Consider the following 144,179-nt stretch of genomic DNA (forward strand, 5'->3'; position numbering starts at 1 on the left):
GGATTACAGCAGTGCCAACGAAGATAAATGGCAATGAGACGAAAAAAAAATAACTATTGAAGATGATCTTTTAGTAGAAACGTCTTACTAGATATTGTTGTTAGGAATTAGATGCCCTAATTCCAAACTAACGAGTGCAATAATAATAATCACGGAAGAAAAAAAACTAAGCACGAAAAAACACAACAAGATTTATACGAGTTCACCTCAAGGTGAAACAACGTCCTATCTTTTGCGACTACAGTAATCCACTATAAGGATAAAATAGTTTACCAGAGAAATTTCACACACTTACAAGTATTTTCTCTAACCTCTCTCGGGTTGCAACTCCAACTCCTTCTCGGTGATGATAAAACCATAATAGTGCCTCCCCTTAATTATAAAGAGAAAATTAGGGCATCCGCGATGCAAGAGTAAAATTTCTAAACTGCCCTTAATGAAATAGCAGTTAAAATATCATGGACCGGGCGGGGACTCTGCCCCCACACCCATGGGAGGGAGGCAAATGGCGACCTTACTGCAATGGTCGATCCATGTATGAACTCAGCATAGGGTATTGATTAGGCTCCACAGCTTAACAATCTCCCACTTGGAGACTAACCCATCATCAATATCTCCTCTGTAGTGGCAAAAACTTCTCAATCCTCAAAGAGAAGTCTAACTGAAGTTACACACAACTTCAATTTCTCAATCGAAACAATCTTAGTCAACATATCAGCCGAATTCTGCTTCTTGAAACATCTCAAGTGTTAAGGCTTCATCCTCCAGAGCTGATCAAATGAAGTGATAACGCACCTGTATGTGCTTTGTTCTGGCAAGATAAACAAGATTCTTTGCTAAATGAATAGCACTCTAACTGTGCAATAAAACACATTGTTCCCATGCTTGAGACCCAATTCTGCCCAGAAAGACTATTGTCATACCATCTCTTTGCTGGTTGCAGTCACGGTGAAATATTCGACCGCAGTAGTGGACAGAGAATCTATCTTCTGTAACTTAGAGACTCAACTAACTATTGTACCACCCAATGCGTATACATATCCAGTGCTACTCTTCCTACCATTAATGTCTCCAGCCATGTCAGCATCTATATAAACCTATAATCCCAAGTCTGACTTTCTTAAACATAAGTTTGAGTCTGTAGTGCCTCTCAAATACCTGAGAATCCTCTTCATTGATTCTCAATGTTGTTTACCCGAATTACTCATATATATCTACTCATAACTCCCACTGCATGAACTATGTCTGGTCTAGTGCACACCATGGCATACATGAGACTACCAATAGCAGAAGCATTAGTCATGTTGGCCATGTAGGCTCGCTTCTGCTCTATAGAAAGTGACTGCTTCTTAGATAGCCTAAAGTGACTAGCCAAAGAAGTACTCACTGGTTTTGAGTCATTCATGTTGAATCCGCTCAGCACCTTCACATATTCTTCTTGTGATAGTTTCAAGACATCAATATCCCTAGTAATCCTCATCCCAAGGATTTGTTTTGCAACACCCATGTCCTTCATTGCAAACTTCTTGGACAACTCTCTATTCAACTTATCTATTTTCTGTTTGCAAGCACTTGCTATCAATATGTCATCAACATATAATTGTAGAATGATGTAGGAGTCATCAAGCTTCTTCACATAACAACAATAATCTGCCTGGCACCCCAATACTACTCATGAAGATGTCAAACCTCTTATACCACTGTCTTGGAGCTTGTTTAAGACTATAAAAGTTCTTTTGAAGTTTGCACACCATTTTCTCCTTTCCATGTGCTTTGAAACCTTGTGGCTACATCATATAAATTTCTTCCTCCAAATCACCATGAATAAAGGTTGTCTTTACATCTAAATAGTGTAACTGCAAGTCTTCACTTGCCACTAGTCCAAGCACTATTCTAATAGTAGTCAGTTTCACTACTGGAGAAAAATTTTTAGTCTAGTCAATGCCTTCTTTTTGTTGAAAGCCCTTTACCACTAGTCATGCCTTGTACCGCTTGTTGCCATCATGTTCATCTTTTATTTTTTACACCCATTTGTTCTGCAAGTCCTTCTTCTCTTTTGATAACTCGGTCAACTACCATGTCTTATTGGATAACAGTAAATCTATCTCATCCTGCATGGCCAACTCCCACTTGGTTGATTCATCAAATTGCACGGCTTCCTAATAACTCCCTGGTTCACCTTTATCAGCCAACAAAATATAATTTAGTGTAGAGGAGTACCTCTGTGGTGGTCTGCTAGTTATGGTAGATCTCCTGAGTTCATTCACTGGAATGTTCTGATTTACTTCTGGGGGTATGTTCTCCTGGTCTTTCTGAGCAATATTCTCCATCTCAATAGATGGAAGATCTCTCAATTGAATCACTTCAGACTTCTTGGCTTTATCACTTGTGCTCTTAGACTCTGTTATCAACCTGTCTCTATATAAGGCACCTTCATTGAAGATCACGTCCTTGCTCCTGATAACCTTACGACTTTGGTCATCTTGGAAGCAATAACCAAACTCAGTACCAAAATAGTCAATAAAAAATAATTTAGATTTGGCATCAAGTTTACTTCGTGTAGAAAAAACAATGTGAATATAAGAAACACAACCAAACACTTTCAAGAAAGAAAGGTTTACCTCTATGCTGCTCTAGACCTCTTCTGGTATTTTGTCATTCAATGGTGTTAAGGGACCTCTGTCGGTCAAATATGCAGCGATGCTAATAGCCTTAAACAAAAACATCTTTGGCATTCCCGCATGCAATCTCATGCTCCTAGTATGATCGTTCAAATTTTTGTTCATCCTCTCAGCCACACCATTCTATTGAGGTTTTCCAGGAATGGTCTTCTTCATCTTGATTCCGTTATCAATATAGTACCACATGAAATCATCATCTATGTATTCTCCCCCATTATCTGTGGCAAACACTTCACCTTCAAATCTATCTCATTCTCAACCATTGTTCTCCATCTCTTGAAGGTATCAAAGATATCAGATTTTTTTTTCAGGAAATAAACCCATACCTTTCTACTTACATCATCAATAAATGCCACATAGTATTTAGAACCATCAAGGGAAGTAACACTTAAAGGTCCCCACACATCAGTGTGAACCAACTCCAATTTTACTATCTTTTGGTACTTTCCAGCCTTAGAAAATTTAACCCTTTTTTGCATACCCAAAGTATAGCCTTCACACAAACTGTTGTTTACGGATTTCAAATCAGGCAGCTTCCCTTTGGACTAAAGCACTATCATTCCCTTCTCACTCATGTGACTGAGCCTATAATGCCACAAGTCAGAATCAGTAACAGCATTAGCAACTGCAACCGTGTCTCTGCAACAAGAAGTGATGTAAAGAGTTCCAGTTTTAATTCATTGTGCAACAACCATGGCTACCTTAGTGACTTTCCAAGCAACACCATTAAAAGTCACATTATGACTTCATCATCAAGTTATCCTACTAAAATCAGATTACACATCAGTTTTGGTACATGCCTCTCCTTGTGAATTTTTCACACTGACCCGTTTGACATTCTCAAACTGACATTACCAATACCGATAATATCCAAAGGTTCTCCATTAGCAAGATACACCTGCCCATGATCTCCAACAACATAATTCTCCATGATCTCACGATAACCGGTGGTGTGAAAAGAAGCTCTTGAATCTAATACCCAAGAGTCAATAGGGTTGTCAACCAACAAGAGTAAAGCATCTTGTACTTCTTCAATCACCACATTTGCAGTATTGTTTTTCTTTTCATCCTTCTTTGATTCTCTGTAGTTCTTCTTTATGTGACCAGACTTACCACAATTCTAACATTCTACATTCCTTCCGAATTTGGATTTACTTCTTCCATTCCTTGACTTCCCTCTACCGTTGCCCTTGTTCGATTTCCTCTCGAAGTTCTTGCCTCTAGTATCGACACTTAAGGAAGAATTAGATGTCGACGATTCTCTGGAGTCCTTTCTATGAACTTCCTCCACAAGAATGGTATTCTGAATATCATTAAAAATTAACTTCTCGTTGCCTACAAAGTTGCTGACCGCAGCCCTCATAAGCTCCCAAAAATTTGGTAGAGATGCTAAAAGAATTAAAGCACTAACCTCATCATCAAATTAATTTTGAACGAAGGTCAATTAATTTACAATCTTGCTAAACTCATTCAAATGTGATGCCACTGATGTATTTTCTATCATCTTTAAATTAAAGAGTTTTTTAGTGAGATGTACCTAATTATTTGCAGAAGGTTTGTCATACATGTCGGAAAGAATCTTCATCATCCCCACTGTGGTTTTCTCTGATGCCACGTTGTGAGCAACATTCTTCGACATTGTTAATTGGACTACTCCCACCACTTGACTATCGAGGATATTCCACTCATCATCTTTCATATCTTTTGATTTCATATCCAGAAGTGATGCATGCAATTTTTTACTGTACAAATAGTCTTCAATATGCATCCTCCAGAACACAAAATCCATACCCTCAAACTTGTTGATCCCTAGTGTCGATCCTTCTCTACCAACCATCGTTGTCAATCATGAACCAAAGCTCTGATACCACTTGTTAGGAGTTAGACGCCCTAATTCTAAACTAACAGGAGCAATAATAATAATTGCAGAAGAAAGAAAAAGTAAACATAGAAAAACACAACAAGATATATACAGGTTCACCTCAAGGTGAAACTAAGTCCTGTCTTCCGCCACTGCAGTAAACCATCATAAAGATGAAATAATTTACAAGAGAAATCGCACACACATACATGTGTTTTCTCTAACCTCTCTCGGGCTAGCTCCTTCTCATTGTTGATAAAACCCTAATAGTGGTGCCCCTCAATTATAAAGAGAAAATTAGGAGAACCGTGATACAAGAGTAAAATTCCCAAATTGCCCTTAATAAAACAGCAGTTAATATATCGTGAACCGAGTGGGGGCCATCATGTCCCCCTTCCAACCCCCACGGTGACCTTACCGCAAAGGTCGATCCGCATACCAACGTAGCGTAGGGCGTTGATTAGGCTCCACACAACCTAACAATTGTAATCTAGCCACGGAAGATAGAGGCCACACAAGAGTTTAACGAAACCTTTGGCTTTAATCAGTTCGTGATCGACGGCCAAGGTGAGAGCATTGGCAAGCTAGCAATTGTTGGAGTATAGTAGCTTTCCAAGAATAATCTGGTTGGATCAAACCAGCCACACTTTGCCAGCCAAGATTCAACCGATTAGACATTCTCTCCCTCTCTCTCTCTCTCTCTCTCATCTCTTCTTTGCTCTGCTCTGGAATTCGTTTGCAAGGAGAGAGCTGGGGACTCGTACATAGAACTCTGTCTCCTACTATGGATAGATCTCTCGCCTTTCTCAAGAATTCTCTAGCGGGAGAGAAGGTCTGAGCTGCTCAAGTATGCGTTGTTCATTGAAAGCAGACCACGAAGTTAAGAGAACAGGTCGCTAAGCAACAATAGATTGTTTTCAAACAATTTGGAGGATAAGGCTGTTTTCAGCGGTGACAAGGCTCCCAAATGGAGGTTGCATGGAAGAGCTCCTATCAGAACGGTTCAAATGGAGGATATCCTATGAGCTCCCTCTATCTCTTACTTTGGAAAGAAGTATGGCATCCATGGTTCTACTTTTGGAGGCTCTATCAATAGTCTGCCCAACCATCATCGTTGGGTGAAAATAGACACCAAGCCTGGTGACTTCTATGGAACATCACTACACAGTCGCCATTGAGAATCCAATATCAAAATATTGGTAATTGGAAGAAGGAATAAGTAAAAAAAAAATATCTGTAGGCCAACTCTGAATGATCAGCCAAGACAACAAGATAAAAATTCTAAAAAACCATACTACGAGTTCTAAAAATCAATGCTCTGATACCATGTTGATTTTTAGGACTCTATGGATTTAGCTCATGGAAAAATAAGAAAAGAAACTCATTGGGATAAAATAGGACGAAGAAAGAGGTTATGGACTTGTGTCCTAACCCTTCCACTAAAGCTCAATTTATAGATTAATAATCCTACAATATTATAATTACGCCCCTATGACTTAAATTAATTACATCAGTGCCATCTTTATGATATGGCTCTTTATTTACCATCAGTGTCGTCTTTATGATATAGATCTTTATTTACCATCATATCATCACTTATGGGCATGTGGGCCTTCTCATTTTTCTGTGGGCCTTGAGATCATCTTCCACATTTCTTGGATGTGTGGGCCTTCCTTGGTCTAATGGGCTTGAGCCCATCTTCTAACACACTTGGATGTGTGGGCCTCCCTTGGTCGTGTGGGCTTGGGCCCATCTTCCAACAGTTAATTGGCTAACAAATAACAAATTTAATGGAAATTGAGGGATAAATAGGACATCAGTAAGTGGAAGAGATAGGGTAACAAAGGAGGATCCCTTCCCAAGAATGTTGGTTTGAGATCCGTTGGATATGGTAATAAACTTTTTTGGTATAAATGGAGATAGGGAATATAATAGACTCTTATTACCTGTAAGATGCTCAGAGGCCTCTGAGTCAATGATTGAGGATGAAGAGGAGGAAGTGGCAGAAATCATACCTGAAGCAATGGGTGTAGCAGCAATAGTTGAAGATGTTGGAGAAAATGGAGGGATACCATCAAAATTTTCATCCTCTGTAAGAGTTCATAATCATCATCAGTGATGGTATTATTTCCTCTTTGTGACTCAGATCGGTCTATATTCTTCTCATTTTGAACCAAGGCTTGGTTGATAGTGACCCAGTCCGATTTGCCATGAAGCTTCGAACAGGTATCCACCAAATGGTTCAATCCACAACAATGAGTGCAGATCCAGTTGTCTAACCTTGGAAAACCAGAACCACTTCTAACACCTCTTGCTTGGCCTCTTCTATAATTTCTATCGCGTCCTCGGGTGGTAGAAAATGTACCCCTATTTCCTACATACATAACAGATGATACTTTAGTATGAGAGGTGGAGGAAGGATCTGGTATCCGAAGTAATGTTGCATATGTCATCGAATGATGGAAGTGTGAAGGAGCTAAGAAGTTGGGTTTTGGCCACTTCAAGATATGGCTTGATATTTGACAAGCAAATAGCAGCAGCTAAGGCCTCCCATTGCTTTTCTTGAGCTGATATATCGGTGGAATAGGGCTAATCAATTTTCCACTCCTGAATCAACCCTCTAAACCTAGCCAAATATTCATGCAAGCTCTCTCCTTGTTTTGTATTGAACATGTTCTGAAACACATCATATAATTTATGTAAATTCTCGTTGCTAGTGTACAATTTGGAACAAGTGTCCCATATCTACTTTGCAGTCTCAAGGTTTATAATATTATTTTCCACATGTTCCTCCATGATGTTAATTAGCCAACTAATGACAAGTGAGCCATTCTTGAGCCATGTCCTAAAAGATCTCTAGTGATAAGAAATATCTTAACCGATTGAGCCCAACTTTAAGTAATTTGATAACACTCTCAAGGTAACTTTTACCACTGATATTCATATATTCTTCACCCATCACTAATGAATATTCAATACACTATATCAACTAACCAATAATAGAAGAGAGGAAACCGAGTCAATCAACAATTCACACTAACCCAAACAAAACCAAGGTCTTAATCATGCACATAATCAAGGAGATTTTGACTCCACGTGCTAATCCAAATCATATAATATTGAATCTCAATATTTCTCGGTTAATAAAAAATTATAAGGGCAAGTGAAATCTCAAGGGATCTTGGACAACTTAGAGGATCTTCTCAAAGAAGGAAATTTTCCTTCTATGTCACTTGCGCAAACTATCAATACAAGATCACAATCATTGACTTCTTTCTTTCCTTAAAATATTCAGGAAAAAAATTCTAGAGAAAAATCTAGTATAGGAAGCCTTTAAATAAATAAATCACAACACATTTTTTTCTCCAACTTTCCATTTGGCATGATGTTCTAGAAGAAGGAAAGTTTCTTTCTATACAAAGTGTTCCAACTTTGTGATTAAATCACAGCTTCATCTTACTTTTTCTCCTTATTTTTTTAAGTTAGATAATCCAAAGTATAACACAACCAATGGAATGTCATAAACCATGCAAAATACCAGAACCTTTTAAAACAACAATCCTCCTCTTGGTGATAAAAAAAATAGCCTTCATCAAGCTCTTTTTAGAAAGTAAACATACAAACATCAACATAAACCAATCTTGATGAATTTAATCATGATTTGATAATGATAATTCACATATACAACAAGAGCATAAGAAATTTTTCATCGAACATATGTTTTTTCTAGGAGAGGAAATTGAACTTCTATGCTTAAACTGAGCATTTAACATTCCCTTGCATGATTCAAAGTAAACCGAGCATTAGATATCTTGCATGAGATAGAACACTTATCTTTTATCCATAGAAGAATCAACCATAAAATATCTTGTCGAGATCAAAATATTATGAAATCATCTCATGAATAGAAAAAAAAACTTATCTTTGCTTGTTGAGCCTTTGCTTCACCAACAAATCCACTTGAAAGTTGATAAAACTCACTTAATCACCACCTTAATGTTGGGATCCTAAACCCATTGCTCTGATACCATGTTAGATTTAGGATCATATGATAAGGTCCTCGACCAAGAGGGTGAGAGAAGATAGAAAAAAGAAGTGGAGAAGAAAAGGAGAGGAAGAAGGAAGAGAGAAGAAAGGAGACTTAATGATCTACCCCATACTTTGAATCTCTATTTATAGTTGAGGAAGGAAGTTTACAATGACTACAATGCCCTTAAGGCTACAAGTTCTCAAAAGGAAAAAACATTAGTAGACATACATCATCTTCTTTAATTACACCCTTATGTCATCTTAATGAGAAGACCATTAAATTACATCTTTTGCCACCTCTTTGACGTGGGGAAGGTATGCCACTTTGAGATATCTTACAACAATCACTACCTTCCACATAATGAGTAGCAACTTGAAGACTATCTCTCACCTCCTACCGACGACTCACCTATGCAATCTCTTATTGCTCTTGAGGTAAGTTATCCTCAATCATCTCCAGTAGTGTTTGGTCCACCATATGAAACCCGACCTATCGTGCTTCGAAGAGAACCACAAACCACTACTCATACAACATCCACTTCACGTCCCATCTCAAATTATGTATCCACCCATTGATTGTCCTCTGGTTGCGTTTCATTTTATCCATTGTATCATCTTCCCATGTTCCTAGCAGTTATGAAGAGGCCCCAAAAGTTCCAAGATGGAAAGCTGCCATGTATAAGAATTCAACTTGGGATTTGACCTCACTCCCAGCCACCGATAAACCAATTAGGTAAAAGTGGGTATTTACATTGAAGTATAATCCAAATGAGACTGTGTTTGGGTATAAACCACGGTTCATATAACCAAGTTGGGTAAAAGTGGGTATTTACATTGAAGTATAATCGAGATGAGACTATGTTCAGGTAGAAAGCACGGTTAGTTTCTAAGGGCTATACAGAATCATATGGAATTGATTATGATGAGACCTTCTCTCCAATAGCCAAGATGAATTCAATTCAGGTTTTTATTTCCCTTGTAGCTAATTTTAGGTGGGCCTTATATCAGTTGGATGTCAAAATGCTTTTTAAAATGGTGATCTAGCAGAGGAAATTTATATGAGTTAACAACCAAGTTAAGTGGTTGAGGGGGAGAAGGTATGTTGATTAAAAAAGGCAATCTACAGGCTTAAAAAATCTCTGCATGTTTGCTTTATATGTTCACTAAAGTTGTTATTCAACTTGGATTCTAGAGGTGTAAAAGTGATCATTTTTAAAACACTACTTGAGGGAAGATTCTCATGGTTGTGTATGTTGATGACATTTTTATTACCAGTAGTGATTCCAATGGTATTCAGAAAATCAAAGACGACTTAAAAAGGGTGTTTCAAGCAAAAGACTTAGGGTTTCTCAAATACTTTTTGGTCATAGAAGTCCACCAATCTAGTCATGGCATGTTTTGTCGCAACAGAAGTATACTCTGAATCTATTACTAGAAATAGATATGCTCGGGTGTAAGCCACCTGACATACCTACGAAGCCAAATGTTAAACTCTATATAGAAAGTGGTAGTGATGTTGAAGTTGGCGATTTCAGGGGTTAGCTGGTAAAATAATCTATCTCACAGCTACTAGACTGGATATATCTTACCCAACAAGTGTTATTAGTCGATTTATGCATCAACCTCAGCCACCTCATTAGAAAGCATTAGAGAGGATTATCCAGTAGTTAAAGAAGAATCCAAGACAAGTGTTGAATTTATGGAAAAGAAAAATACTTTAGTGACTTATTGTAATCAGTGTATATGAATCACTATTTATAATAGAGGAAGGTAGTAGAGTCCAATTACAATAAAACTACCTTTGTCCTAATTACACCCAAACTCTAACACTTAAAGATAAGTCCTAGCATAATTAAATGACTCAATATAGTTAAAAGACAAACATAAATCAAACTAGAACTCTTCTAGGTCGTGACCATAAGATAAAGATGCCTTTATGAGTCCTTCTTGATCTTCCAACTGATGTGATATGGATGTCAGCTCATGGTAATCATTGTAGGTCCTACTTCTTACGTGTTTGGGCCCATCTTGTGGGTCTTCCTTGGCTGTGTAGCCCATCTTATAATACTCTTAGATATGTGGGCCTTCCTTGGTCGTGTGGGCTTGGGCATATCTTCCAACACTCCCCCTCCATCTGGGGGTGAGAGAACAACATGAACTCCCGGCTTGCTGCAAATGATATATAGAATCTTTTTTTGCATAATGTGGCAAATCTTCCAATACTCCCCCTCACACTGGTGCTCTCGTTCATGAGGCCCAACTGGCATAACAAAAGTGAGAGTAAAATCACTTCAAGTCGTATGACATTGCTCTTTAATCCAGTCAATTAACTCCTATCTTCTATAGGTTGTGCCACTCATATCTTCTATAGGTAGTGGGTCTATATGTTGGATGTCCGACACACTCCTATCTTCTATAAGTAGTAGGTCTATATGTTGTTTGGAAGTGTAATAATAAAAAAACTCCTCCATCACCGTGTCCCTCCACATGTCAACGACTCTCAAGCGGTAGGAGTAATAAATATACATTCATGGGGGTAGAACATAGAGTTAGTAATAAAATTTTCCATCACGGTGAAATAACATAGATGTCCTTACGGGTAGTGGATGTAGTAATAAGCTCCTCTGTCACGGTGATGTAACATATATTGAGGTCACCTCTTCTTCAATTATAATGTCTCATCCAAAGAGACATAATAGTAGCAGTGGTATATAACACAACCATCTTCCAACTCATATAACACGAACCAAAATAATAAACCTTGTAGAAGGACCCATGAAATAATCATAATCCGATATAAATATTTTTACTTAGATGCAGAAGCTTCATCTTTTGTGCTCCCCTTTTCTTGAATATTTTGGTCACATAAACTCATTCACAACATATGGAATAAAATACCTCTCTCTTGTACTTCTTCTACTCAAAGTGGGAGGTAATGGCAATGATCCCAGCTTGAACCAAATATCATAGATGTAGCAACAAACCCAAATAACAGAGATGTATAAATAATCCCTCAAACCAGGGAGAAGTGAGATGTTTTCCTAATATATCAACTCAAAAAGTGACGCAAAACAATGGGCATAAATTCGGATTTTTCAATACAATAGAATACTAACATGGCCTTTAATTCTTCCAATGCTAATATTTCTTTAAATATTGACATGAAATTTTCTCCTCATGAAAATAAACTTAAATACCTTTCATCCAAGTATAACTTTACTTCATAAAATAAAATTATCAGAAAATAAATAATCTGATATATTTCGGTCTCTGTCATCTAGCCGAACTAAGTATTGTTTCTCCTTTTTTTACAGACTGACCATTTACTCTTCCAAGATCAATATCTCTTTATAAAAAAATCATACAAAGAATTGGTTAAATAGGTAAGAAATTATACTTACGTATCTTTCTTTTGATATATAATTCTCCATATATAGTCTAGTTCTTGATAGCGAAAAATACATCAAAATCTGATGATTGCTGCTGTTGCTCGAACCTTTTTGCAATCTGACCTTTGCTCATTCAAATATCGATATCTCTCTAAAGATAACTTCGATTACAACAAATCATTTTTCTTTGGATATTAGACTCAAATATATTTCCGTCAAGATACAATTTGCAATATGAAATACTCCGTATAGAGGTAAAAGATGCAAAGAAATATACAGGTGTAGGGAAAGAAAAAAAACTACGAGCCTAGACTTAGAGTTTAGGGTTTAGAGAAAAAGATCTCATTATCTTTGTAGGTTGACCAAGTCAACTCACAGAACCTGCTCTGATACCATGTTGAATTTATGGAAAATAAAAATACTTCATTGACTTATTGTAATCTGTGTACATGAATCTCTATTTATAATAGAGGAAGGTAGTAGAGTCCAATTACAATAAACCTATCATTGTCCCAATTACACCCAAACTATAACACTTAAAGATAAGTCCTAGCATAATTAAATGACTCAATATAGATAAAGGACAAACATAAATCAAACTAGAACTCTTCTAGGTCATAAAATAAAGTTGTATTTATGAGTCTTTCTTGATCTTCCAACTGATGTGATAAGGATGCCAAATCATGGTAATCATTGTGGATCCTACTTCTTATGTGTTTGGGCCCATCTTGTGGGCCTTACTTGGTTGTGTAGGCCATTTTATAATACTCTTAGATATGTGGACCTTCCTTGGTTGTGTGGGCTTGAGCATATCTTCCAACAACAAGGGTTGTAAATTAAATGCCATGGACATACCAAAGTTGAAGATTTTGCATATGTAGACTGGCCAAGCTCTCCGGATGATAAAAAATCCACCTTCGGCTACTATACAATTGTTAGAGGAAATTTAGTCATTTGGAAAAGTAGGAAACAAAATGAGATGGCAAGGTCAAGTGCAGATGCTGAGAATAGGTCCATGGCACATGTAGTAAGTGAACTATTGTGGTTCAAATCCTATATGATTGAGCTAAGATTTTTCATATCTAAACCCATGCAACTTTATTGTGATAATCAAGTCGCTATTCACATTGCTACTAACTCAGTGTTTCATGAAAAAAATGAAACATATCAAGACAGATTGTCATTTTGTTCGAGAAAAGTTGTAAGTCGGTGTGATATCTATGTAGTACATCCGATCCAAGAATCAGCTAGAAGATATCTTTACAAAGGCCATTGCTGCAAAACCTATGTCAGAGACATGTTCAAAGCTGGGAATTTTTTATGTTTCCTCACCAACTTGAGGGGAGTGTTAATTGAGATAGTGACAGTATGTGTAATTGAGTGAGTGAGTGGCTTGGGATGTAATTATGTAATAACTTAAGCTCCTCTTTAAACCATGTATTAGGGTTTTAACCCTCACAAGCTATAAATAAGAAGCAAGGGGGAGGGCACTAGACATGCTCTAAGTTTTATCTTCTCCCAGGCACTCTCTCTAGTCTCACGTGCTCTCTCTCTCTTCTCATCTTCTCTCTTCTCTTCTTTTTCTTCTACTTTCTTCTCTTCAACCCTAGACCTTCTAAGCATACAACCCAAGAATCTAACATAGAGAAGCAACTGAAAAATTCAATAGAATACCTTGAGATTGAACCAAGAGTCAATCACATTAAAACATTATGGAGAAGAAAAAAAAATTAAGACCTAGAGTTTAACAAAATAAAAAATACTCATGAAAAGAGCTTAGCCATCCAATTTCAAACTTAAGCATGAAATTGCTTTTGGAGCTTAAGACTTGAAAATTATTTGCAAAATCATGTTTTCCAAGTTTATACAAATATTTTTTCAATTTTCATTCGATTAGTCTTAGACTTAATCATGCAAAGAATTTAATCTATACAAGGCTCTCACAGCAGCCTACAAAAAACACGCTTGATCGATTAACCCTTGTGCATGATCAATCAACCAAATTGTAGACAAACCAAGTTATAAAGCCTGATCAATCAATCCTTCTGAGCATGATCCATCAACTAGAGAGCTACTAGCTAAGCCTATAAAGCATGATCAATCAACCCATTATGCTTTATCAATCATAACGCTAAAAATTTAGTGTTTGAAGGTCGATTGATCAATCAACCACCTATGTAGCTTTATGGTAACAGTCCAAAATGCCTATTTTTTGTCAAGAAACGTACGAATAGGGACCTCAAATCATCATCCCTTAGCAGTTAAATGCGCATTTATCGATAAACCTACTCACTCAAAGATCATTTTTCAAGTGCATTCTCCCAATCTTATTGATTTGTAAGAGAAATTTCAATCTTCACTAAAACTTCTTCAAACCTCTTGCATTCACTTGGCATTCTTAGATATTTCAACTCCAAAACCATTTTATCTTTGTGCCTAAAGTGTTGGAAGCTTGGACACACTCTAGGATGGCTATCTCTCTATTACAGGTATAAATTTTCTATTTCTCTATTTCTCTTTTGCATTTTCACTTTCAACAAAGGGGCTTTTCTAGAGCCAAGTCTAGAAGGGAAATTGCCCGCTAGAGGTAGAGTATAGTTGTATCCAATCTCTTGGGGAGAGATTTTGATTGTGTAATAAGGCACTACACTTGGCTTAAAGAGAGTCAAAATCTCTTTACTTGTAATTTCAGCTAATAGAGCTCATTAGTGAAAATTTTCCCAGCAAGAGTTCTTGAACGATGAATACCACTTCTCGAACATTGGAAAAAAAAAATTGGCCTCATTTGTGGTGTATACATTTTTTATTAAGTTCTTTAATTTGTCTCGCATATTTATCACTCAAATTTTTTATTTTTTATTCTCAATTCACCCCCTCTTCAAAAACCACCTGGACCTCACATTTATCACTAAAATTTATAGACCCCCCCCCCCCCCCCCCCCCCCCCTTGAATCAGGTACTTGAATTTATATTTTAATTATATAACACAACATAGTTATTTATATTTTAAGAATACAAAATTTTAAAAAATCTATAACATAATTGACTATAATAGATAGAAATTTTTTAAAAAAAAATTAATGTAATATCATATATAGAAAAAAATTAAAAATTATTTATATCATAAAACAAGAGTACTAATTATATGATATATAATCTAATTAGAATATTTAAAATTACATAAAAAATAACATAAAATAAAGTTTATATACAATATAGGAATTTTTTTAATTTATAATTTTCAATTAACTATCATCCACATAAGTGGCACAGAGGTTGTTTACTCCCTTATTGCTTTTGATGATAACAAAACTTAGTAGAGTTAATTAATTTGTCAACTAAATATTTCAGATATTTTAATTTTAAGAAACATGCATTCTGTTGAATTTATGGAAAAGAGCAATACTTCATTGACTTCATAAACTTATTATAATCAGAGTATATGAACCTCTATTTATAATAGAGGAAGGTAGTAGAGTCCAATTACAATAAAACTACCTTTGTCCCAATTACACCCAAACTCTAACACTTAAAAATAAGTCCTAGCATAATTAAATAACTCAATATAGATAAAAGACAAACATAACTAAAACGAGAACTCCTCTAGGATGTGACCATAAGATAAAGATGGCTTTGTGAGTCCTTCTTGATCTTCCAACTTATGTAATAAGGATGTCAGCTCGTGGTAATCACGGTGGGTCCTACGTCTTATGGGCTTGGGCCCATCTTGTGAGCTTCCTTGGTCGTGTAGCCTATCTTATAATACTCTTAGATATGTGGGTCTTCCTTGGTCATGTGGGCTTGGGTCCTATCTTCCAACACTCCCCCTCAAGTTGGGGGTGAGAGAACATCAAGAACTCCTAGTTTGCTGCAAATGATGTATATAATTTTTTTGTATAAAATGGCAATCCTCTAATCTTCCAACACTCCCTCTCACGCTGGTGCTCTCTTCCATGAGGCCAAGCTGGCCAATTCATGGGGGTATAACATAAATGTAATAATAAGTTCCTCCATCGTGGTGTCCCAACCATTTGACATTTGATATTTTTGACGGGGTATTAAGTTCCTCCATCATGGAATCTCAATGGTTGACATTTTTAATATTTTTGACGGGGTATTAAGTTCCTCCATCATGGAATCCCAACCGTTGACATTTGATATTTTTTACAAGGTATTAAGTTCTTCTGTCATGGAATCCCAACCATTGACATTTTTTATATTTTTAACGGATTATAAAGTTCCTCCGTCATGGAATCCCAACCATTGACATTTTTTATATTTTTTATGGGGATAGATAAATAATGGTATGAAGCCACCATCTTCAATAATAATGTCCCCAAAGAGAGATAATAGCTGCAACTAAATATAATACTACCATCTTCCAACACATATAACAGTAACCAAAATAATAAACCTTGTAGAAGGACCCATGAAATAATCATAATCCGATATAAATATTTTTTCTTAGATGCAGAAGCTTCATCTTTTGTGCTCCGTTTTTCTTGAATATTTTGGTCACATAAACTTATCCACAACATATGGAATAAAATACCTATTTTTTGTGCTTCTTCTACTTCTCCCCCTCAAGCTAAGAGGTAATGGCAGTGATCTCAGCTTAAACCAAATATCATAGATGTAGCAATAAGCCTAAATAAAAGACACGTATAAATAAGCCCTTAAACCAGGGTGAAGTGAGATATTTTCCTGATATATCAACACAAACAATGACGTAAAACAAAGGGCATAAATTCAAATTTTTAAATACAACAGAATACCAGCATGACCTTTAATTCTTCTAATGCGGATGTATCTTTAAATATAGATCAGATCGACATGAAAAAAAATTCTTATGAAACTAGACTTAAATACATTTCATCCAACTATAACTTCACTTCATAAAATATAATTATCAGAAGATAAATAATCTGATAGATTCCAGTCTCTATCAGTTGGCCGAACTAAGCATTGTTTCTCCTTTTTTTACAACATGACCATTGACTCTTCAAAGATCAATATATCATTATAAAAAAACTCATATAGAGAATTATTTGAATAGGTAAGAAAATAGACTTACATATATTTCTTTTGATATATAATTCTCTATATAAAGTCTCGTTCTTGATAGTATAAAATACCTCGGAATTTGAAGCTTTCTGCTGTTGCTCGAACCTTTTTTTCAATCTGACCTTCGCTGCTTCAAATATCGATTTCACTTTGTAGATCAATTTGATTGAAAATTGGTTGAATATTTAGGAGAATAGACTTACAAATATTTCTTTTGATATATATTTATCCATATAAATTCTAGTTCTTGATAGCAATAAATACCTCAAAATCTGAAGCTTTCTGTTGCTACTCGAACCTCTTTTGCAATCTGACCTTCGCTAATTTAAGAATCGAGATCCCTTTGTAGATAACTCCGATTGGAAAAATTAATTTTTCCTTGGAAAGTAGACTCAAATATATTTCCTTAAATACATAATTTTAAATATTAAAAATCAGTATATAGGTGAAAAATTCAAAACAATCTATGGGTATAGGGACTGAAAAAAAACTACGAACCTAGACTTAGGGTTTAGGGTTTTGAGAAAAGGATCTCATTATCCCTATGGGTTGACCAAGTCAACTCACAGAACCTGCTCTGATACCATGTTCAATTTATGAAAAAGTGAAATACTTCATTGACTTCATAAACTTATTATAATCAAAGTACATGAACCTCTATTTATAATAGAGGAAGGTAGTAGAGTACAATTACAATAAAACTATCTTTGTCCCAATTACGCCCAAACTCTAACACTTAAAAATAAGTCCTAGCATAATTAAATAACTCAATATAGATAAAATACAAACATAACTCAAACTAGAACTCCTCTAGGATGTGACCATCAGATAAAGATGATTTTGTGAGTCCTTCTTGATCTTCCAACTCGTGGTAATCATGGTGGGTCCTACTTCTTATGGGCTTCCTTGGTCGTGTGACCCATCTTATAATACTTTTAGATATGTGGGTCTTCCTTGGTCGTGTGGGCTTGGGCCCTATCTTCCAACATGCATTCCAAGGTCTTCAGCTTCAAAACAATCAAGCCTATACAAGACTTCAAACATCATTAAAAGACAACTCTTAAAGAAGCACCCTTGAAGAAGAAGGCAATGTGAATATTGGAGTTTAGGATTCATTGATGTATATCAAACTCAACCACCATATAAAAGAGTCTTCCAAACTCCTCTCTTAAGGTACAATGCTAAACATGGAGTTTTAGGGCATACATTGCATTTACTCATGTTTTAAAATATCATACACATCTTTTCAAACATGTTAGAGCACTTGGATTCAATCATTCTCATGCTTTAAAAGTTAACTTAGTTGAATTGGCACTGGAATGATCGATCAACACATGCCAATGATTGATCATCCAAAAGTGCATAGGCCAGACTTATAAATCATGACCAATAAACCATAGTCGATTGATCGATCATCCAAAACCTACCCATTTCATGCTATAAAGCATGATCGATAAATATTATCTAGGCAAGCAAAAATCACATGCAATGATCGATCATCCCATAAGATTGATCAATCAAATAGAATTTTGTCAGTCATGGACATAAAGTATGATCGACCATAAGAAGTGTTAGGAATTAGACACCCTAATTCAAAACTAACAAGAGCAATAATAATCATAGAAGAAGAAGAAACAAGCACGAAAAATATAAGATTTATACAAGTTCGCCTCAAGGTGAGACTACGTCATGTCTTCTGTCGCTGCAGTAATTTCACTATGAAGAGAAAATTGTTTACAAGAGAAATTGCACACACTCAAGTGTTTTTCTCTAACCTCTCTCGGCCGCAACTAATGATCCTTCTCGATGAGAACCCTAACAACGATGCCCCAAAATATAAAGAGAAAACTAGGGCAACCGTAATACAAGTGTGAAATCCCCAAACTACCGACTCTGTATAAGGGGTTAATTAGGCTCCACAATGTTATGGTCCCGGATCTGACACAGGGATTCCTAGGGAGGAGGAAGAGGAAGACGAAGATCGAGCCAAAGAGAAGCTTGAAAACCCTAGAACTCGTCAAGGAGAGCTCCAAACCTGTTTAACCTAAAATTAACCTAAAATCAACGCTTGTCTTTTTCATTACCCTTACCTCTTAAATAGGGTTCACCCTTACAAGGTTTAATATAAAATATTAAACAAATACCCCTATAAATAAAATATTACAAAAATGCCCCTATGGCCTATTAATTCTTTAACTGAATAAAATAAATTAAATTAAATTAAATTAATTAAATAATAATAATATTGCATGCATAACATTACACCCCCTGGGAGAAAGAGCGTGTCATCAAGCTCGAAGGTAGGGTCTTCCTGCCCTCTGGACGACAAAACTGAAACATTCCACCTTAGTAGCCATTTTTTTTTTACCTCATGGTCGAATGTAGGGATGTGGGTCGAACGTCGCCACATCTCCCCAAGTAGTATCTCTACCCTCCATTAGTCTTGGACTGGTGTGAAACTACCCCTCATGGCGGCCCCCTATTGGCAAGAGTGCACTGCCCACACTTCTCCAACATGGCAACAACAATATCATGACCAACCCCCTAGGATGGAAAAGACTCAGCAGCACTAACCCCCTCCATTTGCTACACCTTAAAACACTCCTGAAACCATCACGAAAAACAGGATTTGCATGGTGACGATGTATGGTTGGTTGAGCCCTTTCATAGGGAAGTGCCAAGAGCAAGATCTCTTCCCCCGTAGCACTAGCCATGTCACATGTTTCCTATAATTCAGACAAGCAGTTAGGTAACTGAACAGCACTAGGAAGCCCACTACATGCTTTTTCCACATCACCATCTTCAGTAGAAAACCCAGCTTTGCATGAAACCAACCAGTTGTTCCTTCACAAAAATCTAAACATCACAAGTTATTGCTCACTGTCCTGGAGTACAGCAAACACCTCACCATACGTACATGCCATGTTCTTTGAGATCTCTACCGCTGCTGGTTGAATCCATTGTGGATGAACTTGGTCATTAAATTCCAAATTCATAGGGAAGTGATTAAAGGAGACCACCATGATGACTGCAACAACAACAACAATAATTTTAATTTACATCATCATCTCAGGCTCAAGATGTCCAAGAGTGGCATAAATGTAGCTTTCCAGGTTAATCTTGAGTTCTGCAGTCCTCCTTTGATTTGCATCTTTCTTATTTAGGGCAACCAATCTACTTATAGCCTCATAAATGGACTCCTTTGATAGAGAAATTTCGAGACCCAAAGTTTTGTCTTCTATCTTTAGTAGGACCCTGAAGGTTCGCTTCTTCAACTTTGTCTCCATGATGACACCATTGCCACTTGGCTCTTCGATAGGATTAGATGAACTATCTACAACAGATTTTGTGCTCAGGTTTTCATTGCCAATAGTTGTACTATTCTCAGGGCTTATGGCAAGTGATATGTCTAGTGTAGTACTGGTTAAATTGTCTAGAGTAACATTTTTAATTGGAAAATCAACCCACTCTAATATCTCGATAACAGCCTCTGAACGATCAAAAGAGACAACTCCACTTTTGCTCTGAGAAAAGTGCAGATTTTGAACATCTCCTGGCTGCATTGCACAATACACCAACTCTACAACACACTCACTAGCATTCATAGGACGCCTTGGCTCCTTTCCAAAAAACTCGGTTATTATCCTAATAATCGTTGGAATACGAGATCTTAATCCTACGACTTCAACATAATTAATGTTTCCAGTAGTAAGTTCAGCTTCCAACAAGGCCTTTTCAAACGTGCCCTTAACCCTCTCCAAAATAGGAACACTAATTTGCTCAAATTCATCCCTTTCGTTGAATCCCTTTACATCCTTCTCATCCATCAAACATTCAATATGAAGAGGTGCCTTTGGGTTTGCACTCAAAACCTTCTTCAGCATCTCTCATGCAGCACGAAGTCTAGTGCAAGCCCGAGCATTCTGATAAACATCAATCTTATACTCCTTAAATTTTGCAGAAAAGTGTAGGAACAGAACTTCATCAAAGTCCCATCCTCCAAGAGAACGATAAAAGGCATGTGCTAAGATCTTGAGCTGACCTTTCATGAATCCCACAATGCATACTTGCATGCCGGTATGACCAACATCCACAAAAGCAACATTTAACTGATCATTTTCAGGTAGGCCCATCTTATAGATTCCATACACCAAAGTTGTGGCAGTGGTTTCATGCATTAACCTCAAAGGATGAAGGCCAATAATAGAAGCTGCATCCAAAACAGATCTCCTTTGAGGGTCAGTGAAATAGACTGGAATTCCAAAACAAAAATCCACAACTGCAGCATTCAGATTATTCTCTGCTATACTTTTAAGATTTGAAAGAACCATTCCTAAAATTTGTGTTGGGGTAAAAGTCCTCATTTCACCAAGATATCTAGCAAGAATAAGAGGAAACTCATCGGGTCCTTCGTTATTGAGAAAGGCAATGAATGAAGATCAGACTGGAGCTCAGGATCAAAGAACTTTCTGCCAATAAGGCATTTAATTCGAGAAATAGAATTCTTTTGATTCATGATAGAAAAAACAGCTCCAGTCGTGCTCACAAAACGTTGTTTCTCTCCAAAACAAACCACAGTAGGGGTTTCACACTTAGATTCATCATTGAGAACCACATCTATACCCCGTTGTCTCGCAACAGCTACAATGCAACTTTCATTACCAAAGTCTTAACCAACCACGCTCCTCTTCTTCGCTAAAATAAAACTGAAGAGATGCAAGTGTTGATGTCCCCATAAAAAAAATTATATGAATCCCGGCTTCCCCAGAAAAATTCCCTCTTAGAATTCATAAACACAAGCCCAAATTTCATAAATTGGGTACTGTTGCTCTGCTTCACGGAACAGAGAACCTCCGTCTCCAATTTTTTAGGAGCGTTGTTGCTGCTCAGCCCCTTGGAGCCCCTTCACCCCCATGGAAAAATCGTTTATACATATCAATTGAGGCCATGTCAGAAGCTTACCCCAAAAGACATTGTTGTTGGTTCCTAGCTGGGCTGCTGAGGGCGAGGTTGAGCTGCAATTTGTCCTACAAAGCCGACAGAGTCTCCTCCTTCTCCGGTGGCGAACAGCAGCCCTTGGAGGCTTGGCCACTTGGAAATTTTCTGAGATATAGGGCTCTCAAAAATATTTCTTGGTCGGAACAGTGGCCGAAAAATTTTCCTTCTCATGTTTGGAACTGAGTGTTGCTTGTCGTGAGCCTCGATGGTGTGATTTCGCAATTTCTGGGTCCCCTTGCCCTGTTCAGGATTTTTGGGCATGACGTCCCTGCTCGGAGATTTTCATCGTCCCCAATTTTGGATTTGAGGTCGCACCAGAATCGTCTAGCACCGACGATTTTGGAATTTCTCCTATTCAGATTTTTATTACATCCCGTGAGAAAGGTTTTTTTGAAGTTGAACGCAAAGCAGGATTTTCCTACAAAGGTTGTGTTGAATACCCTTCCAATTTTTGAATTTCTGAGTCCCCGGAGTCAGAATTCCATGCTGAGGATGACTTTGAAAATTTTTGTCTCCTGTTTGGGAAGACGTATGGCATCCAGTGGAAAAGGGTTTGATGCCAAACCCCATTCCGAATTTTTCGACGAAGGAATTTCTAAGTCCTCAATTTCAGATGTCATCGCCGCTGGAGAGACCGAGGGCTCTCTGATTTCTGGTGTCCCCTGCCCATCCGAGCCAGAGTCTCGAGCGACTGCGGCAATGAGTTTCTTCCTATCATAACGTTCAATGGAAGCTGCACACCATTCACGTATTCTTTCCAATTCGTTGTGGTGCTCGGAGATTTGAGGTCGTATGACCTTTTCTGTGCCAACGAGTTGCTTCCTTGCATAAAAATTTCTAATGGAAACTACACACTATTCATGTATTTCTTCCAATTCGTTGCGCCATTCACATATCTCTTCCGCTTCTATTTTTTCCAATTCATCGTGTTGTTCACGTATCTCTTCCGCTTCTTTGTGCAGGGCCATCCATTTTTTGTGGGATATAGAATAGTTCATTGTGTTCCTGCTCTGATACCAAATGTTGAGCACTTAGCCAATACTACCCAAAAGACCAGCCTGTTAGGAGTGGAAGACATAGGTACCTAACCCAGGACCACAACAATACACCCACCGTCACGAGCCGACGACCAGGAAGGATTTTACCCACATAGCGACGAGGGAATATCTGATGCATTATCACAGCATGGCCTGCGTCCGGGTAACATGATTACTCGTGACGTAGCGCCTCCTCTTATACCAATTGTTATGGTCTCGAATCTGACACAAGGATTCGTAGGGAGGAGGAAGAGGAAGAGGAAGATAAAGATCAAGCCAAAGTGAAGCTTGAAAACCCTAGAACTCGTCAAGAAGAGCTCCAAGCCTGTTTAACCTAAAATTAACCTAAAATCAATGTTTGTCTTTATCATTACTCTTACCTCTTAAATAGGGCTTACCCTTACAAGATTTAATAGAAAATATTACAAAAATACCCCTATAAATAAAATATTCCAAAACATGCCCATGTGGCCTATTAATTCTTTAACGGAATAAAATAAAGTAAATTAAATAAAAATAATTAAAATAATAATGTTATTGCATGCATAACACACAACTTAACAAGAAGTTTATTGATCGATCGTACATGTATAGCACTACCAAAGGGAATTCTAATTGATCAATCATCCTCTGGTAATGATCTATCAACTTAACATGCTACGCTCAATGGAAACATTTTGATCGATCAATCCATCTTTCATTAATTCACATCTTGACAGAAAAAGAATTATTATACATGATTAATCAGTCAATCACTTTATAGTGATTGATCAATCAATGTACTGATTTTTACAAGTGAACAAAAAATGCTAGTTCGGCTTGGGAAAGTTATAAATACCCCACCAAACCACACAGAGAATTTAATGAGCATTTATTGCCAAATCCATAAGCCTTTACTCTCAAAGTCTTGAAAATTATTGAAGACATGTATGAAAAAGTCTTACATGACTCTAACAACAAAAAGTCTCACTGAGCTAGAATTATTATGATGGAATCTTACAAGAGTCTCACTGGAAGTCTCATGGAAGAATCTCAGTTAAAAGTGTTTTAGATATATTAGTTTTCTATTTATGTTCAGTTATTCAATTGTTCTAGGACTTTATCTTTTAGCTGGGTTTAACTGGGAAAATGGTAGTGTAATTGTAATTGGATTCTACTTGTTTCCTCTTATAAATAGAGGCTTATGTAATCAAATTACATCAAGTCAGTAAAGTTTTTCTCTTTTCCAAAAATTCTACATGGTATCAAAGTGGGTTTTATGATTTGTCTAGATCAAACCATAGAGACAATGTGATCCTTTTCTGATTTATCATCTCTAGTAGTTTAAGTTTGTATTATATCTTTTTTCTTTCTTTTCTATCCTAGTACGCATTTTTTTCTTGGCATTTCCACCTCCATGATGAATTTTTTATAATGAAAAATATATATTGATGAAAATATCTTCACGTCTACTTTCCAACTCAAAATTAATTTTGGCAATCGGAGTTTTCTCCAAAGAGAAATTGATATTTGAAGCAGCAAAAATCAGTCTACAATAGAGGTCAGAGTGGGAGCAAAAAGCTTAAACTCTCTAGGTATTTTATAACATCAAGAACAAGAATTTATATAGAGAATTATAAATCCAAATAAATGTCTATTAGTCTATTTTTACCTTTCCAACCACTTCTCAATCTGAGTTTTCTAGAGGGAGAAATCGATATCGAAAGAATCAATGGTCATGCTAGCCTAAGAAGAAAGAGTATTCGATTTTGTCAGATTAAAGAACCGAAAATCTATCAGATTATTTCACTAAAAATAAGTATATTTTTTTAATAAAATTTATAATTGGATGAAATTTATTGAATTCTAGTTTTAGAAGGAGAAAATTTTATATCAATCTGATTTATATTTAAGGAGATATTCACATTGGAGTCTATAAGGGTCAAGCTACATAATGAAGCAAATCAAGAGGTCATAAAAGATTCAAGAATAAATTTTTTTATGTCAAATTAGGTATCAATTTAAATATCTTTGAGTCTAGTTTCTAAGCAACAAACAGTTTGTGATTTTGAGCTATATTTTTTGAGATATCGATATCAGAAGTACCATAAATTAGTTCTACCAAAAATCTCTCTTTTTTTTTTTTGCAATTTTCTTTCCTATTATCTCTCCATGCGTTAAAGTGAATTGAGTTTCCTTTTCTCCTAAAATTTGAGTTTTTTAGGCACAATTCTCTTATAATTAGAGAGTTTTGGTCAGACTTAATCACTCCATGATGATTTGAACCACGTCAACACGTGACGAAACCCGATACCAAATCAGGAAATCAACCCCAAGACCTTTCAAGTTTGATGGAAACCGTAACTAAGCAAAGCAAGAACCTTGGTATTATGAAGACGCCACAAACGGGTGTGAAAAATCCGTTTGATAAGTCATTTTGAACGCCACAAGGAAACCTTGATAAGTTCAAAAAGTTTCTTCAAGAACTCAAGAAGAATAACTCACAATATGAATAAATATCAAAAACCTTCTAATCTGTGTACGAGGTCCTCTATTTATAGTAGAGGCATGGTAGAGTCCATGTATAATTAACTTCCTTCTCCTAATTACATTCAATCTCTATTTCTTAAAGATAAACCTATCATGATAAGATAACTCACGTAAACTAGAAGTCTAATATAATTCAAATTCTAACTCCTTATGATGACATGACCTCTAGGATAAGATGTCAGCTCGTGGTTCTCTTTAGGATAATATGCCAACTCGTGGATATCCTTGTGGGTCCCATGAGATTTTCTAACCACATGCACGTTTGCCATGCAATTGTTCAATGCATGTGTATAGCTATTGGGCTATCTTCTGGATCAACTTTGATGAGTAAAATCAGCCTTTGTTCACCCTCCGTAGCGACCACACTCTTTTCTTGTTGTAGAACTCTCCAGACTAAGTTATTCAGCATTTCTTTGAATCTTTTAGCTTGCGCCCTTGTCACTGGACCAACTGGAACTTGAATTGGTCCATAAGTATTTCGTGCAGCTCGATGTTCTCATCACATGATGTGCTCAGTCAAGGTACAATACCTTGCTTTGATGTTGTTTCCAAGTTTTTTTAAAAAAAATACTTGTATGTCTATTATTCGCATAGTTAACTCTAAGAACTTGTGGTCAAATTTATTAAGTTCTACCATAATAGTCTCCCATAGTTTTTAGAAAAAAAGGACACTTTGGAAGTGTGAGGGTTTATTACTTCAAAGCAATGTTGGGCTTTCTTCTGCCTTTAAAATTGAGTGTGCCAAACATCCAACTTGAATTAAGTCTTTTATTATTCACCCAAGAGGTGATTTATGTTTTAATTACCCTTAAAAAGTAAGTAGTCTCATTGTTAGCCCAAAAGTTAGGTTTTTTTCTGCCTTTAAAATTGAGCAAAGTGTGTTTCAGGCTATAACCATTTTTTTAATGTTGTATGGAGCTTTGTCGTACAACTAAGAGTGATTTTCTGCTCCTATATTGTGTTTTATCCAAGTTGGGCCTCCCTGACCTTTTTATCCCTAACTTGAGGGGGAGAAGTAGAAGAAGTACAAGAAAGAGGTATTTTATTCCACATGTTGTGGCAATTTTTGTGTGACCAAAATATGAAGAATTTTATATCTATGAAAAATTTTTTTAGCAAAAGAATATTGAAGAGCAAAAATTTTTTCCCTTGCTAGCTAAAGTTATAAACTGCAGCTCGAGGGGGAGTGTTGAAGAGCAGTATGAAAAAGTCTTATATAACTCTCACAGCAAGAAGTCTCATAGAACCAAAATTATTATAGTGGAGTCTTACAAGAGTCTCACAAAAGGAGGTATCATGGCAGGGTCTATGTTAAATGTGTTTTAGTTATGTTAATCTTCTATTTATATTCTATCGTTTAATCGTTGTAGAATTTATTTTTTAGTATTTAACTTTGAGTGTAACTAAAATAATGGTAGTTTAATTGTAATTAGATTCTACTTGTTCCCTCTATTATAAATAGCAGCTTATGTATGCAACTTACATCAATTTAGTAAAGTTTTTTTTTTCCAAAAATTTAACACAAATCATCTTTAAAATGCTTTTGAGTGAAAGAAAGCATCAACCTTGCATAATCACTACTCATCCTTGCATTTCATATAGGCAAGCTCCTACATACTCTCATTGTACTGAAAAGAAATGGATTTTTGGATTTCTCAAGGAGAAGGTGAATTCCAAGTAAACGGGTGTAAGTGATTTTTCCTTTCTTTTGATTTTATTTTGAGAAAGGTTCATCTAGAACCTATTTAATTTAGATAGAAAAGGGCTTATTAGAGCTAGAATCTAGTCAATCTCTTTGAGAGATTGTATTTGTGAAAAGCGTGTATTGAGCTATTCGTGGCTTAAAGAGAGCCGAAATTTCTTTGTGTAAATTTCAGCTATTTGAGCTTTGGTTAGTGGAATTTTTCAAGGGTTCTTGAGTAGTGAGTGCCAATAAGGGAAAAATCAATAACAAAATTTTTTTTGTCTCCTATGGTGTGTGATTTATTTACATTATATTCGATATGTTGCATATTTTTATTACACTTCGTAACTAAAGTTTTTAACTTAAAATTTTCAATTTATCCCCCCCTTGAGAAGCCACCTGGGCCAATAGAAGTTTCCTTACCATTGCAATATTGTGCAACTATTGCAATTTTTTGTCTACTAGTCACCAATGGAAAAAGGACGAAGGGGTTTTAGTGCCCTTCTGCCATGAGTTTTTGCTCTTGTCAGGAGGGAGAAATCATCAACAGAGAACCTTTTTGTGATTGTGTGTTGCCTACCTCACTAGTAGGTTGAAGATGGGGGTTGGGAAGAAAGGAAGAGGAGACGAAGAGAATTAGGTAGTAAGAAGAGAAGGGAAAAAGGGAGTGGGGGAATGAACGCCCTCTCCCAATGATTTTCCAGGGGATGAATTTTCCATGGAAAATTAGGTGACTTTTTAAATAAAAATTTCCATAAAGATATGTCTTTCCAGGGAATGAAAGGGCACTAAGTTTACTCCTAAGCCTTGCATTACATTATAGCCGATTTTTTATAATGTAAACACGTTTTCGTGTAAAAACCCTAAAAAGCGATCGTCCCAACCCTGTTCGTTTGCAGTCGAATGACTAATTGATTAAAAAAAATCAGAAACAGAGTAACAAAGAGTAAAAAAACGAATGATTTTGGGGCAGGTGCTCAAAATTGACGAACCCGCGCCCCTGCTTTACCCATCACAACGAAAGGTAAAAAGGCGAGCTAATATATGTCATCTTCAACTGTCTACTCTCAGAGCAACCAGGAATTTTTCATCTGCAAATCAGAGGAGTCCCCGAAGCATTTAGCTCTGACCAAGCAGAAGTAGGTGCAGAATCCCGATGTGGATTGGATTCTGTTGGTCTTCAAGATATAACATGCCCCACAATGGAGCCCTCTTCCTTGAACAAGCAAGAACCAGCAGGCGGAGCCGTCGTCTTCGCTATCCTTGAGCCGTTCCGCTAGAATAACCCCTTGAGGCCTCCGGCTCCCTTCCCTCCATCTCCTCTGAAGAAGAGACCAGCACTCTGCCACCGCTTTTTCTTTCTCCAGCCTCATCTTCGATCCCGGCTTGGGCATGGAGTAGAGCAGCAACAGGAACGGAGCATCGCCAACATTCCTCACAATCTGCTTCACGAATTGTAGGTTTAGAATTAATGGACAGCAAAAATAACAAAAACTAGTGGCAAACATTATTTTTTTTTCTGATCTATGTCAAAACAAAAAGGTGGAGAAATCGACCGACCTCTGTAACAGACTCACTGATCCACTCATCCAACATTTCAGGAACGACGGGTTCCTCATCCATGACGCTGTTACCCCTTCCACACCAATCTTCCTCCTTGAAAGAAAACGAAATCGGATAGAATTCCTCCTCCCGCCGATCAGCGACCAGGCACGTCCCCCCATTTTGCCTGGAATTGCTCAACCCTAAGCTGCAAGACGCCATCCGCTGCAACCGATTCCTCTTCTGCGTATTAAAAAAAGCCCTTCTCGGCTGAAGCCTGACCGAAGATGATGCCGCCGCCGCCACCGCCATAAGCAAACCACCAGCTCAATCGTCAAAATCTTCGTAAGTGGATAAAGGGAAATACCGCGGAAGAGAAATCGAGAAAGCTGCAGACCGGACGAGAGTCACGAAGCCTCTGAAATTCCAGAGAAAGGAAGAGAGCGGGATGAAAGGAAACCCGATGCGTGGGCAATCTTAACGGCGGACCGAGCGGCGTGTTTTATTGGTGAATCCGACGTGGCAGGTCATGCATTCCACGCGCGCTGACTCGTGTCTGCACGCGCTTTCCTCGCACGTTGTTCATGTTTTAGGTGGAGGACCCTAACTGGTGGCCACGTCAGCATGAAGTACGGAACACCGACACTTGGTTGTGTGCCTTCGTCATTTTCTCGGTTGTCTGGGGAGCTGATAGAAAAACACGCTCAGGCGAACAATAAAAGAAAACAGATGCTGACAGGGTATAGATCTCATACTGCCTCCAAAGGTAAAATGAACTCTGATTATGGTTCATGTTCTTTATGGAATTTAGACAAGCTTAAAATTGATCGAGAGATAAACTTAAACTATCATTCCAAGAAAAAAGAAAAAAGAAAAAAGAAAACCATGAACCACAATGCTTTTACGTGAAATAGTTCAAGTTACCCATCTGAGATTCACAAGGACTTGGGATCTACATTTTTAAGTCGTTTGCAGATTCACCACAAAGTAACCAGGGGGACTGACTTTGTTCTGCGCAAGGGTGCTCTTAAGACTGTTCAGATTATGACTGAACGGAGACAAGGTAACAAGAAGGTAACAAGAGTCTCTGGGTTGGAATCATTCTTGCTGGATGTGGAGACATTGGCACCTGAGTTGCATGCAGTACTTCAGTGGCTGAGCTTCCAGGTATGCATACTTTTTATATGTATTCAAAATTCAAGTAAAAAATAATGTTGGATTATGTCAATGATACTCAACTTCTAAACCTTTGTCGCATTGGTTTGTTGATGAAAATATGCATAGTAAATGAACATGATATGCCAACAATAGTAACTGCGGGATAGAAGATATCAACAATTGATTCACGTGTGTTGAAGTCAGTATTAACCGGATAAGATAAACTTTGGGTTTCTAAAGGTAAATGTCACTTCTCTCTCTATTTTATTTTAATTTATTATTATTATTACTAGCTTATAATAGATATATATTCTATTATAGGCAAATATTATTTGGTAGATGCTGGATATATAAATCTTCCAGAGTTTTTGGCTTCATATCAATGGACTTGTTATCATTTGCAAAAAAATGGAAATAACACTCCTACAAATGAAAGAGAATTATTTAACCGAAAATACTCATCTTTATGGAATATTATCGAGTGTACATTTTGGGCTTTAAAAACTCGTTTCAAGATATTAAAAGATACTCCTCTTGATTTTGATGTCTAGGTAAAGATTGTGATTGCTTACTATATATTGCATAATTATATATACATGGAGGATTACATGGATTTATTTGAAGATGAAGATAGTGATTGTGGTGATGATTTTGAGGATGATATGGACACACAAAGAAGTACTCAGAGGGAGTTTGCAGTACAATATGCAAGAGCATCATATTTTCGAGATATATTAGCAATTCAGATGTGGCAAAAATTATTGACTATAATATTTTAATGAAAATAAATATTTTTGGTTGTATTTTGTCTGTACAATTGTAGGTTTTTTATATTAAATATTAGATTAAGTTATATTTGTGTTATTTTTATTTTTATTATTACGTTGTTTACGTAGTACATTGCATAATGAATAGTTTAACAGTGAGAATTTAAACATTTTTTTAAAATAATAATTTCATTAACTATTTTGATATTATAAAATTAAGTATTTATGTAATTATTTTACTTTTTATATATTTATTTAATAAAATAATGTTATTTTGATATTATTAATAAACTAAATTTATGTAATAAAATATTCATTTTATATAACTATTTCATATTTAGACAGTACAAAATTACAATTTGATTACAATTTTAATATTATAAAAGTAAGCATTTGTTTAATTATTATATTTAATATATTTAATTCATTAACTAATATTAATTTAATTTTCTAAAAATCAGATCTATCAAAATATTTAATTAATAAATAATCTCTCTGCACATTACACAACAGTTTTCCATTGTGCACACTAGCACAAAAAAGTACTTTACACTGCACTTTACATAGTGTACACTAACACAAACAAGTACTTTACACTGCTTTTCATTGCGCACACTAACACAAACAAGTGATTTACTTTCACTTTCACTTTCCACAGCACTTACAATGTGCACTAACCCTCCCAAGTGAAAGTGAATTCGATTTCAGTAGGGAAAGTGGTTCCAAAAGTGTTAGTGCATTGTGTAAGTGAATAGCGAAAATGAATTACACATGTAATTCACTTTTACTCGTTGTTTCACTCGACGCTCAACATTGAGCCTAAACTCATATTAATTTAATAATAACATATCCTATTTATTTATTAATTCATAATTTTTAATATTATATTATATTACTAATTTAAGAGTAATAATTAAGATATCTTAAAAGTAAGAATTCGATCAAGTATCTAGAGTAAATATTTTTTTTAAATTATTATTTTTTTATAATTAATTAAATTAATATTTTTATTTTTATTTGTAATTATTGTATTAATTTAGTCTAAAAAAACATCTATCTTATTTTATTAATAAAATACCTTATTTATTTATTTGTTATTTTCATGACTTTTAATAATATATTAAATTATTAATTTAAGAGTGATAATTTAGATATTGTAAAAGTAAGAATTTGAATCTATACAATAAAATTAACCATGCTTGTTTAGGTATATTATTTTTATATTTAATTAATTTATTATTTTTATTTAAATATTTTAAATTATTTATCTTATTTTAAATTTAAAAGTTAAATAAAACTATCTAATAAAGTTAAATCTATCAGTATTTTATTAATAAATTTATTCTCCACTTTCCACTAAAATTTTCATTGTGCATACTAACACAAGAAACTACTTTACACTGTACTTTCTATTAAACACACTAATACAAAAAAATAATTTACTTTCACTTTGCACTGAACTTTCAAAGTACAATAACTATTGCCCATACAAGAACTTAAGTCGTTCAATTGATTACAACAACTCATTTAAGCTTACGATCACATAGATTTAGTACCAAACTAAACATATAGATCTACAAAGGATACTTTAGCAGCGAACTACGCTTCACAAGTTTAGATTTATACAAAGATTTGCAGTAGCTATTGGCATATTGGGTTTAAATCCACTCAAGGACTTTGAACATCATCTACCTACACAAGAGCATATGGCTCACAAAAATGAAATAGTAGGCTGACCAGCTTTATCTCCACAACCACATACAACTTCTCTCAATCAAACTGAGGTGAGGATAGTCTTGCCCAGCCAAAGATGTGATCTAGTTTGAAAGAGTTACTTAAAATTTCAGCTGAACACAAATGTCACTCACTGCTAAAAAAATTCACAAAATAAGCACAAAAATATAGGTACATCAATCCCAATTACTTACTCTACATCACGGGAAACTTAACAAGTCCTAATGTGACTAGATTTCAAAATCTAAACTCAAAGCAATTCAGATTGGTTTTGAAATCACATGGGAGGAGAGGGCAACACTTAAACTGATCGATTTAAAACTGATTTCAAAGTATAGGAACTTAAGTTCAAATATGCTTAACCAACACAAATCAAGATATTTCAAGGTATAAAGTTAAATATGCGTGTTTATTTTTTTTTTTGTAAAACATCCCCATATAATGAATATTCAAAGCCCCTTTCAATTGCCTAGATAATTCCTAATCAAGGCAAATGCTATATTAGATTTGCTTGTTGGAACAACCAATATGATTTCAAAGTAATTGTGCATGAAATCTAGCAAGGATCACTGTAAGTGAATAAAATACCCAAGTAAAAAGTACTTATCTCTTTAATGTTAGCCTAGGAGGCTTCTCAAGAGGGTGGTGAATTGAGAATCATGCAATTAAAACTTTTAATAAACTTTTAATGTTTGAATTAAAAATCGAATGCAAGTAAAATCAAATACACACTATAAAGGAGACAAGAAAATTTTGTTATCGATGTTCTCCTAGTGATAGTCACCGCCCAAGAATCCCTTGCTTGGAAAATTCTACTATATGGCTCTATTAACAGAAAATTACACAAAAGAGACGTTGACTCTCTTTTAAGCCACGTGTATGCTCAAATACATGAATAAAAATCTCTCCTACATATTAAATGGCTAAATTCTAGCTCTAGAAAGCCCTCCTATCTAGATTAATTGGCTCTAGATCAACCTTACAAGAAAATAATGAAAATCCAAAACAAAGAAAAATTTACACCCTTTGAGATATGGAGAGATAACTTTCTCCTTGAGATTTTCAAGTCTCCAACCTTACATGCACAAGAGGAATGCTTTTTAGAGATTGAAGGACAATGATGTACAAAGATTTTGAGAGAGATAGGTAATTTTGCAAGTCTCTAGCTCTTTTTCTCTCAAAAATAGGTTTGTGAAGAAATTCAGGTAAAAACAGTGATTAAGTGATCTTAAATGCCACTAAATGCTCTCTACTACACGTTTGGAGGGGTATTTATAAGTTTCTCCTTCAAACTAGTTTTTTTTTCCTATTACAAAAGGTTACAAAAATTGTTAATCAATCACTAGAAAGGTATAATTGATCAACCATGTATAACATCTATTTTTTTTAGTTCCCCATGCTTGTTGATCGATCAGTAGAATTCTCAACTTTTCAGAAATGGTTGGTTGATCGCTCACTCCTTTTAAGTTGATCGATTATGCTTAGTAAATCTAGCTATGCATCACTCTTTGTGATCGATCATAGTTTCAATATGATTGATCACGTTTTATAGCTTCATTAGGCAACTTTCTTTATGATCGATCAATCCCCATAGGATGACCGATCGTGCTTTATAATCTTCTACTAGTCCCCATTTTGTATGATTGAGTAAGCTTAGTAGGTTGATTTGCTAAGAGGAGAGGGGGGGGGGGGGGGGGTGTGGAGGAGATGATTGCTCTTTTGGTTCAAGTTTAAGTTCAAATTCAAGTGAACAAACTAATTCAAGTTCTAGTAAAAGTTGGTGTTAGTGTGGATGAGTTCAAGTGCACTGGAAAACAGTTTCCAATGTTAGTGCCCAAAATAAAAAAATATGATGTAAAGAAGAGAATGAGTAACTTTTTATAATATACGTAAATAGAATATATACCTAAATAGATAATTAACCAAAACAAACGTGGTTACTACACTAATAAGTAATTTAATGTAGAATTAAAATATATTAATATACTAATTTATTAAATAAGATATTACATTAATAAATGATTGTAGTTTATTATAAATTAATACAATAATTACGTGTGACAATTAAATTTGCACTAATTAATTATAAAAAAAGATAAATAAAAAGTTAAAAAATAACATAAATGAATATAATAAATAAATATATTATTTTATTAATAACATAAGATATATTTTAACATACTAATAAAAAAATCTCATTTTCAATGTCTCTCACCCATTGACATACTCGATTGCAAATTTTTATCGCCAAAGCCTACAGATCCAACAAAGTCCATGGTCAAGTATAGGGTTAGATACATTGTATACATGTTCATTGAGAGGACAATTGTTTCAGAAAGTATCAAGAGGCAAACCTTGTCAGCCAGTGGATCAAAAGTTGCATAAAGTTCAAAGTCCTTAGTGATCCAGCACAATAAAACTATAACACAAGAAAACTGGAGTAAGGATCCTAAAGTGGAGCGCCACTAGGAAGCCAAACAATAACATAGAGAGAGGCTGAGAGAAGAGAACTCAATTGTCACAAAATCTGAAAATTGAATAAATGCATACACATTCATATAGATATGCATACAACAATCATACAATTAAGAATTTCAAATGTAGTACCATAGTTTTCATCTCGTATGAACTGTGTTTTATGAGGGCATGATTGTCTACTGTGCATGGAAGCAGATAGCTTTTTGATAAGTTTTTGATAACTCACTCTCAGAATTCAAGCTCAAAATAAGTCTCTCACCAATGTTCATTAAAGAATAATATGGATAACTTGATTCAAGAATCTTAAATTGAAAAACCTTTAGAAGTACAAATTAGCAGTATAACTGTCAAAAAATTCTTAAGGTTCTTCCCAACAGACACAGTATGGAATCATCCAAAGACAAGTAAACTTCAAGAGTGAATGTCCCAAATTGAAGACAAATGCTACTAGATTGATTTTCCCAAGCCAAAGCGTCTTCCTATCTCAGTCTTCGACTTTGTAAATGCCTCTATTCTAATTATCTAAATAGTACAACTGGTTTTAGGGAAAGCGTGATGAGATTTAACATTGAGGCTGGTCTAAACAAAGAACTTTGAATCATTGGAGCACTGTATGTGTACGATTACAACAACACATGACTCGGTGGTGTCGTCGCTTGAATCACCATCGACACCCATATTCTCCGTGGGTGAGGTCGATTTGAGGGGGAGAGGCAACACTACTACAGGTCAAGAGCTAGAGAGAGATGACATAGGAAAAAGTGAGAGATGAGAGCGAGAGTAGAGAATCAAAGAGATAGAGCAGAGAGCGAGAGAGAGAAGAGAAAAAATTTCGGGCCTGACGAGTTCAAGTGGATGAACCAGGATTTTGGTGAGAATCCTAATTCACTCATTTTACTTTGGGGCTCATTCAAGTGAATGAATTGGTTCATTTACTTGAACTCGACTCTGGGTGCAAAACTAACAAGTTCAAGTGAATGAACCATGTAATCACATGAACTTGAACTTGAACCCACCAAAGAGGTTTTGCAAGTTTACAACTATATAATGCATTAGTTAAAAATGACTGTAAGATAAATATGCCCTAAAGCTCCAAGATCTTTTGTGTACCTCAAAATTAGAGTTTTGATGTTGTCCTCTTACATGACTAGAGTTCTTGAGAGTTTTCTATATAGCTTAGACTCTAATATTTAAGTTTTTTATTTCTTTTCTTGCAAGTGCTTCTTCAAGATGACTAGACCTTGTCATTGTGTCTCTTGAAGGAGTTGCATCTAAAATACTAGTACAAGCACGGTTAAGTTTTACTATTATCAAAATATAGATAGAAGTCAACCTAGGTCAACATTTATTGGGTGACTTTTCAAATACTAGAATCCAATGTCGAAATTCAATTTCAAAGTAAAGAGTGCGTTTGGAGTGGTCATTTTGTACTTTTTTAGGAGTCAAGAGAGGCAAAATCTTAGGGTGTAATCGACTTCAAATTTCTCAACATTCAAAAAATTGAACCATTGAGCTCATAAAGAGACATTTTTTTCTTTTCAAATCTTGATTAAAATTCACAAGAAAATGTGTAAGATTTTAGTGAAGAGTTGTGAATTACTTAAATAGGTCACTCATAGATATTGAAGACTTATCTTGGCTAAATCAAAACTTTCAATCTTATTCCAGAACTTCTCTAAAACAAGATTTTTAGATTGTTGTGGACTGGTTGGGTGGACTTCATTGGATGTCTCTTGTTTCTTTTTTGGGCATTCAAATTCTTTGAACTAGTCATTTGGATGCATCTCCAAATGGATGCTTCTGGTTCCTTTCTCTTTCTTCATTAATCGTACAATCTCTACCAATCAATTGTTCTTTCTACATTGCTCTCTTCTTTTTTCTTTAGCTCGATCGTTCAACTTGGCAAATGGGTACTTATAGATCCATTTTTCTCTCCTGTTGAGTTGGATGAGGGTACTATGGTCTAATGACCTACTTCACATGGCCTTGTTTTCTTCTTTCTTCTTCTTGCCTTCATTCAGCTAGCCACTCTATCGTGAACTTTAACTAAGCCTTATCTTCCTTCTCTTCAGCCATATGGAGTGTGCTTTTTCAGAAAAGTAGTTTGCCCCTCTTTATATGGGCTGTCCGAATGATCTTTTCCCATTCAAATGGATATGTTGTTAAGTTGTGGAGCCTAATTAACACCTTATGCTGAGTTGGTATGCGGGTCAACCTTCACGGGAAGGTCGCCGTGGGAGCGGAGCCCCGGCCAAATCCACGATATATTATCTATTGTTTCATTAAGAGTAGTTTAGGGATTTCACACTTGTAATCCAATCGCCCTAATTTTCTCTTTATATTTGGGGGGTGCCATTGTTAGGGTTTTATCACCTAGAGTATTATCATCTGAGCAACATCATCTGTTGTGGCCGAAGAGGTTAGAGAAGCAATTTCTCTTATAAACTATTTCATCTTTATAGTGGATTACAGAAGCGGCAGAAGATAAAACGTAATCTCACCTTGAGGTGAACCTCTATAAACCTTGTTTTGCTCTCGTGCTTATTTTTTTTCCTTCTTTTGTGATTATTATTATTGCTCTCATTAGTTTGGAAATAAGGCGTCTAATTCCTAATAAGTGGTATCAAACCTTTGGTTTGTGATTGAGAACAATGGCTAGTGGAGAAGGATTGACACTTGGAATTAAAAAGTTCGATGGTATGGATTTTGGTTATGGAGGATGCAGATCGAAGACTATCTGTATAGTAAAAAGTTGCACTCACCACTTTTGGATATGAAACCAGAAGGTATGAAAGATGATGAGTGGAATCTCCTTGATAGATATGTGTTGGGATTAGTCCGGTTAGCACTGTTGAAGAGCGTTGCCCTCAACGTGGATTAAGAGAAAACTACAGCGGGGATGATGAAGATTTTGTCTGACATGTATGAGGAGCCTTCCACAAATAATAAGATATATCTCATGATTTTTTTTTCAATTTAAAGATGACAAAAAAATACATCAGTGACATCACATTTGAATGAGTTTAGCACGATTGTCAATCAATTGACCTCCGTTCAAATTAAATTTGATGATGAGGTTCATGCTTTAATTCTTTTGGTGTTTCTGTCAAATTGTTGGGAGCCTATGAGGGATGTCGTCAGCAACTCTGTAGGCAATGGGAAGTTGATCTTTAATGATGTTTGGGATACCATTCTCATTAAGGAAGTTCGTAGAAAGGATACGGAGAATAGTTGACATCTAATTCTACCCTAAATGTCGATACTAGGGGCAGAAACTTCAAGAGTAATTCCAACAAGGGTAATGGTAGATGGAAGTCAAGGAATGGTAGAAGTAAGTCCATATTCAGAAAGAATGTGGAGTGTTGGAATTACAAAGCACTGAAGAAGGATGAAAAGAAAAGTGATGTTGCAAATGCGGTGACTGAACATGTACAAGATGTTTTACTCTTGTCAGTTGATAGCCCTATTGACTCTTGGATGTTAGATTTAGGAGCATCTTTTCACATCACTACGCACCGTGAGATCATGGAGAATTATGTTACTGGAGTTCACGAGAAGGTGTATCTTACTGATGGAGAACCTTTGGATATTGTCGGTATTGGTAATGTTAGTTTGATGATGTCAAATGGGTCAGTGTAGAAAATTCACAAGGTGAGACATGTACCAAAACTTATGCGTAATCTGATCTCAGTAGGGCAGACTTTTAATGGTGCTACCTGGAAAGTCACTAACTGAGACATGGTTGTTGCACGAAGAGTTAAAACTGGAACCCTTTACATCACCTCTAGTTGCAGAGACAGGGTTGCAGTTGCTGATGCTGTTACTGATTCTGATTTGTGGCATTATAGGCTTGGTCACATGAGTGAGAAGTGAATGAAAGTGCTTCAGTCCAAACGAAAACTACCAGGGTTGAAAACTATAAACAACGGTTTGTGTTAAGGCTGTATTTTCAGCAAGCAAAAAAGGGTTACTTTTCTAAGGCTGGAAAGGAGCAAAAGACAACAAAATTGAAGTTGGTTCACACTGATATGTGAGGGCCTTCAACTATTACCTCTCTTGGTGGTTCTAACTACTATGGGTTTTTTTTCCTGAAAAAGAAATCTGATGTTTTTTATACCTTCAAGAGATGGAGAGCAATGGTTTAGAATGAGACATATTTGAAGGTGAAGTGTCTGCAGTCAGATAATGGGGGATAATACATAGATGATGATTTCAAGCGGTATTGTACTGATAATAGAATCAGGATGAAGAAGACTATTCCTGGAAAACCTTAACAAAATGGTGTGGTAGAGAGGATGAATAGGACTTTGAACACGTGTGCTAGGAGCATGAGATAGCATGTGAGATTGCTAAAGATGTTCTGGTCTGAGGCTATTAGCACCACTACATATTTGATCAACAAAGGTCCATCAACACCATTGGATTGCAAAATACCAAAAGAGCTTTGGAGTGGCAAAGGGGTAAATCTTTCTTTCTTGAAAGTGTTTCGTTGTGTTTCTTATATTCACATTGATTTTAGTGTTAGAAGTAAACTTGATGCTAAATCTACAATATATTTATTTATTGGCTATGGTGGTACTGAGTTTGGTTATCGCTTCTAGGATGACCAAAGTCATAAGGTAAACCGGAGCAAGGATGTGATATTCAATGAAGGTGTCTTGTATAAAGACATGTTGATAGTAGAGTTTGAGAGCACAATTGATGAAATCAAGAAGTTTGAAGTGATTCAATTGAGAGATCTTTCAGTTATTAAGATGGAGAATATTTCTCAGGAGGACCAGGATGTTTGGAATTAGATGCCTTAATTCCAAACTAATGAGAGCAATAATAATCGCCGTGGAAGAAGGGAAACAAGCACGAGAACAAACAATATTTATACAGGTTCACCTCAAGGTAAGACTACGTTTTGTATTTCGTTGTTGCAGTAATCCATTATGAATATGAAATACTTTACAAGAGAGATCGCACACAACTTACATGTCATTTTTCTCTAACCTCTCTCAGCCGTAACTGATGATGCTCCTCGGATGATCAAACCCTAATAGCGGCGCCCCAAATATAAAGAGGAAACTAGGGCAACCACGAAAAAAGAGTAAAATTTCCAAATTGCCCTTAATGAAAGAACAATTAATATATCATGGACCTGAAGGGGGCTCTGCCCCCAAACCCCTAGGAGGGGTCCAACCCCCACGAAGACCTTACCACGAAGGTCAATCCGCGTACCGACTCAGCATAGGGCATTGATTAGGCTCCATAACTTAACACAGGGAAACATACCCCCAAAAGTAAATCTTAACATTCTTGTTGAACTCAAGAGATCTACCAGAACTAGTAGACCACCACAGAGGTACTCTCCTGAGTTGAATTATATTCTCTTAACAAACAAAGGTGAACTAGAGAGCTATGAGGAATTCGTGCAAGCTGACGAATCAACCAAGTGGGAGTTGGCCATGCAGGATGAGATGGATTCACTGTTATCTAATCAGACGTGGTAGTTGATCAAGTTACCAAAAGTGAAGAAGGTCTTGCAGATTAAATGGGTGTACCGAATAAAAGACGAACATGATGGCAGCAAGTGGTACAAGGCAAGACTGGTGGTAAAGGGCTTTCAACAAAAAGAAGGCAATTGAAGACTTACACTTAGAGCAGTTGGATGTAAAGATAGCCTTTCTTCATGGTGATTTGGAGGAAGAAATTTACATGATGCAACCACAAGGTTTCAAAGCATAAGGAAAGGAGAAAATAGTGTACAAACTTCAAAAGATCTTGTATAGTCTTAAACAAGCTCCAGCTGTATAAGAAGTTTGACATCTTCATGAGTAGTATTGGTTTTTTGAGGTGCCAGGTAGATCATTGTTGTTATGTGAAGAAACTTGACTACTCCTACATCATTCTACTACTATAAGTTGATAACATGTTGATAGCAGATGCTCGCAAACAGGAAATAGATAAGTTGAAAATAGAGTTGTCCAATAAGTTTGCAATGAAGTATTTGGGTGTTACAAAACAAATCCTTCGGATGAGGATTACTCGGGATATTGATGTCTTGAAACTGTAACAAGAAGAATATTTGAAGAAGTTGCTGAGCAAATTCAACATGAATGATGCAAAACCAGTGAGTACTCCTTTGGCTAGTCACTTTAGGCTATCTAAGGAGCAGTCACTTTCTCCGGAGTAGAAACCAGCTTACATGGCCAATGTGCCTTGTTGAATTTATGGAAAAGAGAAATACTTCATTGACTTATTATAATCAGAGTACATGAATCTCTATTTATAATAGAGGAAGGTAGTAGAGTCCAATTAGAATAAAACTACTTTTGTCCCAATTACACCAAAACTCTAACTCTTAAAGATAAGTCCTAGCATAATTAAATAACTCAATATAGGTAAAAGACAAACATTACTCAAACTAGAACTCTTCTAGGACGTGACCATAAGATAAAGATGTATTTGTAAGTCCTTCTTGATCTTCCAACTTATGTGATAAGGATGCCAGCTCATGGTAATCATTGTGGGTCCTTCTTATGTGTTTGGGCCCATCTTGTGGACCTTCCTTGGTTATGTGGTCCATCTTATAATACTCTTAGATATGTGGGTCTTCCTTGGTCGTGTGGGCTTGGGTCTATCTTCTAACACTCCTCCTCAAGCTGGGGGGTGAGAGAACAACATGAACTCTTAGCTAGCTAAAAATGATGTATAAATTTTTTTTTGTATAAAATGGCACATCTTCCAATATGCCTTCATCTTCCAACACTCCCCCTCACGCTATTGCGCCCTTCCATGAGGCCCTGTTTGCATAATATAAGTGAGAGTAAAAATCACTCCTAGCCGGTAAGACATTGCTCCATACTCCACTCCTAATGCTGGATGTAGGGCACACTCTGTCTTCTGTAGGTAGTGTGTCTATTGGCATTGCTATGAAGTGTCCACCACCGTGTCCCTCCACAGGACAACGACTCTCAAGTGGTAGGGGTAATAAGGGGTTGATGGTTTATTTATAATGGTGTCCCAATTCGGACACCGACTCTCATGGTATCCCAACCGTGATATTTTTTAGAGTTAAATTTATCATGGTATCCGAATCCGGGCACCGACTCTCATGGTGTCCCAACCATGATATTTTTGAGAGTTAAATAAATTATGGTATGAGAAAAGGTACTGAGGCCACCTCTTTTTCAATAATAATGTCTCACCCAAAGAGACATAATAATAGGAGCTATAGTGTAACACGACCATCTTCTAACACATATAACACGAACCAAAATAATAAACCTTGTAGAAGGACCCATGAAATAATCATAATCCGATATAAATATTTTTTCTTAGATGCATAAGCTTCATCTTTTGTGCTCCCCTTTTAGTGAATATTTTGGTCACATAAACTCATCCACAACATATGGAATACAATACCTCTTTCTTGTACTTCTTCTATTTGTCCCCCTCAAGCTGGGAGGTAATGGCAATGATCCCAGCTTGAACCAAATATCATAGATGTAGAAATAAGCCCAAATAACAGAAATGTATAAATAAGCCATCAAACCAGGGAGAAGTGAGATATTTTCCTAATATATCAACTCAAAAAGTGACGCAAAACAATGGGCATAAATTCGGATTTTTCAATAAAACAGAATACCAACATGACCTTTAATTCTTCCAATGCAAATATTTCTTTAAATATAAATTAGATTGACATGAAATTTTCTCCTTATGAAACTTGAATTAAATACCTTTTATTCAAGTATAACTTCACTTCATAAAATATAATAATCACAAGATAAATAATCTGATATATTTCTGTCTCTGTCATCTGGCCGAACTAAGTACTATTTCTCCTTGTTTTCCACCATGACCATGGACTCTTCCAAGATCAATATCTCCTTATAAAAAAATTATACCGAGAATTGGTTGAATATTTAAGAAAATAGACTTACATATATTTCTTTTGATATATAATTATCCATATAATGTCTCTTTCTTGATAACATAAAATACCTCAAAAATTGAAGCTTTTTGCTGCTGCTCGAACCTCTTTTGCAATCTGACCTTTGCAGCTTCGAATATCGATATCTCTTTATGTGCCTTATGCTTCTACTATTGGTAGTCTCATGTATGCTATGGTGTGCACTAGACTAGACATATCTCATGCAGTGGGAGTTATAAGCAGATATATAAGTAGTTAGGGTAAACAACATTGAGAAGCAGTGAAGTGGATTCTCAAGTATTTGAGAGGAACTGCAAAGTCAACTTTATGTTTCAGAAAGTCAAACTTGGGATTACAAGGTTATGTAGATGCTGATATGGTTGGAGACATTGATGGCACGAAGAGTACCACTGGATATGTACACACATTGGCTGGTACAATAATTAGTTGGGTCTCTAAGTTGTAGAATATAGTTGCTCTTTCTACTACTGAGGTAGAATATGTCACTATGATCGAGGCCAGCAAAGAGATGGTATGGTTGTAGTCTTTTATGAAAGAGTTAGGTCTCCAATATGGGAAGAATGTGTTGTATTGTGATAGTTAAAGCGCTATTCATTTAGCAAAGAACTATATTTATCATACCAGAACAAAGCATATATAGGTGCGTTATCACTTCATTATATCGACTCTTGAAGATGGAGTATTATCACTTGAGAAGATTCAAGGGAGTCAGAATCCGGTTGATATGTTGACAAAAATAATTACAATTGAGAAACAGAAGTTGTGTGCAACTTCAGTTAGATTTCTCTCTAAGGATTGAGAAGTTGTTGCCGTTGTAGAGGAGATATTAATGATGGATTAGTCTCCAAGTCTGAGATTGTTAAGTTGTGAAGCCTAATTAACAACTTACATTGAGTTGGTACGTAGATTGACCTTCGCAGTAAGGTTGTCGTGGCGGTTGGAAGGGGGGCGGGGAGCTCCCCTCTCCGGGGTGTGGGGGCAGAGCCCCCACCAGATCCATGATATATTGACTACTGTTTCATTAAGGGTAGTTTGGAGATTTCACACTTGTAATCCGGTTGCCCTAATTTTCTCTTTATATTTGGGGACATCGTTGTTAAGGTTTTATCACTCGGAGTATTATCATTGGAGCAACATCATCTGTTGCAACTGAAGAGGTTAGAGAAGCGATTTCTCTTGTAAACTATTTCATCTTTATAGTGGATTACTGGAACGGTGAAAGATAAGACATAGTCTCACTTTGAAGCGAACTTGTATAAATCTTATTTTGTTCTCGTGCTTGCTTTTTTTTTCTTCTTTCGCGATTACCATTATTTCTCTCGTTAGTTTGGAATTAGGGCATTTAATTCCTAACATATGTTACCAAAAGTTTTTTTAGGGATTTTTCAGCTTAAGACATACTTAACATACATTATTACTAATTTTAAATATTTGTTATCATTAAAATTGTCTCAATAGGGATCTTAAGACTAATATTTTCTCTTTTTATATGATGATAAACATTTATGAACAAATAAAAATATATGCACAAATAAGGGCATAATCATGAATAAATATTGAGAAATTCCTTTGAGTTTTTATCTAACTTTTTTATCTTGATCCCTGAGTTCAATGCAATATTTTTTTTTGCCCTTTTAGTTGTTTTGTCGTAGAATTTCACTCAGATTTTTCTCCATCTTTTAAAAACTTATCATGCACCCAATAATATTTTTATATGCCTTAATTTCCCCCCATTTTTACCTCATCAAAATTTTTAATTGGGACTATATGTATAGTATCCCTATAGATATGCTTCTTGTGTCATCGTGTAATATGCTCTCTCTCTTTGGCTATTGCATTTTACTACCATTCTCTTAGGTATGTACATTTTTTTTTAAACATCTGCTCCCCCCTTGTTTTTTTTTCGACTATCTCATATTTTCATGTATGCAAGCATTCACAAGCCCAAGTCAAATACACTATCAAATAACCATCATAAGAGACTGACACTGTGTCTTGGCTCAGGCTCAGAGAAATTTGAGGCATCTCTTTGCTAAGAAGATTGCCTCTACCTCTCCTTTTCGCAAAGACTCCATCTTTGTACTTCCCTCTTTACACTTTTGCATTTTGGATACTTTTGGTCTTGTCCTCAACTCTTAACTTCAGAGCCTATTCTTCCTCACTTATCTATTCTCCTTTGTAAACCACTAAAAATTGTGGTATTCTTGTGTTTGGCACTTCATTTTTTAAATCATTTTGTAAAAGTTCTATTTGAAGAGTTTAAAATTGATATTAAAATATATAAACCTATTCATCCCCTCTAGGACTTTGCTTTAATGTCCTTTTCACTTGATGACAGGACATTCAAGATGATATTTTTAGCAAATGTGTATGAATATCTCCTACTTAAAAAGATATTTTAGATATTTTAATCTGAAAAATAGCACTTTATTTTATTATGCTGAATTTATAAAGGTGGTTGCCGGAAGACTCACTTGAGCAGAGTTTCGAATTAGCTTGACTCGGACGAGTTACATCGATCCAAATCCGATTTTTTGTGGAAGGATCTGATGCTCTCCTAGTCTTCAACCTCAGTTACTCTTCCGCAGGCGTGTCGATATCTGCTTCGAACTTTCGCAAACGTCATATCATGTGACGTTTTTTCGGTGTGAATCTGATCGAGAAAGTGACAGAGTGCTACCGAGTAGTTTCCATAGTTGGAAGGGCCAGTGTGAATTCGTCATTTAGTTCGAAATCGTTCGTGTGGTGATTGAGTGACAGAGATGGCGCGAGTTCTAAACGTTGCCAAAGACGGGAGCGGCGAGTTCGCGACGGTGCAAGAAGCGATAGATATTGTTCCTCTATGCAACACCCGTAGAACAATCATTCGTATCAGCCCCGGCATATACAGGCAGCCCCTGTACGTGCCCAAGACCAAAAACCTTATTACCCTTGCCGCCCTGCGACCTGAGGATACAATCCTCACCTGGAACAACACGGCTGCCCGTATCGATCACCATCAGGTCGGTATTCAATGAAAATTCCTTTACTATCACCTCTTGCTTCTTGTGTTTCTATTGTTGTTCGAATATCTAGCCGTACATTTTCTCTTGTTACAGGGCTCTCGATTAATCGGTACTGGGACATTTGGCTGCGGCAGTACCATTGTTGAAGGCGAGGATTTTATCGCGGAGAATATAACATTTGAAAACTCCGCTCCTGAGGCACGACTTCCTGCAACTTAACTGTCTATTGTTACTCTTAGAGTAAACATATCTTTATGCTCTATTCAAATTGTCGAGTAGACGCCTCTACCTAAGACGCGGTTTTCTACTACGATTAATGCCATTTGTCTGTTTTTTTATTCATTGGAGTAGTATGTTTGCTGGGCACAACCAATTTATTCTGCAGTAGTTTATTCTGCCATATGTGTACTGCTGTATCAAATAACTCGAGTCTGTTTTTTGAAAGGATTCTTCATCTGAAAGTATTAGCTGTGAACAATTTGTGGCTGGCATTTTGCGTGATCGACTTACCAAACCTTAGGTACTGACAGTTTACTGTTTTTTTTTTTTTTATATGAAGAGTGTGAATTTATCGAAGATTAGAAAAGAAAAGAGTACAAACTAGGGGGGGCTTCCCATCACAACTTGAAGGGATGTGCCCTGTTTGGCCTGACTATTGGCAAAGTGATTTGCTGAGCAGGCCACATGGGCCCAGGTACAATCAAGGGTGGATGTAATGTTACAGATATTGAGGTAAGTGTACCAATGTCGCCAAGGGGGGGGCACTTGACTTGGCACACCCGTCAGTGACAACCTCGGAGTTGCCCTCCACAATAAGGGGACCCGAGAATCAATCTTGGAAAATGATGAGGCTGTTGAGGAGGCTTGCAAGCTCAAGCTGAGTTGGAGTCGGAGACACCAAGGGGCCAGCAAAGGCAACCAAAAGGGTGCTATCGGCAGAATGAGTACCGCCACCGAATCCAGCAGGTCCTGGGCAGTCCAGAGCACTGCCATCAAAGCTTAACTTGAGATAGCCAGCTGGAGGGGGTTGCCAAGTTTCCAGAGCGCTAGCCATCATTGCCGTGAGCTTTAGTTTCCCTGGAGGTGGGTGCCCTACAGGTGGAGGAATTCCTTTCTTAATAGGAGCCAGGGAAGCAAAAATTCCCCTGGAGGTACTGACAGTTTACTGAAAACAGATTAGAAAGAAAAAGTAAGTAAAGAGAGAATAAGAACCATGAATCGGCATTGGAAACTAAGAGAGAGGGAAGAGGAAAAAGGCAGAAAGAGAGACAGGAAAGTAATGAGAAAGAGGAAGAAAAGAGGGCAGAAAGCTATCAACTAATTCTTTTTAACTCATGTTAATTTTATTAGAACAGCTTAACTGTTTTCACATAAAGTTACAAACATGCACATAGGCCAATAATTTTTTTTTCATAATAATTGAGACAAAACTACATTCTGTCATTTAATGCCTTCAAGTATCACCAGGGCATACAGTTCAACATTAAAAAAAGAAGAAGAATTAATATGTAGTTCTCACACTTCTAGGCGTGTAATTCAATGAAACAGAAATGGCACTACACGTGTCATCTATATTATGGTAATATTGAAGGAGCTGTGGAGAGGGAGCCAATTTCCAGGTCATCCATTTCATTATAATGGCTGAATCACAATTTTTGGGTCATCCATTTGATCATAGTGGCTGAATCAGCCTTTACAAGTGCTAGAAAGGGAGGCACTATGCTAGCCAAAATTGAGCTTAAGCCTTTAGAGATTGAGCCCAATGAACCCACTATGCTCAATTTTAGCCTTTAGAAGGAGAGTTCATTGGTCCATGGTCTCCAGCCTGTTATCGAAGGAACCAGTATCCTCCAACTGTCTATAATTACGGAGGAGTACACAAAATGTTGAAAGCCACAGAACTTACTGGCTTTGAATAATATGTGGTGATACATTAACTCTATATGTCCACCTACAGATTAAGCTTCACCTTCAAAATTCTTGTGTTCAGCTCCTTTAATAGTATTATTACAGCAGAGGTTAGATTCTTAAAATTTTTTCTTGATATAGACAAGGAAGAACTATTTGAGTCAAGAGGGTGATGACTGAGCGAGAGGAGCACAATGAACAAGAGACGTAAGATGAGAGAAATTCAAACCTGAACTCTAGGGAACCAGGTAAGGATCATCAGGGCAGCATGAAGATTCGTCTAAACTCACAAACCATTGGGAAGAATTCTGAAATAGCCAGTCTGCCTTTGTTGACTTGCCTGCTAGATTTTTTATAGACATCATCATATTTGATCATGGTAAGGCCATTAACATTTCCCTCAAGTCCTCGGAGTGATGCTCTTTCATACAGATATCAGTCACCTTGTTGTGTAGCTTTAATGATACACCCAATTGCGTAATCTCAGAATGGAAGAAAGCTTTCTGGATAAAAAGCCAGAGATACTGTTTTAGTATTGAAGAAGATGGAAGGATGGGTATCCTGTCGTATCTCAGAGATGAGAAAGGAGCAATAGTATTATCACATCGAAGGTTAGATTCTTAAAGAACTTTCTTGATATTGACAAGGAAGAACTATTTGAGTTGAGGAAAAAAAGAGGGTGACGACAGATCAAGGGAAGCGCGATGAACAAGAGGCGTGAGATAAGAAAAAATCAAACCTGAGCTCTAGGGAACCTGGTAAGGATCATTCAGGACAGCATGAAGATTCATATAAACTCACAAACCATCAGGCAGAATTCAGAAATAGCCAGTCTGCCTTTCTTGATTTGCCTGTTAGATTTTTCATGGACGTCATCATATTTGATAATGGTAAGGCCATTAACATTTCCATGAGGTCTTTGGAGTGATGCTCTTTCATACAGATATCAGTCACCTAGTTGTGTAGCTTTAATGATACACCCAATAGCATAATCTCAGAATAGAGGAAAGCTCTCCGGATAAAAAACCAGATATACTGTTCTAGTATTGAAGAAGATGAAGGATGGTTGTACTGTTGTATCTCAGAGATGAGAAAGGAACAATAGTATTCACAGCAAAGGTTAGATTCTTAAAGAATTTTCTCGATATTGACAAGGATGATCTATTTGAGTCGAGAGGAAAAGGAGGGTGATGATAGTGCGAGAGGAGCACGATGAACAGGATACGTTTAGATCAGAGAAATTCAAATCTGAACTGTGGGGAACTAGGTAAGGATCATTTAGGACAGCATGAAGATCTGTCTGAACTCAAAAACTGTCAAAAAGAATTCAGAAATAGCCAGTCTGGTGGGCATTGCTGATTCAAATGCTGTTGAAGTGAGTGCTCTTCCATTCGGCCTCCGAATCTTCAAGGAACGTCTCTATGGCAAGCTGATTATTGAAGGAGACTCAAAGACTGTCATCAGTTAGTGTTTAAATGATAGCTTCCTCCCTTGGCGCCACTGGCCCATCATTGATTGTATTGCTGACATTGTGTCATCTATTCATTGTAATTGGAATCTCATTCCTAGATTAGCCAACTCTTTGGCTGAGAAATTGGCAAAATTCAGAATCTCCCAGCAATCTCTCATTGTTTGGGAAGACTTCCTCCCTTTGTAATCTGCTCGTTTGAGTTTTTGTCTTAATAAAATTCAGCACTATTTAAAAAAAAAAAAAAACCTGCCTGTTATATTTTTCATAGACATCATCATATTTGATAATGGTGAGGCCATTAACATTTCCATGAAGTCCTCGGAGTGATGCTCTTTTCATACATATATCAGTCACCTAGTTGTGTAGCATAATTTCAGAATGAAAGAAGGCTCTCTGGATAAAAAAACTAGAGATACTGTTTTAGTATTGAAGAAGATTGTTAAATTGGGTCCAAGGCCCTATCCCAAAATGACTAGCTAACTTAGGAAACCTCTTTACCAACTAATAAACTCAAGATCTTTGTACTCACTAATCTATGTGGGACTATTCCTTAACACTCCCCTTCACGTGTAGATCCTCTTTTGTGGCTCTGCAAGTGGATAATTTAGGAGTAGGCATTTTAGGTGTAGGCCCTCTTTTGTGGCTCTACAAGTGGATAGTTTTAGGTGTAGGCCCTTTATTGTGGCTCTACAAGTAGATAGTTTAGGTGTAGGCCCACATATGAGTATCTGCTCTGATACCATGTTAAGTTGGGTCCAAGGCCCTATCCTAAAATGACTAGTCAACTTAGGAAACCTCTTTACCAACTAATAAATCTATGTGAGACTATTCCTTAACAAAGATGAAGGACAGGTATACTGTCATATCTTAGTGATGAGATGTTACATGTTTAAGAGACTTAAATAATAGTGTGTGTTGATTTGTGTGTAGGGAATAGGAAGAGAAAGAAAAACATACTCTTTGAGCAATTTGGATAGAAAAGGGGAGTAGTAATTAAAAAAATTAGAAAGGGATCAACTAGGAAAATTTGAAGCTTTAGGGACGCTTTGTAGAATATGAGAGAGAAGGGGGGGGGGGGGGGGGTGGTTTGATTGTTCGGAGAAGATAAAAGAGGGAAAATTGAGGGGGAAAGAAGAGAGAAATCAGAAACTTCTTTGGTTTCTAGAGAAAGGGGAAATGAAAGAGAGAGAGAGAGAGAGAGAGAGAGAGAGAGAGAGAGAGAGAGAGAGAAGGGTTACAAAGTGATGAATTTATGGAAAAGAGAAACTTCATTGACTTGTTGTAATCTAAGTACATGAACCCCTATTTATAATAGAGGAAAGTAGTAGAGTCCAATTACAATTAAACTACCTTTGTCCCAATTCCACCTAGCATAATTAAATAACTCAACATAAATAGAAGACTAACATAACTAAAACACCTTTAAACTGATACTCTTCTGTGCGACCTCCTTCTGTGAGACTCCTGTAAAACTCCACCATATTAATTTTGGATTTGTGAGACTTCTTACTGTGAGAGTCCTATAAGAGACTTCCATATTTTCTCTTCAACACTCCCCCTCAAACTGGGAGGTAATGGCAGTGATCCCAACTTGAACCAAATAACATAGATCCATCACGACATCCCAACACGGGGCTCCAACTCTCAAAGGTAGAAATGGGTGATAAAACATAAGTTGAAACTAAACTCAAAGGATTTCGAACAAATACAGTGGTAATAATCACTAAAGTGGGAAGATCCTTCAACTCCGACCTTGTAGTCTGGTGGAAAGATCTGGCGCATCACCCTAATCCTGGCTGGGCGCTTTCGCTCAAAATAAAAGCTCTTAAGGCAAGGATTCGCGTTTGGTCCATTAATCATCGTGTTGCTGGTGTTTCTCAGAAAGATTCGGTTCGTCACCGCATTACTGAGCTCGATCTACTCGAAGAGCAAAGGTCTATTTCTCCTCCTGATTTGCTTCTCAGAAATAAATTAAATTTTGAATATTCAAATTTACTTTGGTGTGAATCTGTACAATGGAAACAACGTGCAAGATTTCGCTGGTTGGCCGAGGGGGATGGAAACACTAAGTTCTTCCATGCCATCGCCTCGGCTAGGAAGAGGGCTAATCGTATCACTTCTTTCTGTCATAGAGACCAAGTGATCACGGATAGTCCCTCTATTTCTAATATTCTTGTCAAGTTCTTCTCAGAACTATACACCGAGGAGCATTACAATCGGCTGAAGTTGTTCCAGCTCAACTACTTGAGCATTTCTTCTTCTGATGCGTCCGATTTGGAGAGGCCTTTCAGCACGGAGGAAATTGATTTTGCTTCCCTTGGGCTTCCAAAAGACAAAGCTCCTGGACTAGATGGTTTCAACGGTAACTTTTACCACAAATTCTGTGATACAATCAAATTTGACCTGTATGCTTTTGTCCAAAATTTCCACCAAGTCGGTATCACTCACAAGGCCGTGGATGCATCTTTTATTGCTTTAATCCCAAAGAAATCCAACTCTACCCTCCCCCAATATTTTAGACCAATAAGCCTCACAACTAATTACTATAAAATCATTGGTTGTCTTCTTGCTAACTGCCTTAAAGCTCATCTACCAAAAATCATAAATCCTTGTCAAAGTGCTTTCATTCATGGTAGGAATATCCTGGACTCTTCCATGGCCGCTCATGAACTCCTAGATTCCTTCAAAAAATCCAATTTGCCCAAATTCGTCCTAAAATTAGATTTTGAAAAAGCTTTTGACTGTGTAACTGGAAGCTCATTGATTACCTCTTTGACTGAATGGGTTTTGGGACTCGGTGAAAATTTTGGATGAGAAGTTGCATTTCTACTGCATTATATTATGTCCCTATTAATGGAAAGCTGTGCGGTTTTTTCAATGCAACAAGAGGTATCAGACAAGGGGACCCTTTGTCTCCCTTTCTATTTACTCTCATTGGTGAGCACCTTGCATCGATGATCCGGTTCGCTAAATGCTCGGGTTGGCTCAACCCTATCTCTCATGACCCGGATCAAGATATTGTGCTCCTGCAGTATGCAGATGATACCGTACTATTTGGAGAAGGTACAATGAATAAGATCTTGCTCATAAAAGCCTTGCTAAACCTTTTTGAACTCTCTTCTGGACAAAAGGTTAGTTGGTCTAATCCATATTCGGGTTCAATATTGAGCCCTTGGTTTCAAATTCTATGGCAAGTTATTTGGGTTGTAAAATTGCTTCCCCCCCTTGTACTTATTTGGGACTTCCACTATCACCTGTTTTGCCCTCTAAAAGTGCATGACACCCTATCATTGAGCTTCTTGATGGCCGATTGGCTTCCTGGAGATGGAGATTTCTTTCCCAAGCAGGTAAACTTGTCCTTATCAAATCTTGTCTCCATGGTATTCCATCTTATTTTTTATCCCTGTACCGATGTCCTACTTCTATTCGAAATAGAATTGAATTCCTTAAGGGAATTTTTGTGGGGTGGGGTAAATGGGAAAAGAAAATACAGACTCGTAAAATGGGCTGATGTATGTAAACTGATTGTATTGGGTGGGGGGCCTTGGGATACAAGATACTGCTACAACTAATTCTGCTCTATTACTGAAATGGATTTGGAAATTTAATATGCAACCGGTTCTGATATGGCGGGCCATAGTTGCGGCTAAAGCAGACAAGAATTCTGGCTGGTGGACAGAGGGTGGAAGATACAATAAGTTATCTCCCGTGTGGAAAAAAGTTGCCCAAATGCTGCCTGCATTTAAAAGAGCTGTCAAATGTTATTTGGGTTCGGGATGCCAAACAAAATTCTGGACTGATTGGTGGGTGGGCCCAAGCAGCTTCAACATTAGCCATGATCAAATCTTTTCGTTGGCAAGAAACAAAGATGTCACCATTTCTGGCCAAAGGACACATTCAGGCGAGTGGACTTAAATCTTAGAAGAGCTTTGTCAGATGTAGAAGCTCTAGAAGTTTTCGACCTTGTCACTAGTCTTTCTCCGATACGATTCAGAAATGCACCCGACTCTCTCATTTGGATTCCATGCCGGCAAGGTACGTTTTCTTTAAACTTAATGTACAATTTCTTACTCTCTTCCCTCCCCACTCAATCCAAAGAGTTGGCTGATCTTGGAATGAGATTTCAATTACAATGAATAGATGACATAATGTCAGCAATACAATCAGTGATAGGCCAGTGGCACCAAGGGGGAGACCTATCTTTTGAACACCAACTGATGACAGTCTTTGAGTCTCCTTCAATAATTAGCTTGCCATGGAGACGTTCCTTGAAAATTCGGAGGTCGAATAGAAGAGCACTTACTTCAACAGTATTTGAATCAACAATGCCCACTAGCCCAGCTTAAGAAAGAACAGGGTCTCCATTGTTACCTTTGAAAACACCACCTGCTCCAGCCGGCTCAGGATAGCTAATAGTACTGCCATCAAAATTGAGTTTGATGTAGTTGCAAGCGGGAGGATCCCAGATGGCCATAACCGGAGTCCTGCAAGGGCATGTCATATGAGCGATCAAACTCCAGTTTTCCCTAAGGGAAACACCCAATAGAGCGGCAAACTCCTTCTTGGTATGTAACCAGCTCGAGATGAGATAAGGCCCACAACATGTGAAGCCATATTGTCCGGGGTGCTAGATTTGGAGTTGAATCTCTGATTATTTTGCTTGAGCCATATGCACCATGGGACATGCACAAGACATGCCAAAAGAATTAACTTGCCCAACTGAGGAAGGCGGATCCCTCTAACCATCTCATAAGTGCCGAAGAGGTCCAGATGTAGCCCCATTTGGAGCCCAATCTTCTGAAAATCTTCATCCAGACTTAACAAGAAAATCCACAATGTAAGAGAACATACTGGACTGTCTTGTCGCACACATCACAAAACGGACAAGAATGATCAAGGGCGGTAAAGCCTCTTATATGAAGGTTGTAATGTGAAGATCTGTTCTCTGATGGCTGACCACACGAAAAATTTGATTTTACTTGGCACTGAGAGCTTCCAAGCCAGATTTGCCTTGTCCTCATGCATACTGTAGTCTTGCTTCCTGATATGAGAGCAGCTTTCCCTTTTGTGTTGACTTAGTTTGGTGTCAGCGTGAACAATTTTTTATAGTTAGTTTTATCTACAGTGATGGCAGTTGTAAGCTCTTCTATATATATATATATATATTATTTTGAGCATGAACAAAAATAAAAGATTTCTGTATGGGAAGGGATGAACTTTTTGATGGTTAGCTTTATGAATAGTTTGACAGTTGTAGCCTCTTCTTAACAAATTCTTTGGTTTTGTGTTATTTTGAGCATGAATATAAAAGGGATTTCTATATGGAAAGTGCAATTATTACCGAATACTGTTTAGGAAAAAGTTATTGGCTATAGAATGATGGGGACACCAGTATGCCACCGATCACCTGAGTGTATACTCGGAGGCATAGGGCCCCACTAGGATCCACCACTTTGTGGTTGGGGGATTATCGACTTTTATGAACTTTATTTTATTTTTCTTTTCCCCTGATTTTACGAGATAGAATTTATCACTTTGTTTGAATTTGAATGTATAGTTTTGTTGTTAATAAGTGTAATCGGTATAAGAGAGACAGTTTTAATGATGAATAAAATTACTTTGCTTCCTTCTCGTTCTTCTTCTTCTTAGCTTTTTTGTTATTGTTCTTCTTCAAAATTCCTCCCTTATCTTCCAGATTCCAGCAACAAATTCCATTTTCTTCCTATCAGGTACGTTTAATTAAAATTAATTACCCATCCCTCATCACAGAATCATTATTTTGTGCATAACAGGTAACTTATGTTACTGGTATTGTCTCTGATTTTTATTGGGAGGATGATAGGTATCATTATATTGGTATCCCAAATGAATTTAGAGGTAGCATGGGGCAGAAGATCACACCTCCTTTCAGAGCTTGTGATTTGGATATCAGTTTTGTTGGTTAGGTGGATATAAGTTGAGTATTGCTGTAACAGTCACTTCGATCTGGTGGTGTTAGGAGGACTTCTTGCATCAAGTTATCATGGAGAACCATTAAGTTATCATAGAGAACTAAACTGTGATATTCAGCTGCTGAATTTCATGTTGGTTTGTTTGAATGTAGTGGCTAATTCTGGTTTATATTAATAAGTAACACAAGTATAAGAAGCACTGTTGCCATAGAGTGTGTGCATTGGTGATATTTAGTTTAAAAAAAATAAAATTATAGCTGCATGCTAGACCTTACTGGTGAAATCATTTGATTTGCTGGTCATAGTATCCCCTAGGTGATAAGATATTTAGGCAAAAGGCTTGATATTTCCAAATTCGCTGCTGCTGGCTGAGGTATTCTGGTAATGCGGGTATGAGAGTTGTTAGAAAAACAGTCGAAGGGTAGTTTTGTCTTTTTACATTACTTGTAATCTCTAGAGTAGATATTATATTGTTCTACATGTTTATATCTGTAGTTCAAGTTTGATGTAATTTTAGTATGTACATTAGGAGATAAAAGGGGTTAATTAAGTTTCAAGGGCATGAGGGCATAATTATAATTATCCCCAAACTTAAGTTATTAAAGAAGATGAGGTTCGAGCATGATCCCCAACGAGAGTTTTTTCCGGATTCTCTTCTCTCATCTCTCTGCCCCCTCTTCTTTCTCTTACTTTTTCTCTCTATACTCTTCAATCTTACACTTTCAGGGTATCAAAGCAGTAGATCTTGGTTGCAAGCTTCTATTCTTCATTTGTTCTCTCCATTGAAGCCTGCAAATTCTTAGAAAGGGGATCCCTCGAGGTTTAGGCTTTAGTGGTTGACAAAAACAAGTTTTTTCTCATTCTTTCTCTGCCATAACTCTAGGGTTGTTGGCTTCTACTGCATTTGGTGCAATCTAATACTGAGATAGAGTCCTAAAAGGATTCTTTGATTTGGGAAATACCCATCCTCTTGATGTGCAGCCTAATACTAGGCTTTTCTGCATGCGTCACCCACTGGTAAGGTGATATCAGCCCTATTTTTGGTGATTTGCAATATTTTTCTAGTAAAATCACACATAACTAGGTCTAATTTGGTTTTAACGCAAGTGTGCATAACAACCCTTGTTGAATTTCTGAAAAAGAGAAAAACTTCATTGACCTATTGTAATCTGAGTACGTGAGCCCCTATTTTTTTTTCATTTAAAAAAGAAAAGAAAAGTAGTAGAGTCCAACTACAATTATACTACCCTTGTCCCAATTACACCCAAAGTCTAACACTTATAAGTCCTAGCATAATTAAACAATTGAACATAAATAGAAGACTAACATAACTAAAACACCTTTAAACTGAGACTCTTCTGTGAGACCTCCTTCTGTGAGACTCCTCTAAGACTCCACCATATTAATTCTGGCTCTATGAGACTTCTTACTATGAGAGGCATGTAAGAACCTTCTATATCTTCTCTTCCATACTCTCCCTCAAGCTGGAGTTGATAATTTCAACTTGCAATGAAAAGGATTCTTGGTCTTCAATTTTCTTTCCTGCAAAAAATTCTTCATAGATGCAAAAACTTCATCTTTTGTGCTTCCCCTTCCTTGAATATTTTGGTCACATAAAAAATACAATAACATGTGGAATAAAATACTTCTTTCTTGTACTTCTTCTTCTACTTCTCCCCCTCAAGCTTGGGATAAAAAGGACATAAAGACCCAGCTTGGACAAAACACAATATGGGAGAAGAAAATCACTCACAATTGTACGACAAAGCTTTATACACCAGTTAAAACGGTCATAGTCTGAAACACACTCTGCTCAATTTTAAAGCAGAAAACAAGCCCAACTTTTGGGCTTAAAAAAGTGACCACTCACTTTTTTTTTTTTTTTGAAATGATGCTGATTTTTATTAAGACTAAAGCTCAAAAGAGCAAATTACAAAGGAAGGAATCCTTCCCATACAATGAAAGATTGCTGGGAAGTTCCGAAATTAGCCAATTTATCAACCAAAGAGTTGGCTGATCTAGGAATGAGATTCCAATTACAATGCAAAGAAGGTACAATGTCAGCAATACTATCAGTGATGGGCCAGTGGCGCCAAGGGGGGTGGGGGGCTGTCTTTGGAACACCAACTAATAACCGTCTTCGAGTTGCCTTCAATGATTAACTTGCCATGGAGACGATCTCTGAAGATTTGGAGGCTGAATAGTAGAGCACTAACTTCAGCAGTATTAGAATCGACAATGCCCACCGGACCAACATAAGAAAGAATGGGGTCTCCATTGTGACCTCTGAATATACCACTTGCTCCTGCTGGACCAGGACATCCAATAGCACTACCATCAAAATTCAACTTTATGCAGTCACAAGGGGGAGGATCCCAGATAGCCATTCTAGGAGCTCTGCTAGACCACTCACTTTTAAGGGTAACTCAAACACAAATCACCTATTGGGTGACTCAAGTTGGATGTTGGGCACATTTTTATACTTTTTAGGTAATGGGTCTAGGCATTGCTTTGAAGTGATAAAAACACAAGAAGATAAACTGAAGAAATATTTGAGAAAAACAACTTTAACTAGAAGGATGCGACTATACAACACTCATACTTCTAAAGTGACCTTTTTTTTTGGAAAACTAGGGGAAACTATAATGGTAGAACTTAATAAACTTGACAAAGTATAACCTTTTTTGGGGTGATCACAATTTTTGGGAGTTAACTATGCAGAAGATATAGACCAAGTAACAAAAACTAAAAACTTGAAAACAACATTGATGCAAGATGTTGCATATCTTGAATGAGCACATCATGGAGTGATTAAGTTGGACCAAAATTCTCAAATGAGAACATAAATTTGGCTAAAAAACTTGGATTTTAGGAGAAAAGGAAACTCAAATCACGTCAATGCCTGGAGAGATACTAGGAGAGAAAATAGGGAAAAAGAAGAGATTTTCAACAGAACTAACCTTTGATACTTCTGATATCAATATCTCCAAAACTATAGCTCAAAATCACAAACGGTTTATTGGTGAAGAAACTAAACTCAAATAACATTAATTTGATATCTAATTTGACATAAAAATATTCGTTCTTGAATTTTTTATGACTTCTTGATTCTCGTTATTTAGTACCTTGACCCTTGCCTACTCCAATGCTAATATTATAGATCAAATTGACATAAAATTTTCTCCTTCTGAAACTAGACTTCAATACCTTTCATAAAAGTATAACTTTTCTTCATAAAATATACTTCTTTTGAGATTAAGAATCTGATAGATTTCGGAATCTGTAATCTGGCAGAACTGAGTACTCTTCTTCTTTGGCCAACATGGCCATCGACTCTTCCAAGATCGATATCTCCCTCTAGAAAACTCAGATTGAGAATTGGTTGAATATGTAAGAAAATAGACTTATGAATATTTCTTTGGATATATAATTTTCCCTATAAAGCCTCGTTCTTTATGGCATAAGATGGCTCAAAATTTGAAACTTTCTGCTATTGCTCAAACCTTTTTTGTAGTCTGATCTTTGCTGCTTCAAGTATCAATTTCTCTTTGTAGAAAACTCCGATTGAAAAAAATTGTTTTGTGTTGGAAAGTAGGCTCGAAGATCTTTCCGTCAATATATAATTTTCAATATGAAAAACTCAGTATGGAGGTACGAACGCCATGAAAATAAAGGATATTGGGACTGAAAAAGAGAAAAAAGATAGAATACATACATAAAATACTAGAGATGATAGAGCAGAAATGGATCACCTTATCTTTGTGGTTTGACCAAGTCAACTCACAGAAGCTGCTTTGATACCATGTTGAATTTCTAGAAAAAAGAAAAATTTTACGAACTTGATGTAATCTGAGTACATGAGCCCCTATTTACAATAGAGAAAGTAGTAGAGTGTAATTACAATTAAACCACCCTTGTCCCAATTACACCCAAAGTCTAACATTTATAGATAAGTCTTAATATAATTAAGCAACCGAGCATAAATAGAAGACTAACATAACTAAAACACCTTTACACTAAGGCTCTTCTATGAGACCTCCTTCAGTGAGACTTTTGTAAGACTCCACCATATTAATTCTGGCTCTGTGAGACTTCTTACTGTGAGTGTCATGTAAGAGCCTTCTATATGAGAAGTGGGGCCCACCTACCTTGCACTCGTATTTTGTTGATTGAAGCTATAATTACTTAATGGTGATTGTTTTGTGATACTTATGGCTGATATTGGTAAAGTAATTACCCCTTCAAGGGAATCTAACATTCTTGAGGGAAAAGATGTGTTTTGATTACGTTTGAGAGTCTACATGGTCAAAACTATCTCAGTTGGTTGAAATTAATTCGAAAATACCTGAAAGCGAAAAGGAAGTCCGAGTTCATTAGGGAAGATCCTCTCGCTCCCTTGAATGATGGTTGGGAAGTAGAAGGTAGTCAAGTTATGACTTGGCTAATCAACAATATTGATTCCAAGCTTAGGAATCAAGTTATGAATTGTGAAACTGCTAAGGAAATATGGGTATCCTTAGAATCTATCTATGCTCAGGACACCAATTTGTCACTCTTGAATTGTATGTTAGACTATTCAGTCTCAAGAGACGTCAAAGATTTGTTACAGAGTACTATTGATGAGAGGGAAATCTAGAAAACAACATGGACAAGTACATATAGCAAAATTTCTGGATGCTTTGGGGATAAAGTTCGATGCTGTTTGGGCACAACTATTAGCCTTAAATGATATTTAATAACTATCCACGACCTTTAGCAAAGTCTTGCATGCAGAGTCTGTTGTTATATCCCAGGGAAGTAAAATGTTACGAGTGTTAATGTATTTGCACTCCATACTTTGGGTAACTCAGAACTAGTTAAAGGTCGAGGTGGAAGAACTAGAGGCAGAGGAAGAGATAGCCAAGGTAGTAGCAGAGGCAGGGGTGATAGTAGACCTGATAGAAACTATATTCATTGTAGTCGATCCAATCATTTTTCTAACAAGTGTTGGGCCAAGTTTGGTAAACCTATGTGGGCAAACTCTTTTGTTCATGAGAGCACAAAAACATCTATTGGGCCCATAGTGAATATTGTACCAGGGTATCTGATGAAATGCGACTAGTTCAATAGGCATAGCTAATTGCTACTTCGGCCTCAGCATCTATGGTTCAGTCTTTTGTTCCTATAACCACTTTGGATAGTTCAGGTACATCTACTCTTCATGTGCATCCTTCATCCACCTGGGTTCTTGACTCAGGAGCTACTACCCTCTGTTCTTTGATTTAAAAGAGTCCATTGCTATTAAACATGTCACCTTAACTGATTGATCCATTTCATTAGTTCAAGGAATGGGTATATTAATTCCATCTTCATTCATGTAACCTCAGTCTATATAGTTTGTGCCTAAGTTTTCTCTTAATCTGTTATGAGTTAGTCAACCCTCTGTCTATGAATCGTTTCGTAACTTTTTATCCTTTTCATTGTGTTTTTCAAGATCTCATAACTAGGAGGATGATTGGTTCCCGCATGTGAGAGAGGTATATTATATTGTCTGGAGAGCCACTCATAGGATTCTTTACAGGCTTTGCATTCTGCAATCTCACCTGGTGATTATTATCAAAAGCGGGCTCACTCACTCTTCTCAACTCATGCATTACTGGATTTCCAAATTACTTCCTCTCATTTCAAAAAAATAAAATTACTTCCTCTCTTTCATGCTTTGTTCGGCTTCCATATGCCACTGTATTGAGATTATCAAAAGACGTTTCTTATGGGGAGGAGACATCAAAGAATTCAAATATCATCTTGTGGGAGGAAAAGATGTTTGCACTCCCAAATGTCTTGGAGGGCTCAGAATCTGTCATACGAAAGACATGGGTCAGGCTCTTCTTCTAAAATGGTTAAGTAAACTCAAATTCACTCTAGTTGCTGTTTGGAAGCCATGGTCCTTGCTAAACTTTGGAGCATCGGATCTAGATGGATTTTGGATGGTGGACGATGCCATTTATCTCCAATTTGGCGATCCATCTTCCACCTTCTCCCGACTTTCTGTTTGGCTATCCGATTCTAGGTTAAAGTGGCTCTAGCTTGAATTTTTGGTTTCATTGGTGGAGCGGAAGTGGCCCCTTTATTGATTCCTTCTCTTCCCTTGTGCAGCTTACGATTTTGTGTTACCTGACTGTGGCTGAGGCTTCTGGTAGCGGATCTTGGAATCTTCACCTTCAAAGGGGTCTTAGTGACGAAGAGGCATTGGATGCCTATAACCTTGTCGAGGGCAACAACTCTGTTATTGTCCGGACTCACTTGCAAGCAGGAAGATTTGGCTCCAAGAGGACAATGATTACTTTTTTGTATCTTCGGCTTACCGACATATTATGGGTTGGACGGGCCCCCAGAGTGACCATGAGGCTGTTAAGTTGTGGAGCCTAATCAATGCTCTATGCTGAGTCGGTACGCGGATCAACCTATTAGGGTTTCATCATCACCGAGAAAGAGTTGGAGTTGTAGCCCGAGAGAGGTTAGAGAAAACACCTGTAAGTGTATGCGATTTCTCTTGTACACAGTTTCATCTTTATAGTGGATACTGCAGCGGTGGAAGACAGGATGTAGTCTCACCTTGAGGCGAACTTGTATAAAAATTGTTGTTTTTCGTGCTTGCTTTTCCTTTCTTTTGCAATAATTATTATTGCTCTCGTTAGTTTGGAATTATGGCGTCTAATTCCTAACAATTGTTGTCAGAGCTTTGGTTCGTGATTGAGAGTAATGGCTGGCGGAGAAGGATCGACACTTGGAATCAACAAGTTCGATGGTATGGATTTTGCGTTTTGGAGGATGTAGATCGAAGATTATCTTTATAGCAAAAAGCTGTACGCACCACTTTTGGACATGAAACACGAAGGTATGAAATATGATGAGTGGAATCTCATCGATAGACAAGTGTAGGGAGTAGTCCGGTTAACACTGTCGAAGAACGTTGCTCACAACGTGGCGTCGGAGAAAACCACAACAGGGATAATGAAGATTTTGTCCGACATGTATGAGAAACCTTCCGCAAATAATAAGGTACATCTCATGAAAAAACTCTTCAATTTAAAGATGACAAAAAATATATCAGTGACATCGCATTTAAATGAGTTTAGTACGATTGTCAATCAATTGGCCTCGATTCAAATTAAATTTGATGATGAGGTTCGTGCTCTAATTTTTTTGGCGTCTTTGCCAAATTGGTGGGAGCATATGAGGGCTGCAGTCGGCAACTCTGTAGGCAATGAGAAGTTGATATTTAATGATGTTCGGGATACTATTCTTGCAGAGGAAGTTCATAGAAAGGACTCCAGAGAATCGTCGACATGTAATTCTGCCCTAAGTGTTGATATTAGGGGCAGGAACTTCGAGAGGAATTCTAATAAGGGCAACGGTAGAGGGAAGTCTAGGAATGGAAGAAGCAAGTCCAAATTCGGAAAGAATGTGGAATGCTGGAATTGTCGCAAGTCTGGTCACAGAAAGAAGAACTACAAAACACCAAAGAAGGATGAAAAGAAAAACGATGCTGCATATGTGGTGACTGAAGAAGTACAAGATGCTTTACTCTTGTTGGTTGATAGCCCTATTGACTCTTGGGTGTTAGATTCAGGAGCTTCTTTTCACACCACTTCACATCGTGAGATCTTGGAGAATTATGTTGCTGGAGATCACGAGAATGTGTATCTTGCTGATGGAGAACCTTTGGATATTGTCGGTATTAGTAATGTCAGTTTGAGGAAATCAAATGGGTCAGTGTGAAAAATTCAGAAAGTGGGACATGTACCAAAATTGATACGTAATCTGATTTCAGTAGGGTAGCTTAAAGATGAAGGTCATAATGTAATTTTTAATAGTGTTGCCTGGAAAGTCACTAAGGGAGCCATGGTTGTTGCATGAGGACTTAAAACTGGAACTCTTTACATCACTTCCAGTTGTAGGACACGGTTGCTGTTGCTGATGTTGTTACTGATTCTGACTTGTGCCATTAGAGGCTCGGTCACATGAGTGAGAAGAGAATGAAAGTGCTCCAATCCAAAGGGAAGCTACCAGGGTTGAAAACTGTAAACAACAGTTTGTGTGACAGCTGTATTTTCGATAAGTAGAAAAGGGTTAGCTCTTCTAAGGTTGGAAAGGAGTAACAGACAACAAAATTGGAGTTTGTTCACACAAATGTGTGGGGGCCTTCAACTATTACTTCCCTTGGTTGTTTTAACTACTATGTGACGTTTATTGATGATGCAAGCAGAAAGGTATGAGTTTATTTCCAAAAAAAAAAATCTAATGTCTTTGATACTTTCTAGACATGGAGAACAATGGTTGAGAATGAGGCAAATTTGAAGATGAAGTGTCTGCAATAAGATAATGAGGGAGAATACTTAGATGATGATTGCACGCGGTACTGTGCTGAAAATGGAATCAAGATGAAGAAGACCATTCTAGGAAAACCTCAAGAGAATGGTGTTGTTGAGAGGATGAACAAAACTTTGAACGAGCGTTCTAGGAGCATGAGATTACATGTGGGATTGCCAAAGAGGCTCTGAGCTAAGGTTATTAGCACCACTGCCTATTTGATCAACAGAGGTCCCTCAACACCATTGGATTACAAATACCAAAAGAGGTCTAGAGTGGCTAAGAGGTAAACCTTTCTTTCTTGAAAGTTTTTGGTTGTGTTTCTTATATTCATATTGATTCTGCTATTAGAAATAAACTTGATGCTAAATCTAAGATATGTTTCTTTATTGGCTATGGTGGTACCGAGTTTGGTTATGCCTCTAGGATGACCAAAGTTGTAATGTTATCAGGAGCAAACATATGATCTTCAATGAAGGTGCCATGTATAAAGACAGGTTGAGAACAAAGTCTGAGAACACAAGTGATGAAGCCAAGACATCTGAAGTGATTCAGTTGAGAGAACTTCCAATTATTGAGAAGGAGAATATCGCTCAGGAAAACCAGGAAAACATACCCCCAAAAGTAAATAAGGACATTCCTGTGACTGAACTCAAGAGATCTGCTAGAACTAGCAAAACACGACAGAGGTAATCCCCTGCACTTAATTATATTTTATTGACTGATAAAGGTGAACCAGAGAATTATGAGGAAGTTGTGCAAGTTGATGAATCAACCAAGTGGGAGTTGGCCATGAAGGACAAGATAAATTCACTGTTATCCAATCAGATATGGCAGCTAACCGAGTTACCAAAAGGGAAGAAGGCCTTGTAGAATAAATGGGTGTACCAAATAAAAGATGAACATGATGGCAACAAGCGGTACAAGGCAAGACTGGTGGTAAAAGACTTTCAACAAAAAAGAAGGCATTGACTACGTTGAGATTCTCTCCAGTAGTGAAATTGACTACTATTAGAAAAGTGCTTGGACTAGTGTTAAATGAAGACTTGCACTTAGAGTAGTTGGATGTAAAAACAATCTTTCTTCATGGTGATTTGGAAGAAGAAATTTACATGATGCAACCATAGGGTTTCAAAGCACAAGGAAAGGAGGAAATGGTGTACAAACTTCAAAAGAGCTTGTATGGTTTTAAACAAGGTCTAAGGCAGTGGTATAATAAGTTTGACACCTTTATTAGTAGTAATGGTTTCTTGAGGTACCAAGCAGATCATTGTTGTTATGTGAAGAAGCTTGATGACTCCTATATCATTCTACTACTATATGTTGATGACATGTTGATAGCAGGTGCTTGCAAACGGAAATTGAAAAGTTGAAAAGGGAGTTGTCCAAGAAGTTTGCAATGAAGGATTTGGGTGTTTCAAAAAAATCCTTGGGATAAGGATTATTAGGGACATTGATGTCTTGAAACTGTCAAAAGAAGAATATGTGAAGAAAGTGCTGAGCAGATTTAATATGAATGATGCAAAACCAGTAAGTACTCCTTGGCTAGTCACTTTAGGCTATCTAAGGAGCAGTCACCTTCTACAGAGCTAGAGTGAGCCAACATGGCCAATGTTCTTTATGCTTCTGCTATTGGCAGTCTCATGTATGCCATGGTGTGCACTAGATCAGACATAGCTCATGCAGTGGGAGTTGTGAGTAGATATATGAGTAATCCAGGTAAGCAATATTGGGAAGCAGTGAAGTGGATTCCCAGTATTTGAGAAGCATTGCATACCCAGCCTTATGTTTTAGAAAGTCAGACTTGGGATTATAGGGTTATGTAGATGCTGACATTGCTGAAAACATTGATGGCAGGAAGAGAACCACTGGATATGTATACACATTGGGTGGTACAGCAGTTAGTTGAGTCTCTAAGTTGCAGAAGATAGTTTCTCTTTCCACTACTGATGCAGAATATGTTGTTGTGATCGAAGCCAACAAAGAGATGGTATGGTTGCAGTCTTTCTGGGAAAAATTAGGTCTCAAGCATGGGAAGAATGTGTTCTATTGTGATAGTCAGAGTGCTATTCATTTAGCAAAGAATCCCGTTTATCATGCCAGAACAAAGCATATACAGGTGCGTTATCACTTCATCAGATTGGCTTTGGAGGATGGAGTCTTAGCACTTGAGAAGATTCAAGAAAGTTAGAATCCGGCTGATATGTTGACAAAAACTGTTATGATTGAGAAATTGAAGTTGTGTGTAACTTCAGTTGGACTTCTCTCTGAGGATTGAGAAGTTGTTGCCGATGCAGAGGATATATTGATGATGGCTTAGTCTCCAAGTGGGAAATTGTTAAGTTGTGGAGCCTAATCAACGTCCTACGCTTAGTCAATATATGGATAGACCTATTAGGGTTTCATCATCACCAAGGAGTTGGAGTTGTAGCCCGAGAGAGGTTAGAGAAAACACCTGTAAGTGTGTGCGATTTCTTTTGTAAACTATTTCATCTTTATAGTGGATAACTGTAACGGCGGAAGACAAGACGTTGTCTCACCTTGAGGCGAACCAGTATTAATCTTGTTGTTTTTCGTGCTTGTTTTTCTTTTCTTTCGCGATTATTATGATTGCTCTCGTTAGTTTGGAATTAGGGCATCTAATTCCTAATAGAGGCTGCTATTGCTTGGCGCCTAATGGCCTCCTACGAGATTAAGTTCTTTCTCTGGAGTGCTTGTCTCAACAGGATTCTTACTGCTGACAATCTTCGACGGTGTGGAAACACTATCCCTTGCTCTTTGTGCCCTTTTTGCAGTCTTGTGGAAGAAACTGTCAACCACCTCCTGTTGCATTACCCCTTTGCCTGACATGTTTGGACATCTCTCCTTGGAAGGATGGGTATTCAGTTGTGCGTCCCGCATGACTTGCCAAGAGTTTGTCTCTTGTTCCTTGGGTGTCGGCTACCCAAGGTTGGCAAACTCCTTTCTACTTGCACAACTCATATCCCTTGGTGCCTCTGGAAGGAACAAAACAACCTATGATTTAATTGCAAGTTCAGGACCGCCGAAGAAGTTGTTTGCCTTCTCATTGGCCTCATTTCTGCATAGTTCCACACTAGAAAGGAATTTGGCAACCTCTTGAATGTCTCCCTTCGAACCAATTGGTGCGCGATTGCGCAGACGTCTGCCTCCCTAGAACTCCCGTGACAGTTAGTTTGCATCTTCCTCCCTACAAGACTCTCAAACTCAATTTTGATAGTAGTGCCCTTGGATGACCCAATTTGGCGGGATACAGTGGTGTGATTTGTGATGCCAGTGGTAATCGTTAAGGAATAGTCCCACATGGATTAGTGAGTAAAAAAGATCTTGAGTTTGTTAGTTGGAAAAGAGGCTAATCATTTGGGGACGGGCCTTGGACCCAACTTAACATGGTATCAGAGCAGGTACTCATATGTGGGCCTACACCTAAACTATCCACTTGTAGAGCCATAAAGAGGGCCTACACCTAAACTATCCACTTGTGGAGCCACAAAAGAGGGCTTACACCTAAAATTATCTATTTGTAGAGCCACAAAAAGATGGCCTACACCCAAATTATCCACTTGTAGAGCCACAAAAGAAGGCCTACACGTGAGGGGGAATGTTAATGAATAGTCCCACATGGATTAGTGAGTACAAAGATCTTGGGTTCATTAGCTGGGAAAGAGGTTTCCTAAGTTGGCTAGTCATTTTGGGATGGGCCTTAGATCCAACTTCGCAGTAGAGTCACAAAGAGGGCCTACACGTGAGGGGGAGTGTTAAGGAATAGTCCCACATGAATTAGTGAGTACAAATATCTTGAGTTTATTAGTTGGGAAAGAGGTTTCTTAAGTTGGCTAGTCATTTTGGGATGAGCCTTGGACCCAACTTAACATGGTATCAGAGTAGGTATTTATATGTGGGCCTACACCTAAACTATCCACTTGTAGAGCCACAAAAGAGGGCCTACACCTAAAAATATCTACTTGTAGAGCTACAAAAGAGGGCCTACACCTAAATTATCTACTTGTAGAGCTACAAAAGAGGGCCTACACCTAAATTATCTACTTGTAGAGCCACAAAAGAGGGCCTACACGTGAGGGGGGAGTGTTAAGGAATAGTCCCACATGGATTAGTGAGTACAAAGATCTTGAATTTATTAGTTGGGAAAGAGGTTTCCTAAGTTGGCTATTCATTTTGGGATGGGCCTTGGACCCAACTTAACATGGTATCAGAGTAGGTACTCACATGTGGGCTTACATTTAAACTATCCACTTGTAGAGCCATAAAAGATGGCCTACAACACCCTAACTATCCACTTGTAGAGCCATAAAAGATGGCCTACAACACCTTAACTATCCACTTGTAGAGCCACAAAAGAGGGCCTACACCTAAAATTATCTATTTTTAGAGCCACAAAAGAGGGTCTACACCTACATTATCCACTTGTAGAGCCACAAAAGAGGGCCTACATGTGAGGGGCAGTGTTAAGGAATAGTCCCACATGGATTTCTGAGTACAATGATCTTGAGTTTATTAGTTGGAAAAGAGGTTAGTCATTTTGGGATGGGCCTTGGATCCAACTTCACAGTAATACTTTTATTTCCTACTCCGGCCCCCTCGGTGTGGCTGATTCTACTACCGCTAAGCTCTCTGCACTTCTACATGGCCTCATTATCTTTCAAGATCATTTCAGCAGATCTCTCTTCTCGAAGGCGATTCCAATGTTGTCATTGGGTGGTGCTCCTCCTCCTCGGACCCTCATGGAGGAATTGCGAAGTTTTCTTGGAAATTTCGGATATTGCGTCTCCATTTCTTGTATTTGGTCTCATGTTCCTAGGTCAGCCAACTTGACTGCTGACGCTTGTGCTAAATTAGGGGCTTCCCTGCAATCTCTTATTATAAGGGGAGTACTACCTTAGTTTTTCTTGCTCTCTTTGCTTGAATAAAATCATCACTTTTTAATGAAAAAAATGAAGTCTCAAAGTTAAGTAACACTGGGACCATTTCCTGGCAGTATGCTCCTCGTCATGCAAACAGCATCTCTGATGAACCTGCAAGGCGGGTGTATCTCGTCCCTCTCGTGTTTGGGGGATCTCTTGCCCTTGATGTTGTGCTTTGAGCCTAGCTCTTCTCTGTATTATTATCATTACTTTTTATTGAAAATTCCTAAAGTAAAATTGACTTTTTTGTTACTTTAGGAATTTTCTTTTTTTTGCTATTTAAAATAAAAATAAAAATTCCTAAATTAAAAAAAAAGTCAATTTACTTCATGAGTCCTTTATAGAGTACTCCTTTTTGTACTCAAATCTTTACCAATGGGGACATAATGTATGGCATGTAAAGATCAATTTGACATTTCCTTTTTTCTTTCTTTCTCTCACATTTTCTTATTGGTTTTATTGAACTTTATTTCTAAATAGAAGAATTCTTTTTATTGCTTAACATAATTAATCAAAGTTAGGCTATTTTTCTTATGTTTGAGTATGCAGGGCTCAGGGCAGGCTGTAGCACTTAGAGTGACAGCTGATCGTTGTGCTTTCTACAATTGCAGGTTCCTTGGATGGCAGGTATGCTACCCTACAGTGCATTTATTCTAGTTTTTATTCTAATTTGTAGATGTTGAAACATGAATAATTCCAGAATATCAGCAGCAAAATTCACGTTCTGATGTTCATGGTCACAAAGGGATAAGGAACTTGGTGTAGGAAATTCTAATAAAAGAAATACATTTATGCAAAAAGAGTCTCAGGATAGTTTAGTAACACTAAAAAAGTTTGGAGTGTTATTTTAGACTATTCAAAAGCAAACTGCCTGCATCATGGTATAATCGAAAATGTAGAAGTTCAAATTTAGAGTTTTATATATATATTTTTATTTTTTATGAGAGTCGTTTCCTAGGGTTTGAAAAATGCGTAGACATAGATATAATTTTTAATATTTTTAAATTACAATTAGGGGAGAGCCAGAGTGGGCTCTCTAAAACTTAATCTCTCCACCCCTTTTTTTCCTCCAAAATTTAACATGGCATCACAACTGATTCGTCTAGGGTCTGTAAGTTGATCTTTGCAACTCATAAAGACAATGTTTATTCTCCTTTCTTCGATGTCTGTCTTTCTGTTTACTTATCATGTTTGTTCTTCATTTTAAATCATTTTTCCTGTTAGTGTAATAATCTTTATTTTTTTTTTTCCAAAAAAATTCTGACTTCTGCAATACCGTTGGAAACTTCAGCCCATTGTAGACTTTCAAAAAATTCCAGAGAAAAAGGCGATCTCAACCGGACTTTTTTTTTTTTTTTTTTTTGAAGAAGGATGTAAAAACTATTATAAAAGAGGGCGAGAGTATACAAACCTAACTAAGCGGATCTTCCTCCACAACAAGGTGTTGGAGTGATCTCAACCTCTCTTTGCTGGTTGTTTTTTGTGTGCGTTGGCTTCCTCTCGATTGAAAGGCCTCTATCTACTGGCAAAGTATCTCAGAGTGTCTTTGCCTTTTGGATCTGCATTCGATATAAAAAATCATTCTTTTGACTTTCAATACAACCACATAGTAGGAGTTTTCTTTTTGGCAGTCAAGACATGCGTTACTCAGCAAGTTCGGGGTTTGGCACTTTGTTGTCTCCAAAAGCTGGGTAGAGCAGGAAGACTTGAGGTTGTGACGGGAAGCGGCTTCAGAACTAAATTTTGCCTCCCCCTGCATCGATTAGCTGAACCAGAGCTACTGGTTCCAGAACTGGTTAATCAGATTGTGTATGAATTGCTGATTAAGCTCTTTCTGGGCTGTATTTATTGCTGCTTGGGAGTAGGTTATATTCATCATAGAATTGGTTGTCCATGATGACAGCAACATATCCTTTTTGCTGCTTGTCACAACTTATCTCAGTGAAAGTCTCTCTATTTGAAACAGAAGATGTTCAAGATGAAGAAGCCAGTGAGGACCCAACTTTTGAGGTGACAATTTCAAGGTCTTTATAGCCACCATGGAGGATGTCACTTATGAATTGCTGGTCTTAGCAATTACTATTCTCTGTACACAGCATCTGTACCCCAAGCAGACATTTAGAGAGAAGCCACGAATTTCTGAAGCATGTGCTTCTGATTCATTTTGCAGTCTGTGGAGAAGAAGATGACTCTAAAGCTTCATTTTCTTCCAGTGGTTCTTCTCATCTATCTGGCTGATATTAGTCCAGTATTTTAGTAATTGAATTTCTAGTCAGATTTGATTTATTTTCTAGTCAATTTTATGTTCAATCTTCCCTTTATCATAATGTCTTATGAGATTTTAGTAAACTTTTGGTCAATTTTGTGGTTAGTTTTGTTGGTCAATGTAAAGAGAACAACAATCAAAGGAGCATTCCCATTACAACAAGTAAATAGCGGGAAACTCCTTGTTTTGCCAGAGAGTCAACAAGAGAATTGATTGATATTGGAACATGAATCCAAAAATAAGAAAAAAAGGAGGAAATGTCCCTTTTATTGTGAAAGGTTGCTCAATGCCGCCATGGTGGCTCAGAGTAGGAGGAAGGGCACCAACTGACCACCACTTTGGAGTCACCTTCAATAATAAGGGGGCCAGCCAAGTAGTCTCGGAAAGTAATAAGGCCATGGAGGAGGGTCACAAGCTCAGTAGAGGTAGAGTCCGAAATCCTCATCGATCCAGAGTAAGAAATGAGCGTGGAGCCATCAAAGTGTCAGATGGTCCCGCCAAAACCAGCTAGTCTAGGATTGCCAAGGGCATTGCCGTTAAAATTGAACTTGAGGATGCCAAGGGCGAGGTTTCCAGTCTTGCATGGCAGGTCCGTGGGAGGGGACAAACATTTGAGTACTGGCCCTCCAGTTGCTGCACAGAGGGACCTCACCTAGGCGTGAAATTTCTTTCTTGAGCGGATCCAAGTGGAGATTTGATCAATAATGCTATTGGATACATCGTCAGCTTTTGTATATTTACAATTGAAATTACGGTTGTTCCTTTTCTCCATATGCCATAAGGAATGTGCTCAAGGAGGCTGAGAGGAGGAGTTTACCAAATGATGGAGGGGGGTCTTGAGCAATAGCTAGCAAGTGGCGGAGAGGTCATTTGGGAGGCAAACATGAAGGCTGATCGGATTGATCAATTGTGTCCACATCCTCCAGGAAAAAAAGGCAGCAGAGAAGAACATGAGAGACACATTCTTTGTCAACATTGCAAAGGGGACATTGGATACATGGACCTAAGTTACCTCTTCTCTGGAGGTTATGAACGGTCAGAACTTTGTTATGAAGAGAACTCAAGAATTTTTTTATCTCTGCTATTGATGTCTCATGTTACCATGCACTTCAAATTAGTCAATATTGATCCTCTTTGTAAGCTTTTCTGTATTGTTTGAATTTTCACTTCTACCCGTTTCCCATATCGTCTGAAAATTTTAACATGGATTCACTCTTATTTGATAAGATCAATTCATTATGTTATGTTTTGGAGTTTTTGATTATGTTGAGACTTTTAATTTTGTGGTTCAAACTTTGTCATGGAAATGTTTTTCCAGTGTTTTGAGAATTGAGTGTGTCAAACCTTTTTTTGTTTTGAATTTCTTGGGTTGGTCTTTTTATTTTTTTCTTTGGTGACTTATTATTGCCCTTAATGGTTTTTCTACTACCATCCTTGAAATACTAGTTTTTCTACTTAGTGATTTTTATCCTTTTTTTTTGTAAATCATTTGATCTTAAGTCTTTTTATTGTTTGTATTACACTAATTCTTTCTACCCATTTCATAGGTTGTGCTCTCTAGTTGGGGGGTTGTGAGACTCCTTGTCTTTTCTAGTATTTGTTCTGGATGTTTTGTCCAATTGGTCATTTCAAGGTGGTTTGTTAGTCAAGGGGGCTTAGTGTACTTGGAAAGTAGATCACTCAGGGAAAGAGAACGTGAATGTAAATTCTAGGGTAATTTACTTTCCTTAGAGAATGCAGTTTTTTGTGTTACTGTGTCCTATAGAAAGTGTAATGAAATGTATTTTTTAATTTTAGTGTAACCTCATGGAAAGTGTTATAGAGTTCATTAATAAAATGGATTTAGGATGAGATAATTAGAAGAAAGACTAGGTAAGAGTGGGGGGGGGGGGGGGGGGGGGGGGGGGGGGGGGGGTGGAAGAAGGAAGAACAGCAGTTGCAGAGAAGATGAGGAAGGAGGAAGAATGAAGGGGGAGATGGAACCATTCAATGGAAAGTGGATTCCACTTGTGAGAGGTGGAATATCAAATTTCATCATTTAAAGAAGAAATGAGGTGATTGATTTTCTCTTGGTGAAATGAATTCTACCCCAACATTCCATGTTCACTAATGCAATTTTGTCACTTAAGTGAGTGGAAAGTGAATTCCACTCTTTAAGTTTTCAAGTGCATATGTAGTGTTGCTATTATCTTCAGGACTGGGGATCATTGGCATGTATTCGCTGGCTTGAGGGGGGAGAAAGAGTATAAGTGTGTGAATGCCAACAAAGTTAAGCCTAAGAACTATCCTACGTGTGAATGCTAACGAAGTTAAGCCTAAGAACTATCCTACGTGTGAAAACTCAAAAGCCGAAAACTACATACAAGCCATGAGGCAATGACAGTTGCAAATTGTTTGAAGAGACATTTTGTGTTGAAGACCAATTTTGTATTTTCTTTTTTCTTATGCTTCAAATGGGGATTGTGACGGAGAGTGTTAGAAGTTCTAATTTAGAGATTATTTAGTTCTGTTTTTTTTCTAGAAAAATTATTTCCTGTAAAAAGTTGTTTCCTAGGGTTTAAGGGAAAGTGTGGACATGGATTTACTTTTGAATATTGTTTAAATTATAGATAGGGGAAAGCAGTTTCTAAACCCTTATCTCTCTCACCATTTTTCTCTTTTGTAAAATCAATAGAAAACCACAAGTGGGGTTGGAATAGCAAATTTTGAAAACTTTCAGCACCTGAGGAATCACTTTCAGTTTACCCTTTAATGAGTAAACAACCTTAAGGTCTACATCAGTTATATCCACCCTTTCCATCTGACCACATGTTACCTTACATCTAGCATTGTCTTGGGACCTGCCTTGGAAATTGAGCTTTAAATGGAGGCACCTAGGGAGATGCCTGAGACTTTGGTTTTTGATGAGATGATAGCTTACCATCTCTATGAACCAAGGAAACATAAAAAACAGGCTCCATTTTTTATTGTCTGACCATGGCCTTAATGGCATTTATGCATATAGAGAGGGACCTTACTGTCCTAAAGATTTTCTGCGACCATGTAAAAGGCCAGTAGATGCATTGACTGAGGAAATTTCGTAATTTGATGTACACCTTGCCACAAAGAGTGTTCCATACTGCAACATGAGCAGGCAATGAATAAAAATTATGGTCTACTTATCAATAACAATATAAAAGTTTATAAGGAGACTCAGAGGGGCTGCTCCTGCTTTATGGTTGTAAAGGTACGGTGAGAGTCTTCCATATTTATTCTCTGGTTTGTTAATTTTTATCTTATTGGAGAGCTTATCAAATCAAGGTATTGTAATGAACTTTCATACTATTCTTCTGCTGAGATTTAGGTTTTTGGTTGAGATGGTCATCTTTGTATCTCTCCTGCAGGACACTTTATACTTGCATTATGGAAAACAGTATCTTAGAGATTGCTATATTGAAGGCAGTGTAGACTTCATTTTTGGAAATAGTACTGCTCTTCTGGAGCATTGTCATATTCATTGCAAATCCCCTGGATTTATAACTGCTCAAAGCAGGAAATCTTCTCAGGAGATAACAGGTTATGTGTTCTTGAGGTATGAAGTCTGGCCTATCTTATGGTTTTAAATTTGACAAAAGTTGAACTCCAATATCTTTTCAGAGCTATTTGCACACTGTTGATTTTGTGAATTCAGCACATACAGCATTGTCCTTTGGTGCTCCCTAGTAAATTGTTAAAGAAGAAGTTAGAATGTTAGTTTTTAATTGATAGGAGCTATCAGTTTTTAAGTTAGTTCTATTTTTAAGAAACAAAAATTTATTAGGTTTAAGGTCTATGCTTATGAATGCTTTAGCAGTCTTTTTGGAACGCGACTTGTGTAACCTAACTGATAACTGGAGGTCTACTGCCCTTGTCAAGAAATAAAACTTGATAAAGAGAGGGAAAGTAAGAGAACTGAATACCATAGCTGCCTGACTGATCTTTGGATGACAGGCTGATTTCCTTTAATGGATCCTTAATTAGTAGAAGTTTGAATACAATAAGGAATTGTGGAGTGGACTATAATTCTAGGACATTACAATTAGAGTAGTCTACGTGGAAGAGGAATCCTAGCTTACGAGGAACCTAACCTATTTTATGTATTTTCTAGTTGTAGTTAAACACATTTTTCTTTCCTACTGACTGTTTCATGCATCTCTTGAACTGTATAAATATGAGGCCTGTGGAAATCAATACCTTCATATGATTTTGCTGTGAGTCTGAGTTTACTTGACAAGTTATTTCTTCTTCAACTTCTTGTCCTCTCTCAGATTTCTCATTTTTTACTCTGATTTTGCATCATAACATAAAATCAAAGCCAGATCCTGATTTCAAAGCTCTGGTCTGGTTGATTTCTTTCTGAAAAGTCTTGCGTTAGCCATGATGATGGAAAATTGGCTTCTTTTTATTTACAATCAGTATTTTTGGAAGAAAGGTAATATCTATGATTAGTATGATTGACCTTCTTTTCAAATCGATTTCTTGGTTACTGTTGACATCAATTAATTCTCTGTTATTTGAGCAAAGGTTGAAGAAGGGAATCTGTTTCCCTCGCTACCCTTTCTAGTCTGTAAGCTTTCGATTTTTCCAGTAACCCAGGCTGTTGTTTTGAATAACCCAATTTTTTTTCCCTAAACAGTTTTCTCATAAATATCTTCTTGAAATATGTTTTCCTGGGAAATATATTCCTGTAAATTCTTGTTCATGAAATTGTTCTCCCTGTTATTTCCAGGAATCTTGTTTCTCATTCCCAAAAATAATTTTCCTGTAAAAATCATTGTCAATTTCTGGAATTTGGTTTTCTTGTATTATTTTGATGTAGCATGGATGCATTTTCTAGTGTTGAAAAATACTGTAGAAGGGTAATTTGGTAAATTTTCATTGCCTGCACTTCCTGGAAATAGGCTTATCTTATTCAGTATGTAATGGTTTATGTACTTAGCATCATTTAAAAAAAAATAGTTTATATAGTTAGGAGGTGTAATGAAGGAGATGTAAGGGTATAATTAAGTCAAGTGAGTAGGGGCGTTATTGTCCTTACACTCTCTTTTAGGCTTTATAAGGTGATTAGGGGTCGAACAGAACCCTAATTTACAAGAGAGACCTCTCTCTTTGCTGCCACATTCTCTCCTTCTCTCTTCTCCTCTTCTCCTCTTCTTCCTCTCTCAATCCCTCTTATTCCATACTTTCACATGGTATATGAGCAGTAAGACCTGGTTACAAGCAAGTGAAGGCTTCCTCTTCCTTCTATGAAGTCCATGACTTCTTGAAAGGGGGAATTTTCGAAATCTGTTGTGACTAGTTGGTAAAAATATGAACTTTGGTGTTTTTCCTCTGCCATAACCCTAGGGTTGATGACCACTACTACTGCTTCAGCAGTTCTGAGAATATCTACTATTCCATGAGGGTTTATTGAGTGAAAAATCACTCTTTTCTGCATTATGTGCAATCCACCCTGGGTTTCCTGCCTGCATCACCTTCGCTTTGTTGACGTCAGCCCTGATTTCTTGGATATTTTTTTTTTTTTTGAAATGATGCTGAATTTTATTATAAGAGCTCAAATGAGCAGATTACACGAGGGGAAGCCTTCCCAAACAATGAGAGATTGCTGGGAGGTTCCGAATTTTGCCAATTTATTAGCCAAAGAATTGGCTGATCTAGGAATGAGGTTCCAATTACAATGAATGGATGACACAATGTCAGCAATACAATCAGTGATTGGCCAGTGGCGCCAAGGAGGGGAGCTTTCTTTTTAACACCAGTTGATGACAATCTTTGAGTCGCCTTCTATACTCAGCTTGCCATGGGGCCGCTCTTTAAAGATTTGGAGGCCGAATAGAGGAGCACTCACTTCAGCAGTATTTGAATCAGCAATACCCACCGGCCCTGCATAGGATAGAATAGGGTCTCCACTGCTATCTTTGAAAACACCACCAGCTCTAGTCGGCCCAGGATAGCCTAAAGTACTGCCATCAAAATTGAGTTTGATGCAGTCGTAAGGGGGAGGATCCTAGGTGGCCATAACCGGATTCCTACAGGGGCCCGCCATGTGTGTGATCAAGCCCCAATTTTCTCGAAGGGAGACGTCCGATAGAGAAGCAAACTCCTTCCTAGAATGTAGCCAGCTCGAGATAAGGCCCACTGCCTGAGAGGCTATATTATCCGGGTTGCTAGCCTTGGAGTTGAATCTCCAGTTGTTTCGCTCTAGCCATATACACCATGGGACATGCGCAAGGCATGCCAAGAGAATTATCTTGCCCAACTTAGGAAGGCGTATCCCCATAACCATCTCAAAGGTGCCGAAAAGGTCCTGATGTAGCCCCATTTGGAGACCAATCTTTTGAAATATCTTCATCCAGACTTGCCATGAAAAGTCGCAATGTAAGAGAACCTGTTGGACTGTCTCGTCGCACACACCACAAAGGGGACAAGTGCGATCAGGGGCGGTGTAACCTCTTTTATGGAGGTTGTCAGAGGTGAGGATCAGTTCCTTGATGGCCATCCACACGAAGAATTTGATTTTATTAGGCGCTGAGAGCTTCCATGCCAGGTTTGCCTTGTGCTCATGCATGCTTTAATCTTGTTTTCTAATGTGAGAGTAGGCGGATGCAACTGTGAATCGGCCATTAATGCTGGGCTTCCATGTTAGTTTATCACCTGCATGCTTACGAATAGTAGTACTGTTGAGTCTGGAGAGGAGAGCAAAAAACCATAGTTTCCTCATCATTTAATCCCCGGCGAAATGTAAGACTTATGAGCGATCTCTCCAAGAATCAGCCACTGAGCAAGAGAGGTCCCTCGCCACCCTAGAGAGCCTTGGGTAATCCTCGGAGAGGGTGCGGGGGCCACACCATTCATCCAACCAAAAAGGAGGGTCCTTCCATTGCTTGTGTGAAAGGAAGTTGCATCTCTGAATATTAGGAGGAGCTTTTGAATTGATTTCCATATCGGGGATAGGAGCCGAGTAGCACCATCCTCCCTCCACCAGTCACCCAAAGTTTGAAGATAGAACCTGACCATATCACCCCATAGGCTGTTATGCCTGATGTTGAAGTTCCAGATCCATTTGAGCAAATGGGCATTGTTCATCTCCTTCGTAGGCCGAATTCCTAAACCACCCCGATTTCGTGGCATGCAAATATCCTTCCAACTCACCAAATGATACCTGAAGGTGTCCTTTGATCCTCTCCAAAGAAAACATCGATGGATGGCGTCAATCCTGCTGCAAACAGAGGCCGGATAGTGCATGAATGATAATAAATAGTTTGGCAGTCTTGCCAAACAAGACTTGAGGAGAGTGAGCCGCCCAGCAGTAGATAAAAGCTTGCCCTTCCAAGTAGCTAGTCTCTTCTCAAATTTCTCAATAAGGGGGGACAAAAGCATCGCCGAAGGCCGAGAATCAAAGAGTGATAGTCCAAGATATGTAGCTGGCAAGTTTCCCACTGAGCACCCCAATTAGTCAACCATACCCTGAAGCACAGGTGAGTCAATATGATAGCCTAGGGTGGTTTTCTTCCAGTTAATATTCTGACCAAAAGCCAGTTCAAATTGTTCCAATACAACACGTAGTTTTCGGATCTGATCCATAGTACCAACCCCAAAGCAAATTGTATCGTCTACAAACTGAAGAACCGACACATCAAAGGTTGCACAGTCCGTTGTGGGGAGGAGCCAACCCAGATTTTTGGCTGAATAGATCAAAGATGATAGATATTCCGCTATCACATTGAAGAGCAAAGGGGAAAGGGGGTCTTCCTGCCTGATTCCCCTGGATCCCTTAAAATAACCGCAAGCTGTTCCGTTGAGAAGAACGGAGTAGCTTGCAGAGGAGATGCAACTTTGAATCCAGAAACGCCATTTTCCCCCGAATCCCATCTTCCCCAGGAGAGTGTCCAAAAACTTCCAATTAACTCTGTCAAAGGTTTTCTCAAAATCAAGCTTTTGGATGAATCTGGGAAGCTTTAAAGCTTGTGGATGAGCTTGTGACATGCCATGGCCGAGTCTAATATATTTCTTCCTTTGATAAAGCACTCTGGACATGATGGATGACAATAGGGAGAACCACCTTGAGGCGCGCAAGCACTGGTGGTGAGGCTAATCGGCCGAAAATCAGAAGGAATTTCTGCCTCTTCTTTTTTAGGGTTGAGGGCAATAAACAAAGCTCTGGTGCTCCTATATCTGATGCCATGCTGATAGAATGAGTGTACCATGCAGGCAATATCGTCTCTGATGAAGGGCCAACATCGGCGATAAAATTCCCTATTGAAACCATCCGTGCCCGGAGCACGATCCAAAGGAAGACCTAATGTTGCTTTTTCAATTTCCTTACTAGAGAAAGGGAGCTCGATGAGACTAGCTGCGGCCGAAGGAATAGCCTGAAGATGAACCCTTTCGAAGAAAGGGCGAACTAGCTGGCCATCAGAGTATAATTCTGCAAAAAGGTTCACCCGTGAGTCTGAAATAAGGGATCGATCCGAGGTACTCTCACCATTGACGCTGAGCGCGGTGATGCAGTTGGCTCTTCTCTGAGCAGAGGCGACTGCATGGAAGAATTTAGTATTGGCATCCCCCTCAATGAGCCATTTAAATCTTGCACACTGCTTCCAGTGCACGAGCTCACTTTGAGCGAAGGATTGCATTTGCCCTTGAAGGGTATATCTCGGGGTTAATTTTGAGGAAGAGAGGCTTCTAGATTCCTCTTCAGAGTCCAGAGTGGAAATCTGAGAAAGGACGGCAGCTCTCTCGGCTAAGGAAGAGGCCTTCTCGTAGAGGCCCATGATCGCAACAACGACTTTAGCATCTTGAGTTTGGCTAGGAAATTCCACTCGGCCAGGCCCGTCACGACCATCCTCTCTCAGAAGGACTGGATAGAGGAGTCAAAAGAGGGGTCCGCCATCCAAGCATTGTTGAACTTGAAAAGAGGGGGGGGGGGGGGGGGGGGGGGGGGAACTGCCGAAGTGGGTATCTACCATAATCGGCCAATGGTCAGAAACAACCCTATTAAGGACTTTGCTTGTGGCATTGCTGTATAATTGAAGCCATTCGTTGCTGGCTAAGAAGCGGTCAAGCTTGAAGAGGACGAGGGGTTGTTTGCCATTTGACCAAGTGAAGTCTTCCTAGATAGGGTAACCTCATCAAGATCCCAGCTGCCAATAAAGTCTCCAAATAGCCTCATCGAGGTAGTGATTCTCTGGGAGGGCGGGGATTTCTCGTGGCAGAAGCGGGTAACATTGAAATCTCCCGCAAGCATCAAAGGAATGGGCCACCTCTGACAAGTCCTCACAAGGTCATCTCAAAAGAGATGTCTCTCATGGTGTCTAGTAGGACCATACATACCCACAAGGCACCAAATGTTCCCCGATCCTTTATCTCTCAATTTGATTCCGAGGGAGTAAGTGCCACAACTGTGATCGATCACCTCAATGGTATTAGTGTCCCACACAATCAGAATGGCGCCAACCGATCTAATCGTATCCACAGAAACCCATCCAGGCTCCTTGTGAGGCCACAACTCACGGGTATATCCAAGGGGCAGAGAAGCTGCCTTGATTTCTTGAAAAATAGCAACATTTGCCTTGGTAGAGGCAAAGAGGTCCCGAATTGCGGCACAGCAACGCACGGATCCAATTCCTTGAACATTCCAAGAGATAATGATCATTGATCACTAGTCTTCTTGGATTTCTCAGACAGGTGGTTATCTCCCTTGAGAGGCTCCGTGTAGACAGTGCCCATCACCTTGGCAAGCTCCACTATCTATGCCCAGGTTTCTGGGTCGAATTTTTGTTGTTCTATCTGAAGAGCAGGCACATACTTTTGAGCTATTTCATCCGTCTCTGGAAGGATGAAGTCCCCTATCTCTGAATTGCAGGGGTATCTAGAAATAGCACTGGGACCATCTTGGGGAAGCTATCTCAGATGACCTCTATTCTGGCGCTGGTAGGTGGCAAGGGGAGGAGGAGGAATTTTGGGGTGGGAATATCTCGGAGGTGGTGGAGGGGGAGAGTTCATTATTTGAGTGGTGGTTTGAGGGGTGTGAGGACTGTGGGATGGACTTATAGGAATGCCTGCGGGGCTTTTAATTGGGGGGGGGGGGAGGAGGGGGGTTGGTTATTTCGGGGGGTAAAGTGGGAAGGTGAATGACAGCTGTAGGTATCTGGGGGGTGGAATAGATTCTATCAGGGATAATATCTGTGGTGGGTTGAGATGGACTGGTGGGTGGGTGGTATGGCAGGCTGGAGGGAGGGACAACCAAGGAGGCAGCTGGAATAGAGTCATCGCCAACTGTAAGACTGGCTGGTTTAGGACGCATCTTCTGGGGAGAAGAAGCCAGGGTTGCTGCTCTCAATGTGTGGACAGGTTGCGGAGAGTCTCTGAATTTAGTTGTAGGACTCGAGGTCACATTTCTGAAATCTTGCATATCTGCCAACTCTATACGAATCCAGAATCGGGCATTATCCACCATAATGCATCGGAAGTAGCGTCCTTCACAAGGATGAATAGGATTGATGAGGATCCGGGCCTCATCATAACGATGCCAGTGCTCAGTAAGGGGGTCCAGAGTGATTATGTCACCAAACTACGAGATGATGCTCGTGAAGACCTCATTGTGCCATAGTTCCACGGGGACACCGGTGACTGTAGCCCATTGCCCAAATTGACTAGAAGGAGTCGAAGGGAGCCATTCTGATATCGAAATGATGCCCACAGGTGTGAGAGCAAGGGCCACGGAAGACTCTTGCTGGGTTTCAAAGTGAACAAGCTAGGAATGGGGGTTGAGGTAGGAAATTCTGGGTGTGTAGGGGAGGTGAAGCTCATTGGTCAGCCATTGAAGTATGCTGGATTTGACGACACTGGAGGGGGTGTGGACTAGGATAGAGCGGGTCAGAAATTGTTGCCCTTTATGGAGCAAGTTGGGAGAGATTTGGATGGTTTTGGATTTTTCTGAAGGAAAAAGGTGTGTAGGAATATGGTTTTCTGAAAAGAGGTTTTGAAGGGCTGAGTTAGGGGGGTTAGGTAATTTCGAAGGAAGGGGAGGGCTGGTTGGGGGGAGAAATGGACTCAGAGGAGTGTTTTGCCGCTGATGAGGCTTGGATATAAGGGGGGGGGGGGGGGGGGGGGGGGGGGGGGGGGTGGGGAAGAAGGCTCGGGTGGTATCGCTGGATCTGGGGACTCCCTCTGTCGGAGTCTGCGCCGGAGAGAGGCTCTGGATGGCTTCTTCGAACTCCTTCCAGCCAAATCCTGATTTGGTGGCCTCGGGAATATAGATCTTGGCGTGCACTGTTGAGCCATGCTGATGGACGACACGACACTCTCTTTGTCCCCGAATGGAGCTCGCCGACAGGAAGAAAATCGAATCCCATGTCCAAAGTTCACGGGTTCGGTTAGCTTCGTTCGTGGCTCGTTGGAACTGAAGGATGAAGCTTGAAGCGGCTTCCATCGGAACACAGATGAAAGACATCTTCGATACGACGATAGAGGAGATGCGAATCACCTGTCCAGAGCTCCAGGCGACTTTCTCTAATGTAACTCGATTTTTTCTGTAGCTGAAATGGAAAGGGGGGTTCCTTTTCTTTCGCCGGGAGATCGTCTTCCAGCTGGCTTCGAAATCTTCTGTAGGAGATTCCGTTGGCTTGTCGGAGGGAAGATTCAAGGTTTCCGAGCGTCTGGCTTGAAGTTTTTTTGGTTCGGAATTTTTGTGTCTTCTTGGAAAGTCAACCTCTTTCCGTCGATCGGTGTCGGAGAAGTAGTCGGCATCCTTGTCGGAAGTCTGCCGTTTGAGGGTTCCGGTCACCGGCCGAAGGGACTGTGATCGGAGAAAGATCTCGGCTCATTTTCAAAAATCGGCACACGTTACGTGTTTCACCGGCGCACTTATGCGTAACGTTAAATTTCTCTCCGAAGTCGCCCAAATCGCCTCTCTCGCGCCTCTCTCCAAGGACTAAATTGTAATTCAGTGTTGGAGTCGGCAAAAATATCCAGTGTTGGAGTCGGCAAAGCCTACCGGCCCCACATAAGAGAGAATAATTTCCCCACAACTGTCTCTGAAGATACCTCCTGCACCGGAGGCGAGAAGGAGACCTCAATTTGAGTCTTATCGGGGTTTGAACTCGACCCCTCTTCTATTTATTAAGTGGGATTTAGGAAAGTAAAAAAAAAATCCTTACAGAAATCACTTACCCTTATATCTCTCATTTTACATAATTAAATTACATGAAATTCAAACTAGACACATAATCAAGCATGTAGAATAAGATAATGTAGATATCCAAAATACCCGTCAGTAGCTTCAAGTTGAAGCATATATATCCATAAGGCCCAACTTGTTGTAGAATGCCACAAACTCATATTTTTCCAAAGCCTTAGTGAACATATCTCCAAGCTGATCTTTAGACCGAACATAGGGAGTGACTACTTCCTTTCTCATTATAGTATCTCAAATAAAATGACAATCCACTTCAATGTGTTTAGTCCTTTCATGAAATATTAAATTTTCGGCAATATCCTTGCTCGATTATCATAATATAGGTTCATCCTAATGAAAACCCAACTCTTGGTATCTCGAATAAAATGACAATCCACTTTAATGTGTTTAGTCCTCTCATGAAACACTAGATTTTTGGCAATAAATATCGTTGCTTGATTATAACAATACATAGTCATAGGCTCATCCTGATGAAAACCCAACTTTTGTGTCACAAACCTTACCCATATTAAGAAAGAGTCGTTGAAACTATCTCAGGAAATATTGCTACATGGCTCTAATCACGAAAAGCCTTCTCCCCCTTCTCGGGATCTTCCATCAGAGATAACTGGAGCTGTCTTGCCCAACTTCACACATCTTTGAAGTTCCAAGTTATTTCTAAGTAGATCCCGCGGCCTGCCAGTGTCCTTAAATTAAACTTTGACGGATCCTCTTTCGGCAACCCTGGCTTAGCTGGTTTTGGCAGAGTGGTTCGTGACTCTCTTGGGAACCAGATCGTCTCCTTTACTGGCCCTCTTGGTATTGTGGATTCCACAACGACTGAGCTCCACGATCTGCTTAATGGGCTCCGCTTTTTCCGGGATCACTGCACCGGACCCATTCTCATCGAAGGAGATTCTAAGGTGGTGATCGGCTGGTGTGAGCATTCCTCAACGCTTCCGTGGCGTCATTGGGATACTATTTTTGAAATTATGGAAATTGTCAGCTTGTTTGAATGTTTTTGGTCTCGAATCCTGAGATCAGCAAATTATATGGTTGATGTTTTAGCCAAGCAAGAAACTTCCTTGCAATCTCTTGTTGTTAGGGGATAGCTCCTCCTTTTTTTGGTTCTCTTAATAAAATCACCTTTCATAAAAAACACCTTACCCAGCTTAATTCACTGGCAGTATGAGCAATTGCTCGATACTCTGCTTTAGCACAGGATAGGGTACTATAACATTTTGTTTATTACTTTTCCAGCTTATCAAATTTCCTCCTAGAAACACACAATACTCAGTGGTACACTTCCTACCTGTTTGGAACTAGCATAGTAGGTATAAAAAAAAAACTTCTTAGGTGATCATAAGGCTTGAAGAAAAGACCCTTTCAAATACCTCAAGATCCTTTGTGTAGCATCCAGATGGATTTTTTGTGGGCATTTCATGACCTAGATAACTACACTGATATCAAAAGAAATATTTGGGTGAATAACAATAGCATATATGAGTTTGCCAACTAACCTTCGATATGTCTTATCATTGAGTTCAACACTCTGATCATCATGAAGATCATGTCCAACTTCCATTGGATTTTCAACCAATTTGGCACCCAAACGCATACTCTTGTAACATATATATAACATACTTTTTGTTAGGAATTAGACACAGAGCAATAATAATAATCTCAGAAGAAAGAAAAAACAAGCACGAGAACAAACACAACAAGATTTATACAAGTTTGCCTCAAGGTGAGACTACGTCCTATCTTCCGCCGCTGCAGTAATCCACTATGAAGATGAAATAGTTTACAAGAGAGATCGTACACACTTACAAGTGTTGTTTTTCTCTAATCTCTCTCGATCACAACTGATGCTCCTCAGATGAATAATGATTGTCAAGGTGATAAAACCCTAACAGCGGCGCCCCCATATATAAAGAGAAAATTAGGGCAACCGGATTACAAGTGTGAAACCCCCAAACTACCCTTAATGACACAACAGTCAATATATCGTGGACCCACCCGGGGGCTCTGCCCCTGAACCCCCTAGGAGGGTAAGGTGTTAATTAGGCTCCACAACTGAACAATTTCCCATTTGCAGACTAATCCATTATCAATATCTCCTCTGCAGCGACAACAACTTCTCAATCCTCAGAGAGAAGTTCAACTGAAGTTGCACACAATTTCAGTTTCTCAATCGTAACAGTCTTGACCCCACATCACGACCTCCCGTCCCATCATATTTAAACCGCCCCCCCTCTGCCACCCTACCCAAAATCTTTCGCTTCCCGAAGGCCTCGATCTTTGTCTACCCCTCACCTGCCATACGCCACCTCTTCACCTTCCCGAGGTTTATCCACCTCGACTAACCCCCATCTCTCCACTCTATCACCCACAACCTTGGCTCCTTCCCCAAGCATTCCCACATCGACCCCCTCCCTCAACCTTCCCACATCAAATCATCCAATTTCCCGCTCCTCTCACTGTCCCATCGGACCCTCCCCCTCTGACACAAATTTCCCCATATGCTGATCCACCTCGAGCCCCGTCAAGCCCTCCTTATTCATTCCTCCTTTGTTCAAATCCCAATTCCACCTGGGATTTCGACCCCCCATATTCCTCCCCACCCACTCTATATATCCACTCCCCTACTATTCTCTGCCCCACTCCCCTTCGAATTATCCACCCACACACGGACACTATGGAGGCTTCAACCCCCAAAACAACCACCCCTTCCCTGCAGACCAATGCCGAAAAACAATATGTCACAACCCCTTACCTATACACCTACTCTAGGAAAAAAAAAGGAAAAGATAAAGCCAAAGATACCACCCCCCCACCTTCCCCACTCCAAACTCCCCCCCTGTCCTTCCCATGGAGATTCCTCCTGATTGGTTCGATCTTCCCCCTGTCTTCTCCTCTGAAATCCCCCCCAACTTGGTCCGACCTCCCCCCAACTATAATCCCAAACCCTACCCCATCCATGGCCTTAACTCCCACTCTGCGGGATAATCTTCTCCTGTTTCTACTGGAGCAAGAACGAGACGTCCCACGGGAGGAATTTTCAAAAATGTCGGAGCTTGCAAACATCTTCTGTTCGGGCTACCTCGAAGCTGGCTTGACGGCATTGAATATCAATACCTCCCGATCTACATGATTGTTGTATCTTGGAATGTCAGAGGACTCGACTCTCTATCTAAGCGAGCCCTCATCAGAGCAACGCTTTTTGATGTTAAACCTAAAATTGCTATTCTTCTTGAAAATAAGCTGTAGTTTTTTTATTATTCAATTGTATGTGATTTATGGTATGACACCAATCCTGCGTGGGCCAATGTGGATGCAATTGGACGGTCAGGAGGCATAATTGTCATCTGGGATCCAAATGCTTTTGATGCTGTATCCATAGTACCAGGACAATACTCAATCGGTCTCCAACTTCTCGATCACAACCTTGGAACATCTTGGGCGCTAGCTGGCATCTATGGACCTACTCGTTACCGTTATCGGGCGGCTTTCTGGGACGAAATCTTCCAACTTGTCGAGTTATGGGACCTCCCTTGGCTTCTTGGAGGAGATTTCAATGCGACACTCCTTTGCTCAGACAAAAGCCTTCCTGCCTCCCGAACCTCTTCAACCTTGAGAGCTTTTTTTGATTTTATTAACAGTCTTGCTCTCTCAAAAAGTCCCTCTCTCGGGAAAAAAATTCACCTGGACAAATTGCCAGAACCCCCCTATTTTGTCTAAACTGGACCAATTCTTTGTCAACAATGAATGGAACCTCCTCTTCCCCAACGTTTCTGGCCAAGTCCTGAATAAAATCGGATCTGACCATTGGCCTATCCAACTCAATACTCGTTCGGTTATGTGGGAAAGATCTCCTTTTCGGTTTGAGAACGCCTGGTTGTTAACCGAGGCCTTCATTCCTTCCTTCAAAATGTGGTGGCTCGAGCAGGAAAATCTTCCGAACCTGGGCTGGGCCCTCCCTCTGAAACTCAAAGCCCTCAAGACAAAGATCAAACTGTGGGAAAAAAATCACCGAATTTTTGCTGCTTCCCAGAAAGAATCGATTCACCGCCGCATCTCTGAGTGGGATCTACTGGAGGAACAAAGATTAATCTCTCCTTCTGATTTATTGGTTAGAAATAATTTAAATTTTGAATATCTGAAGTTTCTTCGTTCTGAGTCTGTTCGTTGGAAACAACGTTCAAGATTTCGATGGATGACCGAGGGAGATGGAAATACAAAGTTTTTTCATTCCATCGCCTCAGCCAGGAGGACTAACCGTATCACTGCTCTCTGTAATGGAGAACAAGTGGTTACAGATAGTGCCTCCATTTCTAACCTTTTGGTGAATTACTTCATAGAACTATACTCAGAAGTCTGTTTCGGAAGACCGAAACTCCATCAACTCGATTTCTATTGTATCTCATCTGAAGATGTTGCAGATCTTGAAAAACCATTCTCATCAGAAGAAATTGAATGGACTGTCCTCGGTCTACCTAAAGATAAAGCCCCCGGACCAGATGGTTTTAATGGTGAGTTTTACCACTGTTTTTTGGACTTGTTAAAAAACAATGTATGTGCCTTCATTCACAATTTTCACCAAGTGGGAATAACCCATTCTGGGATTGGCGCATCTTTTATTGCTCTTATTCCCAAAAAAACAAATTCGGAGTTACCCAAAGATTTTTCGTCCCATAAGCCTCACTTCCAGTTCATATAAAATCATTGGGTGTCTCTTGGCTAATCGGTTGAAAGCAGTCCTTTCCAAGGTAATTAATCCTTGTCAAAGTGCTTTTCTCTGAGACAAAAACATCCTGGACTCTTCTCTTACTATTCATGAACTCCTTGATTCTTTAAAAAAATCATCCCTTCCAAGGTTTGTTCTGAAAATTGATTTTGAGAAAGCTTTTGACTGGGCTGTCTGGAAACTTGTTGACTATCTTTTTGATCGTATGGGTTTTGGCACAAGATGGAAATTTTGGATGAGTTGTATTTCCTCTCCTTCTTATTCTGTCTTGGTAAATAGTAAACCTCGAGGTTATTTCAAAGCTTCTAGGGGGATAAGACAAGGAGACCCTCTATCTCCATTCATTTTTACTCTCGTAGGAGAATACCTTACCTCCATGATCCGCTGTGGAAAACGCTCGGGATGGCTAAATCCTGTTTCTGTAGACCCGAACCAAGACATTCCCATTTTACAATATGCTGATGATACTATCCTGTTTGGAGAAGGGTCCATGAGACAAGTCACACACATGAAAGCAGTATTGAACATCTTTGAATTGACCACTGGTCAAAAGATTAGTGGGGAGAAAACTTCAATTTTTGGATTTAATATTGAATCCTCTATTCTCAATTCGATGGCAACTTATCTGGGGTGTAAGGTTGCGTCTTTTCCAAGCACATATCTGGGTCTGCCTATGACTCCGCTATTGCCTTCAAAGAACTCCTGGTCCCCGGTTGTTGAGCGTCTCGAGAAGCGTCTCGCCTCATGGAAAGGGAAATTTTTATCCAAAGCTGGTAAGTTGGTTCTTATCAAATCCTGCCTACATGGTATTCCATCCTATTTTTTATCTCTTTATCATTGTCCTGCGTCTATTCGGGATCGGATAGAGCTTTTAAAAAGAAGATTCTTATGGGACGGGCTAAATGGGGAAAGAAAGTTTAATCTTGTAAAATGGGGAGATATTTGTTAACCAATTATAATGGGGGGCCTCGGGATTCGGGACATTGCTACGACAAACAAGGCCTTGCTCTTGAAGTGGATTTGGAAATTCAACATGCAACCCACTCTGTTGTGGCACCAAATAGTGAAAATAAAATCCGGAACAGTCAATGGTTGGTGGATGGATGGGGGAAGACCTTATAAGTTATCTCCTGTTTGGAAGAAAATCGCCGAGTTCTTACCTACCTTCAAGTCTGCCGTCAAATGCTACGTCGGGTGCGGAAACGAAACTCTATTCTAGACGGACTGGTGGATTGGCTCAAGCTGTTTAAAGGATAGTCATCAACGGCTATATCAACTATCAAGATCTCGAAACATGATGGTTTCTGATCATTGGCAGTCTGCGGGTGACTAGAATCTACATCTCAGGAGAGCGTTGAATGATTCTGAAGCTCTGGATGCCACTAACCTGGTCAAACTGCTATCTGATGTGACACTAAAAAGCTCTCCTGATTCACTCATCTGGACACCGAACAAACAAGGTATGTTCTCTACAGCTTCTGCGTACCACCATATGATCTCGTACCCGACTCCCCATACTGCACACCCTGCTGCCTTTGCATGGTTGTTGCCTATCCCTCGTCGAATAAAGTTCTTTATTTGGACGATATGCCGCAAGAAAATCTTAACCGCTGACGCGTTACAAAGATGTGGCACTAATGTTCCTAATCCAGAATGCCCGTTTTGCAATACGTCTCCTGAAACAGCAGACCGTACCCTTCTGCATTGTGAATATGCTCGTAAGACCTGGACCGAACTGATGGATAAAATTGGAATCTTATATTGCCCATCACAAGATTTACATAACACAATCCTCACTTTGGTCAGCGCTCATCTACCCAAATTGGGAAAAATTTTAATCTCTTGTTGTGTTGGGCACATTGTGTGGAATTTATGTAATGAAAGGAATAATCGAAAAATCAATCAGAAAGCTCTCCCTTGAAAAATTCTTTGTGATCAAATTATCGGTCAAGTAACCTCTTGGGTTCTCCTTTGAAAAGAATTCTGCAATTTAAAGGGGACAAACATACGAGGAAACTGGCGAAATATTACAGATATGTCTTATCCGGCAAAAGCCCCTGAAATGGTTGAATGGTCTAAACCCCCTCAAGGGCATTTTAAGTTAAATTTTGATGGAAGTACTCTTGGATGTCCGGGTCTTGGTGGATATGGCGGTGTAATTCACGATGAAAGCTCTAATCTTCTCTTCACATATGCGGGCCCAATTGGTATTTTTGACTCTACTTGTGCGGAGTTATATGGGCTGTACACGGTCTGAAACTTTTCAAGGAAAAAAAGGAAGGTGTTCTCTTAGTTGAAGGAGATTCTCAAGTCATTATCAACTGGTGCACAAAGCCATCCAAACCACTTGGCGTCATTGGGAGTTATTTGATGAAATCTGTAAGTTAATTTCAGCTTTACAATGTACGTGGAAACATGTTCCAAGATCGGCTAATCATTTAGCCGATGCTCAAGCGAAAAAGGGTGTTTCCCTCCAACATCTTGTTGTGGAGGAAATGTCTTTATAGCTTCGAGGTTTGTAATCTTTCTTGAGTAATACATTCACACTTTCTTCTAAAAAAAAGTCTCCATCCTCCAAAGTCGATCTGATGAAGTGATAACTCACTTGTATGTGCTTTGTTCTGGCATGATAAACAAGATTCTTTGCTAAATAAATAGCACTCTGACTGTCACAATACAACACATTCTTCCCATGCTTGAGACCTAATTCTTCCCAGAAGGACTGAAGCCATACCATCTCTTTGCTGGCTTCGGTCACGGCGACATATTCTGCCTCAATAGTGGAAAGAGCAACTATTTTATGCAACTTAGAGACCCAACTAACTGTTGTACCATCCAATGTGTATACATATCCAGTGGTACTCTTCCTGCCATCAATGTCTCTAGCCATGTCAGCATCTACATAACCCTGTAATCCCAAATCTGACTTTCTTAAACCTAAGGTTGAGTCTGTAGTGCCTCTCAAATATCTGAGGATCCAATTCACTGCTTCCCAATGTTGTTTACCTGAATTACTCATATATCTGCTCACAACTCTCATTGCATGAGCTATGTTTTGTCTATTGCACACCATGACATACATGAGACTACCAATAGTAGAAACATAAGGCACATTGGGCATGTTGGCTTGCTCCTGCTATGTAAAGGTGATTGCTCCTTAGATAGCCTAAAGTGATTAGCCAAAAGGTGTACTCACTGGTTTTGCATTATTCATGTTGAATCTACTCACCTTCTTCACATATTCTTCTTGTGACAGTTTCAAGACATTAATGTCCCTAGTAAAGGATTTGTTTTGCAGCATCTAAATCCTTCATTGCAAACTTCTTGGACAATCCTATTTGCAAGCACTTGCTATCAACATGTCATCAACATATAGCAGTAGGATGATGTAGGTGTCATCAAGCTTCTTCACATAACAACAATGATCCGCCTGGCACCTCAAGAAACCATTACTACTCATAATGGTGTCAAACTTCTTATACCATTGTCTTGGAGATTGTTTAAGACCATACAAGCTCTTTTGAAGTTTGCACATCATTTTCTCCTTTCCTTGTGCTTTGAAACCTTGTGGCTTCATGTAAATTTCAACCTCCAAATCAGCATGAAGAAAGGTTGTCTTTACATCCAACTGCTCTAAGTGCAACTCTTCATTTGTCACTAGTCCAAGCACTGTTCTAATAGTAGTCAATTTCACTACTGGAGAGAAAATCTCAGTGTAGTCAATGCCTTCTTTTTGTTGAAAGCCCTTTACCACCAGTCTTACCTTGTACCGCTTGCTACCATTATGTTCATCTTTTATTCGGTACACTCATTTATTCTGCAAGGCCTTCTTTGCTTTTGGTAGCTTGGTCAACTGCCATGTATGATTGGATAACAGTGAATCCATCTCATCCCACATGGCCAACTCCCACTTGGTTGATTCATCAGCTTGCATGACTTCCTCATAGCTCTTTGGTTTATCTTTATCTGTCAAGAGAAAATAATTCAACCCAGGGGAGTACTTGTGTTGTGGTCTGCTAGTTCTGGCAAATCTCTTGAGTTCTATAATAGGAATGTTCTGATTTACTTCTGGGGATCTGTTTTCCTGGTTTTCCTGGTTTTCCTGAGCAATATTCTTCATCTCAATAACTGGAAGATCTTTCAATTGAAGCACTTCAGACTTCTTGGCTTCATCACTTGTGCTCTCAGACTCTATTATCAACCTGTCTTTATACAGGCATCTTCATTGAAGATGATATCTTTGCTCCTGATAACCTTACGACTTTGGTCATCCCAGAAGCGATAACCAAACTTAGTACCACCATAGCCAATAAAGAAACATATCTTAAATTTAGCATCAAGTTTATTTCTAATAGCAAAATCAATATGAATATAATAAACACAACCAAAAACTTTCAAGAAAAAAAAGTTTACCTCTTTGCTGCTCCAGACCTCTTCTGGTATTTTGCAATCCAATGGTGTTGAGGGAGCTCTGTTGATCAAGTAAGCAGCGGTGCTAATTGCCTCAGACTAGAATATCTTTGGCAATCCCGCATGCAATCTCATGCTCCTAGCACGCTCGTTCAAAGTCCTATTCATCATCTTAGCCACACCAATCTGTTGAGGTTTTCCAGGAATGGTCTACTTCATCTTGATTCCATTATCGACACAGTACCGCTTGAAATTATCATCTATGTATTCTCCTCCATTATCTGACTGCAAACACTTCACCTTCAAATATGTGTTATTCTCAACCATTGCTCTCCATCTCTTGAAGGTTTCATAAACATCAGATTTCTTTTTCAAGAAATAAACCCATACCTTTCTGCTTGCATCATCAATAAATATCACATAGTAGTTAGAACCACCAAGGGAAGTAACAGTTGAAGACCTCCACACATTTGTGTGAACCAACTCCAATTTTGCTGTCTTTTGCTCTTTTCCAGCCTTTGAAAAGCTAACCCCTTTTTGCTTGCTGAAAATACAGTTTTCACACAAACTGTTATTTACAGTTTTCAACACTGGTAGCTTCCCTTTGGACTAAAACACTTTCATTCCTTTCTCACTCATATGACCGAGCCTCTAACGCCACAAATCAGAATCAGTAACAACATCAGCAACTGCAACCGTGTCTCTGCAACTCGTAGTGATGTAAAGAGTTCCAGTTTTAACTTATCGTGCAACAACCATGATTCCCTTAGTGACTTTCTGCGCAGCACCATTAAAAGTCTCATTATGACCTTCATCATCAAGCTGCCCTACTAAGATCAGATTACGCATCAGTTTTGGTACATGTCTCACCTTGTGAAATTTCTGCATTGTCCTGTTTGACATCCTCAAACTAACATTACCAATACTGACAATATCCAAAGGTTCTCCATCAACAAGATACACCTTCCCATCATCTCCAACAACATAATTCTCCGTGATCTAACGATGTGCGGTGGTGTGAAAGGATGCTCCTAAATCTAACACCCAAGAATCAATAAGATTATCAACCGACAAGAGTAAAACATCTTGTATTTCTTCAGTCACTACATTTGCAACATCATTTTTCTTTTCATCTTTCTTCGGTGCTCTGCAGTTCTTCTTTATGTGACCAGAGTTGCCACAATTCCAGCACTCCACATTCCTTCCAAATTTGGACTTGCTTCTACCAATCCTTGACTTCCCTCTACCATTGCCTTTGTTGGAATTCCTCTCGAAGTTCCTGCCCGTAGTTTTGACACTTAGGGCAGAATTAGATATCGATGATTCTCCAGAGTCATTTCTACGAACTTCCACCACAAGAATGGTATCCCGAACACCATTAAAGATCAACTTCCCATTGCCTACAGAGTTGCTGACCGCAACCCTCATAGGCTCCTAACAATTTAGCAGAGACGCCAAAAGAATTAAAGCACAAACCTCATCATCAAATTTAATTTGAATGGAGGTCAATTGATTGACAATTGTGCTAAACTCATTCAAATGCGATGTCACTGATGTATTTTCTGTCATCTTTAAATTGAAGAGTTTTATCATGAGATGTACTTTATTATTTGCGGAAGGATTGTCATATATATCGGACAAAATCTTCATCATCCCCGCTGTGGTTTTCTCTGACGCCACGTTGTGAGCAACATTGTTCGACAATGTTAATCGGACTACTCCCAACACCTGTCTATCAAGGAGATTCCACTCATCATCTTTTATACCTTCTGGTTTTATATTCAGAGGTGGTCCGTGCAGTTTTTTACTGTAAAGATTATCTTTGATCTGCATCCTCCAGAACGCAAAATCCATACCATCGAAGTTGTTGATTCCAAGTGCCGATCCTTCTCCGCCAGCCATTGCTGTCAATCATGAATTGAAGCTCTAATACCACTTATTATGAATTAGACACCCTAATTCCAAACTAACGAGAGCAATAATAATAATCGCAGAAGAAAGGAAAAGCAAGCACGAGAACAAACACAACAAAATTTATACAGGTTCGCCTCAAGGTGAGACTACGTCCTGTCTTCCGTGACTACAGTAATCAACTATGAAGATGAAATAGTTTACAAGAGAGATCGCACACGCGTACAGCTGTTGTTTTTCTCTAATCTCTCTCGGCCGCAACTGAGGCTCCTCAGATGAATAATAATCGTCAAGGTGATAAAACCATAATAGCGGTCCCCACTTCAATTCCCAATATTTTTTAGTAAATTGAAGTCCTTCATTTGAAAATGTTTTGTTAGATGTGTTTTTACTTCCTCAATACTAGTCACATCACTGCCAGACAATGTGATATCATCCCCCCCCCCCCCCCCCCCCCCCCCCCCCCCCCCCCTCCTTCAGATTCAACAATACTTGGATGGCGGACCCCTCTATCCAGTCCTTTTGGGAGAGCATGGTCGTGGCTGGTTCGAGTGGGTGGACTTTCCTACCCAAGCTCAAGATGCCGAAGTTGTTGCTGCGATCCTGGGCCTCTGCGAGAAAGGCCTTTTCCTCAGCCAAGAGAGCCTCCATCCTTTCTCAGATTGCCACTCTTGACTTTGAGGAGAATCTAGAAGCCTCTCTTCCTCAGAAGTAACCCATAGATTTGCCCTCCAATGGCAAATGCAGTCTTTCGCTTATAGTGAGCTCGTGCACTGGAAGCAGCGCGCAAGATTTAAGTGGCTCACTGATGGGGATGCCAATACTAAATTCTTCCATGCAGTTACCTCTGCATGGAGAAGAGCCAACCGCATCACCATGCTCAGCGTCAATGGTGAGATTACCTCGGATCGATCCCTTATTTCATACTCACTGGTGAACTTTTTTGCAGATTTATATTCTGATTGCCAGCCAGTCTGCCCTTTCTTTGAAACAGTTCATTTCCAAGCTATTCCTTCGGCTACAGCTAGTGTCATCGAGCTTCCTTTCTCCAGTAAGGAAATTGAAAAAGCAGCACTGGGTCTTCCTTTGGATCGCGCTTCGGACCCGGATGGTTTCAATGGGGAATTCTATCGTCAATGTTGGCCCTTCATCAGAGACGACATTGCCTGCATGGTCCACTCGTTCTATTAGCATGACATCAAATTTAGGAGCATCAGAGCTTTGTTTATTGCCCTCATCCCTAAAAAACTTTCATCTACCGATCAGTCTCACCACCAGTGCCTACAAGGTGCTTGTGCGCCTCCTTGCCTGTCGCCTCATGGCAGTTCTCTCTATTGCCATTCATCATGGCCAAAGTGCTTTTATCAAGGGAAGAAATATATTAGATTCGGCCATGGCATGGCTCATCCTCTATTTTAAGGCTTTAAAGCTCCCCAAATTCATCCTAAAGCTTGATTTCGAGAAAGTCTTCGACAGAGTTAATTAGAAGCTTCTGGACACTCTCTTAGAGAAGATGGGATTCGGGGAAAATAGCACTTCTGGATTCAAAGTTGCATCTCCTCTGCAAGCTACTTCGTTCTTCTCAACGGAACAACCTGTTGGTATTTTAAGGGATCCAAGGGAATTAGGCAGGGAGACCCCCTTTCCCTTTTGCTCTTCAATGTGGTAGCGGAATATCTATCCTCATTGATCTATTCGGCCAAGAACTTGGGATGGCTCCTCCCCACGACGGACTGTGCAGCCTTTGATGTGCCGATCCTTCAGTTTGCTGACGATACCATTTGTTTTGGGGTTGGTACTATGGATCAGATTCGAAAACTACATGCTGTAGTGGGACTATTTGAATTGGCTTTTGGTCAGAACATTAACTGGAAGAAAACCACCCTCCTAGGCTATCATATCGACTCATCTGTGCTTCAGGGTACGGCTGACTATTTGGGGTGTTCAGTGGAAAATTTGCCAGTTACATATCTTGGACTCCCACTCTTTGACTCACGGCCTTCGGTGACGCTTTTGTCCCCCCTTATTGAGAAATTTGAAAAGAGATTAGCTACTTGGAGAGGCAATCTTTTATCTACTGCAGGGCAACTCACTTTCCTTAAGTCTTGTTTGGCAGGACTGCCAAACTATTTATTATCCTTCATGCACTGTCCGGCCTTCGTTTGCTACACGATTGATGCCATCCGCCGGTGTTTTCTTTGGAGAGGATTAGAGGTCACCTTCATATATCATTTGGTGAGTTGGAAGAATATTTGCATGCCCCGCAATCGGAATGGTTTAGGCATCCGACCTACAAAGGAGATGAACAATGCCCTTATACTCAAATGGATCTGGAACTTCAACATCAAGCATAACAGCCTATGGGGAGATATGGTCAGGTTTTATCTTCAACCTTCAGGTACCTGGTGGAGGGAGGACGGCGCTACTCGCCTCCTATCCCCGATATGGAAATCAATTCAAAAGCTCCTCCCAATATTTAGAGATGCAACTTCCTTTCACACAGGCAATAGAAGGACCCTCCTCTTTTGGTCGGATGATTGGTGAGGCCCCCTCTCCGAAGATTTCCTGAGGCTCTCTAGGGTGGCAAGAGACCTCTCTTGCTCAGTGGCCGATTCTTGGAGAGATCGCTCATGGAGTCTCACGTTTCGCCAGGGATTAAATGATGAGGAAACTTTGCCTTTTTGCTCTCTCCTCTCCAGACTCACTAGCATTACTATTCGTGAGCATATAGTTGATAAACTGGCATGGAAGCCCAATATTAATGGCCGATTCACAGTTGCATCCGCCTATTCTCATATTAGAAAGCAAGATATCAGCATGCATGAGCACAATGCAAACCTGGCATGGAAGCTATCAGCGCCTAGTAAAATCAAATTTTTCATGTGGACGGCCATCAGGGAACATAACCTCACCTCTGACAACCTCCATAACAGAGGCTACAAGTCCCCGATCGTACTTGTCCCCTTTGTGGTGTGTGCGACGAGACAATCCAGCATGTTCTATTACATTGTGATTTTTCTTGGCAATTATGGATGAAAGCCTTTCAGAAGATTGGACTCCAAATGGGGCTACATTAAGACCTTTTCGGCACCTATGAGATGTTATGGGGATCCGCCTCCCTAGGTTGGGCAAGCTAATTCTCTTGGCATGCCTTGTGCATGTCCCATGGTGCCTATGGCTCGAGCGAAATAACCGGAAATTCAATTCCAAGGCTAGCACCCCGGATAATACAATTTCTTAGGCAATAGGCCTCATCTTGAGTTGGTTATATACTAGGAAGGAGCTTGCCTCTCTATCGGGTGTTTCCCTTCGGAAAAATTGAGGTTTGATCGCGCATATGGCAGACCCCTGCAGAAATCCGGTCATGGCCACCTGGGATCCTCCCACTTGCGACTGCATCAAACTCAATTTTGATGGCAGTGCTCTAGGCTGTCTAGGGCCGGCTAGAGCTAGTGGTGTTTTCAGAGACAGCAGTGGAGACCCTTTTCTATCCTATGCTGGGCCGGCGGGTATTGTTGATTCAAATGTTGCTGAAGTGAGTGTTCTTTTATTCGGCCTCCAAATCTTCAAAGAGCGTCTCCATGGCAAACTTCTTATCGAAGGAGACTCAAAGATTGTCATTAGTTGGTGTTCAAAAGATAGTTGCCCCCTTGGGACCACTGGCCAATCACTGATTGTATTGCTGACATTGTGTCATCCATTCATTGTAATTGGAACCTCGCTCCTAGATCAACCAATTCTTTGGCTGATAAATTGGCAAAATTCGGAACCTCCCAGTAATCTTTCATTGTTTGGTAAGGCTTCCCCCTTGTAATCTGCTTGTTTGAGCTCTCTCTTAATAAAATGCAGCATCATTTCAAAAAAAAAAAAATGTCAAGTTCATTCAATGACCAACCCTGAGTCACAACAATAGACACTAAAATCCGGGCAAGTGGAGAAAAGTCTCAAACACATCAATGCCATAAGTCTGTGTGTAGCTGTTAGTTACCAATCCAACTTTATACCTCTTTGATGGAGCCATCGGCCTTATACTTCATACTATACAACCATCTTTATCCAACAACAGTAGCACTTGGGGGTAAATCACATAACTCGCATGTCTCCTAAATCTAACATTGCCTCCATTTCAACATCCATGACCTACTTCCATTGTGGAGTGGAGGGAGCACTTGTAGATGAAGTAATAACCAACTCTACACTTGTAAACAAAGGAAGAACCATAGCTGGAGATGATGCAAAGAAAGGAGTATCCTTGAAATATGTTACATCGGCAGATACAAATGTTTTCTTCAAGTATGAACAAAAACATTTTTACCCCTTATGAGCACAAGAATATCCCAAGAAAATGCAATTGACTGCATGAGGTGATAACTTATCCCTAGATGGACCAAACACGTGCAAAACAAATGCAACCAAATATACGTGGGGATGTTGGAAATAATAGAACGAAAGGTAGTAAAATTTCGACCCCTAAGAACAAAAGAAGGCATCCTATTGATGAGAAAACTTGGTATATAAGAACTGCATCACCCCCAATACCAGGGTACATTCATATTAAACAACATTGTAAGAGAAACTTTCAACAAGTGATGATTTTTACATTCAACTACATTTTGTTGTGGAGGAAACACACTGATGAATAATCCCTTGACTTTGACAAAACATATCAAATATCTGGTTTGTTAGGACTTAGGTGCCCTAATTCCAAACTAATGAGAGCAATAATAATAAACGCGGAAGAAGGAAAAATAAAACACAAAAATAGACAACAAAATTTATACAGGGTCGCCTCAAAGTGAGAGTACGTCCTGTCTTCCGCTGTTGCAGTAAACTATAAAGATGAAATAGTTGACAAAGAGAAACCGCACACCTGAAAGGTGTTTTTCTCTAACCTCTCGGGTTGCAACTTCAGATGCTCCTCAGATAATGATAAAACCCTAATAGCGGTGCCCGCCCCCCCCCCCCCCCCCCCCCCCCCCCCCCCAACTATAAAGAGAAAACTAGGGCAACCTCTTTACAAGAGTGAAATTCCTAAACTGCCCTTAATGAAACAACAGTAAATATATCGTGGATCGGGCGGGGGCTCTACCCACAACTTAACATGGTTCATGAATTCAAGCCCATTATCAGTATGTGAATAGAAGTGGCAAACTGATTTTTTATTTCCTTGTAAAAGTTTTGAAATACATAAAAAACTTCAATATTCTCCTGAAGGAGATACACCCAAGTACATCTATTGAAATCGTCAATAAATGAAAGGAAATACTTATAACCAAATAAACTAGTTAGATGACAAGGACCCCAAACATCTGAATGAACAATGTTAAACAACCTACTACTCTTGTGATGAGAGATAGGAAATGTTGTCCGGTGATGAGGTTGCTCCATGTATACTTCTTCTTCAAGGTTATCATACAAGGAAGCATTCTTGATGTCTAATTGGCATTAGGACCACAATTGATTTGACAACAATAGATACTAGAATACGTACTGAGGACAACCGATCAACTGGGTAAAGGTTTCAAAAACATCAACTCTATAAGTTGACATCTATCGTTTTGCCACCAGGCCTTATATCTCTCAAGCGAAAATAAAAATGCAAATTTTTGTAGTTATAAAACAGATTCATGTGAAACAAAGTGAGATAATGGATTTTTTTTTTTTGAAAACGATGTATTAATAAAACAGGAGAAAATTACAAAGATTGAGGGAGCATTTCCCCTACAACCAGCGATTGTAGGGTAGCTCCCTGCCTGGCAAGTACATCTGCCGCTGAATTTGCGGATCTCGGAATGTGGGTCCAACAACAAGAAACAATTGAGGTAATATCTAAAATTTCCTTAAAAGTATCCCAGTGTCTCCATGGAGGAGAAGACCTTTTCTCACACCATCCAATCACCACTTTTGAATCCCCTTCAACTTGGAGGGGCCCACTGCATCTATCTTTGAAAACACGAAGACCGGAGAGGAGAGCCTGTAACTCAGCAGTCGTAGAGTCTGAAATACCAAGGGGGCCGACATATGTGCAGAGCTGATTGCCCGAATGATCTGAAATTACTCTGCCGTAGCCAGAAATACTAGGGTTGACAAGAGATGAACCATCAAAGTTTAGCTTGAGATAACCAGAAGCAGGAGGAGTCCATTCTTGCATGACTGGAGGTTTTTTTCCAATGTGTATCAAAGCCAAGTTTCTCCAATTTTCACGAATGGAGGAACCCAGATAGGGAGAAAATGCTTCTTTGTTAAAAGCCAAGTAGATATATGACCAACAACTCTATCTACAACCCGGTCTATAGATTCACTTTTAGCATCAAATCAAAGTGAGATAATGGATGACGAGTACCTTTCTAGACAGCCTTCCTGAAAGCAATAGGTAGGTGTAGATCACTTACCTTAGGATCCTAGGACGAAGTCGAGTTATGGCTAGCATTAGAGAGGAGACCGTAGGTTGAGAGGAAGGCACCTATAAATGTTGATACACTTGCAAGTGTTTCTCAATAGTGGCACTTGGTGTAGATCCAACTAGGAGAGGAAGAATTGACTTAGGGACTGGGGAAGGAGATGGTACATCAATTGAAGTAGTAGACTCAACGAAAGGAGTATCCTAAATTTTTTTGACATCTATAGATACAAATGTTTTTCTAGTGGATGGACAAGAATATTTGTACCCTTTTGTGTGCAAAACTACCAAAGGAAAACACATTTAACCGCTCAAGGAGAAAACTTATCTTTGAATGATCCCAAAACATGAAATAGACTCATCTAAAGACATGAGGAGAAACAGAAAACATTGGAGCAGAAGGCAACAAAATTTGAATAGGAATTTTACTTTCAAGAATTGACGGAGATATCATATTCATCAAGAAACACGCAGTAAGCCGCATCACCCCAATACTGTTAGGGACGTTCATGTGCAACATCATAGTACGAGCAACTTCTAGCAAGTGATGATTTTTATGTTTTGCTACTCCATTTTGTTGAGGAGTAAATGCACACGAGGTTTGATGAATAATCCCTTGATCTTGACAAAAGATATCTTATGATTCATAAATTCAAGACCATTGTCAATACGCAAAATAATAATGGAGGCTGAAGACTGATTCTTTATTTCCTTATATATATCAAAGGCCTCAGATTTCTCTCGAAGGAGATAAACCTAAGTGCACCTACTAAAATTATCAATGAATGAAATAAAGTACCTATTACCAAACGATCTAGTTACAAGACAAGGACCTCAAACATCTGAACCTCAAATAACTGATTTGTTTTATGATGTGAGGTTGGAAAGGAGCTTCGATGATGCTTGCCCAATTAACATGACTCACATTGAAAGATAAGACTAGAAGGAAATTATAGAAAAACTTGAATCAGTTTTGATAGCAAAAAATGACCTAATGTCAAATGACACGGTAAGGGGGTGGCAGATGTGTGGAGCACATGTATTATCTAGTAGGTGGTTCTTCAAATAATGCAGCCCACATCTCTCATGTGTAGAACCAGTCTTCTTCTTCGTCAAGAGGTCCTAAAAAAGAATGGGTAGGATAAAAAATTAGAGAACAATTTATAGACTTATTTAATTGACTGACCGATAACAAGTTGAATGGAAATTTAGGAACAAGTAAAGTAGACCGAAGAGACAAAAAAATGTAGGGATGGCCAGCTCCCGAAATCGAGAAACAGATCCATCAGCTAAGTTTACCTGCTTTATATGTAATGACTCTTTCATGTAAGAAAACAAGGATGACATACCTAATAAGTGAGCAGTAGCTCCTAAATCAATAACCAAGGTAAGAGAGGAAGAGACATGAAGAGTAGACATACTTGAAGTGGCTAGGGTAGCCGTAGGAGTAGAAACATGAACCATAGGTGTTGAAGATGAACCAACTGAAAGATTAGCTAGGCACTACATTATTTGTTGTTCTTGTTGAAATAATTGTAGCACTTTCATCTGCCTCCCTGAAGTAACAGGAGCTTTAGCCTCATTATTTTCATGAATGGTAGAGTTTGTCCAAGCTGGTTTTCCAAATTTGGTCCAGCATCTATCTGAGTAATGGTTAGTCCATCCACAATGACTACACTTCTTCTCGGATCTACCATCACCTCGACCTCTATCTCTGCTTGGACTACCTCTACTTCTGCCTCTCCCAAAGCCTATCCGGCCTTGAGATGAGTCTGCTGGACTAGAAATGGGGCTTGAAGTAGTAAATGTAGCAACATCAGTCATCTTCACCCCTTTTTCTCCCTTGGATACAAGGTCGTCTCAGCCCTCACAATCCTATTAAAAGCAGTGGGTATAGAGGGCACCTTGTTTGAGGTTAGAATTTGTGCCTTAATCTCATCAAAACTGAGCACGTAGATCATCAAGAAACTTCGCCACAAGTAATTGATTCTGTTGTTTCCTCGATTCATGCTCATCCGTAGTGAACGGATGATATACATTAATTTTTTGCTAAAGTCCCAAAAAGGCACTATAGTATTGTTTAACTATTTTGTTACCTTTTTTTAACCGAAGAAATCAGTATATAGCTCATAAACTCGAGATAAATTGATCTCTTGAGCATACAAGTATTCTGAAGAAACCCACATATCTTTTGTAGTTTCACTGTTTATCACCTAGTTTCTTAAGGTAGAGTTGTTACCGTTGATAATCGAAGTCATAAATTGGCTGTCTTCTGCTTCCCAATCATCAGTTATAGGAATTGGAGGATCATCTCGGATGTAATTTGTCCTCTTTCTGGCCTTCAAATATATTCTAATAGATCTGGCCCAATTGAGATAGTTTGGTCCTGCCAACTTTTCAGAGGTAAAAAAAACTACATCCTATCCATCGGATCCAACCATCTCCATCGGAACAAATACTTCACCCAAATCAACCATAGAATAAGTATAGAGTCACAAGATACTTCAATTTCAATACCCAAACATGGACCCCACTTCACAAAAAAATTAGGGTGAGGGCAAGGATGGGATGTGCATAGGTAAAAGACTGCCATATCAGTATAAAACTGCAATTATATAGAGAATACTGCAAAAGAGACCTCAATTAGAGTTTTCATTAGCATAGGGATTTGATGACGCAAGCAATAGGTCTAGCCTAAGTAACATACATCCCTTTGGACCGAGCCCCGGGTCCAGATGGGTATAATGGAAAATTTTACCGTCACTGTTGATCCTTCATTGGTGAAGATATCATTGATATGGCCCATACTTTCTACCACCAAGGTATTGATTTTAAGAGTATTGGGCTTCCTTCATTGCCCTTATTCCCAAGGACGGGGTGGAGCAACCTTCGGATTTTTGGTCTATTAGCCTCACCCCCACCACTTACAAGGTGCTTGCTCATCTTCTTGCCAACTGTCTCTGGGGGGTGCTTCCGGTTATCATCCATCAGGGGTAGAGTGCTTTCATCAAGGGAAGCAATATTCTAGACTCGGCAATGGCTTGTCATGAGCTCCTTAACCACTTGAAGGCCTTGAAGCTTCCTAGGTTTATCCTCAAGCTAGACTTTGAGAAGGCCTTTGCCAGAGTTAATTAGAAGTTGTTGGACACTCTTTTGGGCAAAATGGGGTTTGGAGAGAAGTGGCGATTCTGGATCCAAAGTTGCATCTCCTCAACCAGCTATTCAATGCTTCTTAATGAGATAGTGTGTGGCTACTTTAAGGGAACTCGTGGTATCCATCAGGGGGACCCTCTGCCCCCTTTTCTCTTCAACGTGGTGGCTGAATATCTTTCATCTCTGATCTTCTCGGCCAATGAGTTGGGGTGGCTCCTCCCAACTGCAGAATCTGAGGAGTTCGACATTTCGATTCTCCAGTTTGTGGATGACACCATTTGCTTTGGTGTGGGTACTATGGATTAGATCAGGAAGCTGAGCGCTGTCCTTGGCCTCTTCGAGTTGGCCTCGGGGCAGAATTTCAATTGGAAGAAAACCACTCTATTTGGGTACTATACTGACCTCGGGGCAGAATTTCAATTGGAAGAAAACCACTCTATTTGGGTACTATACTGACGACACAGTTCTCCGTGATATGACTGATTTTTTGGGTTGCACTCTTGACAACACGCTAGCTACATACCTGGGCTTACCTCTATTTGATACTAGCCCCAAGGTTGCACTTTGGTCCCCCCTTATTGAGAAGCTGGAGAAGAGGTTGCCACTTGGCATGGAAAACTCTTATCCACGATGGGAAGACTTACACTGTTAAAGTTGTGCTTGGTAGGATTGCCCAATTATCTCCTGTCCTTCATTCATTGTCCGGCCTCAGTGTGTTCTAAGATTGATGTTGTCGGCGTTTTCTCTAGAGAGGTTCCGACGACAACTTCAGATATCATCTAGTCAATTGGAAGGAGGTTTGTCTACCTCAATTCCAAGCATAGTGGCTTGTGGAGGAATATGGTGAGATTCTCTCTTCAACTCTCGGGCCATTGGTGGAGAGAGGGAGGCGCTCCTCGCTGTTTGTCCCAGATATGAAAGTTTGTTTACAAGTTGCTCCCCACTTTCAAGCTTGCGATTTCTTTCTATCCTGGGAATGGGAGGACTCTTCTCTTCTGGACTAATGAATGGTGTGACCCCCGTCCCCTTATCAAGGATTACTCGGGGCTATTTAGGATTGTTATGGACTTTTCCTGCTTGGTGGCTGAATTTGTGGAATAGTCAGTTTCGGAGCCTCCTCTTTCGTCAGGGTTTGAGTGATGAAGAAGTCGTAGCCTTCTGCTCGCTTCTTTTTAAGAAATAGTCCCACATGGATTAGTGAGTACAAAGATCTTGAATTTATTAGTTGGGAAAGAGGCTTCCTAAGTTGGCTAGTCATTGTAGGATGGGCCTTGGACCCAACTTCTCATATTATCATAGCAGGTACTCATATGTGGGCCTCCACCCAAATTATCCACATGTAGAGCCACAAAAGAGGGCCTACACGTGAGGGGGAGTGTTAAAGAATAGTCCCACATGGATTAGTGAGTGCAAAGATCTTGAGTTTATTAGTTGGGAAAGAGGCTTCCTAAGTTGGCTAGTCATTGTGGGATGGGCCTTGGACCCAACTTCACACTTCTATCCAGCCTTAGTAGTGTCATCATTCAGGACCGAGTGCACGATAAGTTGATTTGGAAGCCAAGTGTTAGCAGTATCTTATTGATTGCCTCGGTATGTTCCCACATCAGGGAGGATGATCCCAACATGCCTGCAGTATCTTATCGATTGCCTCAGTATGTTCCCACATCAGGGAGGATGATCCCAACATTTCAGAGCACAAGGCCAATCTTGCTTGGAAACTCTCTGAGCCAAACAAGATAAAATTCTTCTTATGGACAGCCATTAAGGAGCAAATCCTCATTATAGACAACCTCCACAAGCGAGGCTATACCGCCCCCGATAGCACCTGCCCTCTATGAGGCGTTTGTGAGGAGTCCGTTCAGCTTGTTCTCCTTCATTGGTGTTACTCTTGGAGAGTTTGGATGGCGTTCTTTCAGAAAATTGACATACAGTTGGGCCTTCATCAGGATATTTGCGGCACCTTCTAGATGGTTTTGGGGACTCGGCTGCCTAGAATCAGCAAGCTGCTTCTCTTAGCTTGCCTTGCCCATATCTCGTGGTGTCTCTAGCTTGAGTGAAATAACTTGTGATTCAACCTCAAATTCAACAACTTAGAAAACACTGTCTCTTGCGCCATGGGTATGATTTCTAGTTGGCTGCACACCAGGAAGGAGTTTGCACCCCAAGCAGGTATATCCCTTCGCTGGAATTAGAGTCTACTGGCTCAAATGGCGGGTTCCCAAAGGTGCCTTCCATGGCAGAATGGAAGCCTCCTCCTAGTGATTACATCAAGCTGAATTTTGAGGGGAGTGCTTTAGGATGCCAGGGGCCGACGGGTGCGGGAGGAGTTTTCAGAAACCACAGAGGAGAAACCATTTTTTCCTATGCGGGTCCGATTGGTATTGCTGACATCAACACCGCTGAAGTGACTGCCCTTTTCCATGGATTAAAAATTTTCAAGGACCGTCTTCATGGAAAGGTGTTCATTGAAGGGAATTCCAAACTTGTTATTAGTTGGTGCTCTAGGTCAGCCTCCCCCTCTGTGGCATCATTGGCCCACCATTTCTTCTATTTCGGACATTGTATCTACTATTTCATGTACTTGGAATCATATTCCTAGATCAACCAATTCCTCGGCTGATAGATTAGCTATACTTGGAACATCCTTGCAATCTCTCATTGTATGGGACGGTTTCCCCTCCTTGTAATTTTGCTGTTTGTAGCTTTTTAATATAACTCAGCATTATTTAAAAAAAAAAAAAGTAACTTAGATCCCAAGATTAATCAAAAAAACCCTTTTTAGGGCAATTAAGACATGAACAATCCTTCAAAAAGTGATAAAACTAGTAATCCTAAGGTTATGGCAGAAAAAAAGAAGGAAAAATCAAATTTTTACCGACCAGTCACCAAGGAGTTTTGAAAAAGCTACTTCTATGAGGTCACCCTAATAAAAACATGAAGTTTAATGGCAAGAGACACTCCCAACAACGATTTACTGCTCTGATACCATGTGAAAAATGAGAAACTTGAAGAGAGAAAATGGGAGGAGAAGGAGAGAGTTTGAGAAAAGCTCTTGAATGAGCTGCATTGGGGGTCTTGCATGACTCCCAATGCTATTTATTAAGTTTAATTTGTTAATTTACCACCATTTAATTTTTTTTGATAATTTATGAAAATGCCCCTTCTTACATACAATCACTTATTCACTTATATCTCTTATTCTATACTTCCTATGAATATAAAAAGTTGTACATAGACTAAACCAAACAAGCAAAATAAGATAGTCAACAATATAAAATAACCAATCATGTAAAATGACCCAAATCAACCACCTTAACTCCTTTACCACCTCTGGGTATAATAGTAGTTTTAGCATGCATAATTTTGTTAAATGTGGTAGATAAGGTTGGCACATCATCTAAAGCCAGTAATTGTGCCTTTACTCCATCAAATGCAGAACCTAGGCCATCAAGAAAATAGCAACCAGCAGCTGGTTCTAGTATTTTCCCCAACTCCCCTTCATTTATAGTGAATGGATGATAAACATTTGTCTCCTGCCATACTCCCAGAAATTCACTGTAATATTGTTTAACTGATATGTTACTTTTTTTGAGACCAAAAAGCTATATATAATTCATATGCCCGAGACAGATTGCTCTCTTGTGCATACAATGATTCTAGGGATACTAACAACTCTGAGGTTTCACAATTCGTGATCCGATTCCTTAATTTGGAATCGATAATGTTTACAATTCAAGTCATAACATGGCAGACATCTGCCTCCCAATCATCATTTATAGGTACTGGAGGATCTTCTCTAATATATTTGGACTTTCTTTTGGCTTTCAAGTATAGTAAGACAGACTTAGCCCAACTTAGATAATTCTGCCTATTCACTGTTTCTGAAGTGATAGCTATAATATCCTTTCCATCAGAACTACCAAGCTCCCTTGATGGAGTATAAACTTCACCAGAATCAGCTATTAGACCAGAATAATATCCAATTCAACCATAACTTCACATTACAATTCACTGTGCAAGAACCAACTATGTGGGCTCCACTTAAAAAAAATTAGGGTTAGACAGACAAGTTGATGTGCACAACCCAAATAAGGCCAAAGCATACCAAAGTATGCAATTTAGGAGAAATTAGTCCCAAAATTAACCCAATTAGTGCTGATGTCAGCCTATTGCAGGATGATGTAGGCAGGGGGACACATTAAGGCTGTGCACAACTCAGGAAAAAAAGGCCTAGCAAACCGTCATGGGGCAATAATCAGACTCGGAACTGCTCAATCGGTAGTAAGAACCATCAACCCTAAAGGTTATGGCAGAAGAAGAATAAGAAAAATCAGATTTTTGCCAACCAGTCAGACACAAATCTCGAGGAATCCTTTGTCTAAAACTACACACCCTTCAATGGAGAGGTCTGATAACAAAAAAACTCCAGGCATGATCTACCACTTTGATACTATGTAAAAAGGTGATATTGAAGAGAAAAAAGAGAAAAATTGAGAGGGAGGAGGAGAGAAAGAGACCTCAATTTGAGTCTCATTGGGGTCGAGCTCGACTACCTCTTCTATTTAAGTGTGGATTTGGTAAGTACAAAAATACCCCCTACATACTTACATCACTTAAACCCTTTTTATCTCCCATTTTACATAACTAAATTACATGAAATTAAGACTAGAGACATAATCAAACATGTAGAATAAGATAATGTAGATATCAGAAACATATGCTGATGAAAAATGACCAGAATACCCCTCAGTAATTTTTCTAACAGAAAACTTGTTACCAAAGACTTTATTAAAGAAACTCTCCTAATTGGCAGTTTAGACAAATTAGGGAAAACGCTAACAGTGGCAACAAGTTATTTTCTGTAGATAGAAAGTATTAAAATAGGTTACTTTCCTAAAACAATGATTTTTCTAAAATTAAAAACAGCTGTATCTTAGTCGTATTTTTTCTTTCTCGTGTTTATTGTTTTATATCTTTAATTGTTTTGAATGACTTTCTTCTTACCCAACTTTGCACTACAATTTTTAACAATTTTTATGAGAAACAAAATTCTGGATGTTGAAGATGATTTTTTTCAGATTGCATAATACTTTATGGAAAAAGTTAATGAAAAACAAGTTACCGGAAAGTAATTTTCAGAAACCTGTTTCTGTAAATACCTGTTCATGGTAAATGGATTTTGGCAAAGCAGGATCTGGAGAACGAAATTAGAAAGTATTCCCTAATCTTGTCCGAATTATATAATTTCCCTGAAAGATGCAGATTTTTACAAAAATATTCTCTTTTTTTCATGAAATGTAAGGAAAAGCCTTATCTCAAACTTTTTTTAAAGTTTCTTTTCCAAGAATTCCCTGATATCGAATTTCTGAGGGGAGTACCCTGCAAAACAGCATTCACAATCACTAATTGTTGAAATAAGATCTGTCACCTAGGAATAAAATCCTAGGCTTAGAAAACAAAAATTTTCACTAGTTATTAGTGGGATAAATTACTTCTATATTCTTGTCCGACTTCTGCTATTTAATGATTTTTAAGACTTTCTGTTGGTTGAAGTCTGTCTTTAATACTTCTTGTTGATTCAAACATTACATGATGGGTCCAGGTCCATCCAAAAAGGACTAGCCAAAGTTAGGACCCCACTGTTAACTATAGAATTTTTTTAACTCCAAACTAGTGTGAGACTATCCTCCTACACAGCAGTCCCACTCAGACAACTAGTATGAGACGAAGCACGTCTACAACTATAGACTGGTGGACTTTTTTTTCGTAGCAACAGATATCTGTATAACTGCATCTTTCCAATATATTTATCTCTGCAATATTTCATTGGAATTTTGTTAATTACTTGAAGTTTCCAGAGTTAGTATGCTCACTGGAATTAAATTTTCAAAGGAAAAGCAGAGAGAGTACCATGAGGTCCTTTTCAATTAATAATATGCAGAAGCAGGCAAGAATTATTGGCCAATGTGTTTTTTTTTTTTCTATGGTTTTCTTCTACCATGCCAATATATTTGTGTTGCAGATGTGTGATCACTGGTAATGGTGGTGCCTCTTATTCATACCTAGGGCGGCCTTGGGGCCCATATGGACGGGTGGTCTTTGCATACACTTACATGGATGGATGCATTAAGCCTGTTGGGTGGAACAATTGGAACAAGAATGAAACTGAAAGAACTGCTTGCTTTTATGAGTACAGGTACTAAGCTGTCAACGCCCAGTGTCCTATTCACCGACTCTGTTGTTGCTAGAAAGAAACCATCTTGGAAGTAGCCCTTCTTTCTCAATTTCAGGCATTGTTAGTCAAATACTTGTTAAAAAAATGGTGTGGAGTTATTGTCCTTACTGACCGAAAGAAAAAAGTTCCCAAATGGGTAGACTCTCTCATGTATTTGATGAAGTACTGGACCTATGTACAGAAATCAGAGTACTATGGTACTATCTCAGACTCTCCTTTCTAGTTGGGATTTCTTCTCTCTCTTCCTTCTGTGGCTTGAGGTCTTCTTCCTTTCTCCCACCAGTAGTTATAAAAGCTCAAGAACTTCAATTTCAAAAATGAAACTTGGACTGCAATTTCCTGTTGTTTTATTTATTGTTTTTTTTCTTTTTCTAAACATAACTTGGACTTAAATGTCATATTTGAACTTTCTGTCTATTATGCAGGTGTTATGGGCCAGGGAGCCGTTCCGCCAATAGGGTAATGTGGTGCAGAGAGCTAGTAGATGAGGAGGTGGATCAGTTCCTCACACATGGCTTTATTGACCCAGATGTTGAGAGACCTTGGCTGGCTCAGAGAATGGCAGTAAGGATACCCCACTCAGCTTAAGGTGGTGGAAGCTCTATCCTGTCCATCTCGGCAGATAATCAAAGCGATCTACTGCTAAAGCGCAATACCTGTAGTATCTAATATGCTTAAGGTTCACGGGAGAGTTGTGTTCTTTAAATTCTGTAAGTTATAAATAGGGTAGAAGAGCGGATAAATCCTCATCTTTCTCGTCTGTAATTCCCATGCAAGTTCCAATAAAGTACAAAGAGAAGTCGTCTTCTAGGTATGTGAGTTAACTAATTCACAAAGACAATCAAGTTTTATTAATTCTTAGTTTGTAATATTGGTTATGTTAATAATTCCTTTTTTTTTTTTTTTTTTTTTTTTGTTTGTTTGTCGTCCTCATAGTAGTATCTAACCTATTGTCATCACTATATTTCAACATAAAGGAACATAAAAGGAATCATGTCTTTCCCTTCTTCAATCAATCTTTTCACTGTGTTTCACTCCTGCCACAGTTAATACTATGTTTCTCTCTAATAATTTTGCTTTAGCCACAACTTAGTAGAGAGATGATTCTCCAGCGGACAAAGATCTATGGCCAAACCCATGTCATAACCGCTGTCTTGCAGTGGAAGTTCCTATGCATGAGTAAATTGTGTATCACAATTGTTGAGCATATGGTGTATAATTATATAAAGGCATTTGTATCTTTTTGATTCAAATACCTCTATGGTTTAAGACACAAATGCCTATAGGAAATTATATAAATATATTATGTAACCCTGATTTTAATTAATAAAAGATTTATCCCTAGCTCCGACCATAAATTTGTCTTGCTTCGAAGTGGGGCCGCCACAAAACCGGGAGAGGGAACGTCGCCGTTGCCGGAGACGACGAGAGGCGATTGGCCGCTGTGAGTATTCCTCCAAATCGTCACTGGAGGACAACGGAATCGGGAGGGAAACGTCGCGCGGAACGACGGAAACGTGAACCGTCACGCGTGACTTCTAAGGCTCGGCGACGGCGCGTCTGATGGAGACGACGACGGAAATCTCCAGGCCGTCGTGAGTTCGACGCGGGAGGACGACGGAGACGATGGCGGAAATCTCAGGGCCGTCGTGAGTTCGCCGCGGGAGGACAACGAGAACAGGAACGTTGCGCGGGACGATGACGGAGAAGAAAAATAATTTCGGAAATCGCGCGTGATTTTGGAATTTTTCTAGAAATCCAGACTTTGGGCGTCTGACGCGAGGGACACGCGTCTATTTTTTTTCTGCGGGAACATTCCTAGAAGGCGCATGTGTACGCTGTCCACATCCGAGGAGGTTTATTTTTGCGCAACGCCAAAGGATTTTTACGGTCCTCGAAATTCGAATTTTTTGCATTGAAAACCTAGGCTAATGTTTCTTTTGTTAAATTTGATACGACGAAATTCTAGGGAGAATTTCGGATGATGGAGAGGGTGAAAGACCTGTTAATGCAATAAGGTATGTTGAAGGTGATGTATGAAAAACAACCGGTAAGAATGAATGACATGGATTAAAAAAAAATAGAAAAAAAAACGGAAGTGAAGGTTGTGGCGACTATTAGACTTTGTCTGACTGATGATGTGATGTATCACATCATGGATGAGGAATTATCGACGGCAGTTTGGTTGAAACTGGAAAGTCGGTATATATAGAAGTCGTTAACGAACAAGCTCTATCATAAACACAAACTGTATGGTCTTAAGATGACAGAGGGTTCGGATCTGAGCCAGCATATCAACGTTTTTTATAAGCTCATTAGAGATTTGAGGCGGGTTTATGTGAAATTTGAAGACGAAGACAAGGCATTAATGTTGCTGAATTCCCCTATCGAATTCTCTTACGTACAAAAATTTGGTTATGACTCTGATGTGGGGAAAAGAAACTCTCGAATTGGAGGAAATCACAAGTGCTCTATTAGGCTTCTATCAGAGGAAAAAAGCCAGTGATGAGACTTCACAAGGTGAAAGACTTGTGGTGAAGGGTAACTAGGAACGTGGAAGAAACAAGTCTCGTAATGGATCGAGTAACAACAAATCTCAGTTTAAATCCAGGAAGAGGAAAGACATCACGTGTTTTAAGTGCGGGAAAAAGGGGCACATAAAACAGGATTGTCTAGAGAAAAAGAAAGGAAATGTAGAGAACAGAGAGGGTCCATCAAAGTTTGCGAATGTAGTGGAAGAAGAAAACTTAGAGAGTGGTGACGGGGATATGCTTTCTGTCTCATCCAGTTCAAATCATCTCAGAGATTCTTAGATTCTGGATTCGGTATGCTCTTATAACATGACGCCAAATAAAGATTAGTTTCACACCTACAGGTTAGTAAAGTTTGGTTCTGTTCTGATGGATAATGATGCTTCATGCAAAGTTGTTGGAATAGGGAGTATACAAATTAAAATATTTGATGGTGTGATTAGAATGTTGTGTGATGTTAGACACATACCTGATTTAAGAAAGAATCTGATTTCATTGGGCATTTTAGAGTGTAGTGGATATAGTCATTAATTTGCAAGTGGAATAATGAAAGTTAGTAAAGGTGTCTTAATAGTGAAGGGAAAGAAAATATCTGGGAATATTTATACACTGCAAGGTACCACAGTTGTAGGTGGAGTTGTAGCGGTAGAGTCTGAGTTAGACTGTATAGTCTTGTGACATATGAGGTTGGGTCATATGGAAGTGTGTGGGTTGATGGAGCTTCATAATAGAAATCTATTGAAGCATATCAAAACATGCATGCTTGATTTCTGCAAGTTTTGTATCCCTGGGTAACAAAATAAGGTGCAGTTTAAGGCAGCCAAATACGAGACAGAGGGGATTCTAGACTATGTTCACTCATATGTTTGGGGGCCAGTAAGAGTATCATCCCGAGGAGGACACATGTATTTCGTGACCTTTATTGATGGCTACTCACGAAAAGTTTGGGTGTACTTCATGCAGCACAAGACAGAAACGTTTGCCATGTTTAAGTTGTGCAAAACTGAAGTAGAAAACCAGACAAGGAGGAAGATTAAATGCCTTCGGTCAGCTAATGGTACTAAGTACATAGAAGGAGTTGTGTGAGCAACATGAAATTAAGAGACACTTCACAGTACGCAAGACACCACAATAGAACAGTGTGACGGAAAGGATGAACAAAACTATAGTTGAAAAAGCTCAATGTCTCAGGTTGAATGCAAGGCTTGCAAATAACTTATGGGCAGAAGCAGTAAATATGACATGTTTCTTGATTAACAGATCACCTAGAGCAACACTAGATGGGAAAGTATCAGAGGAGGTGTGGACAGGCAGTGAGGTAGACTACTTTGGCTTGAGAGTGTTTGGTTGTCCAGCCTATGTACATATTTCTAGTGAGGAGAGGTCGAAGCTTGATGCGAAGTCTAAACAATACATCTTTCTAGGCTATCAAAAAGGGGTGAAAGGCTTCAAGCTCTAGGATCCAAAGGCAAACAAGACGGTGATTAGTAGAGATGTGGTTTTTGATGAAAGGGCCATGTTGTAGCGTACTCAGGAAGAAGAGAAACAGGTGCCAGAAAATTACAGTACCAATGAGCATGTAGTGCAGGTGGAGCAAGAGAACCATGGTAGAGAAAAGGATGCTCAGCATGCAGAAAGTTCTAGCTCAGGTGACCAGCAGCATCACCGTATAGCCACAGACAGACCCAAATGCACTATCAAGCCACCTACCAGGTATGATTTTGAAGATTTGGTTTCTTATGCGCTTATTACTAGTATCGGGTATCCTACTACTTTTCAAGAGGTAGTACAAAGCCAAGAGAAAAGTAGATGTATGGGTGCTATGGTGGAGGAGATAGAGTCTCTGCATAAAAACGAAACATAGGAGTTGGTGGAGCTTCCCAAGGGGAAGAGAGCGATAGGGTTCAAGTAGGTCTATAAGAAGAAAGAAGCAGTATCAGAAAAAAGGGGGAAAAATTCAAGGCTCGTTTGGTAGCAGAGGGTTACTCATAGAGGAAAAGGGTTGACTATGATGAAATATTCTTCCCTGTGGTCAGACACACCTTCATCAGGGCAATGTTGGCATTAGTAGCACATTCAGACATGCAATTGGAGCAGATGGATGTAAAGACAACTTTCCTTCATGATGACTTGGAGGAACAGATTTACATGTTATAGCCAAAAGGGTTTAGTCACCCTGGACATGAACATTTGGTCTGTAATTTGAAGAAATTATTTTATGGCATGAAGCAGTCTCCGAGGCAGTGGTATAAGCAATTTGATTCTTACATGATCCAAATTGGCTACAAAAGATGTGAGTATGATTGCTACATTTATGTAAAAAAACCTTGATAATGATTCTTTTTCTTTTTCTACTACTTTATGTGGATTATATGTTGATTGCTGCAAAGAATATGAGTGAGGTCAACAATTTGAAGACTTTGCTGAACAGAGAATTTGATATTTAAGATTTGGGTGCGGCCAAGAAGATTCTTGGGATGGAGATTCATAGGGACAGAGCTTCCAGGAGATTATGGATATCTCAGCATAGCTATGTTGAGAAGGTGTTGGACAGGTTCAGCATGGGTAATGCAAAACCAGTAAGTACACCTTTGGCAAATCATTTTAGATTGTCTACCGCTCAGTGCCCAAAGACATATGATGAAGTTCATGACATGTCAAAGGTCCCATATGCCAGTGCAGTGGGGTGTTTGATGTATGCTATGGTTTGTACGAGACCAGATTTGGTACAAGTTGTCAGCGTGGTTAGCAAGTTTCTTTCAAATCCGGGTCGACAACATTGGGGATGCAGTCAAGTGGATTTTCAGATACTTGAGGGGTACTACAAACTATGACATCATGTTCAACAGACAACAGAGTCTTCCTTCAGTTGTGGGATATGTGGATGTAGACTATGCAGGGAACTTGGATGACAGGAGGTCTACCATAGGTTATGTATTTACTCTTGTGGGAGGACCTATTTGTTGGAATTCCATGGTACAGTCTATAGTTGCACTATCTACTACTGAATAAGAGTATCTAGCAGTAGCTGAGGCTGCCAAGGAGGCTTTGTGGCTTACAAGCTTGGTTAAGGAGCTGAGTGTTCAACAAGGTGGAGTTCAGTTGCATTGTGACAGTCTGAGTGCCATTTATTTGGCAAAGAACCAGGTGTATCATGCGAGGACGAAACACATAGATGTGATGTTTTATAGGATTAGGGAATTGGTTTCATCAGGTGAACTACTACTTGAAAAAGTTCACACTTCTGAGAATGCAGCATACATGTTGACAAAGCTTGTTACTACAGATAAGTTAAAGCATTACTTGGACTTGATAAATGTCTCCAGTTGCTAGATGAGAGACGGCCCCAACCCATTGTTCAAGGTGGAGTCCTAAGTTATACTGTTTTTTTTCTTAAGGGGTGAATAATCGCCAAGGTGGAGATTGTTGAGCATATGGCTCATATAATAGGGTTGGGGGTGCGTATAATTGTATAGAGGTATTTGTGTCTTTTCGACACAAATACCTCTAGGGTTTATTGTATAAATGTATTATGTAACCCTGATTTTAATTAGTGAAAGATTTATCCCTCTCGCTCCAGTGGATGTAGGCTTAGCTGAATCACCGTAAATTTGTCTTGCGTCCTTAATTTTTCATTCTCACGTCAACAACAATTTCATTGTTAGTCTAGCAAATCTTATCTTGTTTTTCACACCTTATTGGCATACCATTTTTGTTCTTGAAGATGCATATCATTGTATCTTAAATTCCAAGATGAAGCTCATTTCAAAGTGGTTGCTATTCACAGGGAGGAGAAATAAAGACGAAAAACCGAAGCTTTTCCTCATGCTATTGTTGTCGGTCAAAAAAATCTATCTGCTTGAAGCCTTCCTTTTTCTTCCTATGTTGCTTGTCTATGGCTGTATACCATACTAGTTTGACGATATTTCTTGTTTTCTTTGATATTATTTGTGTCACTTGCTCCAGTTGGAGATGAGACTCAAAAGTCCAACCCAATAATAAAAGTTGAAAAGATCATCAAAATCTAAGATGCATTATTCATGCACTAACAAAGAAATTCAAAAAATTTGGAATGGTGTCAAAGAAATATGTTTTTTCACATCAAACATAACTTTCACAACTATGATGATTCAAAGTAGAGACCTAACAAAGCCTACAAAGGGACGTGGAGTGAGTGTCTCTATTGCCAAGGCCTGGATGTAGAGAAATAAAGTTGAATCTTTATTAAGAATCTAGCCAATACTACCCAAAAGACCGGCCTGTTAGGAGCGGAAGGCATAGGTACTTAACCCAGGACCACAACACCACACCCGTCCTTAAGAGCCAACGAGCGCGGCGGCTTAACACATGGCAACGAGGGACCTAGCCTAACCGGGAAACCCTACATTCCGAGGTCTACGATCACCCACGTCCGTTGGGAATCAAACTCAGGACGTAACGCTAGCTCTGATACTAAATGTTAAGCACCTAGCCAATACTACCCAAAAGACCGACCTGTTAGGAGCAGAAGGCATAGGTACTTAACCCAGGACCACAACAGTCTTTGTCGAGGAGAATTGCAAGAGTGAAGAGAGGTGGAGAGGGAAGAGAGGCAGCATAGCCTACAACCAATAGAAGTTGGAGAGTTAGAAATCTTATGTAAATGTGGTGAAATCTTTCCTTTATAATTTTGTTGATATCCATCCATAGGGTGAAGAGTTGACTTTGTCATCCAAGAAAGTATTTTTGAGACTAATGTTACCCGTTATATATTTTACTGAAAGTTTCTAGATGTAGTTCTCTTCTCACTGAAGAGTTTTTCACATTAAGAATTCTCGATGACTCTTGACATATGTTCTCAATATATCATTGAGTTTGGAATTATGCTAGAATTATTTAGTTATTTAATTACATAAAAAAAAGGATAGAATTTTCATGTGATATTCTATCGAATATTTTATTCACCCCCAATAAAGTGGAATTCGATTAGATTAATTTTTGCATTGGGGGAAGGTCTATGAAGATCTAGAAGTTTTTGACAATGTTTTGCAGCAGACGTAGTACGGATTGTTAGAAAAATTCTTGTGCTACTTAAATGAAAAAGTCATTTAGTAGCACATTTAATGTTAACATGATCAAACTGGTGTCTCCAAATTATTCAATTCTAGAAGACTTGGGTGGAAGATGTTTTATACTGTAAAGAACTAAATGAGGGCATTTGAGTTGAAGGGCTTCATGAAGCTAAAAAGACAAGGCCAAGTAGAAGAAATTAAATAGGAAAGTTAGAAAGTTAAAAAGTTTGTTAGCATTTGTATGAATCCATAAGAGTAAAAACTTTGTGATAAGAAGGTTTGTAAGGGTGGTCATAATGTTGTGAAGCATTTGAGTTTAGGGTTTAGGGCCAAACATTATAGTTAATAAGCTCCTTGCCAAATAGTTGAGAAACCTTGGTGTTATTGCTTAGTATTTTAGCTTAGAATGGGAAAATAACCTTGGATAGGGTAAAAGATAGCACATTTAATAAATAGATAAGAAGAAAAGGGCAAGACGAATTCTATAGAAGAGGCATTTGTTACGAAGAGTCCTGGGGGGCAGCAAAAGTAAAGAACCCCATAGAGATGGAAATCTTGACAAGTGAAGAGGAAAATCAAAGACTAGAAGTAGTATGAAATGTTACCACTTAAACAAGCTCAAACACATTAAAAGAGAACATAGAATCTAAAAAAGGAATATATGAATATAGTAGCATCCACCAATGAAGTCTTCATTTTATGTGATGATGCATGGGCACTCTCATATGCAAAGATTCTATGTAGGTAATTGATACAATGATGTCTTTTTACATTACTCCACATGGGCATTTCTTGTCTTCTTACACCAGTGGGAGCTTCAACTAGTTAGGACGAGAAATGAAACAATGTGAAATTAGGGGGCATGGAAGTTGATAGATTGGAGGCCAACATAGGGTGCAAAAAGCTTCTTAGAGGTGTCAAACATGTTTCTTATTCATGGTTTATTCTAGTGTCTATGGAAAATTCGATGATGAAGGCTACTACAATACTAGGGAGATGAGAAGTGGACACTGATGAAAGGTAAACATATCCTAGCTAAGGCGAAGAAGACAAATAATTTATATTGAATATATACATACTCAATCAAAGGAAATGCAATTATCATAGAGAATGTTGTCTCTTAAGCTTTCCCACAAGAGGCTTGGTCACATCAATAAAAACAGAATTTAGATTTGTGCCAAAAAGAAACTTCTCTCCAACAAGATTAAGTATAACTTTAGCACCTTGCTCTAATTGTCTTTTTGGAAAGTAGATAGAGTTTTTTTTTTTATATAGTTCTTCACCATTTAGAGGAATCATAATTTGATCTATGTGGATGTATGTATGATGAATACTAGAAGCCTAGGTAGTGCATTGTATTATGTAATTTGTATTGATGATCACTTTATAAAATTGTGGGATTTTCCTTTGACAAGCAAAGATTAGGTGCTAGATGCATTTAGAAACTTTTATGTTGTTGAACAACATTTATAGAAGATTCTTACATGGCTCTCACAAAAAGAAGTCTCATGGAAGCAAAGTCAACATGTGGAGTCTTTTAGGAGTCTCACACAAGGAGATGAATACTAGAAGCCTAGGTAATGCATTGTGTTATATAATTTATATTGATGATCATTTTAAAAAATTGAGGGATTTTCCTTTGACAAGAAAAGATTAGGTGCCAGATGGATTTAGAAACTTTTTATGTTGTAGAACAATATTTATAGAAGATTCTTATATGACTCTCACAAAAAGAAGTCTCATGGAGGCAAAGTCAACATGTGCAGTCTTTTTAGGAGTCTCACACAAGGAAGTCTTTTAATGACATTAGTCTTCTAATTATGTCATAACTGTCTAATTATTTTAGGATGTCTCTTTAGATGTTAGACTTTGGATGTACTTGGGATATTAGTTTAATTATACTATGATTCTAAGTTTTTCCTCTATTATAAATAGAGGACACTCAGTTTAAAACAATCAATAAATTAATTTTTTCTTTAGAAATTCAACATGGTATTAGAGTAGGGTCTATGAGTTGATGTGAATTAACTCGATCAACCAATAGAAGACAATGCTTTTTTCCTATCTATCACCTCTATCAATTTACTTCAATTTATCCCTATTCTATGTAATTTTACTTTTCAAAGTTGTCTTTATTTCATTATCTCCATCTAGTTTAGTTTATTTATTTGTTCCTAGCCAAGAAAATTCCCGTATGAAAGACCCTTGGGTGTCTTGCTATTTTATGCTCGTGGAAGAGAGAAATCTTAATTTCACTATAATTGCACCTTTGTTGCTACTTTTGCTTGAGTGCATGAGGTCTTGTTTCTACCAATAATCAAAATCATAGTTGCTACTGTCGAAAAATCAATTAGAGGATAAACATGTTAGACTAAATGAATTTCTAAAAACAACATGAAATTCATAATCTACAAACAGAAACATGAACAGTCGCTTACCTCAAGTCATGACGATCAATTTCTAGAAGAACAGAGATCGACTCATCTATTCAGAAGCTCCTTGAGGGAAAACACTGGCTCTCTACTAGACCAGATCCATAACCCTTAAATTCATCTTTTCCCATTAAAAGATGAGAGGTTGTAACTGATGAGCAATTGCAACTATCCACTACTATCAACATCCAAGGGAAACCACTTCCAAAGATGGGTCACATTTGCATGTGTCTAACATTCTCCCACTTGACCATTCGCATACTTAATATGTATTATTGAATGTTGATACATCCTCAAAAAATGTTTCCCATAGATATAATATTTTTATACCCAAACAAAAGAAGATTAAATTGCCTGTAAGGCATTTAGAGTAAATATTACCTTTCACGTATTACAATGTAACTGTCTCCTTTGAATGAGAAACCTTATGTGGCTCATATTTTTTTGAATGAACTTCCAAGTGCTCATTTAAGATCAATTTACAATGTCATTCTCTAAACTTTATGTATGCAACTAAATAAGAAAAGACAAATATGAAATTAATGGAGTTTTTCAATTGACAAATTGCAATACAAACAAAAAGGGAATCTCAATCACATAAAATTACATAATAGAACTGAGTCCTATATGTTCAACATGTACCTTATAAGAAATGGGTGGTAGACATTTTTTTCAAAGAATTAGCAATCATTAATCCCATGCTGATGTGTTCCACAACCATTTTGTTTGTTTTAACATGTTCTTGAATAACTAAGAACTTTATGTCAATATGCTTACTACAACTTTCGCTCTTATTGTTCTTGGCCAAAAAAATAGTATTGTAGAATTATCGTAGTAAATCCTCAATGACTTAAAAATTGTGTCAACAATTTCAAACCCTAAAATAAAACTACTCAACCATAAAGCCTGTGATGATGCTTCAAAACACACTACAAATTCTGCTTCGGTGGTAGAAGTAGCAATCAAAGATTGTTTTGCACTTCTCCAAGAAATGGCCCCTCCTGCTAATAAGAAGACATATCTCGATGTCGACTTTCTTGAATCAAGGTAGCCAGCAAAACCAGAGTCTGAATATCCAATCACTTATAGTTGATCAAATCGCCTAAATATAAGCTTGTAGTCTTTTGTCCCCTGAAGGTATCACATGACTTTCTTTGCAACTTTGCAATGGTCCAAACCGGGGTTTATTTGATATCTACCCAACATTCCTACTACATATGTTATGTCAGGTCTTGTGCAAACCTGAGCATACATTAAACTCCCAACTAAAAAAGCATATGGAATGTTTTTCATTTGTTCTCTTTCTAAATCATTTTATAGACCTTGTTCCAAACTTAATTTGTCACCTTTGACAATAAGTGCAACACCAGATGAGCATTTTTTCATACAAAATCTCTCAAATATTTTGTTGATATAGATTTCTTGAGACAATCCTAATGTCCCTCGGGATCTGTCTATATCAATCTTAATGCCTATAATATAAGAAGCTTCGCCCATATCTTTCATATCAAATTTCATTGAAAAAAATCGTTTAACCTTATAAAGTAATCCTAAATCACTTGAAGCAAGAAGAACATCATCGACATATAGGACTAAGAAAATTATTTTGCTCTCACTATCCTTATGGTATATACATTGATCCATGGTATTCTCCGTAAAACCAAATGAAGAAATTACATCATAGAATTTTAAATATCAATGATGGGAGGCTTGTTTCAGTCCATCTATAGATTTCTTAAGTTTACAAACCAAGTGATCATTCTATTAAGGTCCCTAGCCATGGATCCAGTCACTCGAAGATCTCTTAGAATTCGTCCTTGAGTGAGGTTTGGGATTTTTAAAACGCCCTATGGTGAGAAGACTCAAGCTTTCGAAGGAAGCTTGCACCTTGGACCTCCTTGGAAGAGAGAGTATCCGATCACTAATTTAAGACTAATGATCAAGCTTAATTCCATTCAAGCATTCGCCCCCCTTATAAGAGAGAACTAGGGTTCGAGTACAAAGCAAAGGCCAATAACAACGCCCATGAAAAGAAAGGAAATTACATCTAAACCAACAAAGTGCTTAAACCAAAAAATTACATGTTTTACCCACGACGTCTACTAATCACTCGACCTGCTATTTTTTTCTCCTGAATTATATTTCATTGTTTTTAAGGTTTATTTCTTCTTGAAATACTTTTTATGGATTCAATTATGGAATTTCAGGAGGATTTTGGTGGAGAAGGAGATATTTACCAAAATGCCCTTAGTAAAATGGAGGTGATTTTTTAGGGCAAATCATTTTTAAAACAAAGAAAAATTGGTATTAAAGGGAAGAGGAGTGTCGAACGAGGAGGAGGGGAGCGTCAAGAGAAAACAGAGCATCGACCAAAATAGAGCACGATTGTCGACCAAAACAGGGGAAGACCCGAGAGGAGTTTCCCACCATCGTTCGCCGCGCCACCGTCGTCCACCACCATCCACCGCCGTCCAGCAACTGAGAACAAACCCGAGGAGAGCTCGAGAGAGTCTCCATCGAGGTGAGTTCGACAGTGCTAGTTTTCGCTTGCCAAGCCGAGAAGTGATCTGAGAGGGCTTCTCCGGTGCCAATTCCGCTTTCCGACCACCCTCCGGCGTCGGTTACGTATTTCCGACCATTCCCAGAGCTATTCCAGCTCCAACCGAGACTCGAGAGAGCCGGTTAGAGAACTTCATCTCTGTTTTGTTCTTCGCTGGACGTCACCTCCGTCCGTCGACTTCTATCCGTCGTCGCCGGCGTCGTCTCTACCTCCGGCCACTCACTCTTGCTACCCAAAGCCATCAATTTCGGGAAATTGCAGCACCCGTGAGAACGAGTTGCTGCCCGAGCAAGAGGAAGGAGAAGGGGAGCAATTCATCATTTTTGAATTTCATTTTTTATATAGTTTGAACTTAGGTTTTGAATGTTTATTGAATCTAATTTGATAATTAATGTTTATTGAATATTTTTTCTCCGGATATTTGATTAAATTGGCTAGTTAGGGTAGGAATATAATTTAGGTTGGATTTTGGTATTTTAATCCGATTTCTGTCTTTCACTCTATGCGCCCGAGAGGGTCTAGATGCAAGGATTGAGAATTCGGATCCGTGGTTACATGGCGCTCGAGAGAGGCACGAATCACCATAAAATCCAGAATTGACGTTTCCTATTGTGCAAGTAGTTAACCAGATGATCGCTTGATAATTTAGGATATAATTAGTGTTTAGTTCATATTAATTCATCATATTTGGTTAGGCTAGTTGACTGAAGAATACACAAAATTCAGTCCTCCCTGTGGATATGATCCTTGCTTCCCGCTAAATTATATGAACGATTTGTACGCTTGCGAGGTATTAAAGCCGATGTAACTAAATTCTACATCAGGGTGGTAGGTGGAAGAGAAGGCCAATTTGGTGCCATGTAAATGGAAAAAGTCCTTCCAAAATGTACTAGTGAAAACAGCGTCGCAGTCAGTGGTAATGGATTCAGGTAAGCCATGGAGGTGAAATTCTATCCATAAAAATTTGAGCCACGTGGGTCACCGTGTAAGGATGCGATTGAGGAAGACATTTTGAGAATCAATCCACCACAACCAAGATAATAGATTTGTCGGACGACTTAGGTAGGCCAATAAAATCCATGGAAACATCCGCCCATACATGAGAAGGGAGCTGGAGAGGCAGAAGCAACCCGACTGGGCTTAAGGTCTCAGCTTTGTTCCTTTGGCAGACCTGACAAGCAGACACATAATCAGACACCATGTGTTTCATACCAGTAGAAGTCACGACTAAGCCTGAAGTATGTCTTTTGCTGACCTTCATGAGTGCTGTCATGATAGGTGGATACGATGGTGTTGAGCAATGTTGAGGTAGGCCGTAAATAAATACGATTCTTGTAGAGAATGAGGCAGTCCTAGATTGTCCACTTCCTGTCCATGGTCTGTTGTTCAATTCATCCATACAGGTTAGTGAGCTCAGGAGTTTGCTGAATTTCATCCCGAATAGAATCCAGCAAAAGGAACTTTGGTTGATTGATGGCATGGAGTTGTGGACACCTCCCAACGAGATAAGGCATCGACCACCTTGTTGAGTTGCCCCGATTTGTATTCAACCGTAAAATCGAAGCCCATCAATTTACTAAGACAATGCTATTGGGGGGAAGTCATGATGTGTTGCTCCAATAAATACTTCAAGCTGAAGTGGTCTATGCGGATAATAAATTGTCGACCCCAAAGATAGGGCCACCAATGCTGAATTGCTTTAGCTAGGCCGATAAGCTCTTGTTCATAAGCGGCCAACTTGTGGTGGCGTGTGGGAAAGTGCCTGCTAGAATATGCAATAGGATGGCCCCACTGTTGTAAGACCGCACCAAGGCTGCCTCCGGAAGCATCACATTCTACAATAAATTGCTCTTCAAAATTTGGAAGTTGGAGCACAGGGGTTGTGACTAAGGTGTGCTTCAACTAGGCAAAGAAGGAGGTAGCGGCTTCAGACCAAGTGAAGGAGTTACGCTTCAGTAAACTTGTGAGAGGAGCAGCCAACTGGACATAGTCTCGAATGAACTTCCGATAGTACCCAACCAGGCCTAAGAAACCCCGTAAGGCAGTGACTGAATGTGGAGGAGGCCAGTCAACGACCGCTTGGATCTTGCTACTGTCTGCCTTAACCCCGGAGGCAGATATGACATGCCCGTGATAAGTCACCTCGGTGGTGCCAAAGGAGCACATGGAGTGCTTGAGAGATAGATGATGTGAACGCAGCAATTGGAAGACATGGGGCAAATGAAAAATGTGGTCGTCCCACTACTTGCTCTGATACCACGTTGCTAAGGTCCCTAGCCATGGATCGAGTCACTTGGCGATCTCCTATTGATTCTAGGTTGGAATTCGTCCTTGAGTGAGGTTTTGGATTTTTAGAACGCCCTATGGTTGAGAAGACTCAAGCTTTCGAAGGAAGCTTGCACCTTGGACCTCCTTGGAAGAGAGAGTATCTGATCTCTGATTTAAGACTAATAATCAAGCTTAATTCCATTCAAGCATTCGTCCTCCTTATAAGAGAGGACTAGGGTTCAAGTACAAAGCAAAGGCCAATAACAAGGCCCATGAAAAGAAAGAAAATTACATCTAAACCAACAAAGTGCTTAAACCAGAAAATTACATGATTTACCCACACGTCTACTAATCACTCGACCTGCTATGAAGTCCATAACACCAAATGTTAAGCACCTAGCCAATACTACCCAAAAGACCGGCCTGGTAGGTAGCGAAAAGCCAAGTATTTAACCCATGACCATAACACATTCCACTCTAAAATGAAACCTTCAGGTTGTTTCTTGTAAACTTCTTCTTCTATGTCTCCTTTGAGGAAAGATGTTTTCACATCCATTTGATGTAACTCCATATCAAAATGAGCTACTAATGTCATGATTATTCGAAATGAATCATTCTTTGAAACAGGAGGTATCATGACAATCAATTCCTTCTTGTTGAGTAAATCCTTTGGCTATAATTCTTACCCTATATCTTTTAATATTGCCTAAAGAGTTTCTTTTAGTTTTAGAAACCCACTTACAGCCAATGGCCTTCCCCTCTTTTGGAAATTGAACAAGATCCCAAACTTGATTTTTAGCCATTGAATCCAACTCTTCCTTCTTGGCATCATTCCATAATGTGGATTTATGTCCACACATAGCTTGTGAAAATTAAATAGGATCACCTTCAACTCTAATGTCCATGTTAGATTCTTGAAGGTACACTTTATACTGAAAAAATTGTAGGTTTTCAAACTCTTGAAGATCTTCTTAATGGTACTTTAACGTTTTCAGGTTCAGAATGTTGACTAACTGAATCTATAGGAATATCCTCATGATGAGATGGTTCTTCAACTATTAGTTGTTCTTGAGTAATCGAATCTTGATGATTATCCTGAATGACAACCAATCTATGTGAAGATGTAGGAGCAAGTTTAGAACTCATATGCACCTCAATAACTAAGTTTCGAGGTTAGCTACTCCCACTAATCTCATCATTCTCTAGGAACCTTGCATTCTTAGATTCGATAATTCTCGTCGAACGAGATGGACAATAAAATCTGTATCTCTTAGACTTTTCTGCATAACCAATGAAATGTCCACTGAATGTTCTATAGTATAACTTTGTCTCATATGGATTGTAAATCTGAAATTCAGTTGGGCAGTGCCAAACATGTACATGCTTTAAACTAGGTATCTAACCTTTCCATAACTCAAATGGGGTTTTATGAAATGCCTTAGTTGGAACTCTATTGAGTACATAGGCTGAAGTTTTGAGAGCTTCACTCCATAAAGATAATGAGAGACCAGAGTTACAAACCATACTCCTCCCCATGTGAGCCAGGCATTGTGTATTGTGCCACAACCTTGTTCTTCAAGAAACCTAGCAATTGTCCCCTTTCAGTGTACCTACCATAATATTCAAAGTTCTATTTGACCTCACGATTTTGATTTGTTTGCCTAATTGTTTCTCTACTTCTGGTTTATAGACCTTGTGTTATTGCTCCTAGACTGCTGTGAAACAGCCCCTCACGGCGGGCCCCCATTGGCAAAATTGCACTGCCTACCCATTGCCAGCATGGTAGCAACAACATCATGACTAGCCCCCTGGGAATGAGTAGACTCAGCAACACTGACCCCTTCCAGTTGCTGCACCTGGAAACACTCAGAAGCTTGAAACCATCACAGACAACAGGATCAGCATGGGGACGTTGTATGGTTGGTAGAACTGAACCGGCATGTAACTGAACAACACTAAGAAGCCCACAACATGGTTTTTCCTCATCACCAACATCAGTAGAAACCCCAACGTTGCATGAATCCAACCAGTTATTCCTCATCAAAATTCCAAACAGCCCAAGCTACTGCTCATTGTCCTAAATTATAACGAACACCTCATCATACGTATAGTCCATGGTATTTGAGATCTCTACTAAAAGGGTACATGAGGGATACATGGGGTATCAGAGCAGGGTAACATGGGGGATACATTTAGTAAATCCAGAAAACAAGAAAAATCGTCGTTGGAGACGCTCTCTCGAACGAACAGAAGAAGTATGAAATCCAAAAGTTCTCTGTCTCAAAAAAACTCCCCAAACTTTCGAAATCCGACGGTAAGGACACCGATTTTTTGAAATTGGAAGGGTATTCAGCACACCCTTCGTCGAAAAACCCAGAATGGGGTTCAGCATCAAATCCTTTCCCAATGGACGCCGTGCATCTTTTTGAACCGAAGACGCAGGGAAATCCAAAGCCGAACAACGGGGAGGTAATACAAATTCGAACAGGAGAAATTCTGAAATCATCGACACTGGACGATTTGGGTGCAACCTCAATTCCGAAATTGGGGACAAGGGAAATCTCCGAGCAGGAACGTCACACGCAAAAATCCCGAGCAGGGCAATGGGACCCAGAAATTCCGAACTCAAACCACTCCTGCTCACGGCAAGCAAATCTTCTGGCGACAGTTTCGACCAGGACACAAGCGGCGAAGCCCCAAAGGACTGTTGTTCGCCACTAAAAACTGAGGAGGAGGCTTCGTCGGCGCCATTGGAAACAACTTCGGTGGGATTTGACTTCTGGTGTTATGCATCTAGCCAATAGTACCCAAAAGATTGGCCTGTCAGGAGCGGAAGACATATCCCAAGGCCAGGGGGTCACTATGGCCCATAACACCACATCCCCCCTTCGTGAGCCGACGACCCCAGCGTCTACTTACTCACGCTGTGATGGGACGCAGCGACACTGGCCCAACCCGGGTTCGTTACCTGGTGCTTCCCCATGACCTACCAGTATTTAAATCCAGCCTCTGTGCCGTGCTTTTGCACCCGGGAAACGTGAATTCCCGCATCCATGGGGAATCTAACTCGTGACCTAGCCAAAGCTCTGATACCAATTGTTATGCACCTAGCCAATACTACCCAAAAGACCGGCCTTTCAAGAACGGAAGATATAGGTACTTAACCCAGGACTAGGGGGTCACTGTGGCCCATAACATCCGACCACCACCTTTCACTCTCAATTTGTCCCTCGGAAATCTAGCGGGGACCCAACATCATTGTCTTTTGGGGAAATGTTTCATATTCTTTGATGCTGAATTTTTTTTTTGTGGATGATTTATAATGATGTGGATGCTTGTCATACCATACAAAACTTTCCATTTGTAAAATATAAAAGCTTTGTTCTGGCGATTGAAGCCATTGGAAGGATTGGACAGCTAGACCAAGCTGAGGAATTATGGTTGGAGATGAAGTCCAAAAACAAGGTGAAGCGGACTGAGCAGTACAACTCTCTTATATCTATATATTGTAGACATAGGTTTGTCTATAAAGCATCAGAGCTTTTTTAGGAAATGGAGACTAATGGCTGCAAGACAAACTCCAGTAGGCTTGGTAGAAGAAGCACTAAAGAAACTTCGGATCGGATCAGATCAGCCCACAAGTAGTTGGGTTAGGAGATCAACACCGTGGATGGAATCCACACTTTTACTTGTTGAAATATTTGCTGATAGGGGTGCTGCAGATTTGAAGAAAACATTTAGCGGGTATGGAAACATTACAAGCGTTGTAGTAATGAGAGAAGGAGAGGGGAAATCCAATTGTTTTGGATTTGTTAACTTTGAGAATGAGAAGCTGAACGAATTGTTTTATGCGTTGGGTATAATTACTTCATGCCTTCAATTTTGTGAAACCAAATGCAAATTGTATGTCACTTCTGGTGATGGCTTGGAATCAAATGTTTGGAACGCCAGGATAGTCAGATTCTACCAAAACAGGACCGCAGGGGAGGCACTGAGTGTCTTTGAGGAGATGGCAATATAGCAGGGATCCAGTTATGAAAAATTTACGAATGCAGCAACTGCTTCTAATGCTGCCAAGTACCAGAAACTTTATGACCCACTATATACCAATAGATATGAGAGTTACATTGAGGCTCCAGAGATTGCCGAGGAGATAATAGCGATCTTCTCTGAATTACAGGGTGAAATCCTTCACGGAGGATGACTGGGTGCTCCAGGTTTTGCTACTATGGCACTATAGAATCCAGTGTTGCCCACAGTACCGTTGCTGCAACCAATACTGATTATTCAAAAAATACTAGCAGCAGTGACGGTAATGTCTATACTTCATGCATGTCCCATTAGTGAAAGACCTCTTAACTATTTGAAAGATATCAAGTGGTCTAGGATTGATAATCCCAAGGGCAGCAAGCTGGAGTTCTTTTTTTTTTTATCTCAATCCCTATTTTAAAAATACTGTCTTGGTCAAAACTACTCACATGATCGATGAGGTTAATCCCATTTTGGAGAAAGAAATAGGGACAAAGATTCAGTGGCTTCCAGGGAAGAGCTTGATATAGAAGGTTTTGAAGCAGCCTAACAAGGGATCAAAGGACACCACACCCATCACAAAAACTGAAACATGTGACAATTTCTTTATTTTCTTCCGTCCTCCACAATTCCCGGATGATGATGATATTGATGAAGCTACTACTGAACAACTTCAGACTCAAAGGGTACAAGATTATGATATTGGATCCACCGTCCGAGCCAACATTTTCCCACATGCTGTCTCATGGTTTATGGGAGAGGCTGTTCAGGGTGACGAGTTTGATGATATAGAAGGGGATGAAGATGAAGATGATGCAGATGTTGATGACGATGATGATGATGAAGAGGACAGTGCTGCCAAAACAGGCCAAAGAAGGTATTTTCTAGAAGGAAGGTGACGAGTAGAGTACCCCATGAGGAAGGCCAAGAGAGGCCTCCGAAGTGCAAGCAGTAGCAGAGACAATTCATACATACGAGGCCAGTTGCTATGCCACCTATAGTTGTAGATCGTGTTCTAGATTTGGGACAACAACTATTTTATGGCCAAGGTCCTCCCGCTAATAGAGTGCTTAATGGGTTAGGGTCTTGCGAGAGAATGATGCAATTTAAAATTGTCGTTGTTGTTGCAGTCAGCATGGTGGTCTCCTTTCATCACCTCCCTATGAATTTGGAACTTCATGATCAATTTCATCCGAAAGGGCTTCCAACAACAATGGTAGATATCTCAAATACCATGGACTGTACGTATGATGAGTGTTCACTGTAATTTAGGACAGTGATCAACAGCTTGGGCTGTCTAGAATTTTGAGACGGAACAACTGGTTGGATTCATGCAATGCTGGGGTTTCTACTGATGTTAGTGATGAGGAAAGACCATGTCGTGGGCTTCCTAGTGCTGTTCAGTTCTACCAACCATACAACGTCCCCATGTTGATCCTGTTGTCGGTGATGGTTTCAGGCCTCTGAGTGTTTCCAGGTGCAGCAACTGGAGGGGGTCAGTGCTGCTGAGTCTACTCATTCCTGGGAGGGTTGGTCATGATGTTGTTGCTGCCATGCTGGAAGCAGTGCAATTTTTCCGTGAGGGGCTGTTTCACACCAGTCTAGGACTGAGGGAGGGCAGCTTTGCTGTTGGGCGAGAAGTAGCGACATTCGGCACGCTTTCCTACAATTGACCAAAAAAAAAAAATATTGTTCCTTGAGGGAATGCTCCAGTTTTGGGCATCCAGAGGGCGGATATAGCTATCGCGGATGCCACTTGGGAACAAGTGGACACATTGGCATACAGACCCTACTTCAAGCTTGAGGATGTTATGGACTCCATAGCATCACGAGTTATCCATAGGATTTGGCGGCCTACCACATGCTCGATGAAGCGCTTCTATGGTACCACCAATTTCGAAATGACCAAGTGGTTCAGGATTGGGCAACTTTTAGACAGTCTTGCATGATGAGATTTGGTCCTCCTGCTAGTAGCAATCCATTTGGCGAATTAATCAATTACAAACAAACTGGAACACTAGAGGTGTACCAAAAGACCTTCCAGGAAAGGTTAGTCCGAGCAAACCAGTTTGTTAGCCACACACAGTATGTTCATATTTTTATTGCTGGTTTGACAGAAGCTCTGCGTTTAGAAGTTGAATTACATGCTCCTACAGATTTAGACCACGCTATGAATTTAGCCAGAGCAATTGAGCACAAACAGCGTGTTCTAAAGGAGTCACTGGTCAGAAAACCAGCTTGGCCAGGAAGGCCCAATGTTGGATTCTATACAGGAAGAGGCACAACAGTACCCAGATATTATCTCCGTATGCAAGGATATCCAGCAGGGCACAGTGGCACCACATTGGACGGTTCAGGACAATCTCGTCCTCTACAAAAATAGAATTTTTCTACACCACACATCCCCTCTGATTAACAGCATTTTGGCCTCCTTCCATGACAGTACACATGAGGGCTGACAGAAAATATATTTTCGAATCAGTAGGGAATTTTATTGGAGGGGCATGAAGCGCAGTATAGCTGATTATGTGGCGGCTTGTCAGACTTGTCAACGGAATAAAGCTGAAACATTAAGTCCAGCGGGGTTGCTCCAACCACTTCAGCTTCCGTCACAGGTCTGGTCTGATATTTCTATGGACTTCATAGATGGACTTCCCTCTTCGTCAGGTAAATCTGTTATCCTGGTAGTGGTGGATCGTTTCTCTAAATATGGGCATTTCATTCCTCTGGCACATCCTTACACTGCAACGCAGGTAGCTCAAATTTTTATGGATAACATTGTACGGTTACATGGGATGCCTAATTCAATTACCAGTGATAGGGATGCAATCTTTACAAGTACCTTCTGGAAAGAACTCTTCAAGTTACAAGGCACAACGTTAGCCTTTTCTTCAGCCTACCATCCACAGACTGATGGTCAGACAGAGGTCGTCAACAGAACCATTGAAATGTATCTCCGCTGTTTCGTGGGGGACTCACCTAAGAGGTGGGTTAAGTGGCTCGCCTGGGCTGAGTTCTGTTACAACACCTCCTACCACAGTGCTCTCGGTACAACCCCATTCAAGGTAGTATATGGTAGAGAACCTCCCCGTCTTTTAGCCAATGAACCAGGGGCCTCTAAAGTCGCAACTTTGGACCAAGCATTGGCTGAAAGAGACACATTCATCACAGAGGTGCGTACTCATCTACAGAAGGCACAAAATTCTATGAAACAATATTATGACAAGAAGCACTGGGAAGTCTTCTTTTCTCCTGGAGATTATGTTTGGTTGCGTATCCAACACTACATGCAGCTGTCATTGACAGCCTCCAAACGTCACAAGCTCTCTCCAAAATATTATGGTCCCTTTCAGGTGATGGACCGCATTGGGACAGTGGCCTACAGATTGCAGCTTCCGCCAGAGGCCAGAATTCACAACGTCTTTCATGTCTCACAATTAAAGGCCTTCCACGGTGATTCGCCCATGTTGCACACCCCACTGCCACCACTCCATGAGGGATGTGTACTTTCTACCCCGACACAGGTATTACAAACTCGTCGTATTCACGGTGATTGGGAGATCTTAGTGCAATGGGCTGATGCTGACCCCAGTGACACGACATGGGAGCCATTAGCGGCGTTTCGCACCCTCTACCCATACTTTGAGCTTGAGAACAAGCTCTTTCTCCAAGGGGGGGGGATGTTATGGACTCCATAGCATCACGAGTTATCCATAGGCATAGGAATTAAATTATGACAATTTACTTTTCATGTAATTTCAATTCGGTTTGGTTTACTTTATTTGGTTTGGTTTAATTTGGGTTGGTTTGGTGTAATGTGGCGTGAACCACTTGACCTAATGGGTCATCTTTGTATTTTCGTCCTCAACCCTATTTAGGGGGACGTGAAGGAAAAGAGAGGCAAGTATTGAGAAAATTATATTTTATAGGTTTGATTCTCCCTCAGAGGTCAAGGTCGGATTCTCCCTTTGAGGTCCAAGGTTGAGCTTCCTCCAAAGCTCCTTCATTCTAAATTGAGTTCCACCATTACTCATTCAAGAAACAAGGTTTCTCTTCCAACGTCTAGATCAACCATGGAGGGAAGAGAGGAAAGAAGGGTGACTCGATCCATGGCAAGGGAAGAACCTAACAGAGGACAAGCTCTTTCTTCTAGGGGGTGTAATGTTATGCACATAATAAAATTAATATTTAATTGTTTTTATTTAATTTACATTATTTTATTTCAATTTTAGGCCACATGGGTATTTTTGTAATATTTTATCTTAAACCCTATAAGGGTGAACCCTATTTAAGGGGTAAGAGTAATGAGAAAGATAAACATTGATTTTAGGTAAATTTTAGGTTAAACAGGCTTGGAGCTCACCTTACGAGTTCTAGGGTTTTCAAACTTCCCTTTGGTTTGATTTTCGTCTTCCTCTCCATGCCTTTCTACGATTCCACATGGGTTCCCTACAATAACCCGTGGCAAATCCGGGACCGTAACATCTTGAAAGCATCTATTGCTTCACTTCTATAATAAAACAACTAGATATGCATATATTGTGTATAGTCATCAATAAAAGTAATGAAATATTTCTGACCATTAAAACATGCATCATAAGGACCCAAAATATTAGTGTTTATAATTTCTAAAAATTTAGAAGTCTCGTGGCACCTTTCTTGTACTTGGTTTGCGTTCCTTTAATGAAATTCTATACTAAAATCAGTAAATCAAGAGCCTTAAGGACTCCATCATTAACCAATCTTTTAATTCTATCAATGGAGATATGACCTAATCTTCAATGTTACAACATGGAGGATTTCTCATTTATAACACTAAGCTTAATACCAACATTAGTTCCACGCACAGTAGTAAGACAACATTCAAAATTAGGGTTTAAAAGAAGTTTAAATAATCCTTCAGCTGAAATCCCATTTCCAACAAGAAATTGGTTTGTACACAAATGAAGGGAATTACATAGGAAATTAAAACTGAATCAAAAAGGTGAAATCTAGAAACAGAGATAAGGTTTCTAGAAAATAATGGAACATAAAAGGTCCTTTCAAGGTCTAACACAAAACCAGTATTGAGGACCAGTCTGTAAGTTCCAAATGCCTCCACGTGTGAACCCATCTTGTTTCCTTAATAGATGGAAGATTCACTTTTTGTCGGTTTTCGTTAGTTTAAGAAACATTGCATGGTGTTGGCAACTTGGATTGAGGTACCAAAATGAATCCACCAAATGTTATAAGAAGTACGAGTCATATTAGATTCAAACACACTAAAGAACTTAAAGTCTCAAACTAATTCTAAATAGCTTGAAGATATTTCTTTGCATTGGCATAATCAGGGATGGATCCATGGATACTCTTCCCAATATGAGAATTAATAAACATCAAACTTAAGCGATTGGATCTCTCCTAAAGATCAAATGATGTTTTTTCAATTTGGGTACTAGATTCCATGGGTCTTGGAGGTGCATCCACTCAAAGTGCCATGTCAAGGTCCATGCACTCCAATAAAATGAGAATTTTCTCCTTCCACTCAATATAATTTTGCCCATTCAGAGAAATAATAGAGGAATCAAAATTTGGGACAGACAAAGTTTAAAGAACTTCAAAATAAACAACAAGCTTACTAAAACATGCAATGAAGCCAAAATTTAAATATCTACTCATGTAAATAAATTCAAAAAAATAAATCAACATGTCATTATAATCTTTCATGTGGGCTTAGATTATAACACATATGCAATTTATATCACTTTATGATGGGGCACAAAAATTTTTCTGTAAAGAAATATCCTAGGTCTGTGAGCAACTAGATATTTTTTTAAAAATATTTCTCCCATCCTGATTATTCATTTAAATATAACATTTACCTTGTGAGGTTAAATTATTATATCTCCATAATTAATCACAATTTTTTATGTCATTAACTTTATGTGACTAAACTTAATGTTACAAGATATTTTCATAGTTAAGAATGTTGTGGAAATTACTCAATTATTCAAATATATACCAAAAATATGACATCAAAATAATTGACTAAAATTGATGCCAATTATTAATTCCTTATATTTAGGTTAACCTCAAATATGCATAGAAAATTAAGTATGCATAAAACCTAAATACATTTTTCACAATTAAAAAATTAACAAAATATGTACAATATACAACTATATATGCATGCACAATTATTTAATTCATATTAATTAAAAGAGAAACAACATTAAAAAACAAATATACTGAATTTTGTGCGATTCAAATATGTATCAAATGTAATCCAACGATAACACATATGATGGGATGGCCTAAAGGTCAATAGTGCCTGAATAAAATCAGGTGCACGGGTTCAAGTCCCACGACTCAAAAAAACATATTTGTGAACCCGAGCCTACTCGATTGAGTGAGTTGGAGTAGGAGAGTTAGGCCAAATCAATCCGTCTCATCTGACTAGGAAATTAAATCGGTTTACGAAATATGATTTATTTTTTTTTTTTTTTTTTTGCGCACTAGAGGTCTTCTTCAACCTCTAGCCACACGTAGAGAGGAAGTGCCCTCGTCGACCCCCGTCTCCACTTCGATGTTGTAATCGTCACCAGTTGTCATCGTAATCCCCGTCGGCGCACCTCGCATTGGCCATTGCTCCGCTAAGAGCATACCGAGATGACGACTATTAACTAGGTGTCAGCCATCTAGTCACCCCACTGTGGGACAACTAGGGGTGCTTCAAACTGAGCCGACTGGCTAGCAGCGCAAGCTCTGCTCGGTTCCACCTCAATTCAATTTGCTATACCTGGATCTCGAACCGAGTTCGAGATCTAGCTATGGCTCGTTTGAGTTAACGAGCTGAGATCGACCGAATCAAGGTTTTACTCTGCTCGTTAACAGGCTTGTGAGTCACGGGGAGTGGGGGGGCTACGGCCCCTTCCCTCCGATTTCTTTGCCTATGTTTCTGTCACCGTCGCTTCCATCGCTTCCGCCTCCGTCGCCAACGACAGGTCCTCATCGGAGCCCCGTCGTCTCGACGGAAAACCAGAGTCCAAAGTCGAGACCTAAGTTGGGAGAACCAACTAAAACACCCCCCCCCCCTCCTCTTCCGCGTGAAGACGATTTTGCACAAGTCACACATGTGAGATCATTAACAAGTAAAAAACAAAAAAACACTCTTTGTCCCTTACTCATGGCTCTTGAAAAAATTGAAAAGGCATTTTAGTAGAAATACGATTCTAGAAACTATTAGTGGTTTTTTCAATAAATGTTGAAAAGATATTTTAGTAGAAATATAGGGACTATTAGCGCCTCATGTTTTTTGGAAACATTTTTCTAATAAGAAATTTTTATTAAAAAATTATATAATTTTATAAGTAAGATTTTCTTGCCAAGATGGGCTAGAAAACCATATAGAAAAATTTTGAATAAGTATTTGATAGTTGATGCTATAATACTTTTAGCATGAGGCAATTTTCATAGTAATTTTGTGTTTGACATTTTATTTGATTAAAAATTTATCGATAAGTATAGTAATATATTAGATTGGTTATTGATTTTTATTTATTTCCCTTGAAGAGGTAATAAGAGGTCCATTTAAATTTCCTAAGAAAATTTTAAAATATTTCTTGTAATTTTCTAGTAATAGGATTTTATTTAAAGGGTTTTTTTTGAAAATATGTATCCTAGGAAAAATATTTCAAGTTTTTCCTAGAATATAAATTTTCAATCAGGAGCACTAAGGAGGCCATAGTAAATTTATGGCTAGATTCAAAAATTATAAAATAAGCTAGACAACATTTGGGGTAAAAAATATTAATATTGGTGGGTTCTAATCCACTATTGAGATTCAATCCCGAACCTCCCCTATCATTCTTTTTTTAAAAATGTATGTATAATTTTATAGATAATTTATTTGACATATATTTTATGTAGAGTATTAAATATAAGTTAACCTCGAACTCGGCTAGAGCTTGAGCCTGATTACAATTTTAGGCTCGAGGCTAGTCAGCTCGAGCTAGAGTTCGAAATCTTTAAATCAAGCTCGGCTCGAACATAGGAAGGTTCAGACTCAGCTGGATTCGATGCCACCCTTATGCCCAATTTTAAGTAGAGGTCATGCCCAATTTTATGTAGAGGTCATGCCCAATTTTATGTAAAATGTATGCCCAATTTTATGTAAAATGTATGTATAATTTTATGTACAATTATTTGAAATGTATTTTTTGAAAATTTTTAAATGTATGATGGAGCTCGAACTCGAGACATGTAATTTTTGATAGGTTTTAAATAAATGTTGAAGCTCGAGCTTGACTCGAACTTGGTTAAAATTGTTGGGTTCGAGCTCGATAAAAATTTTAGGCTCGAGGCTAGGCTCGGCTCGAGATCGAGTTCGAAATATTTAAATCAAACTCTGCACAAACATAGGCAGGTTCGGGCTCGACTCGATGCCACCCCTACGGGACAGATAACAGGGACGCCAGAGCTCAAGCTCTCTTCTTCAAGCCCTTTTGACAGTTCTTTCCCGGTCGTGTCTCTTACTACCCATTGGACAGATTTCCTGCTATTGCGTATCCCACGTGACATCTACCTTCGACAAACAACGCACCCAATGCGAGAATCATCGGCCGACATGCGCAGAGAGCACAGTTGATGCTCTGGTGCACAGATGGCATGGTCGGATCTCCGGAGAATGTAAAAATCGACAGTCCCGACCTATCTTCACTCTTCCAAGTGCCTTCCTAATGATGGCGCACAAAGCATCGGTCGACTTTGCAGCACCGATGATGACACCGGCTGACGCGCGTAGATGCCGATCCGACCTCCTCCAACGCAGTGATGACAGTCATGACTCCAACGTCTTTCAGAGTTCATAAAAAAATTGACGTCTGTGCTCAAATGGGTGTGCCATCAGCACGTCTAGTTTTTCAACCGTCGGCACACTGGACACCTCCCTCTGGCGAGGTCGACTGGTGCATCAAACCAAACACACAGAGTGCCCAGAACAACACCATGCATAGAGAATTTGTGCTTGCTCATTTTTTTTTAATGGAAATGAAGCCAGATGAGAGGTATCTAGCTCTTATACCAAATATTAGATTAAATGAATTTCTAAATATAACATGAAATTCATAATCTGTAAAGGGAAATGTGAACGGTTACTTACCTCCAGTCATGGCGATCAATTTTTCAGAAGAACAAAGATTGGCTCACCTATTCAGAGGCTCCTTGATGGAAAACACAGGCTCTTTGTTAGACCAGATTTGTAACCCTTAAACTCCTCTTTTCCCATCAAAAGAGGAGAGGTTGTAACTTATGGGCAGTTACAACTGTCCACTACTTGCCTACATCCAAGAGAAACCACTTCTAAATATGGGTCATATTTGAACGTATCTAACAAAACAAAGGAGGCCACTGAGGGACCAAACACCAGTGTTCTATTTGTTGCCTTACCGTCTCAACAACTCTAGATCATGATGGAGCTCATTACTCTACAATGAAAAATATCCATCTGCATGGCTGAATTCAATTGGTCAAGCATATGAAGAAGGGTCCGAGATGCTTCTTTGATGCTCCAAGTCTTGCCGTTCTAATAGGAAAATCCTTATTTGGAGGATTTTAAGCATCCACGATGAGGGAGAGTCCCAAATCTAATAGGAAAATCATGTTAACAGGCACTTTGTTGGAATTCATCATGGTTGATGTAATAAGTGTATGGAACCCACCAGCTCTATCCTTTCCTACAGCTACATCTCATATTCTCAAACTTCAATAGCTTCAGCCACAATATCTATTAAAACGTATATTGTATTACCTTGAGTTACTTGCTTTAATTCTCTTGTATTATTTATAAGAAGCCCTAAGGGTAATTTTATAATATGTAATTAAAATCATAATATAAATTCATGTTAGAAGGAGTTCGACCCCATTCATGAGCTCTTAAATGTGCCCTTAAATTCACATTCTCCTCTTGCCTTCTCTTCCAATCTCACACCCTAGCTTCTTCTCTTCTCTTCTCTCTTCTTCTCCTTCTACTCTTTATACCTTAAGACTATGAAACCCTAGAATCTACATGGTATCAAAGTAGGAGTTCTAGGTTTTCAATTTGAAGCAGCTTAGATTTTTCATGCAGTTTTAGAAGAACTCAACTGATTTGTTATGAAAGGAAGCAACCAGAAATTATAATTCAGCCAAGGGTTTTCCACAAGTCTGACTTTTTTGTTGAGAAATCTCTTAAGGTAAATAAATATTCATAATCCAGGTGTTTTTAGCATCTCTTCTTGAGTTCGTTAAGGTACAACTTGAGTTTCTTTTTTTAAAATTTCTGGAATTTCCTCTTAAATTTTTATACTGTTTGAGTTATTGCATAGCATATGAAAATTAAAACCTTCATTTAGGGTTTGATGCAATCCAGTCATTGATTCTACGTCTAATGCATGTAAGAGGTTTCTTTCTTTTTTTAATTGATTGAGTCATCCTCTTAAATATGTTTTGGCATCAATATCAAGTGTTATGGAAGACAAATCATGCCTTTATGAACTACCATAGAAAATTCCAGTTCTGCATATTGCTTCTTTGTCTAACTCTTACATGCTAAGCATGTTGATTTAAGTTTATTCTTAGAAGCGTCTTTTTTTTGCTTCTTCAAGGTAAAACGGTGTCCTAATATTTTCTCTTCTAAGTATTGAATAGACTTCTTAGAATTTTTTAAAATTTTGAGCGTTTAAATTACCCATGGTTGAACACTCATCCTCTTCCCATGAATATGGGAAAACTGATTTCTTAAGAATCACGAGAATTCCCCTGAAAGGTGTTTGAAATTATTTGGTTTGGTCTCAATCTGTCAAGAGATTTTTTATCACTCGTGATTTAAGATGAACATCTCACAAAACCACCTCATTCATTGAAGGAAGGGGATTCTAGCTACAAAAAAAAGGGCTTAAAAACACTTTAGTGATTAATTGGCTTATTAACAATATGGAAGAGTCAATGGCAAATAATGTGGTTTCCCTTGAAACTACCAAAAACATATGGGATACATAACTCAAGTTTTATTCTAGTAGTGATAGACTTCAAAAGCTCCATGATGTTTTTCAAGCCATGTACAATACAAAGCAATCAAAAAACCTCATTGAGTACTTTGCTCGTTTTAGGGGACTCTAGCAAGAGTGGAAGTTTGCCCAGTCTTACTCCATTGACATTGCTATTCAAGGACGACAAAGAGAGGAATTAGTTGGAGCTATATGCCTTGCTAACTTACAACCATACCTAGATGTTGCCAAAGCCCAAACTCTAAGTTTATATGAAAAACCTTCATTTAATGAAATATTTGCTACAATAGTTTGGATTCCAACCAAGTAGAATGAGAAAAAAATTGAACCTTCTAAGACATCAGCCATATATAAAGGTCGAGGTTAGAGTTATCAAGAAAGTGGCCGAGGCAAAAGTAGGGGTAGAAGTTCTGGAAAATCTGCAAGGGACTCTTCAAATCCTAGAGACCCTTCTACTCGGATTTTTTCTTTCTGTGGGTTGAACAATCACTAAATTGAGAGATGTTGGAATATACATGGTAAACCCACAGACATGAATGAAGTGGTTGGCATTCTGAAAAATAAAGAACCAAACCCCTGCCCACTAGCAAATTCTTAGCCCTTTACTGAGGAAGATTATGAATATCTTTAAAAAATCAAGAGAATGTTGGCTTCTTCTTTTTGTACCTCTTTAGCCACCATTACCACTACTAGTACATGTCTTTTTTTTCATGCTCCAATTCTTCTTCTTAGATTATTGACTCAGGTGCCTTAAAACAACTAATTGGGAAGTTAGGTAATTTATCTTCCTTGTCCCCAAGTACTACTAACCGATTTGTGTCTACTACAGATGGCTCACAGACAAAAGTTCAAGGGATTGGTTCTTCCTCTCCTTTACCAAATTTTATTTTTCCAGATGTCTTATTTTTATCGCAATTTCCATTGAGTCTCATGTTTGTGAGTCAAATTACCAAGAAATTAAATTGCTTTGTCACTTTTCACTCATCTTATTGTGCTTTCTGGGATAGCCAGGCCAAGTGGGGGATTAGTCATGGTCAGAAATGCATGCTTCATAAAATCATTTGCTATTCAATGTACTCATTCCTGGAGCATATTACAGTTACTAGTTCCTTCCTTAAAGGCAATTTCATTTTCACCATTTGAAGTTATTGAGTTAAAAAAATATATTTGTCGAAGAATAGGTATAGAAGAGTCTTACATGGCTCTCACAGCAAGAAGTCTTACAGAGCCAGATTTAATATGGTAGAGTCTACTAGGAGTCCCATGAGAAGGAAGACTCAAATAAGAGGCACAGTTAAAAGGTGTTTTGGTTATATTAGTATTTTATTCCTATTTAGTTGTTTAAATGAAAAATGTTTGACCAAATAAATACTCAAGAATAGAGGGTTCGAACAAAATAGCAAAGTTAAAAAAAGAAAAAGGTTCAAAAAAAAATAAGAAAAGCAATGAATGTTCAAACAAAGAGTCACCATTCAAATAAAAGTGGATTGACAAAAACATCACAAGTTGAAGAATGTTAGAAGGTGGGACCAAACCCACCATGCCCACATGAGTTGGCATGATGAGTCATCACAAGAGGTGGAATCCTCATCACATGAGTTGGAAGATTTGGCAATCTTCCTTGATTAATGTAATTGATTGATCTTCCTTTGATTGAAGTAATTTAGCTAATCATGATTGATGTAATTAGGGATCCTAATTGATTGAAGAGTTTCCCTAAATATGTAATAGAAATAGTATAAATAAGAGTCTTGGTTGAAGGCTTTAAACAAGCTCTCCTCTTCTCAAATTCGTGGAAGAATCTCTCTCCTAGACTAAAGTCTCTCTTCTCCCTTTTCTCTTCTCTCCATTCTACCCATGCTCTCTCTCCCTTTGCTCTTGTATTCTCTTCTCTCTCCCCTCTCTCCTCCCTCTCTCATATTGCTCGAGGTTTCAAGCATGGAGTCCTAAATTCAGTATGGTATTAGAGCATTGAATTTAGGATCCCCACGTCAAAAGGATACTCTAAGAAGTTATGATCAAAGCTACTCGTAGAAGGCTCTTTGTGAAACAAGATTGAAGCTTGTTAAGATAAGTTTGTTTTTCATTCTTGTTATTATGACTTCATGCTCTTGGTTTTCTTACCTCTAGAAGATGGTTCATAGATGATTTTATTATTTTCTTCATTATATGAAAGTATTGAGATTTATGCATATCGGATTAGAAGAAGTTTATTAAGGCTATTTTTGTCAGTTTGCAAGTTCTAGGCTGAAAATCGGTTTATGTTGAGATTTTTTGCACGCAGAGTTATTATTTCATGGGAAAAGATGGTTCTGATGAAGAACAATGCTTTTTAGCCTATTATGAGTGGTTTTTTATACACTGGATTTTACAAATCTAATTACTTAGCTTCTATGTTAAGCTTCTCCATTAACCGAGTTGGAATTCAACTCGATTTTGTGACTTTTTCAGAGATTTTTTTTATGAGGTCTTAGAGCTCATATGATTATCACATAGATATTCTCATATCTCATGCCAAGGTTCATAAATTTTGAATAAAAAATGGAAATAGAGAGCTGAAAGAAGAAGGCTATTTTTTGTGCAAAGTGTTGTGCAGAGTTTTAAAAACGAGGAGGTCAAACCTTGTTTGATTCAAAGCCACGAGTTGGATGATTGTTCTTGAAAAATAAAGAATGAAATATTGTGATTTGCATAAAATTAATAAAGCAAAAAATAATTAAGGAAGTGGTCATTTGGAAAGTCTAGTGGGCACCAATCTATTTGAAGAAAGATTGTTGTTTTTTGAGATGTCACACTCAATCAATATCTTCTTGATTAGGCCTGATTTGTTTAATTTTCAATCAATCATGTCTTATATAACTCATGAGAGATTGAATCTAGACTGGTTTATTCCAAGTTGGAGTCAAATATATTTTTGGAATGATCTTGGAAAGATCTAACTCGGAATGCCAACTCACCTTACTTGATTTCATGTTTGTTGATTGATTTTTGCTATTCTCTAAAAGGAAGAGTAGAGAATTAATTATAGAAATTTTTGGCCAGAAAGTTTACTTGCCTAAGAAGGTTCTCTCCTTGTCTATAACTCTTAATAAGCTTGGGTTCTCCTCTCACTTACCCAAGCTAGTATTGGCTTCACTTGATTCTACAAGCCGCTTACTTAGGCTACTTCACATTTGAGCTAGTCTATTACCCTTGAATTGCCTCTTGTGGCTGAAGAATACATGGGTAGCAAGAATGATATTCTTAAGATTACTACCATACCCTTACAAGTGATATCTAATTACTTGAGCTGGTCCACATCGGTTCGACGATTTCTTATTACAAGGGACCTACTTGGTCACCTAACCAAACTTGGGCCTCCCATTGATGAAGAAGATGTTGTTTATGCTAAGTAGTTTAAAAATGACATTTTGGTCATTAGTTGGCTCATCAACAGCATGGAAGAACTTGTCTCCAACAATGTTGTTCCTCTCAACACCGTCAAGCAAATTTGGAAGACATGTGCTAAGTTGTACTCTAGCTCCGACAACTTACAAAGGCCATATGATATTCTCCAAAGTATGTTAAATACTAAAAAACGAGAAAAAATCCATGAATATTTGGCTCGATTTAGAGTCCTTCTTAAAAAATGGAAGCTACCTCAGCCTAACTCCACCGATATCTATGTCCAAGACAAGCAGAAGAAAGCCTTAGCCACTGCCATTCCCCTACCAAATATTAAGCCATATCGCGAGGTTGCTAAAACTCAACTCCTTAGTGCCTCTGCTATTGTCACCTTTGATGATGTATGTGCCACATTACTCTGCATTCCAGACCCTTCTTCCCCTTCTCCCTCTAGAGTATCATCCGCTATGTACTCTGGGAATAGGGAAACATCAACTGATTGCGGCCGAGGCTATGGAAGAAATTATAGAGGAGGACAAGGAAGAGGTGGAAGAAATGGTTCATCCAGAACAAAAGGTAAAGAATGCACCCATTGTGGGAAATATGTTCACACTATCGATTAGTGTCAAAAAATGCATGGCATGCCAGAATGGGCTAAGGGTAATCAAGCCACAGTGGTACAAAGGAGGATAAGTCTGCCCCATCAATAGACAAGAAAACCCTTACCGATGATGAGTATGACTTATTCCAAAAAATAAAAACTCTAATGGTCTCTCCTCCAAATTCTGTTAAGCACCTAGCCAATACTACCCAAAAGACCGGCCTGTAAAGAGTGGAAGACATAAGTACTTAACCCAAGGACCATAACAGTACCCCGCCCTTCCCCGAGTCGATGACCACGGAGGCTACCACAATAGAGCAACCGGAGCCGGGTCGAACCCGGGTCAGTCCAGGCGCGTGACCACCCGCATTCGCCTTGGGGGCGTCGGGATTCGAAGTCGGGACGCAGCGCTAGCTTTGATACCAAATGTTAAGTACCTAGCCAATACTACCCAAAAGACT

The 144,179-nt window shown here is 38.9% G+C and overlaps 2 protein-coding genes and 2 pseudogenes across 2 annotated transcripts; 2 read left to right on the top strand and 2 right to left on the bottom strand.

Annotated features, from left to right (window-relative positions):
* Positions 1–19,750: 19,750 nt before the first annotated feature.
* LOC137946607 (heat shock 70 kDa protein 14-like) lies at positions 19,751–22,642 on the bottom strand (annotated as a pseudogene).
* A 5,512-nt stretch (positions 22,643–28,154) lies between these two features.
* Positions 28,155–29,270, bottom strand: LOC137946909 (uncharacterized). Its single transcript, XM_068793191.1, has 2 exons — positions 28,833–29,270; positions 28,155–28,714 (listed from the first exon to the last, which is right to left on the bottom strand). Exons 1-2 carry the CDS (start codon positions 29,124–29,126, stop codon positions 28,340–28,342), a joined length of 669 nt encoding a protein of 222 aa, XP_068649292.1. The 5' UTR covers positions 29,127–29,270; the 3' UTR covers positions 28,155–28,339.
* Positions 29,271–45,499: 16,229 nt separating this feature from the next.
* Positions 45,500–110,701, top strand: LOC137945935 (pectinesterase 31). The gene is made up of 6 exons (XM_068792039.1): positions 45,500–45,895; positions 45,992–46,096; positions 69,070–69,147; positions 74,170–74,357; positions 109,626–109,799; positions 110,264–110,701. The coding sequence occupies exons 1-6, from the start codon at positions 45,656–45,658 to the stop codon at positions 110,424–110,426; spliced, it is 948 nt and encodes a 315-aa protein (XP_068648140.1). The 5' UTR covers positions 45,500–45,655; the 3' UTR covers positions 110,427–110,701.
* An 18,294-nt stretch (positions 110,702–128,995) lies between these two features.
* On the top strand, positions 128,996–129,664 carry LOC137946608 (nucleosome assembly protein 1;3-like; annotated as a pseudogene).
* The last annotated feature ends 14,515 nt before the right edge of the window (positions 129,665–144,179 follow it).

The sequence above is a fragment of the Aristolochia californica genome, unplaced genomic scaffold, assembly GCF_029961685.1.
Source record: "Aristolochia californica isolate CCGP_79_NKW_82.1479 unplaced genomic scaffold, dmAriCali1.0.hap1 SCAF_12, whole genome shotgun sequence".
NCBI lineage: Eukaryota > Viridiplantae > Streptophyta > Magnoliopsida > Piperales > Aristolochiaceae > Aristolochia > Aristolochia californica.

Coding starts and splice junctions, on each gene's coding strand:
- LOC137946909 (XM_068793191.1), bottom strand. CDS start 29,126: ATGGCGGTGGCGGCGGCGGCATCATCTTCGGTCAGGCTTCAGCCGAGA. Junction 28,715..28,832: donor TCAGTGAGTCTGTTACAGAG/GTCGGTCGATTT, acceptor TTCGTGAAGCAG/ATTGTGAGGAATGTTGGCGA.
- LOC137945935 (XM_068792039.1), top strand. CDS start 45,656: ATGGCGCGAGTTCTAAACGTTGCCAAAGACGGGAGCGGCGAGTTCGCG. Junction 74,358..109,625: donor ACAGGTTATGTGTTCTTGAG/GTATGAAGTCTG, acceptor TTTGTGTTGCAG/ATGTGTGATCACTGGTAATG. Junction 109,800..110,263: donor GCTTGCTTTTATGAGTACAG/GTACTAAGCTGT, acceptor TCTATTATGCAG/GTGTTATGGGCCAGGGAGCC.